The sequence below is a fragment of the Podarcis raffonei genome, chromosome 11, assembly GCF_027172205.1.
Source record: "Podarcis raffonei isolate rPodRaf1 chromosome 11, rPodRaf1.pri, whole genome shotgun sequence".
In the NCBI taxonomy this organism is placed as follows: domain Eukaryota; kingdom Metazoa; phylum Chordata; class Lepidosauria; order Squamata; family Lacertidae; genus Podarcis; species Podarcis raffonei.
Window position 1 is genome coordinate 25055116 of NC_070612.1, and position 144179 is coordinate 25199294.

The following is a 144179-nucleotide window of genomic DNA, read 5'->3' on the forward strand; positions in this document are numbered from 1 at the left end:
AACACTAAGTTGCGTATACACCCCAGCTGGTGGGAGCAGCTGAGGACTTCATAGCCACCATCTTGAGTACAACACCTGTGACAGAACATGCTCTTCACTGGGTATTAATGTATTTTTAATAATTTGTTGGAAGCTGCCCAGAGTGGATGGGGAAACCCAGCCAGATGGGTGGGGTATAAACAATTATTATTATTATTATTATTATTATTATTATTATTATTATTAAGCAGGGTGTCGTAGTCCTGTGCTGCCAACCATGGCAGAGCTCAGTGGAGAGAGAAGCCAGCCAACTAGCCTAGTATCAGGGGGATACTTGCCTGGAGGCAGAGTCCTTATACAAGGTTCAATCCAGTCCTAAAGGCCAGGAGTATCTCAGTTCATGTAGTCATACGATCCGGGGGGTCAAGAAAGCCGAGGGTCCAAGGTCACAAGAAGCAAAAAAGCAACAAGGTCTGGCCAGAAATGACAAATGTTGTTTCCAGCAACTGACTGAGGCTAGCAACCCTGCTTCAGAAAGCTGGAGCCATCTGGTTCTCATCAGGAGCAAGAAGGCTGATCAGCGGCAGGTGGAGTCACTTTGCCTTCTGCTCCTTCAGGCTGCTGCTCAGCAGGTGAAGCCGACTCCTGGCCCATGACACAGGGGTAGCTAACATGATACAATCTGCATGTTGTGGCTTACAATTCCCACCATTCCCGACCTTTGGCCATGCTGCCTGAGGCTCTGGGGAGTTGTAGTCCACAACATCTGAAAGAAAATTTGTTGCCTACCCTGCACATTAGGAAGAACTTTCTGATAGTGAGCACTCACACTTTACATTGTGGGTGCCCTTTGCGGGATCATGCGCGGTGCTACAGTTCCCAGGGAACTTACTGGCAAACAGGGACTGGCCTGCCTCTCAGTGTTAATTTTTGGAGGTTCACGCCCAACCTCAGTAATCAAGTTTCTTGCTGGGAGGTGGGGCCAGCCCCATTTATAAATAGGGGGTGGAGCCGACAATAGCCAGGCAGTCAGCTCTGGAGATTCACCCTCCCTACCCTCCCGTTGTTTAATGTTTCTTGTTTGCAGGTTAACTTTTTCTTCCTGTTTAGCGGGCGCTGCTACTGTCTATGACTGGTTGCTGTTGAAGGACCAGGAATTAATTTTTGTCTTCCCTGTAGCAATTTGTCACAACTTTTGGCCTTGGGTGGAATTCTTTCTTCCCTAGAATGGGGTGTGTGTGTGTGAAGTGGTGACTCACCCTCCTTCGGTGGCAATTCCAGGGTCCCCCTCTTTAAGGGGTTATATATATGGATATCACTGGCCATACACTGAAAGGTCGTCAGTGAACTACCCTGCATGCAGGGATATGGGCTGGGCTGCCTGCTACACTTACATCTCGCAGAGCACCCCCATATCCCATTTACCCTGATGAGCCCCAGTTCCCCCCGGCTGGGGGGCTGGGAGGGATGCACGCCAAGGTCTTCCTACATTTGGAAGTTTAATAAAGTTGTGGCCTAGTTTTAATTCCATATAACGTTGTCAGAGTCTTTATTCCTTCCTTATGATCCCTGGGGGCTGGGGCTGTCGCTGCCTGGTCACGCAATAAGAGCCATTTGAGAGTGGAACAGACTCCCTTGGAAGGTGGTGGAGGTTTTTAAGCAGAGGTTGGATTGCTATCGGTCAGGGATGCTTTAGTTGAGATTCCTGCATTGCAGGGGTTGGACTAGATGACCGTTGGGGTTCCCTTCCAACTCAACAATTCTGGAGTAGGAGCTTATTGGATCAGGCGGAAAAAGAGCATGCCTAATTTGTTGGTTTCTTAGGGTTTGCCAGGACTTTCTCTAGACCTTTTCAAGGGTTTCCCCCCTTGATTTGCATTGACATATGTAAATGATAGTAATTTTCTTCCTTGTTAAATAGTTTATACTTAGGGTGGGACGGAAAGGGAGATGTCAAGATGGTGGTGGTGGGGAACTGTTTGATGTTATAAATTGTTAAAACTCTATTAAAATTTAAATAATAAAACAGTGCTGTGCGTAATGTAGATGGAAGCTGTTGCCGATTTCCAGACGCAAAGATTTCTGCTTGATTTGTTGTAATTGCTTTATGAAATTTTTATTTTGTTATCCACCTTGAGCATACCAATACAAAGGTGGAATATAAATAATGGAAACAAATAAAAATTGCCTAAAGAATGCTATATAAAGGGCTGAGAAAAGAGAGAAAGGGAGAGAGGACTAGTCCGGACATCCACTTCCAATTAGGAATGGCTGTAGCCATGAAGGCTGTAAAATATCTCCACTGTCAGAAGGCTCTAAATACCAGCTTGGGGATCGGGGAATGCAAGCAGGACAATGCCATTTCACCTGTTTCATGCTTGTATGCTCCCCATGGTTAGCCACTGTGGGGAAAATGGACTGGACAGACCTTTGGTCTGATCTAGCAGGCCTCTTCTAAGGCGCAAGAGGGAGGTCTTAAACTGGGTCTCCCAGCAATCAAGTCCTGCATCATTTATTTCCACTGAAAGTCTGGTGACTGCTGCTGCTGCTCACTGCCAGGTAAGCCCTCCAAGGCTCACCCATATAGGAGGGAGCCTGCTGACATAGATGTGGGTCCTCACTGAAGGCATGTTGCAAAGAGCCCTCTCAAAGCTGGAGCTGACCCTAAGGAGAAGGCAGCTAGCCATGTCCTCACACTAGAGACACATTGCTCAGAGTGGGAAGCAAACTCTGAGGTCTGGCACCTGGTGGCCCTTTGGGTCAGCTGATTACACCTTGTTTATCTGATTACACCTCATTTAACTAGTCCTGCAGTACAGATGCTGCCTTTCTCCCGCATTCTTTGAGATGCACTGCTGCTCCTCTGCTGTAGCATGTGACTGCATCAGCCCTGCCAATTGGCTGGAGCAGGGCAGCAGCAAGAATGGGGAGTATTGGATTAGTGGAGAGCACACAGGGGTGGTGGCCCCAATGAGCTCTCTGAGCTGCTTTTGCCACCACAGCCCATAACCTAGGCCCTAAGAGGACAAATTATCCCATTTCTGCCCTACCATTCATGTTTGTCAAGTTTCTCCCAAATTCTTCCCACCACCTTCATTCAAATATCAGGATGGCCTTGCCTCACCTGATCTGTGTAACTTTTTCAAAAATGGCAGCTATAGGCCTTGAGCTTGTAGGATGGGGAAGATTGGACATTTAAATAACCCCCCTGTCCGCTCTCCTCTTTGCTACCTTGGCCTCCACTCTTAACTCAATCAACTTTAATTCACTTCCAGCTCTCTTACTGCCTTCAGCAACTTCACCTCTTCTCCCCTGGTGCCTTTTTATAATTGCAACTTTCTCCCAGAACACTTATGTTGTTTCACTTCCCTCTCATCTTTCCAATCGCTCTTTTTAAAAAAACACTTTGTCACAAAGCCTCTTCCTTCTCGCTCTTCTACTCTCCAATACTGCAATCTTGCTGCTGGATTTGTTCAGGATGTTTGTATTTTTAACCCTTGCACCGCCTTTCCTTTCTCCTGCTCCTTTGTCTAACGTTGGATGATAACCTCCGTTGAGACTTCTCTTTGCTGGACTGTGTACACAGAAGTGCATGTCTCAAGGGCTGCTGTAATTTTGGCTGTTGACATTGTTTTTACTCCGTTCTGAATTGCTTTGAGTGTTCACATATGGAAAATTGGGGCATACGTACTTGCAAAGAGAGAACATTATTCAGTGGGGGAAACATCTGCTTTGCATACAGAAGGTTCCTGGTTCAATCCTTGGGGTCTCCAGGTAGGGCTGCGAATGTCCCCTACCTGGAACCTTAGAGAGCCTCTGCAATTCTGTGTAGACAATATTGACAGACCCTCCAAGTGTCCCTATTTTCCAGGGACACCCCTGATTGAGAGCCAGTGTGGTGTAGTGGTTAAGAGCGGTAGTCTCGTAATCTGGGGAACCGGGTTCACGTCTCCGCTCCTCCACATGCAGCTGCTGGGTGACCTTGGGCCAGTCACACTTCTTTGAAGTCTCTCAGCCCCACTCACCTCACAGAGTGTTTGTTGTGGGGGAGGAAGGGAAAGGAGAATGTTAGCCACTTTGAGACTCCTTAAAGGGAGTGAAAGGCGGGATATCAAATCCAAACTACTACTACTACTACTACTACTACTACTCTTCTTCTTCTTCTTCTTCTTCTTCTTCTTCTTCTTCTTCTTCTTCTTCTTCTTTAGAGAAGCTGTCCCGGTTTCTGATTTGATCCTGGAATGTCCCACTTTTCCTTAGAATGTCCCTATTTTCATTGGGAAAATGTTGGAGGGTAGGGACTTGTCTGACCCCTGAGCCATCTGAGTCCTGTATAGGGAAGGTGTTTTTTTTAATGTTTAATGTTTTGTTATGTTTTTATATATGTTGGAAGCTGCCCAGAGTGGCTGGGGCAACACAGTCAGATGTGTGGGATATAAATGCTCAAATTATCATTATGGAATGGGACGTCCATAGAAAGTCTGCTCTCAGAGTTGGGAATTGGGCAGATGTGCCAAAGCCTTAACAAAACAGCAAACTTTATTCCAAGGGCAATGCAACCTAGACCATGGCAGACTAAGAACCAAACTGCATGTTGCCTTAAACACACACTTCCTATTTGCATCTTAAAAAAAAGGGGGTGTCACAGGTAGACAGGGTGGGGGCGGGGGGTGGAATCCTGCCACTTTGGAATGTTGGAACTTTTGTTGATGGTTTGTTTAATTTCTTTAAGGCATCATTGGTCAACTGAGTTGTGTACTTTTGCAGACTGAATGAACATACAGTCATTTAGGCCAGGGCAACATCATGAATCTCTTGAGGTTTTCTGTATTGAACTTCTGTCAAAATATTTCTTCCAAGATTTCAAAATGCCTGTCACTTCCATTGTGTTTCTGCAGAAAAGGCTCTTGGAAGGCATATATACATGTGCGCGCACACAGACATGCACATACTGCACCATCTTTTGTGGAAACTCCTTGGCAAAGCCTCAAGAAGCCATTTCCCTTTTTCTGTAGCATGAAAACACAGGAGAATTATAGCCTAAATAAGCACGTCCATCTTCCTTTTCCAGATGCCGCTGCCCAGAATCTGTCTTTTATTGCATGACTGTGCTGGTGGTTTATTGTGGGTCAGGGCCAATTTGAGGCATCTATTCAGCATCCTCCAACCTGCACTGTTTTCCTGGAGCGCATACTAGAATATGCAAAGGCAAAATGCAGCACACACCATGTGAGCCAAATGGTATCGGCTCCTGATGAGGTGAGGGCAATTGTATCTACTTTATCTTGTCAGTTTGGGCGCAAATCTCACAAGGTAGAGAATCCAGTTCATGGAAATGTGATTCCTTCTGCAAGCACGCAGATTTCTCTGAAGTATACTGAGGATACCTACAGGCAGTGCTATTTTTCTAGAAAAAGAGGTGCTGGAACTCACAATGAACACCTCCCTTGTTCTCTTATAATGGTAATGGGGCCCACTTGAGAGGTGCTAGAACTCAGTTCCAGTGAGTTCTGGCTGGGAAAAAAGCCCTGCCTACAGGAACCTGCCTTATATCAGGAGTGGTGCTGTGATCTAAACCACTGAGCCTCTTGGGCTTGCCAATCAGAAGGTCGGTGGTTCGAATCCACTTGACAGAGTGAGCTCCCATTGCTCTGTCCCAGCTCCTGCCAACCTAGCAGTTCGAAAGCATACCAGTGCCAGTAGATAAACAGGTGCCACTGCAGTGGGAAGGTAAATGGCATTTCCGTGTGCTCTGGTTTCCCTCACAGTGTTCTGTTGTGTCAGAAGTGGTTTAGTCAGGCTGGCCACATGACCCAGAAAGCTGTCTGTGGACAAACGCTGGCTCCCTCAGCCTGAAGTGAGATGAGTGCTGCAACCATTTGACCGGACTTAACTGTCCAGAGGTCCTTTACCTTTTACCTTACCATCTAGATTTGTCTGCTTTGTCTGATAGAAGCTTCTCAGGGTCTCAGACAGAGGTCTTTCATCTCTCCTGTTATGTGAGCCTTTTAAGTGGTGAGGCAGGGTGGAAAAACCAGGGACTGTCAACATGCAAAACATCTTCCACCACAGAGCTATGGTCCATCCCTAATTGCTAAGCATTGCCCCTTGCCCACTCTCTTCTGGCAAAACACTTCATAAGTGGAATTCCATCCCTCCTCTCTACCCCAGCACATTGTCCTGTTAGTGAACCTGCTTTGCTTCCCATATTCAGCCTGTCACCAAATCTGTATAAACCATACATTTGAAGCACATGGCCAACAAATCCTGGGAACTGTAGTTTACTCCTTATGATGACGCTACAGTACCCAGCACCTCACACTATATTTTTTAAAAAATAATATTTAAATTTAAAATAATGTTTATTGTTTATAGCCAATAATAATAATATATTACTTACACCCAGCCCACCTGGTCAGGCCTCCCCAACCACCCTGAGTGGCTTCCAGCATGATATTAAAACACAATAAAAGATCAAACCTTAAAAACTTCCCTAAACAGGGCTGCCTTCAGATGTCTTCTAAAAGTCAGATAGTTGTTTATTTCCTTGACATCTGATGGGAGGGTGTTCCACAGGGCGAGCGCCACTACCAAGAAGGCCCTCTGCCTGGTTCCCTGTAACTTGGCTTCTCGCAGCGAGGGAACCGCCAGAAGGCCCGGCCCTCAGGCACTGGACCTCAGTGTCCTGGCAGAACGATAGGGGTGGAGACGCTCCTTCAGGTATACTGGGCCGAGGTGTTTAGGGCTTTAAAGGCTTTGAATTGTGCTCGGAAACGTACTGGGAGCCAATGTAGGTCTTTCGGGACCAGTGTTATACAGCTACAAAACAAAAGACATTACATGCACTAGGCCAGGACAAATCTACAATGTCCCAATTTAGGAATTATAGTGCCCAAGGTTCTTTAGAGGGAGCTTTGTGCTTTAAATGTATGGCATGAGTGTGATCCTAGTCTGTCCTTTCTGTTTTGTTAACTACAACTCTGGCTCATGCCATGGTCATCTCCTGACTTGCTTACTTCTTCTCTTTGGGCATCTGTTCTCACACGTCAGGCGTCTGGGCTAGTGCTGAGTAGGGATGCCAGACAATTCTGAAGAAAACAGAAATGGAAGCAGAAATTGCTGGTGTCAGCTTATCTGTCCCATGTCCGGAACAGAAATCAAACCAGCAAATATGATTGGTATTCACTGTTGTTGTAGAGACATCACCTTGCCAAGAAAGGTCCATATAGTAAAACCTATGGTTTTTCCAGTAGTGATGTATGGAAGTGAGAGCTGGACCATAAAAAGGCTGATCGCCGAAGAATTGATGCTTTTGAATTATGGTGCTAGAGGAGACTCTTGAGAGTCCCATGGACTGCAAGAAGATCAAACCTATCCATTCTTAAGGAAATCAGCCCTGAGTGCTCACTGGAAGGACAGATCCTGAAGCTGAGACTCCAATACTTTGGCCACCTCATGAGAAGAGAAGACTCCCTGGAAAAGACCCTGATGTTGGGTAAGATGGAGGGCACAAGGAGAAGGGGACGACAGAGGAAAGCTACCAGCATGAGTTTGACCAAACTGCGGGAGGCAGTGGAAGACAGAAGTGCCTGATATGCTCTGGTCCATAGGGTCACGAAGAGTCGGACACGACTAAACAACTAAACAACAACAAATTCATTGTTGTTGCTTTCAGTCTGCAAATTATACCACTCCCCATTTGCATTGCATCTCCTTTCAGGGTAGAATAGCATAAATTGTGTAGTTTCACCACAGTGGACCAGTAACAAAGCTTTTGGCAGAAGAGGAACTGCAGGTGAATGGAAACACTGCTGCATGTGATGAATGAAGGGTGAAATGAAAAAACAAACAAACAAAACCCTTTCTTACATCCCAGGTGGTGTGAGCCAAAGGTGAGAAGCAAATAATAACCTCTCCTGAGAGTGGGTGATCACTCTCAACCCTGAAACTTCTTGTCCTGGAAGATGATGGAAGAAAAACAACATGACACTTTTCTAATACGTCTCCCCAAAAATACAGCATGAGGTGTTAACCGTAGACATGATTAGTGATGTTTCTTTGGAGTGAGATTGTATGTGAAAAGCGGGGTGTGGGAAGGAGTTTAGCAGTGTATGTTATTGATAAGGTTGAGGAAAAGGAATGCTCTCTGACATCTCCAAAGAAGTTCATGATTTATTGGAAGCACTGAGAGAAATATAAAGCCAAATAACAACATAATCCCCCAAGGAAGGTTTACTTTGCTCTCTCTGCAAACACTTGGACTTAGATAAAATACACACAGAGGCAAATGTTGAAGCTGGGGTTGTTGTTTTTTTGAAAAATGGCATTCTTTGTTGTTTGATGCCAAGAGACTACAGTCATGTTCAGTCCTCAAGTGCAGAAATACTGCCTCCAGTTTTAAATGATAAATGCCAAAGTTCACGGAAGCTTAAAAAACGGAGCCAAAGCGTTTGGCAGCAGGGATGATAATAAAGACCCTCCCCATTATGCTGACCTATGAGTCACATATATATTATTTTCCTATGCTATGCTATAGTCTAAAGGCAGCCACTGTATGAGATCTGCTATTTAATTATAATTTATCGTCATATTTGTGGTATTTTATAAGACCAGTTCCACTGAAAGCAATGTACATTACATTGCTGGAGTGTGGTATATCGTTTTAGCTTAATTTACTTTTTGGAAAGGCAGAAAATAAGACACAAGACTGATTCTCCTGTATTTTTTCAAAATATTTCAAGACTTTATTGTGAAGTTAAAATAGCAGTCCAATAGGAAACAAAAAATAAATAAAAACCCCAGTAATTCCCCACCCCCCAAACCAGGGTACACAGCCATTACCTCATAAAATAGAGTACAGTGGTACCTCTGGTTACGAACTTAATTTGTTCTAGAGGTCCATTCTTAACCTGAAACCATTCTTAACCTGAGGTACCACTTTAGCTAATGGGGGCCTTGTGCCACTGCTGCGCAATTTCTGTTCTCATCCTGAGGTAAAGTTCTTAATCCGAGGTACTACTTCTGGGTTAGCGGAGTCTGTAACCCGAGGTGTTTGTAACCCGAGGTACCACGGTACTGCTGTGAACTTGGGGGACTCCATTGCTGAAGTAGCCAGGCAAGGTCCATAATGGCCCCTAAGTATGGGTCATTAGTATAAGAAAGGAAGCTGCTCTGTGCCAGAGGGCAAGTCAGTGAGAAGAAGAATAGCCAGAGTTGTGTGAGAGTGGGCTACAAGCCAGAAGGAGGCAAAAGCACGAGAGTGAGAGCCATGCTTGATTTCTGCTAGAATCCAAGGCTGAGGCTACGGGAGAAACAAGACATTCTGGGCTGTTAATGCTATCATAGGCTCAGGTTGTATATATGTGCCAATAAGCCATATATCACAGGGGTCAGCAGACTTTTTCAGCAGGGGGCTGGTCCACTGTCTCTCAGACCTTGTGAGGGCACGGATTATATTTTTTTGGGGGGAAATGAACAAATTCCTATGCCCCACAAATAACCCAAAGATGCATTTTAAATAAAAGCACACATTCTACTCATGTAAAAACATGCTGATTCCCGGACCGTTCGCAAGACGGATTTAGAAGGCGATTTGGCCGGATCTGGCCCCCAGGCCTTAGTTTGCCTACCCATGATATATCATAAGGGACCTTATTCCAAGGAAACTGAACAATCCCTGGAGCCTCTCACTGCTCAGAGATTGTGGTGGCATGCAACAGTACGTTCTCAAGAGACTAAAACACACATGATGCAGAGAGAATACACAGCAAATGTTATGAATACCAAATAAAGCCATTTTTCGTTGGGATTGCCATGCCCCTCATTGGTACAGGATATATGTAACAAATGGGCACCACATTCATAGGGAAAAATTCATAGGTTAAGTGGCACTCTGAGTTCTCCTCAATTTATATCACTTCCTCAGAAATGAAAATAAGCATTCCTCAAAGAACCAAATATTTAAAGAAAAACCTGTGGACTCTTTGACCATGATATGGTCGAACAAGCAGCTGCTAATAGAAAAATGATGTGGTTTACATATTAAGTCCTTATTTGACTCATCAAAAATTGATAAAGACACGGTTTGGGGTTTAAAGGCACCAGTATACCTATTGTTTCAAATATTACCTTCATTACCTCTTCTCAAAATCCTCCTGTATTTTTTACTATTTGTTTTTATGATGCGTTTAATGATATATATATTTTTTGCCTTGCTCTTACATTATGTTTTCATTTATATGGCCTACAACTCATTTTTTTTAAAAGTTTAACAGTGTAGATATTTTCTAAATAAACAAAAATAAATAAATGCATGAATTTGCTTACCAAGAGTAGAATGTTACAAAGCTCCTCTTGCCTTTCAAACCCATTAAGCATCTGGAAGGATGAAAAACAAAATAAAACTGGGACATCATGCGTAGAAGGATTTACCGTATTTTTCGCTTTATAAGATGCACCAGACCACAAGACGCACCTAGTTTTTGTAGGAGGAAAACAAGAAAAAAAATATTCTGAATCTCAGAAGCCAGAACAGCAAGAGAGATCGCTGCGCAGTGAAAGCAGCAATCCCTCTTGCTGTTCTGGCTTCTGGGATAGCTGCGCAGCCTTCATTCGCTCCATAAGACGCACACACATTTCCCCTTACTTTTTAGGAGGAAAAAAGTGAGTCTTATAGAGCAAAAAATACGGTATGTTGTATATTGACTTGTACCAGTGGTGACTACATAAGACTACATATGTACATAGTTTATAAAAATTAATCATGTGAACTGTCCTTAAGAAAATGGCAAAGAGTTCTTTGCTGGCTAATATTTTAGCAACCTGCCTGGGAGTAAGCGCCTCTGAATGCAATAGGACTTACCTCTGAGTAGAAATTGAGACGTTTGCACTGTCAAACTTACTAACACGTGCAAAAGCTAGCTAATGGTAATGAGAGATTCATGCTGGTTCCCAGTCGCTACATACAGTTGGAAAAGCATTTCAACAACTTTTTTTTCTTGCTAGTGCTGCCATCTTCATTTTCTCCTTCGTAGCATTTTAGCAAAATGTTTGTCATGGATTCACAGATGAAGGACACTACAGGTTTCTTGTGGAAATCTGCTAGGAAACAAAGAGGATGCAGCCGCCGCTCTGAGATTTGAAACGGGCGAGAAGATTGCTATTCTGTCAGACCTTTTGGTTTACAAGAACAGCGGGGGGTGATTAGCTGACTGATTTGGGAGCCTGCTAAGTTATATTATTGTTGGGCTTGTATATATTACGCTTTCGGTTTTATGAATCTTTTCATTGGATTTTAATGATCAGATTTAATTGTCTTTATGTATATTGTTATTAGCTGCCTTAGGGGCTCCTAATGAGCCAAAAGGTAGGATAGAAATGTAGAAAATGGTTAAATAAATAAATAATAAATTCCTTAAGGAAAAGGTGGTAAGATGTGAATACCTTATTTTAATGGGTGGTAATCTTTGATATATCATCATCATCAATCAACATTTATATACCACCCTTCCTCCAAGGAGCTCAAAGTGGCATACACAATTTCCCTTCTTCTTCACCAGCGTGGTGTAGTGGTTAAGAGCGATAGACTCGTAATCTGGGGAACCGGGTTCGTGTTCGCGTCTCCGCTCCTCTACATGCAGCTGCTGGGTGACCTTGGGCCAGTCACACTTCTTTGAAGTCTCTCAGCCCCACTCACCTCACAGAGTGTTTGTTGTGGGGGAGGAAGGGAAAGGAGAATGTTAGCCGCTTTGAGACTCCTTAGGGTAGTGATAAAGTGGGATATCAAATCCAAACTCCTCCTCCTCCTTCTCCTCCCCCTCCCCCCCTCCTCCTCCTCCTCCTCTTCTTCTTCTTCTTCTTCTTCTTCTTCTTCTTCATTTAACCCCCACAACCCTGTGAGGTAGGTTAGGATGAGAATGAGAGCTACTGGCCCAAGGTGAGATTCATGGCTTAGTGGGGATTTGAACTCTGGCTCCCCGGGTCCAAGTCCAACAATCAAACCACTACAAACACTCCTCCTCCCATTATTATTATTAACAATAATTTTACCTGCTCATCACGCTAAGGTTTCAGAGCAGGTTACCACAATGTAAGATATAACATTAAAAACAGTTTAAAACAACTTTCAACAACAACAACAGGGTGGCTCTTAAAATATGCAGATGTGAAAGGCCAGGGTAAAGAGGGCCATGTTCAGCATTTGCCGAAAGCTGTAAAGTGAAGTTGCTAGATGCACCTCTGTGGGGAGTTCTGCAACTTAGGGGCTACCACAAAAAAAGCCCTCTCCCAGGCTATGCCCTCAGGTTTCTGAGAGCAATGGAACAACTGTGAGGACCCCTCATGCTGATAGGGAAGCAGGTGTTATTTCAGATACAGTCATACGTCAAGTTGAATGTGCTTCTGGTTGAGCGTGTTTGAGTTGTACTCCGTGGCAACCCGGAAGTACTTACTTCTGGGTTTCGCCACTTGCGCATGCACAAATGCTCAAAATGACGTCACGTGCATGCGTGGAAGCGGTGAAACGTGACCCGCTGACGCACAGACGCGCCGTCATGTCTTGCCACAGACGCGCCATCAAGAAACATTTTGACCTTAGTCACATGCCTACATTGAGCATGGGGTTTACTTCTATGTAAACATGCATAAGATTGCATTGCTTCTCTGTGGATGTGGCTAGACCTTTTTTTTAAAAAAACCCTAAGGTGGTGGTCATTGCACGGCAGAGGGACAGAAGGGGTTAACAATTCATACATTGTCACCTTCAAAACATTTCCTCTCATGTAGGCCCCTTATAGCAGAGTTTGCAATGTACGCTCTCTTTCAATTATCTGGATATAGTTGCTGCACTCTCTGAAACAGAACTGAATTAGAAATGTTCTCTATGCCCTGTGAAATAGGATATATACATGGTACTGTGAAACAACAACCGAAAAGCTTTCTCCTGATCCCATTGAAATAAACATTTACAGCATTTCTGACCTTTTCCCATGGATCATGTCTAGACCTTCATTAGGTTTGGTATGATTTGAAATTTCAAGCAACACTCCCTCTAGGCTGTTACATTTAAGTCCTGGATGGGAATGAACCTTCAAACTCAATTTGAAAATTTCCACCAACTTCCAAATTTATTACCTGCAGGCAGTCATGACAGGATTAGCTCTGCTATTTTTTCACTGTACTTTTTTTTGTACAAAATATGTCATTTTTCCATTGCAGCATTGGAAATGGATTGGCCACAATCCCAGAGAAAGTCAAATGTGCTAAAGCTCTGTCTTGTATACTGACCATCAGTTACCATCTCATTTTTTAAAAGGAAGACCAGTATTTAACATTTCTTAATTTCATCTCTGTTTATTTCTAATTTTACATTGCTGAATAGGTATACGGAGTCAGCATAGTATAATAGAATATCCAGCAAAGGCTGTGTACACACCATACATTTCATACTAATCCTGGGAACTGTAATTTAGCCTTCACAGAGCTGCAACTCCTAGATCCCTCAAAGAACTTCAGTTTCCAGGATTCTTTTAGACTGGGAAGAGACCTGGGTTCAAATGCCCATTCAGCTGTGAAGTGCACCAGATGACCTTGGACCACTCACAGACCAGGAGTATTTAGGGATTTTCCTGAATGCCTGTAGGTTCAGAGGATGGATAGGGCTGCACCCTTCTTTTCAAATTCCCTGGGAAGTTGATGACAGTGTGTGCTGTTTGTTAAGTTTCCTTTGATTCTATCAAAATGTAGATGGCCTGTAACTTGGATATATTCTTTATCACTGATTACCAACATGTGGAATTTCGTGGCTTGTGTATTTCCTCCTCTCCCAAATCATTCAGCAAAGCTTTCCAAATCTGTTTCAGGTCACTGTGTATCAATTCATTTTATTTTTATTACTTAATTAAATGTATTAATTAAATGATTCCTGCATTATTATATTAATTAAGTGATTCCTGCATTGTTCTATTAATTACCGTATTTTTCGCTCTATAGGATGCACCAGACCACAAAACGCACCTAGTTTTTGGAGGAGGAAAACAAGAAAAAAAATATTCTGAATCTCAGAAGCCAGAACAGCAAGAGGGATCGCTGCACAGTGAAAGCAGCAATCCCTCTTGCTGTTCTGGCTTCTGGGATAGCTGCGCAGCCTGCATTCGCTCCATAAGACACACACACATTTCCCCTTACTTTTTAGGAGGGAAAAAGTGAGTCTTATAGAGCAAAAAATACAGTGATTCCTGCATTGCGGGGGGTTGGACTAGATTACCCTTGGAGTCCCTTCCAACTCTACAATTCTATGATTCTACACCCTAAGCTTATTTCCAGGTTGAGATTTTGATGTTTTCCACCACCAAATTCTAAGATGATGTTATTTTATCCTATTAGGTGTTTCTGTGTTTTTCAATTCTGGTGGCTGCTGGTTCAGAACTGTCATCTCCCTGCTCCACCCCACAGCTGTTGCTTCTTCCATCTTGTTGGATTAGTCACATGGGTGATTCCACCCGGTTAATGATTACAAACGGAAAAGGATGACATCACAAAGCTATGTGATGCAATTTTATATCTGCAGGCAAGAAAAGGCAGTGTGGAGGAGTAAGTACAGTTTAATAAGGAATGCTGCTCTCCACTCCACCACCTCAAAGAAAGGGGGAAAGCATTCTCTTCTTTCAACCTTGTCAAAAATGTTCACAAAGAACTGAACCATTTTGACCAAGACTGTTCTTTTTTTTTTTTTTTTTACTGATAGCTGGATACCTGGAATCTGTGGGTGAAAGCAAACAGTAATGTAGAGAGAGAGAAAATGTAATCAACAAAGCAGGAAGAAAATGAAATGCAACCGCCCCTGCATTTTTCTGGTGCATTTGGAACAGTTTTCTTGTTTTAGAATTGTCATAATTTCATCTGTTTTTATAATAGTATATTATATTATTATAACCAATGCTGAGACGTCATAGAGGAGGGCAGATAAACCAACCAACCAACCAAACCTACCCAAAAACCTAGCCTATGACTGCAGCAGCGAACCATACCCAACATTTGCCCTCTGGCCACACCCCTAACCCTTGGCCAGAAATTTATTTGGGTAGCTGGAGGTCTCCTGCTTCCTCCTTATGCATTCACTGAGACATTTGTCATTTGCATGAAGAGGGCTTCTGTCATTACTGGATATTTGTTGTACCACAATCACCTGTGATAAACACCAAGACACTGCATAATAATCAGGAATATGATAGGGCCTGGTGCTTCTCCACTGAGATCTCACCTGCCATTGATGTTGGTTACTCATCTGTTAACAGATGATTTCTAAGTATGGAAATTTGTGCTTCAAAGGTCAGGCAGGTCTGGCCACTGATTTGATGAACAGAAAGTGATTCCAGATTGTCACTATCTCGGGGTAGGATCCACGACAAATTTAGGCTGCATCATTAAAGCTCATTTGGAGCTCTTGAGAAACAAGTCCGCTTCCCAAAAACGCCAGACTTCTTGCAGTAAGGAAAGTGACACGAAAATACATTGGGAAATGTGGGACAACACATGCGACACTGTCTAATCTCTCACATGCAAATCAGGATGAATGAATGTTAATTAAATAGCCAACATTGTCTAATCTCTCTGCAAATAAATCAGGCTGAGTTTGCACTAAACAGATAATCTGGAACAGGGCTGTTCTCTGTTTCTCATCTTTGTACATTGGCTTTTGCGCTATAAAATAATTATTTCTTTGGATTTATAGTCTCCAAGCCACCATCACCATTATTTCCATCCTTAACGTTGTTTAGTCGTGACCGACTCTTTGTGACCTCATGGACCAGAGCATGCCAGGCACTCCTGTCTTCCACTGCCTCCCGCAGTTTGGTCAAACTAATGTTAGCAGCTTCAAGAACACTGTCCAACCATTTCGTCCTCTGTCGTCCCCTTCTCCTTGTGCCCTCAATCCTTCCCAGCATCAGGGTCTTTTCTTCTCATGAGGTGGCCAAAGTATTGGAGCCTCAGCTTCAGGATCTGTCCTTCCAGTGAGCACTCAGGGCTGATTTCCTTAAGAATGGATAGGTTTGATCTTCTTGCAGTCCATGGGACTCTCAAGAGTCTCCTCCAGCACCATAATTCAAAAGCACCCATCCTCAACACATTCCCCTAAAAGCCAGCCATCTTCAGATTTTCTCAAGGCTCCTTTTTATTTTCCACAGTGAACCTTCCGACTCCCATTTTCATAAAAGATCTGTTGGTGTCTTGGCTCAGAAACATGCCAGGGTACAACATGTACTTGCAGTTACTGTTCGGATGTACACCAACAAGAGATGTGATACTGGTGCTTATTTCTTTTATAAACCATCTGTTATCAAACACTTTTCGCCTAATCACATTTTAAGAACATTTCTAGAAGTTCATACAGCTACATGGTGACCTTTTTAGAAAAGCAAAACAAGTTAAAGGAAGAAAAAAACAGGGCGAGCGAAGAAATTCTCTGCTACTATTTAACAAACAGTAGATAGTGATTCAGTGCCAAACTAGTCATTACATGGCAGATGCGTGCAATAGTCTCCCAGAGTATTTCCCCTCCTTTCCTAATTGAAAAGCCACTGTGTAAAGAAATTGTGCTTGTGTGTAGGAGAGAGAGGGAAGCTGCTTAGTTATTGTCCATCTGGCCATATCATTTCCCCTACAGGTAGAAAAACAGTTTGGGGAGAAGAGTAAAGCAGATCCCTATCCCCACCATTCCTCAAACTCTAAGCCACCCATCACTGCTTTTCAAAGAATCATAGAATCATAGAGTTGGAATGGACACGAAGCGTCATCTAGTCCAACCCCCTGTGATGCAGGTATCTCAACTAAAGCATCCAGGACAGTTGGCCATCCAATTTCTGCTTAAAAACCTCCAAGGAAGGAGAGTCCACAACCTCCCAAGGGAGACCGTTCCACTGTTGAACTGCGCTTACTGTGAGAAAGTTCTTCCTGATGTTTAGTTGGAATCTCCTTTCTTGGAACTTGAATCCATTGGTGCGAGTCCTACCCTCCAGAGCAGAAGAAAACAAGCTTGCTCCCTCTTCCATGTGATAGCCCTTAAGATATTTGAAGATGGCTATCATGTCTCCTCCTAGTATCCTCTTTTCCAGGCTAAACATACCCAGCTCCTTCTACCATTCCTAATAAGGCTTGGTTTCCAGACTCTTGATTAACTTGGTTGTCCTGCACTCATTACAGCTTGTCAATATCCTTCTCAAATTGTGGTGCCCAGAACTAGACACAGTATTCCAGGACTTTAAAACAATGCTGGGAGACTCTTTCTTGCTCTTGTGGGGCAATCTCTACTTCAATGTTTAGATCTAAAACTGGCCTTCAGCTTTGTGAGATGTAAAACCCAAACTGTACATTATTTTTGCAATGGGAAACACTCTCGCCTAATTTTGCAGAAAGCACCATGTCTTTCTTTTCCAGGCAAATATGTATTGTCTTTTCACACATACATTTCATTTCCTGTGACCAATGTTGGCAGGATTAGTTGTGGCAGTGGGATGAGAATGTGGAACAGGAGAAACTGGATTCAGAAGAGAGGCCCAGCATGTTGGGAAGTGCCAATCCAGAGCCAGAGGAAGGGCAGAGAAGACAATCAAGAGAGAAACCTGCCTCAGTGCCACATCACAGAAGACTAGCATGACTCGAGTGTTGCCTTCTGTCAGTGAAAAGCCTTCCTGAGAAGGTGCCTGGGGACAGGTCAGACAATAAGCCAACCCCATGGACCTTCATTACCAAAAAGATGGAGAAGAATACACCAGAACTGATAGGCTCAGCAAACCCAACCGACTTAGAGGAGGGTTTGCTTGCTTGCCCAGTCCCATGGCTTGGGACTCCAACCACATGCCTAGCCAAGTTATGGTGTTGGCATAACATGTTAGCATATGCCTAGCCATGTACTTCAGTGTCTGCAACACCTGTTAATTGGGATGCTTTGTAACCTGATCTATGTATTGTAATCAGGGTTAGCCCAAGACATTTTGGCATCTGACGTGAACCACAAAATGCTCCTTTCTAGGGAAGATGGGGTGAGTGAAGATCTACATCAGGAAGAAAGGGGTGAGCTGGCTGTCTCCATTTATACACATCATATTTTTATTGGATCAGATTGTTATTATTCATGTTTGACGTTTTATTATGTTTTTATGTGTTGGAAGTTGCCCAGATAGGTGGGGTATAAATAAAAAAAATAAATAACAACAATACAGTGGTACCCCTGATTGCGAACGGCATCCGTTCCAGAGGCCCCTTCGCAACATGAAAAGATTGCAACCTGCAGCGGCGTGTCTGCGCACACGCGGGTTGCGATTCGCCGCTTCTGCGCATGCGCGTGACGGCATTTTGTGCTTCTGTGCATGCGCAAGTGGCGAAACCCAGAAGTAACCCTTTCCGGTACTTCCGGGTCACCGCGGGACGTAACCTGAAAGACTGTAACATGAAGCAAACATAACATGAGGTATGACTGTAATAATTAATATATGTAAATAAATTTAAATATTAGAAAAGACAATAGTGTCTTTAGTGATTCCTCATTCCCAAAGAAACCAAATCTGGATAAGGGCTGCCTCAACTTTTCACCCCTCAGGCAGGGAAGCAGTGGTACCTCGGGTTACAAACACCTCGGGTTACAAACACTTCGGGTTACAAACTCCGCTAACCTGGAAGTAGTACCTCGGGTTACAAACTTTGCCCCAGGATGAGAACAGAAATCACGCACTGGTGGCGCGGCGGCAGTGGGAGGCCCCATTAGCTAAAGTGGTACCTCAGGTTAAGAACAGTTTCAGATTAAGAACGGACCTCCAGAACAAATTAAGTTTGTAATCTGAGGTACCACTGTATGTCTCTGAGACAGCTTCCAGGCTGTAGCTATTTTATGGATAGGATTCAGCAAATTTAGGTTGTGCACTTAAAGTGCACTTGGTTTTTCTTGCACAACAACCCCCCTTTGAGGGAGACATTGGACTTTTTGTGGTAAGGAAAGTGAGGGGGAAATACTGTGGAAAGCATGGGATTACAAACACTTGATGCGTGTCACATAACTGCTGCATTTACAAATCAGAATGCCCAAGGAACACCAGGCATTTAATAACCTCTGCAGAAACTTTGTGTAGCCAGATGAATGCCCAATAACCAGGTTGTCCAGAAGAAACATTTTGATCCTGAAAAAGTGCAAGTTTGCATCAAAAATGTGAGAAATGCTGCTTTAAACCACCTGACTTCTAGGATGTTTTTTCTTTTCCCAGTGTACTTTTGAGCAGAGAACTGCTTGTTCTAGAAAATCGTATGTAATTTAGCTCTTGCGACCTGATTGTGGCTAGACATTCTTTATTAGTAAAGGACTTACTTCCTGAGCATCTTGCTCAAAGCTATAAGGGACTCTAGCAAATCTGGCAAGGTGCTTTTAAAAAAGAATACATTAAAATTGCTGGCATCTTGTGAAAACAAGCTTTTTCTTTTCTTTTCTTTTTTTTAAAAAAGAGGAAATCAGCAAAGGCAAGGGTGCAGAGATTTCACTTTAAATCTGGTATTTTTCTGCTTGACTTTTCCAGGTTTTCTCCAGGGCTGATTACACAAGGTTTTGCTATGTAGGATCTGTGCATGCCACTGGCAAACACCTCAATGTCAAGGATGGGAAGTAGTTTTGCTTGGGGGGAAAGACAGCTAGATTTATCAGGGTCAAAGAAAGGGACTTGCAGCAAATATGTTTTTTCTTTTAGACGCAAGCACCACCACACATAGAACTTACACAACAAAGTGAGAGGCGATGCATTATGCAAATGCATAAAGGTATTTAAATGTAATGCAAATAGAAAACAATTAAATGTAAACAAATATTATAGAAGTAAATAAATTGTAAACCTGGCAAGAATCACCATCTTTAGCACAAAGGAGTCTTTGGCAGAAGCTCCAGCTTTTCCATTTTATTATATTCATATCCAGTGCTTTTTTTCTAGAAAAATAGGTGCTAGTGCTCACCATAAAATGAATTCCACACTTTTTAACAACAACAAAAAGAGGTGTCAGTACTGCGTACCCTTGAGTACCCCCTGAAAAAAACCCCCAACAACCACTGTTCATATCTCACATTCCTTCTGCCATGGAACCCGAGGGAATCAGCACAGACCCTACCCAGATCTGCTTCGCTTCAGCGAGATGGAAGCCTCACGTGGCTTCCAGCTATAGCCTAGGACCACATCTAGATGCTCCTTTGATCTTCTGCATAGCCACTGAATGCTGAGGGAGGGGAAATAGTCTAGACATTACATTTGCCACTGGGAACTGGCACCCCACTGGAAAGCTGTCTTGCCCTGGAGCGATGCTATGTCAGGCATATTGTGTGAAATGCAAAGTGGTGCTTTGTGGCTGCCTGCCACTGCCACCAAGGAAGCTCACTAGGTGGCCAAGGGCCCCTCAAAACTAGAACCGGTCCTGAAAACGTAAGAATCTGCCTTATACTGAGCCAGATCATTGTTCCATATACCGTATTTTTCGCTCTATAACACGCACCCGACCATAACACGCACGTAGTTTTTAGAGGAGGAAAATCTGTAGGCATGCCACCCGTAGGCATTCCCTCCATAACACGCACAGACATTTCCCCTTACTTTCTAGGAGGAAAAAAGTGAGTGTTATGGTGCAAAAAATACGGTAGCTCAGTATTGTCCACAGTAGAAAGTGGACAATCTGTAGGCCTCCAAATGATGTTGAGTTTTCCACCATGACTCCAAGATCCTTTCCTGTTCAGTCACTGCCAGCTCAGACCCTGTCAGCAATTATGCAAAATTACTCCCCATCCCACTCTCTTATATGCATCACCTGACAATAAATTATATGAATAAGCATTGGCTATTACTTCCCATTTTGGAGAGATCCTCTCTCATGGCTAAGATGGTCTGGTGCACTGGTCTTCACTTGACCCAGGACATTGACCGGAATATTCATTAAGTGTATAGCTGTGTTTGGACACGTACAGGCACTTCTCCTGTTCCCAGATTTCAACATCACTTGCAATGCTTAGGGTTTCTTGGGCCACCATGACAACTCCCGAGAGAAGGTCAGAAATGACAAGGCAAAGAAAAACTCCACACACCACCAAAAAACTGCTGCGGAGCAGTGTCACGATCAATGTGGGTTGACTAAGGAGCCACACTTGTGGTGAGGTCATCACACAACTCTTTCATCGAAATCTCCATGAATGGAGACATTTTGCCTCACTGTGTAATTTGGAAGGCATGGCCCAGCATGCTTTGCAACTTTGCAAGGGTTCTGCATGTGCACCTTTTGGATCATAACTAGCTTCACTGGTGCGCCAAAGGATATTGCCACTGCTAATGGCTTCTTCAGATGCTCATGCAGCTGGTCCAGTCCAGCAGGCATCCATTCAAGCCGGATTCTCAATGTGCCACAATCTAGTTTTGTGAATGGCCCCTGAGTGTGACAATATGACTCCCAAACAAAAAATGACCCCCTTCCTTTCAGCTTTCAGGATATGGCTTTCAAGTTCTAAGAGACTCATCCTTCCCCACTGTTCTCTGTTTAATCTGATTATCCTGCCTTTCTTCCCTAAACTTGTATAAAACTGGCTTAGGAGAAAGCAAGATGCTGAAGTGTTCTCAAGGTTAAGGTGCTAAAAGATGCAGTGTGTGTGTGTGTGTGTGTGTGTGTGTGTGTGTGTTGTGTTTCGCTCCCTGGAGGCCTGAGATCATTACTTCCCCGATGCTTCTAGTCTTAGCTAATTCTTGGAGCAAATAACCCAAGGTGGCTAATGGAAACCACATCTCCCTTTCAACAGCACATGGCGATAGGTTGTTAGGCTGAAGTTTGGTGCTTCACTCCCCAAGCTGTTTTAATTTCAGTGTGTATTGCTGTTCTCTTAGCCTCTCTGTGGCTGGAGCCTTCTCCAGCACAGATGGAAAATGGGCCCCTACACCAAGCAATCTTCAAACTCGAAACCTTGAGGGGGATGATCTTCTGAAACGTTAGTGTGCATCAGCTGCTGCACGTCACCAAATACGCAAAGTAATTGGAGAGTGTGCGGCACATCCTTCTCTCTTGCTCTACATGGATCCTAGTCAAGGACTTTCTTAAGGGATGTGAGACAAAATAGGAAATGGCATAAAACACAACAGGCTGTTTAGTCTGCGCTTTGGAACTCAGCTCCCCCTAGCGAGTACTGTAGCCTGCTAATTGCCTTGATGAGCTGTTGCGATCTTGGTGCGGGAGCCATTTTCAACAAAGCAAAGTAGGAGGGGAAATGCTGTCTACCAGGCATCCTGAGAGGGCAAGATGTGGCTGGAAGGGATTTCTAGAGCTGAAGGAAATGTGGCTTATATATTCCCTGAGTACTTCCCTTCTGGTTAAGTGAATCAGCCACAGCATTTATACAGCAGGAACAACAACTGTTTCTGCTTAGGCAGGGGCAGTGGGATTTCTTGTCTTCATTCTACAGATGGCAGCCCTGTCCTCACCTTGTCCTCCTTTTGTGGGGTGAGTGGGACTGTGAGGGCTGGTCCTGTTGGAGGGCAGCACTTGCAGGCACACCTTCCCCTCACTCCAAATGCCTGAAGAAGGCTGTTTTGAAAGGTTCTTCTACAATATATGGCAGCATTGTACTCTTTAACAATACTTCCACAATGGACATGGAATGTGCACACAAGAATACATGGCCTAAGGGAGTTCTACACTGTATATATCCAAGAGAAGATGCATAATGTTTTCAACAATGGCTCAGCATAGTTGAAAGGCTGCCCTTGGAAAAAATATCATTTGACCTTGGACATGTTAGTTCTGTACACATTTTTAAAATATTCCTATCATGATAAAGATCTGGACTATCATATAGTTATTACTTCATAGTGTCATTCCTGGTGTAGGTTAGGGTTACCAGACATCACAGTCCCCAGATTTGCAAATCTGTCCTCAGACAAATTCCGTCCCCGGAATGTCCCCAGATTTGCAAATTTGTCCCCAGGAAACGTGGCAGCGGCAGCGGCAGCCTCAGCAGCCTGGAGCCAGCCTGGTAGTGCAGTTGGCTCTGGCTGGCTTCAGGAGCTTCTCGCTGCCCGCTGCCGTGGCGCCCGCCATTTTTCCTCACCAGAAGTCCCCATATGATGTGTCTTGTGCGCAACACATCATATGGGGACTTCTGGCAAGGAAAAATGGAGGGCGCCACAGCCATGAGCAGCTCCTGAAGTCAGCCAGAGCCAACTGCGCTACCAGGCTGGCTCCGGGCTGCTGACTGCCGCCGCCGCCACCACTGCTGAAGGAGAACCGGGGACGTCCAGAGATACAGATCTCCTGCCCCCTGCTCCCTTTGTTTTGACTGATCGAGGGAGGCTCGGGAGTTGTGGGCGGGCGGCTGTTGCCCAGTTTTTTAAAAACTCTGCACATTTATGTTTCACAGGGTGTGAAAGAAGGGCTTTGCACCTTGCCTGCCAGAGAAACTGCGTACCTTGCAGCCCTCCTGGGCAACAGTCGCCTGCCCGCAACTCCCGAGCCTCTCCCTATCTGTCAAAACAAAGGGGGAAGGGGGCAGGAGATTGGGGAAGGCTTGGGAGTCACGGGCAGGTTGCCAGTTTTTAAAAAAACTCTGTTGCTACTCAGCTTCAAAAAAAAAAGGTGTCCCTGGATTCATTGAAAAAAATCTGGTGACCATAGTAGGTGAGCTGACCCTTGCTTTCTTTTGCACAGGAATGGCCTCCACCCTGCAGTCACAATAGCAAGAGATGAGCTAGCCAAGTGGTTGAGGACATGGTTAATGACATTCCCTCAGCAAGAGAACATTGCAGTACTGCTGGGGGATGCAGTACCCTGGTAACAGAAGTGCTATCTGCAGAAAACTGAATTCCCCATGATAAGTGAGTAGCAAATGCCAACTTATTATACTTTAAGTGGTAGTTTTGAAGGGCCCCTTATTGCTCTCCAGAGGCTAAAGGGTGAAGAACTTTCTTTCTGTGAAATTCCTTAGTTAATGTGGTCTTAGGATCCAGGCCAATCTCTGCGAGACAATTTGTTTAATTAATCCTTCATCGTTAATACCAGCAAAATACATGTGGTGTTCAGGGTTGTGGGAAGGCAAGCCATCAAAGCAAATAGGAAATACCCATGATTAAAACACAGCTCTAGTGCTATAGCAGAATTTCCAGATGGAAAAAAGGACAAAAGCAGAGGGCAGCATAGTGTCTGGCTTAAGGGCCAGTTGCATGAGCTGCTGCTAGGCTGGCCACATCTTCTTTGTGGCTTCTTAAGAGTATGCAGCTGCACACATCCAGCAGGATTAGGAGCAAACCTGAGACCTATTTCTGCATTTGTCCTCCATGCAGGAGGGCTGCATAAGGAGGAGCCTATGCAAACATAGTGGTCCTCTCTTTAGACCTTCACTGAATGTGTGGTGGTCAAAGGGGTGGAGCTGCACATAGGAGACATCTGGGTTGGGGGCCAGGAGGTACAGCCTTTCTCTCTTTTTTAACACGGTAGCTCTTTATGTATGAATAAGGTTTGAAAGGGCCAGCGGAACCTTGCTCTCCCATGTGCCCTTGTTCAGGTGGGCTTAAACCTGTATAAATGAAGCAGCTGGACTCATCCAAGAACTAGCCATCCAAAGAAAAATGCATCTCTTTTGACGGCAGGCTGGGTTTCCTTGTTCCTGAAGCCAAAGTCCAGCCTGTGCCTATGGTTTTTAAATTTTGCATTTATTATATTTGCATTTTATTTATTTTAATTTGTGAACCATTCAGAGGACATGATTAGTTGGGTGGTATATGAATGAAACGAACAGCAGCACAGTCTGAACAATATCTGTTCAGAAATAAATCCTGTTGAATTCAATGGAGCTGACCCTCAGGTAAGTGGGGTTAAAATGGCAGCCTAACAATTATTTGAATTGAGCTTCACAGGGAGCCATCGAGGGGTGCTACCTGCTTTGCCTGATCTTTGCTTTGCCAGCCTTACTAGGACTAGAACCTCGCCTTGTTGGACATTACCTTCCTAGAACCTCAATGTTTGCTTAGCACCCCCTGCTCAGATTGGAACACTGCATGGGACAGAACATGGGGGGGGGGGGAGCAGGATTGTGAAGAGAGGTAGCTGCATTATATTTATGCAGACTATTCATTCATCTATGGACGCGGGTGGCGCTGTGGGTTAAACCACAGAGCCTAGGGCTTGCTGATCAGAAGGTCGGTGGTTCGAACCCCCGCGACGGGGTGAGCTCCGGTTGCTCGGTCCCTGCTCCTGCCAACCTAGCAGTTCAAAAGCATGAAGTGCAAGTAGATAAATAGGTACCGCTCCGGCGGGAAGGTAAACGGCGTTTTCGTGCATTGCTCTGGTTCACCAGAAGTGGCTTAGTCATGCTGGCCACATGACCCGGAAGCTGTATGCCGGATCCCTCAGCCAGTAAAGCGAGATGAGCTCTGCAACCCCAGAGTCGGCCATGACTGTACCTAATGGTCAGGGGTCCCTTTACCTTTACCTTTACCTTTATTCATCCATCTAGACCCACTGATGACTACTGACAGCAGCCTGCCAGAGTCTCAGGAAGAATCACATCTTTCAGACGGAGTTGCCAGGGATTGAACTGGGCTATGATTCTTCCCAGAGAATGAACACAACAGAGATTAATAAAGCACTCTTCTACTTTAATGATAAATAATAACCAGAAGACATTGCGTCAGCAGTTTTCCTAGGTTTCATCTAAGGAAGACAGGAATATGTCCTTACCTATATTATTCCCAATATTCAATGCAAATAGGACATAAAACTTTCTAGCAGGAGCCACAGTGTGTGTCTGTGGGACAGCAAGATAGTATTTTGTGGTGATCAAGTAGTTTATTTTAAAGCTAACACAGAATAAGCATCTCTTGGCGTTTGTTGGGCAAGAAGGTAGGAGGGAAATTGATCTTAAAGATGTTGTCGATGGATTTACAGGTCTTATTGACTTGCATGCTGAGTTGCTGCTTCCAAAATAGCTTTGAAGTCCTGCCCTGTGCTGAAGACTTTCCATTTGTCAGTTTCCCATGTGGCGTTTGCTGTTTCTCAGCAGCTGCAAAATAATTTCCTTCCTTGCAAGTGTTGGCCTTGCAGATGGCTGTTTTGTTAGGTTTTCTTTTTTCTTGCAAGCTTTCTCTCTAGTACCGGACATCAGGGTGTGGGAAGGTGCAAACTGTTTTGCATGCCTTTTTGGTAACAGGACTAAAAACAGCAAAGGCTCGTGGTTTCCCTCAAGGCCTTTTCACACGAGAAGCTCAAAACATTTCTCACATCACAGGAAACTGGCTTATTATGATTTGGGCTATTGCTCCATCTAGCTCCTTAGTATCTACATTGGCTGGCAGGGGCTTCCCAGGGTTGTAGACAGGAAGCTGTCCCTGGAGATGCCAGGAATTAAAGCTGGGTGCCTTCTTCGGGCAGGGCATGAGCATCTGAGCAACTACCCTTTGCTACAGTTTCAGTTTGGTTGTTGTGCAAACGTAAAGCCTGAGAATGCTCATTCGTATCACCATTGCTTCAGTTTCACTTCCCCACTTCTGTATCCAAAATGCTGAGATGTCCATATGGGAGAAGAGTGGTTCAAAGGCATTTGAAAGCCTCTTGTATAAAAACATGCAAAGCAACTGGCTCAAAGAGTTGCAGCCAGTTTGTTGATTGTTGACCGGGGCAGGTTATAAGGAGCATACAAATGTCAGGGGCTGGTTGGACAATGAAGAGTGGTGGGCGACTCCATCCCTCTAGGAAAGCCTCAGAAGAGGAAGACTCAGAACCAGGGGAATGGTGGGGGGACACGGAAGACAGGTCAAAGGATGGAGTGGGAGGGATAGAATGGTTGGATGTTGAACAAGCAACAGGCTTGAGTGAGTGAGAGGAAGAAGAGGCAGAAAGCACCGCAGACGTAGGACAGATAGCTGAAGGGGAGGTGGGGGCTGAGGTTGCAACAGATTCACAGGAGTCTGCCAGTCCTGCTGTATTCAGCTCCCCTACCAGTCCTGCTGTATTCAGCTCCCCTCCCCACCTTGTCTCCAAGGACTCGAAGACTTTTGCATGCAGCAGAACAATGAGCCCAGAGGCCTTTCCTTTCTTCCAAACATATTTCATGAGAGAAATTTTAATTTTCACTTGTTTTGTCAGCCTGGAAGGCTCAGTTGGTTAGAGTGTGGTGCTGATAATGCCAAGGTTGCAAGTTTGATCCCCATATGGGATGGCTGCATATTCCTGCATTGCAGGGGGCTGGACTGGACGATACTCAGGGCCCTTCCAACTCTACCATTCTATGATTCTACGACCATTGTTCTTGTGAAACTCTAAAACATTGAGACCAGGAATAACTTTGAAAATATTAAAGATCCTTTTTGAGAAGGGTAATTATTCCTTACATAAGAACCAAGAGAAGAATGTGAGGTTTCTTTAACCTTGCTATACTATATATTCTTCATGTTTTGCTGTGAGATTGCTTATGGACTTTGATTACACTGGAAAAATATAAGTTCCCAGCTGTGATAATCACTGTCACTTTCATGGCACACATTAGGGAAGGGAACGGAATGCATATTAATATGCAGAAGGATGAAAAGCAAGCGGTGATGCAGGGAACGAAGTAATAGTACAAATCTAGATTGAAAATAAGTGTAAAATGCAATCAATGTCCAAGCTCACTGGCTGTTTTTGACTGCAGTTTCTTTCCTTCCTTATGAACAATGACATTTTAAATGCACTAGGGGTCAAGACTGGTAGACTTGTTACCACGAGGAACCTTAGTGGGTCTAGCATTGTCTCTTATGGTAGATAGAGCCAAAAGCATGCACATAAGGTACTACTATTACTATGACTATTAGCTTTCTACACAATCGTCTTCTGGTGATGCACAATAAAAACAGCAAACGACAACTAAACATAAAAATAGCAGATATTTTTTAAACCAACAGAAGCAATCCAATATTGTCACTTAGGCAGAGACTCATTCATTCAGCTGGGAAAGCTTGTTGGAACAAAAACATTTCCGGAAAGTGCAGGTAGCAGGCACCTTTTATCTCAAGAGGAATCTCATGCTACAGAAAGCTACCATAGGTATGTTGTGTTTTCTGAAATACTGAATTGCACCAGGAAATAACTGAGGCATAATCCTGACACTCTGGCAGACATTACCCTGAATGCATGTAGAGGGGCAGCCAAATTGTGCCTTCTGCACTCCCGCCCTACTTTTTGGAAAAGGATCCAAAATCCCTCTCCAGCTGCCTCTTCATCCCCTGTACATTTTTGCAAAGCAATTTCCCCTAATGGAATGCATTTCACTAATATATGCATTTCTAGTATAATGCATCTTTGTACATATTACTTGGCTGGAGAATGGCCTTGCAAAATCTGGAAGAATGTGAATTTTGAGGGATGGTTGTTTTTTTGGTTCATGTATTGTTTCACATCATGCAAATTACATAGGTCCACCTTTAAATGGGAACTGAATCAAATTTCTCACCCATCCTCAGTCTTTAGAATCATAGAGTCATAGAATTGTAGAGCTGTAAAGCAGAATCTCCAGGAGTCTCTATTTTCCAGGGACATCCTTGATTTAGAGAAGCCATCCCGGTTTCTGATTTGATCCTGGAATGTCCTGCTTTTCTTTAGGATGTCCCTATTTTCATTGGAGAAATGGTGGATGGTATGGAGTTATCTAATTTGAAGGCAATCCTGTACAGGTTAAGAACTTAATTTGTTCTGGAGGTTGGTTCTTAACCTGAAACTGTTCTTAACCTGAGGTACCACTTTAGCTAATGGGCCCTCCCACTGCCGCCGTGCTGCCACCAAGCGATTTCTGTTCTCATCCTGAAGTTCTTAACTCGAGGTACTATTTCTGGGTTAGAAGAGTTTGTGACCTGAAGTGTCTGTAACCTGAAGCGTCTGTAACCCAGGGTACCACTGTATAGGGAAGTTTTTAAAAAATGTTTAATGTTTTATTGTTTTTATATATGCTGGAAGCTGCCCAGAGTGCTGGGCAACCCAACAAGATGTGTGGGGTATATGTTAAGTTGTGGGTTGACATAGCAGATGACACAGCGATTTCTCCAAAGCAGCTCTTTATTTTGTAAGCTGGAACAGAACTAAGCTGAGGAGCTCAGTCAGCCTGCTTATATAGAGCTCTAGAACAATGTAACTGTTGCCATTTTCTAAAACTACCCAATCACTGAACGTCACTTTTTGATCCTTCATTTGCATAACTATATACAGTATCCCCCTGCTGGCCCAGGGTGAGAACTTCAGTACATAACAGTATAGATGGTAAAATTAGCATTATGGAATGGGATGTCGCTATTTTCATCAGAGCAATGTTGGACAGTATGCACAAGGAACATCCGGTCCGACCCCCTGCAATGCAGAAATCTTTTGCCCAAGGTGCGGCTTGAACCCACAACCCTGAAATTAAAAGTCTCATGCCCTGCTGACCAAGGCAGCCTGGGCTTTGGTTCTACGAACTGATTGTGATTATTTAAGGTCTCCTTGTTCCATTTTTGTGGATTAGGCTGTTAACATCCCCCTCATCATTTTCATTCTTATAGTTTTCATCTTGAAGTGATTTCACAATACAATAAAACAACTGTCTATTATACAAACAGTTAAAACTATTACATATATTAAAAACAATTTCAAGCCCAGTACATATACTGACAGGAATAAAAATAATCAGAAACATTAGCAACAAGAAATGAGAATCTCACTGAAGGATGGTTCCATTTAATTTTTCAGATTCAGCGGAAACAAATTATTTGTGAGGTAAACGAGCATAATATTTGTACAAACATTTTCTTCCTTGACATGATTGCCTCGTCAAGTTACAAAGGCTGCTAAATGCTGAAAGTAGCTTTATTTTTCGCACCTCAAGTTTTAAAACACAGAGTTACAAAAAACGAAAAAGGCCAAAGGAGAACATTTCTAGACAAATGACCTTAAAATGCCCACATTTTTGTGTCACTCACAGATTTTCTGGAGGGCCATGTCCCTGTTTAAGGACTAATGTGTTTGGAGAGCAATAAAAAGCTCCCCGTTATTAGGGAGAATCCCTTTTATATACAGGGAATTGGATCAATTTGACCCTGATTGTCTCTTTTCGCTTTATTGTCCGTCTACTTCAAACACCAAGCCCTTGGCATTATCTTAAGGAAGAGGCTGATTGAACCGTAGGCCTGACACTTGTCAGTTGTGGATAATGCTGGTTTCAGTCTGTCATGTTCACACATAAATGAGCAGTGACAGAGATAGACTGTTGAATAGAAAAAGCAGTTTTACTGTGGATAACCTTTCCTTGTATAAATGCAACAAATAATAAGGCCTGAAAATAGCCTGTGTTCCTTAGAAAGAACACTCTGAAGCATATAACAGGATGATGTATTATCTCTTTGGCGATCAGAAATTGCTCTGTTAAGAATGGGCAAAGGCAGAAACGGACCATCATTAGAAAAATATACCCCTGACCACACTTCCAGATATGCTTGTCTATATAATATTTAGCAACTAGCAAAATCCAATGCCAGTCTGCTACCTGAAAGGAAGGTGTTGCTATGTATAGGAATTATGACACATTATTACTTGAAAAATCTGTCCTTAAGAAAAGGGAAAAAAAGATGTCGATTCCACCTTAATTAAAAGAACAGGATGATCTAAATCCTTCTTCTTAATTTTTTTTTTTTTTGAAGTCCCATTAGATATCCCCCAAACACTCTGCTTGAATTAGCACAATTTAAAAGCACGATTTGTATCTGGAGATCTGGAAATGTGAATATGTATCAAAAAGTATTGTAACTTATACGTACCCATATGAGAGTGTGAAGCTCTTTCATATAGAACGAGAGAAATGTTTCTTTAAAAGCAAATTTAATTCTGCCACAGCTTCAGAGCAATTTGCATAAATGTCTATACTGTGATTTTTTTATTTATGGCCCCTAAATTTCTAATTAAATACTAATTAATACTATCACCAGAATTGTCTCCCATCCCCAGCTCTTCATAGCTTTGTCACTTTGATTAATGCATAGTCATTTATTAACTTATTTAACAAGCTGAGGTGCTTCATGACAAACCAGATTAAATTATCCTCATAACAGTCTCATTACTGTGAAAAAAAGAGAGGAATTTTAAACTTAATAAAAATTATCCTCAATAATGTTACAGCTTTTTCACAACATCCTTAAAAGATGGAAATCGGCTCCTTGTTTGATTTATAATGTATGGGGTTGTATAAAGCATCCATTAATAAAATTTATATGTTCATTTAAGCAGGAGCACTACAGTGGTTCTGTAGCCCTGAGTGCTTATTATTTAACTTTTGCTGTAGTTATGAAAATAATTAATGTCCTGACCAGACAGGGACTAAAATACCCACTAGAATGAGATAATTAGAGGCATAAATAATGCTTAGGTCTAGTGTGTTGGTTTCTAAAAATATTAATTGCTTTTGCTTTCCAGCTAAACTTTATCAAGGAGGAATAAGAGTTTACGTAGGCTGTTAACTTTAAGAGAAATAATGTAAGACTAATTTGGAGATGCAGGTTGTAGCAGTGTCAAATAATGGCCCACTGGTGAGCCTAATGAGGAGAGGAGTTTCTGGGGTAACTGTGGAATACCCACAGAGCAGCAGAAGAGGAGGTGCTTGGCTTTTCCTGGACCACCATTTTCTTGAGCAACCTGGATGATGGGGGTGTTGGAAATGCAGGGCAAGTGGGGGAAAGTATTTGGAGGGAGGAATTTCTAGGGTGGGAAGTTTCAGGTGGAAGAAGAATTGAAAAAACCCAAATCTTGTGTGTGCCTCTCCTGCAAATGCACAGAGTTGTTGTCTGGCACGTTTCATACCCAGTGAATTCCTAAATCTTCCATAGTAGGTTCATAAACTAGTTTTTGAGGAGTTGGGTTACAAGTGCGCATTTGCTCCTGCACATTTCACATGCACCAGCGTGCTCGTTCTTCTTCTGTTCCCGTACTTCTCTGTTGTTGTTGTTTAGTCGTTTAGTCATGTCCGACTCTTCGTGACCCCATGGACCAGAGCACGCCAGGCACTCCTGTCTTCCACTGCCTCCCGCAGTTTGGTCAAGCTCATGCTGGTAGCTTCGAGAACGTTGTCCAACCATCTCGTCCTCTGTCGTCCCCTTCTCCTTGTGCCCTCCATCTTTCCCAACATCAGGGTCTTTTCCAGGGAGTCTTCTCTTCTCATGAGGTGGCCAAAGTACTTCTCTACGAATGGCTAAAAGGTCATTGTCATTCCAACATTGGCTCCATTGCAGGAAACACATTTTCCTGTTGCGTCCCCAGGTCCACCCCAATAACTCACACATCACACAGAATTTTTGTTTAAGGTTTTTGGCATAATTTTGGCCACAACTTTATTAAAATACAAATTTGTGAGTGGTTGCTTAGGCATTGGTTGCGACTATCTGCCCCCACCATGGGGGACAGACTGACATTCCGCACGATGCGAAAGTCAGAATGGGGGAATACACTTGGGGGTTACGCGGAGCAGGGAACCTGCCCTCACCCCAAATGCAACCAGGAGCTCATTGCTATGGCCCGAGCCCCCTTGACAGAGTGGACAAGCAATAGTTAGCCCCCAATTCCTTTAACGGAATCCCTTGCAGCAGCAGCATTAGAGGGGCAGGCACAGCCAATCCATGCCCCTCAACCAACCAAACCATAAACCAATGCCTAACCGCCACCGAGCACTCAAGCTCGCCGCCAACCGCTCACAGCTGCAACCCCACCTTCAAACCCAACACAACAGAATTTAACCTTGTGTCATTTCCCAACGGGGAAAGATGCACACCATCGTCCCTGAAAAGGACGGCCTCCTTGAAGGTGATATTGGGGTGCGCAATCACGGAACCACCATGAGCAATGACTGTTTTCATTGCCACCTTATTAACGCACTTTCTGGCTCCTTCAGTGGCAGCTGGACAGCGACTGCCACGCCAAGTGCGCCTCCGCAGCAACTGGGACCAAAAAACTTTCACACCCAGTAAAAACTCTGCCAATTCAGCCAGGTCCTTATGAACTGTAAAATGTAAAGAACAACAGTTCGTGGCAGGCAGATCATTTCCCCCTAACTGCAGCACGATAGCTGTAGGGGGCCCCTCAAACCTTACATGCTTCCGAACAAGGGGAAGCAATTCGGCCCACAGCATTCCACGCCTGGACAGCCAAGACACTTGCGCGTGTTGAGGAAGGCCAAGACTGAGTCCAAGTCCAGACTCCCTTGCTCTGATACCGGCCCAGTAGACAATGCTGTGGCCCACAATGCGAACAGCAGCCACACCTAAGAGAAGACAAGCAAAATTAAGTATGGGTGATCAACGATGTCTATGCACATATCCACAAAATGCATTGGACTTCCAAAGGCCCATGTTCTTAATTCTTTCTACGGACAGTCCCCAATGAGCTGCTGTAGTGGCAGCACCATTGCCAGAGGAATCCTAAACCTTGAGAAAACCCTTCCCACAAGCAAAAAGTGGCAGCACAAGGCCCAAGCGGGGGCTGGGAGCTGGCAAGCAATAGCTCCTTATCTCTGGCCCATATGCCCATAAAATTATCTCCCTTGAAAGCCTGGCTAAAAGGTATCTAGAATCGTAGAGTTGGAAGGGACACCAACAATCTTCTAGTCCACTACCTAATAATAATAATAATAATAAATATACCCCGCCCATCTAGATGGGCTTCCCCTGGGTGGCTTCCAACAAAATATTAAAATACAGTAATGCATCAGACATTAAAAGTTTCCCTAAATAAGGCTGCCTTCCGATGTCTTCTAAATGTCTGGTAGTTGACATCTGGTGGGAGGGCTCTCCACAGGACAGGTGCCACCACCGAGAAGGCCCTCTGCCCGGCCCCCTGCAACCCGGCTTCTGTCCAGGTAGAACGATGGGGGAGCATGCAGCTGTCCCATACAGGGACCAATCCTGCAACCTAGGCATTACTGGCACCACGTGCTGACTCGCTGAGCTAACCAGGATGATCCTTAAAGACCTGGGACAGCCTCACCTTGACCCCATAGAGGTCCAAGGTGACGTCTTAATCGTCATCAGAGCCCAGGAATGAAGTACCTGTGAGAAAGTGTAAGCATCATCCCTGCTCCTTTTTGCCCTCCTCCTGGATTGCCGCCTCCAAAGAGCTTCCTTCTGGAAGAGGGCACCTGGGGCATCAGCAAGTCATCCTCTGCAGGAGAGACAAGCTCTGGAGGCATAGTCTGCAAAAAACTAAACAATGTGAGGAACCGGTGAAACCAATGCTTCGTGCACCACATGGGGACGCTATTCAGGCCGGAAATTGCTGCCAGAGGCTATCAAATTCTCGAGCAAAGCCCTAGGATCACCTGCTAGGCCAGATATAAATGTTTCCAATGAGATAACAGACTTGAGGCAGCCCACCACCTGTCCAGGTACCCCTGCTTGCCCTTTTAGAGGGAAGCACCCCCTCAAGAAACCCAAATATATATATTTTTTGGTTTGTTTTGTTATAACAATGGCTAAGTGAGGTATATGAACCCTGTCTCCCAGGACCCAGTCCTGTACTCTAGCCACTAAGCCACAATGGCTCGTCTCTAAAATATTTTCTTTACAATTAAATTACACAGGCTGCAATGTCAGCCTAAAATAATGCAATAAAAACAAGTGCTGCAGTACCCCAGAACGGCCACTAGAGGGCCTACGAGAGCAAACTAGGCCTCAAAAATGGCGCTCCCGCCAAAAAGAAGCAGGGAAGGTGGCGGTCACAATGGGGCCTGCTCCCAGTTCCCAATTAGGCCACGCCTGCCTCCCTGCAGCCCTGGCAGACACCGGGCCTCCCTCGCAGGGAAGGCCTGCCAGGCTAACAAGGCCAAAACCGGCCCTTTAAGGAATAGGGCGGGGGGAGCTCACAGCAAGGCCTCCTAAGGGCCTGGCAAGGCCAGAGGCACTAGGCGCCGCCGAAAAAGGCCTAAAAACGGCCGCCCAAGGCTTCAGCGTTAAGGTAAGCTGGGGGGGTAGGGGGGTAGGGGGGAATTAAAAGATCAAAGGGGAAAGCAGAGTAAAAGTAAAAGAAAATATTACACAGGAAAAAGAAAATTTAATAGGACTAAAATATCAATTAAATAGAAGCTAATGCAATTAAAGCAGGCCTAAGACAGAAGGTAATTTGTAGAAAAATACAACCGTCTCCCTTCGCTGTGATCAATCCGCTGCACGGGCGAAAAGAGGAAGTCCTAGCCTCGTGCAAGGAGTTTTAGCATTTCTGGCTGTCAATCAATAAATGGCAACATTAATTTCCTCCCAAGAACAAGGGAAGCCCCAATCGCATCAGTGGCCAACGATCAGTTAGCCCGCCCCCAACTTTGGAGTGTCCTGGCGGCCCCCACCGCAACACGTGCTCTCCATGAAGGAGAACACGCTTTGCCATTTGTTTGAGTTATTTTCTGTGGGAAACTTCAAGAAATGTCTATGAAGTGCTCTGCCAGGCTTTCATATACAGTGGTACCTCAGGTTAAGTACTTAATTCGTTCCAGAGGTCCGTACTTAACCTGAAACTGTTCTTAACCTGAAGCCCCACTTTAGCTAATGGGGCCTCCCGCTGCTGTCGCGCCGCCAGAGCATGATTTCTGTTCTTATCCTGAAGCAAAGTTCTTAACCCGAGGTACTATTTCTGGGTTAGCGGAGTCTGTAACCTGAAGTGTATGTAACCTGAAGCGTATGTAACCCAAGGTACCACTGTAGTGGCCTTCTCTCCTACCCCATTCACATTTTTCTACACAGGTTGCACTTAAATAATATTGATAAGTCAAAACAGGATCATTAGCAAAACGTGCAAGATAGAAAGTACTATGGAGGACCTTTATCCACAGATAAAGTGCTGCTGAGCCCGTGACTTTACAAGCGACAGCTTTATGAGGTTGCCCTCAGTTATTATTTATTAAATTTATATCCTGCTGCTCCTCAAAAGGGGAGCCCAGGGTGGCAAACAAGATAACCATGCAATTAAAAACATCTAAAAACAGCCACATATCCTCGCAGCTAACAATTTCAAGGTTGTCAGGAGCAGTATCTTCCAGCCATCAAATGCCTGGGTGAACAAGAATGTGTCTTAGATTCCTGCTGAATGTTAATAATGCGAGAGACAGGCACACCTCGCCAGGGAGGGCACTCAATAAACGGGGAACTTCTACCAAGAAAGCCCTGTCACGAGTTACAGCTAATTGAGTAGCACCCAGCAGTGACACCACAACGGGGCATCCCCTGTCAATCTGTTTACCCAGCCATAAACTGCAAGGCCTAGAGGATGCTGACCCAGCATTGGTCTGGCTGCTGAAAATATGCCACATCCACTTTGGCCTGGCTGGTTTGCTTGCTTGTTTTTTTTTTTTGCAGGGTGGTAGAAGGGACCCACATATTTGCTGAATTTATATTGTTCTGTTGGAATGGGTTTACCTGGGTTTATCTGTTTTTTAAATTGTATTGTTGTGAGCTGCCCTGAGGTAAAGGTGATGTGAGACTTCAGGGAATCCGATCCCTCCCATGGTAGCAGCCAAGAAGTACATAAAACAGTAAAAGTTCTTAACACGTAATTTATTAATATTCACAGAGAGAGACGAAGGAATGCAGTCTGCCCTAGATAACGGCGTTGCTCCAAGTAAAGTCCCACCCCCTCCATCTCTCCTATTCTACGTCACCCCTGCATTGGCTAATCTGAGCTTTCTGCCTCTGAGCTTTCTGTTCTACTACCCTCAATGCTCGACTTGACCTGGGAGAGTGGGGGTCAGGAATGCTTTCCAAAGACACTGAGTCTGTCATCTGTCTCTCCCCTTGTGCTGCTTCTTCCTGCTGTTCCTCTCCCAGTATTTCCCAGCTTTTCTCCTCTGCAGCCTCTGAACTATTACCTTCTGCAAACCACTATTCTAAATCTATACTGTCCTCCTGTTCTCGGGAAGGTTCAGGAGAAGGGGGAGGGCAGTCCCGACCATTCCTCCTCAGTCCAGCCCCTGACAGGTGAGTAAGAAATTATATAAATATGCACCCATTTGATCGCTTCGATATGCAGACCTGGTACTGTTGCAGGCAGCACAGAGTACTTATTCGACACTCATAAGAAATTGTTCTATTAATGTGACACACCTTGGATTCCACGGCTTTGTGACAACAGGCAGGCTCCTTCACTGTATTTTTTTGGCACCTGCTTAAACATTTCTTTTGTTTAGGTAAGACTCTCCAGACCCAAAGGTGTTGTCATGATTTAATTTCTTTTTAGTTTACTGCTGATTTTAATTGTTTTTTAAAATGTATTTAATTACTTGTTTTTAAGTGTTTTCATTGATACTTTTAATATTTTTTTTGTAAACTGCTTAGAGGTATTGTTGCAATCAAGTGGTATGCAGAATTTGTTAAAAGAAATAAAACAAAAATCCTGGGTGAGCAGTTTGCCCCTAGGAGTTCTCACCACAAAGAGAAGTGAAGTGAGCATAACAGGGTCATTATTTTGGTTTCTATAAGCTGCTACTGCCAGACCTGTTGAAAATAACAAACAAACATGCCTTTGAATAGCAGGTTAAACAATATTTTAATGTTTTAGCTGAAGGACCGGGATGAGAAGATGGCTTTGTTTTGTTTTTTATTCTGCATGATAAAGGTGATGTTCTCAAAACGTTGATGAGCTTTCATTAGAATATTGGTTGCCCCTTATACTCTATTGAAATTCAAAGTCTGAAATATGCTTGGAAATATGACCTTGAATTTTCATCACAATTGACAGGTGGCTGGAAGGAAGGTCATTAGGAAGAGAATTTCTCTTATTAAGATTGGTTGATGGGCAATTGCATATTTTAGATAAAGCCAATCCATTGCATTTGGTGGATGAATCTGTTTCCCTTGTCTCACTGCCATTCCTGTTTGATGAGGCTTTGCAAATTTTTGAAGCGCTACAAAAATATGTGAATGGAGATGATATTTTATTCTTGTCTTAATTTTGTTCTTTAACGTTGCACAGAAATTATTTTAATTGCTCCTGTATCCCCCCCTTTTAAAAAACCCTGTACATTTACTGAAACGTATATAAAAGCTTCTGGCATCTACCCAACAAAGTCTATCATACAGCTTTCCAAAACTGAGCCAAAGTGGTGTGGGTGATTATGTGCGTTTCACAAACATTTTCTCTTCCTGCAGAGTCTAATTTGCCTGCAAATAAAATATGCATAACGCCTCTTATCATACTTTCAGAAGACCTGTGCTTCCCTTGTACATGTTATGGGGGTGTGTCACGTTGTGAGCTTCTTCAGGGTCCCAATTTGCAGGAATATAGCCAATCAGGTGTGTACCTATGATGACATCACTGAAGACAAACAAAGCTAGTTGGGAGGAAAAGGCCTATTCAGGAAGCACTGCCCTCACTCTGAATTAGTTTTGTTTGTCCCCAGGGACATCATCACATCCAAACCTGACGGGTTGCATGATGGTGTCAATCTTACAAAGATGCGCTATGTTTGAAATGAGATATGGTACTTAAGCTACACCCAGTCACAGCTGAGAAGTGGCATGTAATGTAATAAGTAAGGTTTGGGGGATTTTTTGTGGGGGAAACTTCTCTCCTCTTCAGTCACTTTTCACTTTGAAAACAATTGCTAAAGAAAAGAAAATTTATTTTATCTCGGGGGGCTGGGATTTACCCTGTCATTTGTCTTCAGCCTTAGTAGGGAGTTGTGAAATACCCTGTAACATTTTTGAATCTTCATTCTTCATGGCTGCTTAAGAAAAGAATATTTTTCCAGAAGATGAATGAGTCGAAATACATATCTCATAACCTTTAACAGTGCTGCCTTTCTACTCAGACAGTAGCATGCAGGGTCCCTTTGAGATAAGGGAACTATGGTTACTCCTCACTCATTCAATGGATAAAATATAAAATTAAATTTCATGGTGGAAAAGCATGCAGGAGGTTTCCTGGTTTTCTTGAATGCATGAGATGTTTTTGATACCCCTTCATAGGACCTTTTTAAAAAATCCTTTTTTTGTATACCGCAGAGTTGATAAATGCATTAAGTGCATGTAATATTTATTGCTCCGGGAACAGCATGTATCATGAGAAGAAACGAAATCTTTCTGTACAATGCCTCAACATATGAAAATTGAAACTGTATCCTCTCCCTCAAGTCAGAAACATTATGCAAGTGACAGTTTTGCGGTTTTGAAGAAACTAGAGAACAAGGATGCTTGATTACGGGTTTGCAACAACAACAAAAATCACATTGCTTCTTTCTTTTTGTAACTAAGTCACTGTGCAAACCGAGGAAACAGCTGCTTTGCTAGTCACTATCTCTCTAGGATGTTCCAATTTAATGTCTGCCACCAGGTAAGATTTAACAAGATATGTCAATTTGACTACATGGAGGTAGATGACAAGAGAATCCCACATTAGGAGAGAGAGATGCTGTGTATGTGTTTGAGTGTGTATCCCTCATCTCCCCTTCCCATTGTACAGACTGTGCATTAAAACAATATTTAATCATGGAATGGAATGCCATTATTAGTGAAATGTTCTAAATAAGACCTAGACCTGGTGTGTGTGTGTGTGTGTGTGTGTGTGTGTGTGTGTGCGCGCACACACACACACACACACACACACACACCCTACCTCCCGATCAACCATAGATGGGTCTGCGGTAACAAAAGCAACATCCTAGAAGTTCTCCCCGTGCTTAAGAATTCTTCAGAGCTTGCTTCGGGAAACTCCTTCATGAGGCAGTAACAAAGCAAATAGAAAGTTGGACACAGATCTGAGTTCATGTCCTGCATCTGTCACTGACTCATTGCTTGCTGTCTTCAGCAAGTGCACCTGCCTGTGAGTTTTCTTGGACGCACCTGGGCCAGCCACTCATGGAAACAGAATTTTGGTCCCTTAGAAACACAGGAAGCTGAGACAGTCTGTTGGTCCATCAAGCTCAGTCTATACTGACCAGCAGTGGTTCTGCAGGGTTTAAAGCAGGAGTCTCCCACAGCAGGGCCAGATGAAGACCTTTAGAAGCATGCAGATAGATAGATAGATGATAGATAGATGATAGATAGATAGATAGATAGATAGATGATAGATGATAGATAGATAGATAGATAGATAGAAAGATAGAAAGATAGATAGAGATAGATGATATAGATATATTTTTCAAAACAAAATTTTCATATTTTCAAAACATAAACAGTAATAAATTGTAAAATACATTTTTTTGAAATGAAACAAAATCTACAGTAAGATGGAAAATAATGTTTGTTTTTGTATACCTCCACTTTATTTATATTTGAATTTTTCCCTCCTGCTTTTTCTAATTGCAAAGTCTTTGATCAGATCTTCGAAACTAATCTTAGACATCTACTGTACTTCTATACTTAGTAGAGATAAGGCCGCATCTAGAAAGCCACAGGTTCGCCATCCATGCCATATGACCAAAAATATATATTATTTGAGCATGAGAAATACATGCTTTTGCATTATATTAAGCAGAACAAACAAGGCAGATTACTCATATAATGTCAACTGCGTCTTGTAGCCCACAAGTCCCATCCTTCCTCCAAGAATTTTGGAAACATCAAAATCTTCACTTCCCTCCAGCGAGAAGACATAAATGATGATGCACTACTTTTGAAATCTCTATTTTTAGTATGCCATACAAATACAGCTCTTACATTTTCAGAATCTCAGCACTTGAGTACATCATGACAAAGTTCCCCTATCCAGGATCCAAGAAAGAAAGATGGCATGTTTACCTGTCAGGTAGTGACATGGCTTTTACCAGTGGAAAGGTAAAACAAGCACTGTACCTATTAAAGAGAGACAGGTGGATAACACGGTAAAATGTGCATTATTTAGGCTCCTCCACATTATGGAGGAGGAAAGAAGCAAAGAGAAATGGAGCAGATCTTTTGCATGCAAGTGGCAGTGCTTGCCCAGACTCCAGCCTGTTTCTCTGCCAATCTTTTCAATGAACATGAACATTGGTGGCGCTTTCCTGCATACTGAATGGTGCAACAGAGGAAGAAAGGGAAGAAACAGCCTGAAACTGAGCCAAAGGAACAGGGACGGAAGAATCCTCTTCGTGGCATATTCAAAGCAGGTTGGGGGAGAAAAGAAAGAAGGATTTCTTTTCTTTGTGAACAGTGAACACCAACCTGGATCCATTATAGTGAGAATTACAATTAAGGACATGCCATTAGCTCTGCTTGAAAGAGCATCTGCACCAGGTGTCTCCTGCCCCTGAACTGCTTCCATTGCCACGTGGCCATTACAAAAAAAACTGTTTAACATTAAGGATTGGTGCCTGCATTTGCTTCACCCCCTCTTCCCTCCCGGTCCATTTTTCCTTTCGTGCCTTGTCTTGTAGATTGTAAGTCTGTGGGCATGGATGGCCTCATTTTAATCCAGGAATGGGGAAACAGGATCTGGTCAGTGGGCCAGGTCCTTTTCTATCCCACTCCCCCACAAACCACACATAGGTCTTTGCAAGCCAAGACGTCATCATTCGGCACTGCCCAAAGGCCAGCAACTTTTGGCTCCTCTTCTCTTCAAATACTTTCTATTCCAGCTGGTCATTCATACAAACTTTATAACTAAGAACCAGTGGCTGGATTTACTTTATTCCCCCCTCCCTCCTAATCCCTTTCCTTTTGTTTTGGGTTGTAAGACTGAGGACAGGGACTATTTTATGGCTATTTGTGGACTGCTCTGAGAACTATTTTTACCCAGGACATATGGCAGGAAGAGGTGCAGTTGGGTTAGATACTACGTGTACGATAACATTTCCAGACACTGAGCCCAAGTAGGGTTGCCCGATGTTCTTCATTTGAAATTCCTTTTGACAGTCCAAGCAGGCGGCTGAAGCCATGTCCAGGCTAAACTCCATGCATGCTATTACACTTTAAACAGATGACATCCACATTTAGCTTCCGTCATACTCCATTAATTAGTTTTGCTCTGCTCAAGTGTCAGGCTTTCATAGTGTGGTGGCTAAGAGGAAGTCTCTGGTTCCGATTTCACCACAGACATGGGCTCACTGATTATATGTCTCTTTACACTGGTTAGCTTTAGGCAAGTCGCCATCTCTCAGCTTCAGCACACTTCCTGCAATACTGACCTACCTAACAGGGTTGGAGTAAGGGAGGGGTAGAAAACTTCTAGGCCAGAAATATATGAAAAACAATAATTCCCATCACCCCAACCATTGACCCTGCTGGCTGGGGCTGATGGGAGAGCATATGGAACAGGGTCACCATCCCTGTTGTAAGGATTACCAAGATAATGTCTGGGAAATAAGCTTGAAGACAGATATAATATCAAAGAGGCTCCTCATGGTATTATGAACATGCCTTTCAAAGCACTTGGGGCTGTCAAGCACTTGGCTGACGACTTGTGCTATGCCTAACATCAGGAAAGAGCAGAGTATCAGATCCACTGCCACATCCAAAGCCCTCATTCCACCTCAAGTCAGATGGGGTGGAAGGCGTTTTGGCTTTCCACCCCCTATTTTTGCTGAGGTTACGCCACACCAGGCTAGCTGAGGGGTCCAGTGACTGATCCCTTCAGTCATACAGCTTTCTATTTAGCAGATCCAAAACCACCAGCATCCTAGCCATGCCTCACTGCATTTCAGGGCTCTCCACCTATTACAACTGATGGGACAAGGACTGGCAGCAGCTTTTCATTTGCCCATGCCTCTGCCATGCTGGAGTTCCCCTTCGCCATATTGGTGGCACTTTGCTCTGCCAATGGAGCCTGGGAGAGAGACACCAATGTACCCCTTCAACTAGCGACAGTGTTGGGGAAAGGATCGCCCTCTGGCTTGAAGAACAGTATGAAAGATGGTCATAGAGCAAGTTCTTGTTTGTTCTCATGTGGCAATATAAATTATTGCCCCTTCTTCCAAAGTATTGCACTCACTATGGTCCTAAATAATCAATGCTCCATACTTCAAACCCTCTAGCTCTGGAATGCCCATTATTTTTTAAACATGTTGATCTGGCATCTGTTTTCTCAGCTGGAGAACTGCTGTCTTTCCTTTATTTACACAAAGCACCTGTCTAATCTGATCACTCTGGGGATCAAACTAAAGCACAGTCAAATTTGCCCTCTGGCTTCCTTTCTTCCTTTCTTTCCAGAGCCACTAACAGTTTCTTCAGCACTGCTTAGCCATTCTGAAATGGGCTGAGATCCCACTTGTTAATCCAACGTCAAATGTCAACTTGCTGGAGAATTTGACTCCTGAACTCCCTTAAGGTTGCAAGTCAGCCATTGTCTCGATTCGAATGGTGTGCAATGAGTGGCAGGATAGCTGGGGAAATTATCTCTTAATTGAGGGAGAAGTTTCTGTAGTTCTTTTGACTAGGCCTAATATATTGTGTCAATACCTTGGTGGTTGCATTGTTCAGTGTCCTTGATGTTTTATCTGAAGGGCAGCACCAGCAGACTCCTAATGACACCTATAAAGGAGATATATTTCATCAAGTCAGTTGCATTTTTCCGTAGATATTTTTTTCATGTGTGTGTTTTACTTGTCCAGTGAACAAATGTGTTGGTGTAAACCATTTCTAACTTCCATGCAGCAATATTTTTTGTGCTATTTTATATAACATGAAATGTTGGCTATAGAGCATCGTTAGCTGCTTTATAAACAAAGTGTTTTAGAAGGCAGTGGGCATGACTGCTGAAACAATATCTAGTCCCACTGGTCTTTAGTGTGAGAGATGTCTTTATTTTACAAGATTTCTTATGTGCCATACAATCCTATATATTGGGAAGGGGAAACTTGAATCCTCCATTTGTTGTTGGACTCCCAGTTCCATTTGCCTCAGCCACCATGGGACACCCACCCAGTCAGAAACCGCAGTCTATCAACATCTGCAGGGGCACAGCTTCCATGTCCCTATTTATACAGAAGCAAGTTGGACTGCATTCTTCTGCTGAATGTCTCCTGAACGTGCAAAAATCTCCATTCCACTCACATTAACCCCAACATAATTAACATCCAACTCACAACATTCCGTTACATTTCAGCATGACCAAGAAACACAGCTCAGCATATGGTTAGATACAGAAAAGGGAGTCTGGCTAATACAGTTGGGAGCCGATTTGATTCTCAAACGTGGGGCTGGTATGAAGCAGTGGGCAGGTTTAACCTTCCCCTCCCCAATAGCAGCCTTAAGTGCACCCTTTTAATTTGACTTCTGTAACAAATATTTGTTATTCATTTCTCTGTGGAGACGCTGCAGCAGTGAAGAGAAAACCTGCTATTCCTGACATTACTGAGAGATGAGAAGTTCCAAGGTTGCAGCCCTTGTCCTTTGGTTTCCTTTGGAATGAGGTCACTGGAGGCTTATCAGTGCTTTGTAATATTTGAGTTTATTTATAAATATATCAGTTGAACGTAAATGAAGGCACAGTTTAAATGAATGATTATCAAAGTTTGCTGCTTACACATGAAATCTCTAGGTAGACATCCTAAAAAGCTCAAAATCATCTCTCTCTCTTTATGTTTTGCAGAAACAAAGCAGCGTCTCCACCCCCATCATTCAGTGCCGAGGGCCTTCTGGCGGTTCCCTTACTAGAGCCGTAGCTCTAGTGACCCAGCGGTGAGAACTGGTTAGGCAGAGGGCCTTCTTGGTAGTGGTGCCTGCCCTGTGGAACACCCCACCACCAGATGTTAAGGAAATAAACAATTATCTGACTTTTAGAAGACACCTGAAGGCAGCCCTGTTTAGGGAAGTTTTTAATGTTTGATGTTTTGTTGTGTTTTTCATATTCTGTTGGGAGCCGTCCAGAGTGGCTGGGGAGGCCTGGCCAGATGGGCGGAGTATAAGTAATTATTATTATTATTATTATTATTATTATTATTATTATTACATACAAAATCTTCACACCTGGATGTTACCATCTTCAGCAAAGCATTTGTTTGTGTGCGGAAGAGGTACCCCCCACTTGACAGAGGTCAAATTGAAAGGGTTCACTTCATAAGACCAGCTTTTGAGAGCAATCAGCCAATCTCCCCAACAAAAGGAAAGTACATGGAAACTTTGCCAAGACTATTAAGGCAGAATCCAGAGGTACTCCTGGATGCATTAATCTGCCCCACCTCCCAACTGCAGCACGGTCTTTTGCTCTTTCATTCCTTCCTGCTTCTCACTTTTCTTGCCGTAGCTCTAGTGACCCAGCAGTGAGAACTTTCTGAATCCTGTCCCACAGGTTTGGGTGTTGTCTCTCCACATGTGCCAAGGAGCAGCCCCTGGAGCTTATTTCAATGGTGAGTAATGGTGGAGCAACAAGGGTTTTGTGGGGAGTTCTAAGAAAGGAGTGGACATCTTGGAATACAGCCATCTTTCTTAGAGCTGTCTCCGAATGCAGAGGAGGAGGAAAAGGTATGCAAATGACCTAACATCTGGAAACAAAACCCCAGCCATTGTGGGCTTGAACAGAATGAACCACTGATACTGAGAATGCTACTAAACCTTTCGTTCCTGTTTGCAAAATGTCCGGGATGGAGTCCTACAATCTTCTGCAATGTAATAGGCTTCCCTAATGGCTTCCCTGATGTTTCCTGTGACTTATCCACAGCCTTCAGCAGCAGCTAATTCACCTCTTATATTTCCAGGCTGGGGACCACTGTGGCTAAGAATTCCTAATCATTATTATTAAGACTAGCGATATACCCAAAAGAAAATCCTATCTCAAGAACCTGCTACGTTAAATAAATGTACAAGCAAGTTTGTACATAAGTGCTTATTGTTCATACTTCATTCTTTCTGTATAGCTATGGAGGTGTGTTGTATCCAGGCACAGTGAGTTCAGTGTGATCTGTCCCTTAAGTGCAGGCCAGGATCCCGAATCCTCCCTCCCTTCAGTGGGAAGCTTTAACCTTCTAGATGTTGCTGGACTACAGATCCCATCATCCCTGAACATATGTCGAGCTGGCTGGGGCTGATAGGAGTTGGCATCCAACAACATGAAAGGAACCACAGCTTTCCCATTTTTGGACTAGATGAAACCTTGCTGCAGGTCTATGATCTTCTGGGCTCAACCCATTTAATCTTGCTCAACCTACTTAGCTGCTTTCTCTGACTTGTGATTCAAAACTGCTTGTAAGAATGGTCTATTTCAGGTGTGGACAGACTTCAGGATTGTGGGCTCTGCTTTGTTTTCAACATATCACCAGGTGCAAATGTTGGTTCAGGAAGCAGAGCCAATTGCCTATGGCACATGATGAGCCTTACTCAAGGGCCTATTTACTTGGCAGCAGAGCTGGGGAACCTTTCAACTTCCAGAGGTTGTTGGACTCCAACTCCCGTTATCCTAGACTACTGGTCTTGCTGTCTTGAGCTGATGGAAGTTGGAGTCCAACAACATTCTGTCCCGGGCCCATTGTTAATCAACATTATATTATAATCAAGATTATATAAGGGGGAAATGCTTGTAGAAATATGTACAAAACTTCATATAAAACTGTGTTTATTGGGATAAATTCACATGAAAATGCTGACAAATTTCCATGAGAATTTTTTTTCTAAAGAAGCAAATTGCTGCAGAAATGAATTTAAGTTGGGAAAAATGAGAAAGCGAGCGAACCAAAATGGAGAGTTCCTCCCTTTCGGTAAAAAGCAAATCAGCTGATGCGTCCTGCTTAGTTCACTGTACACTATATGCACTGGTGACAAAACAGAAACCCCAGAAGGTCTATTCTAAAGTGCAAACCCATAAGCTAACATAGAGGTTGAAATAGTAATATTAATTATAATTAAAGAAGCTCTCAATAAAACCCATTGTGATTAACAGGTTCTTCAATCACAGGATGCATCAATCATCACTCCATTTATTCTGAAAGCATTTCCACAATTTTCTGTATAGCTAAAAGTGTCAAATCTAATATGTGGTAGCCCTGAACTGTAGGTAAATATTATTATTTTTAGTCAAGGGGGCTTTAGTAATATAATACACATTGGTCTAATTCTTAGAAACAGAAGATGATTATTGACTGAATGAGTCTCCACACTGGGGGTGGCGCAATCAGGATGATGTGCACTTCAGTGCTAGAGAAGAAGAATTAAAACTTGAAATTCATAAGGTTCACAAAATGGTTGGTCTACTCAGGGCCAGCTCAAGATAGTTTGCTGTCCAGGAATGTAAAGATGGTGCTCCTTCTCCATTCCATGTACAGAAGCCAACTGGATTGGCAGTTGAACTGTACACTAACCCTGGTGGTGAGACAGCATCTTCCGTTCCATCTGAAGCAACAACCCAGATTTGGGAAGCCAGGACAGGCCATTTTCCAACAGAAGTTAATGGCACGGGGGTTCAGGAGTAACAGTTGAGAAATGGTGCCCCATAGCAACTGTTGCCTGCAGAAGTGTCTACTCAGCCTCTGAGTAGGACTAGCCAAGGTCTACCAATGATTGGAAAAAGTTAGATCTTTTGTCTGTCCCCTTTTCCCTTTTTCAAAAGAGGGCTCCTTGAATGGTCCAGTGGGGAAACCCAGCCTAACCCAGCTGCCTCACCAAGTAAATTGCATTGTTTTATTGCACTGTCTGTGCTTTTGAAGCAAACCAAAATGCATGTCCGTTGGTAGCTGATGAAATTGAGAGGCATCCAGAAGGCTGGCAGACTAGTCACCATCTGGATAAAAGTTTTTGTGTGATGCAATTTTCTGTAAAACGATTATCTGTAAAATGATTTGAGTGAAGAAACTGCAATAGATTTTATTTTCCAATCTTAATATATATATTTGCTGGCATGAAAGCCATTCGTATATGTTGCCTACCCTCTGAGAAACACGGCAAAATGAACACTACTTTGTTGTCCATATATCCTTTAACTCGTTTTCTCCTTACATGCAAACCACGCATTCCACCCCGATTTTTTTTTAAAAAATTAAAGTTTATTTTATTACCCAAACCTTGACCTTATCTTAGAGAACTGCACCAATAAGTGGCCCTGTGTACAGCCATATATATGTGCTCCATATCTCTTATTTGCTGTCCAAAAAAACCTGCATTACAACTCATATGGTCATATTTTGCATCTTATATAAATATGAGAGGAATGCATTGGCTCTCTGTGTATACGCTGAACAGCAAGACAGATTGGGATGACTCTGTTGGGAAATAACTGGTAAATACAAATTAATCCGGAAGTCCCACATGTCTGCGGAACTACAAAGAAAAAAAATGGCTGCCTGCCTGAATTCAGAATTGTGTGCAGGGTTTGACTCACTTTTTAGCCAAAACAGCCGCCAGCTGTTATCCCCTGCCTCTACCCTTCTCAGAGTGAATAGACCACAACCTTGAGTAAGTTTAAGTGCTTTACTTACAGTAAGCACAGGTCTCATTTCTACATGGTTCAATGCTACAGCAAAAACAACACTGGTGAAAGCCTCTTCAGTACAAAATGCAAAAAGTATCTTCAGACATGGTGTCTGGGCTTGGTCAGTTAAGTGAGTCAAAGAAAGAGAAAGAGATGGGAAACCAGGAAGCAACCCTTACTTCCTTCTCCCTGAATGTGAGGGGTTGTGACCTAGCCAAGCCTTCTCTAGTAATTTTCAGCTCTGTGGCCTTTAACTCTTTACTTACTGGCAATTATGCACAGTTATGGTTGGCTGCATAAATCTCCCACAGACTCAGGAAACACTCTCATTCCTTTGCTGGATGGCACTGTTAGCAGTGCATGCCAATTTGTATTAAGGGTCCCCAGTCTTCCATTGTCTCTCATGCCTTGGTTTTCCCAACAAGTTTAAACGCACTATCTTCTCCCCCACCCTTTTAAAAATGTTAAGTTGTCCATGCTCAGAGTACTTTCTTTTTATCGTGGCTGCTCAAATGTTTCTATTCATGTTTTGCTGAGAGTTGTGAAACTGAACATGTTCGGAGTATTATTATTATTTTTGTTTGCAAAGGTTTGTGCCATAATACATGTGTACAACAAGACTTATTTTACAGAGCCTCATTTTGTGGGAGAAGGAGAGCTCTGTTTGGGGAACTGTGCCAGTGTCCCCAACCACCTTAATCCAGCCTTGAAAGTGAGCAAGGGCCGCCAGTCCTACTAGTTTGGGAGTGCATGTGAAGAGTGGGTAATGTATAAAATAAACTCATAATCATATTGCTTATTACTTGCCTTGGGCAGTCACCAACTTGTAGCCTCATCTACCCTGCATGGCTGTTGTAAAGATTACAGAAGGAGGTACACAATGGCTGCAAAAGGCAATTTAGTGCGTTGTAGCATAGGCATTAAATGTTGGTTCCTTCAAACTATGTGGTGCATCTTTGTCCTATAAAGGGAGATCAGCAAAAATAAATAAATTCTGTCCCGCCCCTGGACTCCAATGGGAGTTTCCATTGGTTCCCAGTTCCCTCTACAAATGGAAGGAGCCTCACAATTTGTTGAGGGCAAGGCAGGATTTAAGCCATTAATGTTCCCCTTGTTTCTGAGAGAGACGATTAGCATGCGATCTTCCCTGGTGGCCTGGGGAATCTCGTTTTTGCTTAAATGGGAAGGTGTTGCACACAGCTGTGGTTCCCAGACAGTGAATGCACATGAAAAAAAGGTACACTCAGTTTGCAAGCATGGACAGTGGGAGTAAAGGCAGGTGCAATGATTTTGAAAGGCACATTAACACAGGTAAAAAGAGCCAGAAAGGTGAAAGTCTTTCCCATATTAAAAGTACAGATTTCTCTTCCCAGCTCTCATGCTCCTGCTCTCCCTTTCTTGAAGCTGACATTTTCCCTATGGTTAAGGCGGAATTTACTACTTTAAAGAAACTGTGACTCACACAGGCCAGGTGACAGTTGCTCTTTTCAGTGTTTAGAACTATAATTCTTCTCAATTATCAAAGACATAAATTACTATTATTTCCTTACCCAGATCGAACATCTCCCTTAAACATGTGAAGGAAAAATTGCAGGTTGTCTAGTGAATTTTCCTCTTGGAAAAAACTGCTTATTCTTAATATATAAGTTCAATGAAAGTTCAAAAGTTTATCAGTGCAAAGCCTGCTTCCTATAATGTATCTGCTAGTGTCTCTATCTATTATTCTAATATTCTGAACCAAATAGGCTTTTTTGGGGGGGAGGGTGTGTGTGTGGATATTGTCTTCTTTAGAAAATTAATCACACAGCACATTTCTACTCCAGAGTGTGTTGCAATGCCTATTGATCATAATCAAACCACAGATGGTGTTAGCATAAGAGGAAGCTGGCTGTGGTACAGGATGTGTCAATCATGGGAACAAATTGATTTTGACTGTCGCAGGAAAATATTCTTTGAGACCAGCATAATTCCACAAGGTTCTGTTGCCTGAAGAATTTTGATAAGGCGGTATTTCTGGAAAAAATAAAGAGGAGAGGGAGAAGTGTCACTGCATCAAGTTACTGTGGAGTTTAACATGATTACTAAGGGGGAGGGAATGTTGACTTAATCTGATTTCCATGCATTCATACCTAGGGTTGTAGCCCTTGCTGTCTTACTCAGAGAAGACCCATTCAAGTTAATAATGTGACTAACATTAGAGTCAGTGGGGTGTAGTAGTTGAAGGGTTCAAACCCCACTTAGCCATGAATTATTATTATTTAGAAGACATCTGAAGGCAGCCCTGTTTAGGGAAGCTTTCAATGTTTAATAGGTTATTGTATTTTAGTGTTTTGTTGGAAGCCACCCAGAGTGGCTGGGGAAACCCAGCCAGATGGGTGGGGTATAAATAAATTATTATTATTATTATTATTATTATTATTATTATTATGAAATTCACGGAGTGACCTTGGGCCACTCATGGCCTCTCAGGCAGACCTACCTCACAGGGTTGTTGTGGGCAGTCAATGAGGTGTGGTAGAACTTTGTACACCACCTTGAGCTCCTGGGATATAAATGCAACAAATAAAAAAATAAATATAATAAATAACTTGGATTCCTCAACTTAGTTGATTACACCCCCGAATGCTTCTGTACTGCAGGAGTGGGGAACTTTTTTCAGCCAGTGTGTCACATTCCCTTCTTGGCAAGCCCCTTGGGCCATATGCGAGTGGTGGGTGGGACCAGAGGAAAAATGGGAGGAGCAATCAATGCAAATCTTTCCTTTGTGCAGTAGACTAGTTTCTACACGTACTCAAGGGCATATTCCAGCCAGGCAAAAACACCCATGATGTGAAACAGGAATGGTCAGCATTGTAGCCTGGGATGAGTACTAAGGGCCACATAGATAGGTCTTTGAACCCCAGGCCTGAGATTGCCGCCCGCCTTGCTGCATTGCAAGGAGGTAAATATTGTTGTATTGGAAAGCATTATACAGGTAAGGGTAAATGAAAATATGGGTTTACAGAGAAGCCTTTTGAAAGCTCATGGCTGCATGCAAATACTGTACTAACAGTCTGTTAATATTTTGCTCTGTTGCAGTAACTTATGCATGGGGACCTCCAAGCACTTTGCATGCATTAATGAAACAGACTCCATTGGGAGGCAAACGTTGTTATATGGATTTTGCAGGTGGATAAGTGCATGCGTTGAGAAGAGAAGCAACTGTAATGGGGGTTTTTTGGCCAAGAGGGAATGAATTTTCTTTGTGCCATTATTATTGGCAAGGCCAAAGCTTGGAGCAAACTTGATGTCTTCAATAAGACTTTACTCAGAAAAGCCTTTTACTGTTGTTATTTAAACAGAATAAAGATCTGATTGTTAACAAGATTTGAAACCGAAGACTTGTGCAGAGTTAATCCAATGTGCATGGAAGTCCAGCTGATATTGAATAAAACTGAGGCTGTGATCCTATACACACTTACCTGGAAGTAAATTGCACTGGGGCTTACTTCTGCGTAGACAGATATCTGAAATGCTCAGAAATCTCTTTGAATAGAAGGTCAATGTAAGTAAATAATAATAATAAACATGGGATTAACTCATCTCATCCAAAATGTGGTTTAAGTTGCATTGTAAGTGCCCTGTACCTACATTAATTCTCCATTGCCCATTTGACGTTCTCCTCCAAATCACTGCCTTCTCACCCTTACCCTTCCCTCAGTCCAGATTTTCTCATACCAAGGATATTCCAAAAAGGATAGGGTGTGAGAAAATCCGGACTGAGGGAGCAGAAAGTGTGAGAGACACACGAGCAGTGCTTATTCAGTGCTCCTGCTGGTATATTTGCACTGTGTCGGCCTCACTGCTGCCACTTCCCTCCTGCCAAGGCACAGCAATGCTGGTGTGGGGAGGTTGGATAAGTGTCACCATCCCACAATGCCAACCACTAATGAATTTGTCTGCTCTCCATTAAAGCCATCTATGTTGGTGCCCATCACCACCGCATCTTGTGGAAGTGAAATATGTATAGGACTGAATCTTCTTCTTTGGCGAACACTCGTAGCCGAGTGAGATTGTCTTCCATAAACACAGTTTTAACAGTGAGTCTGTAAGTGACTGTGGAGGCCAATTATGGATCCACACACCCTTCCACAGTGGGGACATAGGTTTCCAGGTGGTAGTTGATAATGGTGAGGGTTTGCCAAGCGTGCCTTCCTCTTAGCACATTTCTCCCTTTCTCCCTGGGTTTGGGTGTCTTCAGAGCCCACGACACCTTTGGTAGAGGTTGTTCTCCAATTGGAGCACTCACAGGCCAGTGTTTCCCAGCTGTTGGTGTTTATACTACATTTTTAAAGATTTGCCTTGAGAGAGTCTTTAAACCTCTTTTGTTGACCACCAGAATTACACTTTCCATTTTTAAGTTCTGAATAGTGTAGTTGCTTTGGAAGACGATAATCAGGCCACCGCACAACATGACCAGTCCAACGAAGTTGATGAATAGGTAAGAATCCATAAAGAATGATTGCCATGGCATTGAATATAACATATTTCTTTATAAACTGTTGTCTTAGAACTCAATGGGATTTACTTCTGAGCAGACGTGTATAAAATTGCACGTACGTAGTATGTAGCTTAGACACACTTCTATGACTTTATAAGGGAAGGGGTCATAGCTCAGTGGTGGTACACCTGTTTCCTTGGTAGCAGAACTGAGAAATGTTACAGTAGATGTCCAAAGCTTGTTGCATATTGCCATTCACACCATTGCAATTTAGGATGACATTCAACAAAATGTTACCCAAAATAGATGCACTGAAACTGCATGACTAAGATATGTCCATTAATTTTGATGGCTCTGTTCCGAACAAAACTTGCTTGAATACCACCTGAAGGTTTGTGAATGCCTCAAAAACTATTTTTCTGCTTTTCAGATATTTATCAGTTAATGGTGATTAGGACAGCCACTGGTTTGTCTCCTGATGTCCTGGACGTCTGTGATAGTCAACACTCACGCATACAACATTCCCAACTTTTTGGACATTTGCTGCAATATACACACTTTCAGACACAACTGACTCTTGGGCATGCATAATACAAGAAGAAACGTTGGATGTAAAGCAGCCATCAACTATTTAATGTGAAAGATCACATGCTGACTATCTGAAATTTTCAATATTCAATGGGTATCTCACTGCAGGCAGTGGAGATTGGGGTGGATTTATGGATGTGCATTCATTCTTCCTTACAGCAATATGTGCCAATAGTTCATATCCTCTTTGCTTGCTTGTCATCTCGTATTATCTGGATGGCATCAATAAATAATAAGCAGAGCCTGACACATTTTCTGGCATCTCAGATTACATGTGCCTTCCTAGAGTTTAGGGAATGCCTCACTAGGGGGAAGCATTTAGGCATGCCACATCTTTCTATGACGCCTTGGATCTTTCCCAGGCATTCTCGAGGGCTTTGCATGCATTTTTCCACGTAATGTTTATGACTCTATGTACATAGTTAATGTCAGCTTTGGCATTCGAAAGTAAATCTGTTTTATGCTGGCATCTCATGTGGTCATTAGAGGCATTTCTGTGTTCATGCATTTGCTTTTGAAGTAATCAAGGTGGTTTCTTTATATCGCTACAAGCCTTAAGTGAGTTGCAGTTGTTCAAATGCGCTACATTTGAAGTACCTGATGCTCGGGGGTCACATTTGGCCCTTGGCCTAACTTCACATGCCCCTCAGCATCAGAGCCACATTAGGAGCTTCCTTATATGAAGTCAGGTGGTTAGTCTGTCTGGCTTAGCACCATCAACATTGACCACCACCAGCAGCTCCCTGTGGTTTTGGACAGGGATTTTTCTCACCCTTACCAGGAGGAGCCATGGACTGAAACTGAGTCCTTTGGCATGCAAGACATGTGCTCTACTACGCAGCTACAGGCCTTCTCTGCCATCAAGCTCTCCAAATCTATCACTTGATTGCTGCTCTGGAAATTGAGACAGTATGGGGCAGCAGAGTGTGTGAGTGATGCAATGCTACAAGCCACACCCACTTTTGGCTATGCCCCACGCACTACCATTTCCCCTCTGTGTTAACAGCCCTCCATAGGAAAATGGGTTTCCCACCTCTGCGCTATATCCTTAGCTAGGGTTTCCTTCCCTCCCAGGCAAGTACAGGGGAATACTGCTTGCCAAATTAAAACTTCTAGATATCTCCATTGTTTTTCCTTGTCAGTATCAAAGACATAGACCCAATCCAAGAGGCACTAGTATTTGCTTCAATGCATGGGTGTAGACCTGTTGCACATTATGTCCCTCATATCTGCTCCACAGCTATTTGCATCTTCCTTGGGATCCTAGCACCCTATCCTATGTGCTGTTACTGCTCCACACTAAGGTGCAAGGCTTCTAAATCATAAAGGGATTAGGCGACATAGGGTGGGGATGAGGGGTGAGTGAAACATATCTGTTCTGAACTGAAAACAAAGGATATGATAAATATATATACACACACGACTTTTTATTTAGAGGGGGAAAATAACAATCCCAAATTCATTTGTTCTGGTAGAAAATGCATAGGCTTTCTTAACAAATTAAGTAGTTCATTTATTGCAGAATTTTATTATATGATTTGTTTGCAATTACATACTTGCATTTTATTAAATCAGAGGCTGCAACATTTAGGAATAAATCCCAATGAACTCAGGAGGGCTCACTTCCATGTAAATGTGCTCAGGACCATGCTGTCAATGTATTCATGTTGCATGTAGCTGTAATGGTCTCAAAACTGGAAGTTATTGTCAGTGACAAAAAAGGAATATATATGGAAAATGCATGTTAAATACATTTCTGTTTCCCTTTTGGAAGGCCCTTGTTTCATTTCTTGGAAGGCCCAACTGTCACAAACTGGCTTTAAGAGTTGCCCATGGCACACCCTGGCACTAGTGGCAATAGTGTAAAGTTCAGCATGGAAATGTATGTGCCTTCAGAAAGGCCTGCTTCAGAATTTGAAGACGGTGGTTCAGCCATGCCAACGGTGCCTGAAAATTTCACAACAGTTTTACTCTTCCAAATATTTTGTGCATTCTTTTCATCCAGTTGTGTGACTCAGATGAATAGAACTTGAAGTGGGCGTATGTGGGAGGCATTTTATATCACTCACTTGGGTTCAGGAGACAGAATTTTGCAGAGCAGCCAAAGATTATCACCAACTCTTTCCAAGGGAATATGGCAGAAGTTACAATAGATGTAATTGTTTTCAATGGTAGCATTAGGAATGTTCTTTTTCTAGAAAAAAACACACTCTTGGAAGGGATATTATGCTACAGATGCTGTACGGTGTAGAGGGGGGGGGACTTTTAGAAATGCAGACCCTCCAAATGTCCCTGTTTTCCAGGGACATCCCTGATTTAGAGAAGCCATCCTGTTTCTGATTCCATCCCAGAATGTCCTGCTTTTCCTTAAAGTAAAGGTAAAGGGACCCCTGACCATTAGATCCAGTCGTGACCGACTCTGGGGTTGCGGCGCTCATCTCGCTTTATTGGCCGAGGGAGCTGGCGTACAGCTTCCGGGTCATGTGGCCAGCATGACTAAGCCGCTTCTAGTGAACCAGAGCAGCGCATGGAAACGCCGTTTACCTTCCCGCTGGAGCGGTACCTATTTATCTACTTGCACTTTGACGTGCTTTCGAACTGCTAGGTTGGCAGGAGCAGGGACTGAGCAACAGGAGCTCACCCCGTCGCGGGGATTCCTTTTCTCACTTTTCCTTAGGAGGTCCCTATTTTCATTGAAGAAATGTTGGAGGGTATGGAGTTATCTAACCCCTGAGCTGTCCAAAGGCAATCCTGTATAGGGAAGGGTTTTTTATGTTTAGGGTTTTATTATGTTCTTATGTACGTTGGAAGCCATCCAGAGTGGCTAGGGCAACCCAGTAAGATGTGTGGGGTATAAATAGTAAAATTATCATTATGGAATAGGACGTCCCTATTTTTATCAGAGAAATGTTGGAGGATATGCAAATGGACCCCGCTTACTGCAGTAGGTTGAGGAAAAGAGCCCTTAAATATATAGACAAACATCCATTATTCAATTTTTCTTCTTTGTACGCTGCTCTTTGGTTTATAAACTGTGCAAATATACTTTTCACTTTCTAAAACATACTAAATCAGTGCAGAAATCAAAGGCCTGAAGAAGATGGGAGTTGAATGGAAAGAAACAGCAGGCTGGTTACTGTAAAATGCCTTCTTATTCTGTTTTGTGATATGTACACACACACACACACGCACGCACACACACACACACACACACACACACACACACTTCGTTCCCAAAGTTTTAAAGCCTTGTGTTTAGGCTTTCAATCACATATTCATTTCAGATGCAGGCGCAGTGTTTTGAAGGGCACTTTGTAATGGTTTTATCCAGATTCAGATTATTTGTAATCCAGAGGGAAAGCGCACATTCTCTGCAAGGCAAGGAGAAAACATATCTGAGCACAAATCAAAAGAATGATTACGGTATTCGCGCTCTGTACCCATTACTGAATCCCCAAGGCTCCCTCTGTTTGTTTAGGCACTTTTTCTTCTCCTGCCTCTGGTTGGACTGGGTGTAAACTCAGCAATGAATAAGAATGGTTAAAATGGAGAACATAAAAAGATGTGACATTCCTGAAGGATCCCATGTTTCAAACTTAGATTCAAGTGAAAGCTACTAAAGGAACACCTCCCAGTGGTCTCCAGTAGACTTTTCATCAGCACATCAGAGGTTTTTGTATCCCTCTCCTGTGGGATCCCTATCTGGCCTTATTTTAATGTTAGGTTGCCATTCTAGATGGCACTTGCCCAAAGTGTGTACATGCGTGTGTTTATATGTTTTTTGGCAGAGAGTGAAAGAGGATGCATGTTTGGCTCTGAACTGCTCATGAGTTTGGCTAGAGCAGATGGTAGTTTGGTGCTGTGTTTTTTTCTTTAAAAAGAATTGAAGTTTAAAAGGCTTTATGGTGCATATTTACTCACCCCATGCCCAACTCTGGGGAATCAGGTTCAGCAAGTTTGTTTGAGTTTTAAAAACCTGCAATACCTGTTTGAGCTGTAGTGCATGTAAAACATGTCAGTGCAAGTAGATAAATAGGTACCGCTGTGGCGGGGAAGGTAAACGACGTTTCCGTGCACTCTGGTTTCCTTCATGGTGTTCCATTGCGCCAGAAGCGGTTTAGTCATGCTGTCCACATGACCCGGAAAGCTGTCTGTGGACAAACACCGGCTCCCTCGGCCTGAAAACAAGATGAGCACCACAATCCCATAGTGACCTTTGACTGGACTTAACTGTCCAGGGGTCCCTTACCTTTAACTTTATGTTGCATGTGGATACCCACATACCATGGAAAATGAAACCTCTTGCAAACCATTTACCACTCTCTAACATAGAGGTAGACTGTGCATGCACCTGCACCCAAAAAGACCTTGTCTGGTGCCCACAAAATCCTCTTTCCAAATTCCTCCCCACACTGAAAGTAGGTTTGAAAGAAACACTCAGTTTTAGCCAAGAAAGAATACCATGTGGGGTGTGCTTGGTTGCAGGCACATTTGAGATTGAGATTTGGCACCCTGCTGTGTTCAGCTGTTTGTTTATCTCCCTTTGGGGGGGGGTAATATTTATTGCAGGTACTTTGGAAGAATTAAGAAATAGCACTTGTTTCCCGGTAACTATTTTCAGTGTTTGCCAACATAAACAAACCCTTTAAACACCACCTCCTTCTTTTTTTGTATTATTATAGCTACTGGCGGAATGGGAATTTGCAGAAACAGAAATATTGCGATTTTTAAATGGAAAGCATAACTTGTGAGTTTGGACCAGCATTTCTCAAACTTGGACTACAACTTCCATTATCCTTGACCGCTAGCCCTGGTGGCCAGGGATGATGGGAGTTGTAGTCCAACAACAGCTGGAGATCCACCATATTGATTCAAAAAGGCATCCCATGTCTAAAAGGTGCCAGAGTCCACTGCCCCCACTCTGGGAATTGTCTTCCTGAGTTTGGCTATAATATCTCCAGTGACAGCTGAACCTATGCAAAACAAATGGGCAAAGTCATGCAAAAGTGATATTTTAGTCTGCCATCTTGATTTAAAATGGTAGACGGCATCCAAATGTTGATGAAGATGACCACCCCTACCTTGGGAACCAAACTTATATAGAATGGGCAGATGGAGGTGGCCAAACTTATATAGAATGGGCAGATGGAGAGATGGACAGATAGACTTTCCAAAATATATAGATCATCATCATTTAAAATTAATAATAATAAAATTAATTAATTAATTAATTAATTAATTAATAATAATAATAAGCATTCACCTAATATAGCGAATGATGTGCTGATTTGTTAAAGGCAGCACCTGGTAGATATACCCTTGCCAACATATTTTTAAATAAGAGTTTGAAAGAGAGCTTTAGAATTTCAATTTCACTTTGCAAACTATCAATCTTCCCATGCTATGAATTGCAAAAATGGGAACGAACACTTCCATTTTTCCTAAAGCCAGGAAACTGCCTATTTCTCCCCCTTTCCCTCCAAGAAACCTACTGCTGTTATGTGCCATCCACAGGTTGAGGGTCTACTGAAGAAATAAATATCCCCTGGGAATCAGCAGCCAAAGCTTTTTACAGGCTGCTGGGACATGATCACCTGCTAATGTCTTTGTACCAAAGCTTCTGTTCAGAGCACAGCTCCAGTGGCCAGCTGAAAAATGGGCAACCATACCAATCATATGGTCAGCCCCTGGAAAGAGCATTTGAGAATTCCAAGTCAAAAGGGGCTGGTGTTGTTTTATCAGCCAACCCAGTCTGCCCCTTAATAATGGCCTAGTGTAAACATCTGACATCAGCTGCTTTCAAGCTCTCCTTTGTTTAGGCATGAATTGTTCATTTTTATGCCTTTTGTACACTGCCTGAAGGAAAGATAAATGATACAAGGGATGTTTTACATTATCAGTTGTGGCAGAGGTTACGCCAGTGTTTATCTGATCCGTTTCTATTGTATTATAAATGGTGAGATACTTTCTGTGTCATACAATAGCCATTAATTCTAGCACACATTTGCACTTAAGATTGGGTTGTTGTTGTTTTTAATTTAAAATTTATTAGATGCAAGATAACTCATTTTGTCTAAGGTTTCTTCAGATGCCAATTTTTTTTAATAAAAAAAAATACCACGGCAATCTCATTTAATAGAACGCTTCCCTCTCCCCCAACTAATTTAGAAATATGAGCTTCCTTTCTGTTTGCATTAGAAAAGCAACTCTTTCTATGGATCACATGCTATCCCATCCGGGAGTCGCTCGTCATCCAGATTAAGCCAAAAACCTTTCCCTGCCAACAGCTACTCACATAACCTGGGCTTAACAGCTGCTTCCCATATTTTATTTTAAACATACAAGATGACTCCCACGAGCGGCTCCTGTACCCAAAGAGATGTGCAAGTGTCATGTAGGAATTTAATTATTAATTTGGATAGATCACCTGCCCCATCCCAAAGGCTGGGCTGGGTATTGATATTGGAATGCAGTGCATAGATTAAAAAGCTACTCACGGTAGACCATAGGGATCATGGCAGTTATGTAGAGGAGAAGTCATTTTCCTAGGTATGTTGAATTCAAGTTGTATGACACCTGATGACCAAAACTTTGAACTGTAAGCTGCAAAACCATATAAAGCAAGGATGGGGAATCTATGGCCATCCAGGTGTAGTTGGATGCCAGCTCCCATCATCTCTGATAGCATGGCCAATGACCAGGGGTGATGGAAGTTGTAGTCCAACAAGTTATGGAGGACCAGAGGCTCCTGACTAGGGATGAAAGGAGCTGTCAATTTTGGTTGTCTCGTTTTCTCATTCTTCCAGTCTTAAATGTGGTTCTCCACATTTATACAGCAATTTGTGGATTTTCTTTTTTAAGATCCTCATGAAAATTCTCCCCAGCGTTTTAGTGCAAATTTCTCCCAACAAGCAGATTTTGGGGTATGTAGTTTTTACAAGAAATTTATCCCAGCAGAATGCATTTTGTGTATGTTTTTAAAAATTATATATTCATGTTTGCACACAGGTTTGCCTAATATATGCATTTTTGTAAGTACTGGTTGGTCGGAGAACTGTAGCGCAAAATTCAGGTGCGTGCGAATTTGTAAGGATAGCTGTGTTTCGGTTCTCATGTTGCTTCAGAAAGTGCAAATTTCATAAATTTGGATTTAAATGCAAACTGAACTGAATTTCCCCCATGCCTCTACTCTTGACCCCTCAAAATCACCAAGCCTGCAAGAAATCTAACCTGCCAAGCGGAAGCCTTCCTCTTCTTTTAGTCCCAGGCAAACACCAAACCCAGGAGATTTACTATACCCTTGATGGACGGCCATATAGGGTGGTGAGGTGTGTTTGGCTTGGCAGGGCATGAGCTTTGAATGCCTGCTATCAAGAATCAGCGCAGACACAGGATCACCTATCTGTCGTGCTGTCGAGGTTCCAGTCCTAATTGGAGTGGATGCTGGAGCCTTTTTTGCGTCACTAATGGTGCAAAATGGCTGCCTTGTTATGGAGGCTGGTTTCCGTGTAGTTCCTTCTTTTGACCAGACCTGGATGGTATTGCACAAGTAAAACCTATGTCTGACATTATGCATGTCACTAGCTCAAGACTGCACTCTCAAGTTTTGTTTCTTTATTTGGCTGTAAGTTGCTTTGGGTTGCCTTGGGCAAAATAAAGCAACTAACAAATGTTTAATAATAATAATAATAATAATAATAATAATGGGCTGGGCAGAACACTGCATATGAGCCATGACCTTTTAACTTCATTTCTTAGCAGCTGTACATAGAGTGCATTGCTTTCAAAGCAACGCAGTACCCAGAGAGCACCTGCTGGGCATTTCAATGCACATCCAGTTAGGTGCATGATGCCATAGCCCTGCGGTAATGAACAAGATTAAGCAGGTCTTTAAAAACAATGGGTACATTAAATTATTTTGCAACATTTTAAGTCTCATTGAGAGCAAGGCAAAGTTTGGTTGGCAACATTCCTCCCTGTTTCCTTTTTGACTCCCCTCCCCTTGAACTCTTCTCTCGTTCATTGATAGATATATAGATAGTTTCATTTCATTTCATTTTATAATGTAGGTTGAATTGTTGTTATCTGTGCGTCTGATGATGGGAAATACAGACATAGAACAGAAATTAAGGTGATGTCAAAACGTTGTGATCAAATCTTTTGAAAGGCAACATTTCCCCCTCCTGTGAACAGCTCTATGCAGCAAGTGAAATGGAGCATTGGGTGATGTTAAATGCATGTGAACGGGGAAAACAATGTACGTGATTGTGGGTGACTGATGAGTGAAGTCTGCAGGGATTGTTCATTGTTAGTGGAGCAAAAGCAAGACACTCCTCTAATAACATTCTGCATAAATGGAAAGATACATAATTTAGAGCAGTCCAGCACTCCGCTTAATATATTCAGCCTTTCCCCGTGATATATTATGTTTTATGAAAGGGAGAACAAACAGGCACATACTTCCCCCCCAGCTCTGTCATCTCCTAACCTTTTAGTGCAGGCAGCACTCAGATGACCCTAATGTGGGAAATCAAGTCCACTGATTCATTGCTTCCAGTCTCCACATGTGGGCTGCTTTAGGCCCAAACTTACAATGTAAATCACGGAGTTTTCTCTTGCGAACAAGGCGCAGAATCCAACATAGCACTAAGTGGAGTGTGTGCATGGAGAATGAGGTCTACTTGTGTGACAAAACCTTTTCACCCTCTCCTCTCCCATGCCTGCTCCAAACCTGTTCTGGCTTTCCCCTCCCAACCCCCCAGAACAGATTTAGCGGATTTAGGCCCACACAACTTAGTTGAATCCTGCTCAAGGCTTTTCTGCCATAAATTACCAGTGTGTTGCCTTTCAGCTAGGTCTACGATTTCTCTGCACATACATACGCAAATGATTTGGAGTGCTCTAATATCTTCTTTCAGAGCAACTTAAGTTGTGTTTTCCTTGAAATTCCATTGTATGTAACAGAATGTGCACCCCATTATCTTGAAGTGGAAGCACTTCGTATTTTCAGTTTATCTGGAACATTCTGAAAAACTACTGCTCAGTGTTCTTCCCACATGTCTTCTCCAGAGTGACCCTAGAAGCCAATCCTCAGTGGCTGCCTCACTCCTTTCTCTCTGTCTCCAATAATAATAATAATTTATTATTTATACCCTGCCCATCTGGCTGGGTTTCCCCTGGTAGTTGTTCTTCTCTTTGACATCTGGTGGGAGGGCGTTCCACAGGGCGGGTGCCACTACCAAGAAGGCCCTCTGCCTGGTTCCCTGTAACTTGGCTTCTCATAGTGAGGGAACCGCCAGAAGGCCCTCAACGCTGGACCTCAGTGTCCAGGCAGAACAATGGGGGTGGAGATGCTCCTTCAGAACAAAGGGTGAGAAAGCTTCTTAGTGGCTAAAAAGCTCCTCTTTGATGTTGATTGAACAGCACTGGATGCTGGCGACAGGGACCCTGCTGCATAAAGAGTAACAGGTTTCTGACCCTCTGTGACTTCAGACCACTATGCCTCTGATCATAGGTGCATTTAACCATGATCATTTGAACCATGATCAGTTCTAAACTTCTCTTACTGTGGATACTGCCCATGGAGCAGGAATGATAAACTCATATTGGAATCATCTGGGACAAAAATAAAAGAGAGGTAATCTTCTAGACATCCTCTCCAAAGTGTTTCCCCAATGTCCATTTTCAAGCACTGTGCAAATTCCCCCCTACAACCGATATGGCTAGCAACTTTTTCATCCCTGCCTGTCATGGCCGAGAGTTGTTAGGAAGCCCTTATTCCCCTCATAGAGCTACAACTCCCAGAGTTCTCTTTGAAGAGGGATTGATTGTTAAACCACTCTGAGAATTGTAGCTCTGTGAGGAGAAAGGAGTCTCCTATCCACTCTCAGCACTCTCAACTAAGTACAGTCCCCAAGATTATTTGGGGGAGGGAGCCATGACTGTTTTGAGTTGTACGATACTGCTTTAAATGTAAAGTGGAGATGGGACTTCTGCTTTTATAGGATTCTTCAACATACCTAGTTTCCTCTCAATTCCCTCAAAACCGCCCAACATGTGAGGGCAGAAATCAGCCCTACCCACACCAGGTCTAGTGATTGATCAGAGGCTGGTTCCTCAGCCTTGCTATGAATATTTTCACAGCTAAGATGTTGTACGCTTCACAAATATTACCTTCACAAATATGCTTGAAATGCAGAACAGTATATAAACAAATCACCAACCCAACTCGATTCTGCAGCATGACCTGTTCAGCTTTCCCCCACTCCCCTATAACTCTTCCAATGAGCATGATTCGCAGCCATTGCAATTCTCTATTAATTACGGTTCTTTGAAATAAAAGACAATCATGGAGAGTCGTGCATACTGTATTTATATTCATATAATGTTTCAGTTCGTGTTAAAAATAGAAAGCGTTGTTTAAATCACCGAGGGAGTGTACTGTATGCTCAAAAAGGAAAAAGGAATAAGGGGGGGGGAGAGAATCTCCTAATGCAGCAGTGCAGAAGGAAATTATGTAATTCTTTTATGCATAGCGGCAAGGCTGTGGAGTTTATTTCTAATTCATAATAAAAAATTGAAATTGGTGAGCAGTGGTTTGGGACGTCAGTAAGCCTCAGAGCAGTAACTAGATTTACACACAAGACATAGATGGTCATTTGCAGACTGCCTCATTTTACTTAAACAAACGCATAAACAGCTACAGCTACCTAAAGAGAAGATTTTGAGGTATAAGAATACGCCAGAGTGCGGGGTGGGCAGTTTCAGAGGGGTTTTTTTTTTTGGTGTGGGGAACAGATAGAATTTCAGAGACTCCAAGAGATCAAAGGTGAGTCAAAACATAATATCACCAAGCAAAGCAAGGAAACTCCCTTGTGCCCATAGGTAATATTTTGCCAACAACAACCTTTCCAGCCAGAGTTTGGAAGTGTGGTGTTGGCTAGGGAGCGGGGAGCAATTTCTTGTTTCAAACAATTTTTGTGCTTCTAAGGAAAGAGCTGTAACCTTAAACGCGAAACTATTGTGAGCTCCCTTTTGTTCCAGTTGGTGCAGGGCTTGATGGTTTGCTCTGCCAGTGAATTAAAAGCCAAAACAAAGCAACTGGTTCAGCATGCTGGTTAGCAGTGCAATCCTATTTATGTCGTGTTTTCAGGCTTCCCAACCACAAGTGAGCACAGGATGCTTGACTAGAGGGGGTGTTTGTCTGGATCCAGTGGGGATGTTCTTGTGTCTCCTCAGAAAGAAGTCCCATTGAGTTCAGTGATGCTGAATCCTAGGTAAGTGAGTCTAGGATTGCAGCCTTACAGGCCAATCCTGGTGGGGTAGGAGAGGGAGAATCTGTCATGGAGGTCCTGCAAGTTGCTCTTCTTTTCCATTTCCCCTCCCATTGGTTCCAAAATAGACATGCTCGCTCTGTGCCCTGTTTCATGGGTGTGTTCAGGAAAGGAGGTGCCTTGCATCCAGCTTCCCTGATCTCTCTCTGACGTGTCCCCAGACTGCCTCCTTTGGGCTCTTAACCACAGCAGTGGAGCATGGTGGGTGAGCACCAAGGAGGCGTCTGGGGGATGGATTTCGCTTTGCACCTGCACAGAAGGAAGTCCACTATATCCTGTGGGACTTCTAAGGCCCTGTAGCTGCAATCCTATGCACTCTTACCTGTGCATAGAAGGGAACTTCCAGGTAAGCATGCATAGCATTGCACTGCAGAAAAAGGTTTGACACAGCATTGAGTGATGCGTTTCCCCCAATGGTAAGGAATCTTACAATGAAGTGTGGGAATAACCAAAATGCCTAGAGATTCTTTGTTGGGGGTTAAAATCATATAATTATGATCCAGCCTTTAGTGCGGTGGCAGCTATCCTTTTGAACTCCCACTTGTTACTCATCAGATGGGCAGCATCAACGTTGCATTTTTCAACAAGTCTTTCAAGTGGAAATCTTTATCCCAGTGTGCATCTATATATTGGATTTGAAATTGTCTTTGTCTCATAGTCTCCCCCACCCTGAGCTACTATTCCCAGAGTTCCCTGGGAAGAGGGATTGACTGTGAAGCCCCTCTGGGAACTGTAGCTCTGTGAAGGGGAATAGGGATATCCTAAGAGCTCTCAGCATCCTTCACCAAGTGCAGTTCCCAGGATTCTCTGGAGGAAGCCATGACTGATGAAAGTAGCACGATGCTGCTTTTAGGGGTCTCCTTATGGCTGGGCTGACTGGGACTGATGGAAGTTGTGGCCCAGCAAAAGCTGGCAGGCACTAGGTCAACCAAGACTGCACTAGCATACACAAATTGCATGCAAATCTGTGTTCTTTCGGTCCCTTTTTCCCCAGTGATATGTGTGTGGCCACCCTGTTTCCAAGACAAAACGGAGAAAACTGTAAGTTTACTAAGAAACTTCCCAAACCCCAAGTCAAACTAGTTTCTCCCCTCACCATGGATGTCACTAAAGCCCAAACCCTCCAAGCGTCCCTATTTTTCAGAGACAGTCCTGGATTTACAGAAACTGTCCCAGTTTCTGATTTGATCCCAGAATGTCCTGCTTTTCCTTAGGACATCCCTATTTTCATTGGAGAAACGTTGGAGAGTATGGAGTTATGCAACCCCCTGAGCAAAGGAGATAAGTAACTATACTACCTTTGGACGACATCTGAAGGCAACCCTGTATTGGGAAGTTTTTTTTTAATTTTTTTTTAATGTTTTCATATATGTTGGAAGCCACCCAGAGTGGCTGGGGCAACCCAATCAGATGAGCGGGGTAATAATAGTAATAAATAATAATAATAATAATGGAATGGGACATCCCTATTTTCATTTGAGAAATGTTGGAGAGTATGCAAAGCCCCTCTTCGCCTACAAAGGTCCACCAAGCTGGTGGTTGTGGTTACCTTTGAACAGCGCTAGGCATCATTTTATTGAAAGGCAGCATGATCACTTATTTGCTGCACTGGATGGAAAGCCACATGTAGGAAAGGAAATGGGTCCAATGCAAATCGGCTTCTAGCCACTGATAGGGCCAGTATGCCTCTGAATGCCAGTTGCTGGGAATTGCCAGTGGTGATACGGCTGTTGCGCTCATGCCCAGCTTGCAGACTTTGCATAGGAATCGGACTGGCCACTGTGAGGACGAGATGCTGGACTCAATGGGCCACTGGCCTGCTCCAGCAGACTCTCATGTTCCTGCGAGGTGGCTCATTGAGAAGACTGTTCAAAAAATTATTTTTATTTTATCTATTAGATTTATATATCGCTCTTCATCATAAAATCTCAGGGCGGTTCACAGAATAAAATACGGGATAAAAACAGGTAAATAAGTAAAATGAAACAGTAAAACGACCCCCCCTTCCCACACACATTAAAAAAGCTGTAGAATATTAATCAGCCCAAGGCCTAGTTGAAGAGGAACGTTTTCACCTGGGGCATAAAAATATACAGTGGTACCTCTGGTTGCGAACGGAATCTGTTCTGGAGGCCCGTTCACAACCTGAACAGAACACAACCTGCGTCTGCGTGTGGGCAGGTCGGGATTCGGGATTCGCCACTTCTGCGCATGCGTGTGATGTCATTTTGCACATCTGCGCATGCGCGAGTGGCAAAACCCAGAAATAACCCATTCCATTACTTCCAGGTCACCATGGGACGCAACCTGAAAATGCTCAACCTGAAGCAAACGTAACATGAGGTATGACTGTATAATGAAGGCGCCAGGCAAACTTCCCTGGGGAGAGCGTTCCACAAATGGGGAACCACTGCAGAAAAGGCTCAGTGTGGTGTAGTGGTTCAGAGCGGTGGAATCGTAATCTGGTGAACAGGGTTTGATTCCCCGCTCCTCCACATGCAGCTGCTGGGTGACCTTGGGCTAGTCACACTTCTCTGAAGTCTTTCAGCCTCACTCACCTCACAGAGTGTTTATTGTGGAGGAGGAAGGGAAAGGAGATTGTTAGTCGCTTTGAGACTCCTTAGGGTAGTGATAGAGCGTGATATCAAATCCAAACTACTACTACTACTACTACTACTACTACTACTACTACTACTCTTCTTCTTCTTCTTCTTCTTCTTCTTCTTCTTCTTCTTCTTCTTCTTCTTCTTCTTCTTCTTCTTCTTCTCATTCTCGTGCTGCCACCCTCCAGACGTCTTGTGGTGGAGATCCATGAAGAAAAGCCTCAAGAGGATGATCTCAGGCTCTGGGTTGGTTTATAATGGAGAAGCAGTCCTTGAGGTATTGCAATTTTGAGTCATTTAAGGATTTATAGGTCAAAAACAGCCTGGAAACTAATAGGCATCCAGTGCAGTCAGTCCAGGATCAGGGTAATATGCTCAAAATATATATGTTTTCCTCTTTGTTTGTTGTATGCTTTGTGTGGCACGTGACTATTTCTCCTATGCAAGCCAGCAGGGCCAAAACATTTGACCAACATTTGGGCCCCTTCTTTAATGCCGCTGCCACCCCTGAAATCAATTTTCTTTATTCTTAACCTTGCCTTGGCTGGTTCCCGTTTCCCTCCTTTTTTAAGAGGAGCTGCAGCCTTGAACTTATTTAGACCTTTGCCCGTTCTCTTTAGGTAGATGGATACCCACTGCGGGAGACATTTGTATAAGGAAATGAAAGCCAGAAAGGGCTCTCCCGGCAAAGCAAAGAAAACACACACACACACATACACACACAACCTGAGGCAAGATAAGCAACCTGGAAATACTCAAGCTTACATTCAGTTCATTCACAGAAAACCTCTCCCCCCCCCCCGCAACACTATTAGCCTGATCCTATTTAGTCACAGTGCTGCAAAGGCAGCCTACCTTGCATGTCTGAATAAGGTGCTTTAGATAATGCCATTTATCCTCAGACATGGAAGGAGTATTTTCACAAGGCAAAAAAGGGACGATCCTATTAAATGCCTAGTTCAATAAGCACAGCCACAGAAAAGGAGAGAGAGAATCGTTTACAGTCCCATACTGCTGCTTAAATTTGTACTTTTAGTAATAGTCTAAGAAAAATTGTAAAATTTACAATTACATTTGGGTAATTTAGCACTTAAAGTTTTAATATCCTACTGCAATGTGCTCCTCAATTAATTGGTAGGGATGTTGGCAAGCAAACACTTTGGGGTGTGGGGTTCCAGGAGGGCCTGCCATGGGGTAGACCACCCAGATAAATGTATAGGCTTCCTTCATGAATCAACTTTAATGAAGAAGAAAGTTAAAGATGGTCTTTCCTACTCACAATAGACCAGTTCTGATGTAAAACTAAATTGTGAATGCATCAACCTCCCATGCCCTGCTCTACTCTTCAGTTGAGGAGGAGATTTGAAACATCTGCTTGCCTGTTAATACTAAACTGAATTCTCCATTACATGCAAACTCTGGGTTAGTTTAAACTGGTTAGTGAACAAGTCAGGATGGTAAGCCATGGTTTGATACTGACTTGTTTGAACTAAGCATAGTTTTAACTAGACATCTTTTCAGTGCTTGAGTTTGGATGTAATGGACAAGCCGTATTGGTTTAAAGATGGAATCAATCCTTGCGGCCTTGCCAAAGAAGGAGAGAGAAAAGGAAGCTCATGAATTCAAGGTTCATGCAGGCTCATTCACATAATGCTAAACAACAGTAAGTTTTATGTCCAAAAAGCTGAATGGTCTGGTTCACATGTTATGCTAAACTATGGTTTATGCTTATTGTTAGGTACATGAATCTCAGGGATGCCACATTCCCTCCCCTGTGTTTCTGGCACAACCATGAGGAGGAGTTTGGAAGCCTTTGCTTCAATTTACAGCTAACAACGGTTACTCGCTATGTCCACACCCAGATAAACTGTGATTAAAGTTAACCATGGTTTAGGAAAACAAAAAAACATTTTAATGATCCTGACTTATTTTCCTAAACCATATGTAGCACAAAACAACACATTTCAGTTTGTATGAAATGAATAATTGTTGCTTTCCATCTCCTACACACACACACACACACACACACACACACACACACGTCTCCTCTTTTGGCTGAGAAAGCTGCCAGCTATTCAAAGTACAAATGCTGACTCCCAAAGCTGAAGTGTTTACCAGTTCTCTCCTTGTCAATTGTTAAAAGCATCTCATCCAGGCTAAGATGTTCTGAGGCAGGGATGGGGAACCTGTGGCCCTTCAATTACTGTAGGATTACAAGTCCCATCAGCCCCAGCCAACATGGAAAATGGTCAGGCATGAATGCCATTGTCATCCAACAATGACCGCTCCCGACATCAACTGGGGGGTGCCTTTTGCGTGGTCGCGCGCAGCCCCCCGGATCCCAGTGTGACTCCTGGAAGTTCGGGCTGGATTCATCCTCCCCAGGCTGGATACCTGGAGGCCTCCGCCTACCTCAGCCAATCGCCCAATCCCGCCTGGGGAGGCGTTCTCAGGGGATCGGCCAGGTAAGGGGAGGGACCGCCCTGCCCACACAACAGAAGGTGACTCTTACCTGTGAAGCGTCAGTTGGCTTCAGAGCTTCTCCCACCCTGCCCTCCCTCAGTTAAGTCTTCTTTTGCAGGTTAACCTCTTCTCCACAGGTACACAGGTGCTGCTACGTCAGGGTCGCTGTTGAAGGGCCAGAAAGGAATTTTCCTGCATTGGCAGGTTTTGCCTTTCCCGTAGCAAAACGTCACAACTTTGGCAGTTTCAGGCCTTGGGCGGAATCCTTTAGTCTATCTTCCTAAATTGGGGGGGGGCTGAAGCGGTGACCCCCCCTTGCGGCGGTGATCCCAGGGTCTCCCTGGGGAGGCACTGGCCATACGCCCAGAGGTTGTCATTGCTCTCCCCTCCAACGGCGGCAAAACGGGTGGTGGGCTCTCTGCTTGAACGTATGTTCTCCAGAGCCAGCCCAATCCCCACACATTCTGGATAACCCTGATGTCTCCCAGATGCCCAGCTGGGGTCTGGGAAGGATAAATACCCAATGCCTGAGCCAAAGTCTCCCTACACCTGAAATTTAATAAAGTTGTGGCCAATTGTAATTCCATAGCACGTTGTCTTGAGTCATTATTCCGCTGGAGGGTCACCTAGGGTTGGGGGGACTCGGCCTGTCCATGCAACAACTGGATTGCTACATATTCTTTTCACTAATGTATGCATTTCTATGCACATTTTGTCCTATATGCATCTTGTACACTGGCTGAAGAATTGACATTGCAAAATTCAGAGAAGTGCAGATTTTGAAGGCTGGATGTGTTTCAGTTCATGTACTGTTTCAGAAAATGCAAATCATTTAGATTTGCCTTTAAGTTCAAACGGAACCAAATTTGTCCCTTAATCCTAATAGCGGTTCTTCGGTTATGCTTAGAATTGGTAGGCTAGGTTAGTGTAGTCGGTGAGTAGTAAATGTAATTTATTATGACGAATTGTTTCCCCGCAAGACTATTGTGATGTTTTAAAGACAATGCAATGCATAAAAACAGTTTAGAAATATAGAGCATTTGGGCACTATACTAGGTGATGTGTGGGTTAGACTACCCAATGGCTTTGGCCCTTATATTAAACTCTCTCTCCTTTCCTCTCCCCTTTCCTTTCCTTTCCTTTCCTTTCCTTTCCTTTCTTCTTTGCTCTCTTTTTGTCTAAACTCTGCTATCTGCTCAAATGGCATTTATTTTAAAAGCATTAAGCATGCATTAATTTGGAATGACATTATTTTCAATGGCATGGTACATTTCATATGGTTAAAAAAGGTCTATTTTAAAACCTGATCAAGGGACATTCTTTATGCATGTGTTTGGATCTCAGAGATAACTGCAATGATTCATATTAATGCTGTCCTGTCATCTGGCACCTGCTTCCAATCTATAACTTACACATAGCATTATTTAACTTTTATGAAGACTGGCTGCATGTTGATTGGTGAGAAAGAAAGGGGGAGGGAAGAGAGAGAATGCAATTTATACAACAATTACCCACTACAGTGGTACCTCTGGTTACAAACCTAATTCGTTCCGGAGGTCCATTCTTAACTTGAAACCGTTCTTAACCTGAGGTACCACTTTAGCTAATGGGGCCTCCCGCTGCCACCACGCCGCCGTCATGCGATTTCTGTTCTCATCCTGAAGTAAAGTTCTTAACCCGAGGTACTACTTCTGGGTGAGCGGAGTCTGTAACCCGAAGTGTTTGTAACCTGAGGTGTTTGCAACCCGAGGTACCACTGTACTGTTAAAATTAATGTAAACTATATATGGATTCAAAAACATTTTGGCTAAATCCAAAGGGCTGTGTGTAATCTTTACTTGGGGGCTGCTTAGCTCCCTTCTCCAAGCAGCAGCCCCCCCCCCAATTTACCCTAATGATCAGGAGGAACCTCCTCCCCACAAAAGAACTGTATTCTGTTAGATAGCGGCTGGCCTGCTGCCCAGCAGGGGGAAATCAGCAAACACATCTCATATGTAGAACCATAGAACCATAGAATTGTGGCATTGGAAGGGAGCATGAGGGTCATCCAGTCCAACTGCCTGCAATGCAGAAATATTTTGCCTAATGTGGGGCTTGAAGCCACATCCCTGAGATTAAGAGTCTCATGCTCTACCAACTACTAAGCTATCCTCCCAGGATGTAGAAGTGTTTTGCGCAAGTACATGCACCTCCTTGACTCAAGCCCTTGGTATAACTAGGCTATATGTAACAATATGGTTAATTACACATAACAATGCATGAAACAGGTCTGGGCAGCCTAAGCCCTTCAAGCCAGGTGCGGCACTCCCTTTGACAGTTTGCCACCCTCTGGGGGGATTCAAAATGGCAGGTCATATATTTATTACTTAACTGTACATCTTTCTTTCTGAAGGCACCCAGGGCCCTTAACAACATGAAACCAGATAAAACACTAGCCAGTGCACAATAATTAAAATGACAGTCATTAAACCCCAGCACCTAACAATACCTATTCCTTTCCAAAGGCCTGAGCAAATAAAAAAACCCAACCCTCTCCAAAATCCTCCTGATCAAGTTTGTATGTGTGTGTGTTTATATATTAGTAAAAACTCACAAAAATTTACTGTTGTAAGTCACTATTGTTATAAGTCTCTTTGAGTTACCTTTGTAAAAAAAGTGGTTTATAAGTTTAATTAATAATAATTTGTCAGCATTTCAGCCTGTGTTTCTCTTAAATATGTACATTTTTAAATTCAATTTTGCTTAATTTTTGCAAGCAATTTCTCCTAATGTAATGCATTGGTATACATACCCCATTTACATGTGCTCTATTTGAGCTCAACTTCACACACACAGAGAGAGAGAGATAGAGAGAGAGAGTGTCAGGATCCCAGATCCTCCTGGCTCATGAGGAGACCCTTCCCAGAGCCCAAAGAGGACACTCTCTTCAGGGTCTGGGGGAAGGTCTCCTCACACGCAGGAGGCCTCCCCACCTAGTAGCTGAAATATGGGGTAGCGCAGCAGCAGCAGCTTCATTGACCGTCAACTGTGTGAGAGCTGCTCTGTCCCTCGGCTCACACACATGAGCTGGAGGGACAGTGTGGCTCCATGGACTGGCACAGCTGATGGGCAGGGAAGAACATTCCACACCTACCAGTTGTGTGAGAGCCGTGCTGTCCTCCTGGCTCGGGCATGAGAGCCGAGAAATAGAGTGGCTCTCACATAGCTGACGGGTGGGGAAGGTTCTCCCCCATGTGTCAGCTAAGCTGATATAGGTTACTCCCTAATTTACACAATTTCATGAATGTGTGCGGGTGTTTGGAACACTGGTATGTTATTTTCACTGATATATGGGTTTTTATACATCCTTTACTATATGCTTATTTAGCTACATAACCGCACCACAAAATTAAGAGAAGTATACAGTGGTACCTCGGATTAAGTACTTAATTCGTTCTGGAGGTCCATTCTTAACCTGAAACTGTTCTTAACCTGAAGCACCACTTTAGCTAATGAGGCCTCCTGCTGCTGCTGCGTCACCATGATTTCTGTTCTCATCCTGAAGCAAAGTTCTTAACCCGAGGTACTATTTCTGGGTTAGCAGAGTCTGTAACCTGAAGCATATGTAACCTGAAGCATATGTAACCCGAGGTACCGCTGTAGTAGGAAGTCAAGAGATAAAAGGAACAACAGGCAAGTTTGGCCTTGGAGTTCAAAATGAAGGAGGGCAAAGGCTAATAGAGTTCAACAAGCTGGTCATCATAAACACTCTTTTCCAACAACACAAGAGACGACTCTACACATGGACATCACTAGATGGACAGCATCGAAATCAGATTGATTATATTCTCTACAGCCAAAGATGGAGAAGCTCTATACAGTCAGCAAAAACAAGACCTGGAGCTGACTGTGGCTCAGATCATCAGCTTATTGTAGCAAAATTCAAGCTTAAACTGAAGAAAGTAGGAAAAACCACTGGGCCAGTAAGATACAATCTAAATCAAATCCCTTATGAATACACAGTGGAAGTGAGGAACAGGTTTAAGGATTTAGATTTGGTGGACAGAGTGCCTGAAGAACTATGGATGGAGGCTTGTAAGGAGGCAGCAACGAAAACCATCCCAATGTAAAGGAAATGCAAGAAAGCAAAGTGGCTGTCCAACGAGGCCTTACAAATAGCGGGGGAGAGAAGGCAAGCAAAATGCGAGGGAGATAGTGAAAGATACAGGAAATTGAATGCAGAATTCCAAAAAATAGCAAGAAGAGACAAGAAGGCCTTCTTAAACGAGCAATGCAAAGAAATAGAGGAAAACAATAGAATGGGAAAAACCAGAGATCTGTTCAAGAAAATTGGAGATATGAAAGGAACATTTCGTACAAAGATTACCATAATAAAAGACAAAAGTGGAAAGGACCTAACAGAAGCAGAAGACATCAAGAAGAGGTGGCAAGAATACACAGAGGAATTATATCAGAAAGATATGGATGTCTCGTACACCCCAGGTAGTGTGGTTGCTGACCTTGAGCCAGACATCCTGGAGAGTGAAGTCAAATGGGCCTTAGAAAGCACTGCTAATAACAAGGCCAGTGGAAGTCATGATATTCCAGCTGAACTATTTAAAATTTTAAAAGATGATGCTGTTAAGGTGCTACACTCAATATGCCAGCAAGTTTGGAAAACTCAGCAGTGGCCAGAGGATTGGAGAAGATCAGTCTACATCCCAATCCCAAAGAAGGGCAGTGCCAAAGAATGCTCCAACTACCGCACAATTGCACTCATTTCACACGCTAGCAAGGTTATGCTTAAAATTCCGCAAGGAAGGCTCAAGCAGTATGTGGACCGAGAACTCCCAAAAGTACAAGCTGGATTTAGAAGAGGCAGAGGAACCAGAGACCAAATTGCGAACATGCGCTGGATTATGGAGAAAGCTAGAGAGTTCCAGAAAGACATCTACTTCTGCTTCATTGACTATGCAAAAGCCTTTGACTGTGTCGACCATAGCAAACTATGGCAAGTTCTTAAAGAAATGGGAGTGCCTGATCACCTCATCTGTCTCCTGAGAAATCTCTATGTGGGACAAGAAGCTACAGTTAGAACTGGATATGGAACAACTGATTGGTTCAAAATTGGGAAAGGAGTACGATAAAGCTGTATTTTGTCTCCCTGCTTATTTAATTTATATGCAGAATACATCATGCGAAAGACTGGGCTGGATGAATCCCAAGCTGGAATTAAGATTGCCGGAAGAAATATCAACAACCTCAGATATGCAGATGACACAACCTTGATGGCAGAAAGTGAGGAGGAATTAAAGAACCTTTTAATGAAGGTGAAAGAGGAGAGCGCAAAATATGGTCTGAAGCTCAACATCAAAAAAACGAAGATCATGGCCACTGGTCCCATCACCTCCTGGCAAATAGAAGGGGAAGAAATGGAGGCAGTGAGAGATTTTACTTTCTTGGGCTCCATGATCACTGCAGATGGTGACAGCAGCCACGAAATTAAAAGATGCCTGCTTCTTGGGAGAAGGGCAATGACAGGCCTAGACAGCATCTTGAGAAGTAGAGACGTCACCTTGCCAACAAAGGTCCGTATAGTTAAAGCCATGGTTTTCCCAGTAGTGATGTATGGAAGTGAGAGCTGGACCATAAAGAAGGCTGATCGCCGAAGAATTGATGCTTTTGAATTATGGTGCTGGAGAAGACTCTTGAGAGTCCCATGGACTGCAAGAAGATCAAACGCATCCATTCTTAAGGAAATCAGCCCCGAGTGCTCACTGGAAGGACAGATCGCGATACCAGGGTTCCCCGTTAAAGGGGTTTTCTGAAGGGAGGCTTTGACCGTACGCCGAAAGGTCGTCATTGCTCTCCCCTGCGGCGGCGGCATTACAGGGGCGGCTATCTCTGCTTGAACATATGTTCTCCAGAGCCGGCCCATCCCCCCCCCACACTGGATAACCCTGATGCTCCCTAGGTCCCCGGCTGGGGACTGGGGAGGGAGAACGCCCAATGCCTGAGCCAAGGTCTACCCACATTTGAAATTTAATTAAGTTGTGGCCAATTTAATCCCATAGCACATTGTCTTGAGTCGTTATTCCACATGACGGGGGGACCACGCGGGATCTGGGGACTCCGCCTGTCCACGCAAATCTCTATGTGGGTCAAGAAGCTACAGTTAGAACTGGATTTGGAACAACTGATTGGTTCAAAATTGGGAAAGGAGTATGACAAGGATGTATATTGTCTCCCTATTTATTTAACTTATATGCAGAATACATCATGCGAAAGACTGGGCTGGATGAATCCCAAGCCGGAATTAAGATTGCCAGAAGAAATATCAACAACCTCAGATATGCAGATGACACAACCTTGATGGCAGAAAGTGAGGAGGAATTAAAGAACCTCTTAATGAGGTTGAAAGAGGAGAGCGCAAAATATGGTCTGAAGCTCAACATCAAAAAAACGAAGATTACGGCCACTGGTCCCATCACCTCCTGGCAAATAGAAGGGGAAGAAATGGAGGCAGTGAGAGATTTTACTTTCTTGGGCTCCATGATCACTGCAGATGGTGACAGCAGCCACGAAATTAAAATACGCCTGCTTCTTGGGAGAAAAGCAATGACAAACCTAGACAGCATCTTAAAAACTAACCCTCTTCAGTTTGTTGGTACAAAAAAGGGTAAAAGGGTTCTTGGAGTAATTTGAGTTGTGCGCCATGGATTTTGAGCATGCCAGTTTGGAAAATAAGTGGAGAAAATCAACTAACCAAGTGCACAGTCATTTCATCATCCTCCAGCTATGATTAAAGCAAAACTCTAAAGATGTTATCATTTAACCTGTTAGGCTTGTGTCTGTTTCCAGGCTTATTCTGAAAAAACACAGTGGATGAGGTTTAGTCTCCATCCCTCGTGGTCTTCTGCACGAAGGCCATTTACATGGTCCATTTTTCATGGGATGTGTGTGTGTGTGTGTGCGCGCACACACACACACACACAATGTATATTCTTCCTGTGCCACCAAAAAACAGACCAGGAGAATGTGCATATTTTTTTATACACTTTTAGTTGCTGACCGTCTTTTCTTTGTGTGTTTTGCTATTGTTGTTCGTTGTTGCAGGAATTCCAGAGCACTGCCTGCTTCCTAGCAAGCATTGGGATATATAGTTTGCTATGGTGGATCTCAGCCATTTTGAATTCAATAACCTTGGAAGTCTAAGAAAATGCACACTCTTCTCTTCCATACAGCTTGCTTTGCACTTTCTGTGGCAGTTTATTTTTGCAAATCCTGGCATTTCCTCCACCCCCCACCTCCCCTTACCCAAAGAAGTGAATTAATAACTAGAAAACGAGACAAAAATGAGATCTAGAAGGGGGCCTCAGTTTTTGAATGTCACTGTAAGCAAACAGCACTGGAGAGTAAAGGTTCCTTTCCATCTTTATGTTTACTGCTGTCTGTGCATTGACTTGTTTCCTGACACATGAGCCATGACTTGAAAGGAATTCAGGCTCCAGCAAATTTTGCATTGCGCTTCAATGTGGCCTCTGGGATTGAATAAGGGCAAATCTATTATACTGTTGCCATGGAGACCCTGGCACAACTGCTGATAAAGACTGTCTGATGTTTGGTAGGCCCCTGTAGCATGGTACATACCATTTAAAGGTGGGGGTGGAGATAGGTGGAGGGGGGGAGGAAGGAGAGGGATTCACACAGACTATGTGGGCATGTGATTGGGAGGCAGGGGGCTTGATTTGGAATACGATGAAGGAATGTGAAACCTCCTTGCTGCAAATTGTAAAGAACTTCCTGCCTCCTCAAAGGGGGGGGGGGAGGGACCAAGCAAAAAACCAACCCAAAACAAAACGGTAGTCAAAAAATGTTCACAGTCAAGACAGGTGGGGGCAGCAGAAAAGACAAGGTCTTCCTTCAGAGTCCAAGAAAATTAGCTTTTAAGATATTTGGGGCAGAATTGAGCTAATATGCTAAAAGTGCAAATGCTCCTCTTTGCTTCGTTTGATAAGAGCTGCCTGCATCCCATCCTTTAGCTGTTTAGAGATCAATAGTAAACCTATAAGGATGGCCTGCTTTTTACTAAGGAGAGCTCTCACACAGATGAATTTTAATCAGTAAAATGATTTTATAACAAAGAAACAAAGGACGCTCGTCTTTCTTCTCTCCTCCCCCTCCAATTCTCATGAATAATCCTCTTTAAAACGATATTGATTTTACCCACTCTGACAGTTTATTTCCCCTTGTGAATTTTAATATTTAATTTTTTGAATTATTTTTTTTCTTGAGACTGCCCCTGTGTAAGTTATCCCTCTAGAAACTTTGCATTTTTGCCACAACTGTGACCCACTCAGCTTCACCATGCAGTAACTATTCTTAAGTTATATGGGAGTCTGGGAAAGGTATCTCTGCCAGCTGATAATATTAAAACTATTAGTATTATTTATTATCATGGTTATTATTACTAGGATTGTTTCAGAACGCACAAATAATTTGTTTCCTTCCTTCCTTCCCTCCCCACCCCATTTTATTTTATTTTTTTGCTGCTGCTTTTGGCAGACCTCTGAAGGCCTTGTACTCTGAGATTTCTGCATAGTTAATTTGTCAGTTTATAAATTACCACATTATGTTAACGCCGAATGCTTCAAAACACAAATATATGCACAGAGGGCTTGAATATTTGAAGTGTTTTAGTACTATAGGGAAGTAATTTTGTTGTCAAGCTGTGGCAGATATAGAAGTGCTAAGGGATACATGACCATTTCATCAGCACTGTGTCGATGATGGCCTATGAACATCCAAGGGGGGAAATCATCTTTTATCACTATTGTGTACTGTGCAGGTCCAGATGGAGGATAAAACATGCATGAGTTGCCCGCAGCTCTGAAAATAATTATACTCATTTGCCAGAAATGTAGAAAGTGCACCCAACCAAGTTACCACCCATCATACTGACACTCGGTTTGCATACTGATGAAGCTTAAAGCCTGAGACAATGGTTTGGATATCAGTAGCAAAGGGGGGCTGGGTATCTCACCAGTGCTATAGGATTAATAGTACCATCATTTTATATTATGCAGCAACTCACTTCTGCTGCATATCAAAAGGTTTTCGCCTCCTCCAGTGCTCACCTAGCTGCTTATAAGACTAGAGCTTGCTTGGCTCAAGGCGCTAAATGCAAGGAGAGGATGTTTCTTTTTAAGAACATGCATGGAGGTGGTTAGACCCCACCGTTATGTGGAAAACGCTCCCTGCACTGCTGTGAGCAGTGAAGTCTCTGCACATACAATCAGATTGGAATGTGTGCATCAGCACACAAAAACCCACATTTGCATCCTGCCTCATCTTCCCTCCCCCGCCCCACCCGACCACCCGCCTTTCCATCTCTCTTCAGAAGGCTGCATTGGAATATGAGGGAAGATAATATGTGCATGCTAAGCTCCGGTGCCACTGCAGAGTAATTGATGAATGGGTTTTTAAAGTGTAGAATGAGAATGAATACAAGTAGGGCCCAAGAGAATAATTCTTTATATTGCAATCAGCACTGCTTATGTGTCACCAGTTTAATATTAGAAATCAGCAATAAAGAATTTAGGCTTGGATATTTAATCCTTACAAACTGCAGAGAGAAAGCAATCTTTAGAGTGGTGCCTCTCTAATTAGATATATTGTTTTAAACAGCCTCTTATTTAAAGCCATTGCTCAGTTTTAAAGGGCCATAATTTAAAATAAACAATCAATAGGGTTGTAAACGTTAAGACCCAATAGGTCCTTTTAAATATTTAATACTGGTTGTGTGTGTGTTCAAGCGCACACCATACATTATATGATAAATACCCACATATTTAACGGTGAATGTATAATTCTAGAGTCACACAATGGCTGGAGTCCATTGGCATAACTGTTCCATGCCATCCTATTGGTTTGTGACCAATTGTGGGTTCTTTCTTTCTCTGTCTTTGAATTTGTTCTAGTTATTCATTGAGAAGTGCCTATATTGGTGATCTAAAGCTCATCTCCGATTGTGCTATTGCATCTGTGCTTGTTATTCCCTTCTTAATTAAAGAATGTATTCAGAAATCTTAGCAAAATAAAAAAACCGGGCATAATTATTTTATTTATTGACTTCTGCAATGTCTGTTGCAAGGGCTAAGCACTTATTGTAATATCATTTGCTGTAAAATAATCACAGGCTAATGCATCATCACATAGGTAGTAGAATAAATTAGATGTATGTTATGGAGATTCATATTTCAGGGCTTCTTGTTTTCCGTTTTTTTATTGCACAGAACTGTGAATTGTATCCCAAAGCACTTATATTAAAAGGAGGCAGGTGTTTGTACACATTCAGTATGAGATTGTGGTTGCACTTTCAGGATAATATGATTTAGCTAGAGCTAAATACATGTTAAGTTCAGATGCAGCTAAGATTTAAAAAGACGATTTTGTAGTGTTTGACTGGCCTTATGATAACATTTGATAAGATCCCAGCTTTCTAACTCTTGTTGCCTCCCTCCCTCCTTTTTGCCATATCACTTGAGAAGTAATGGATAGGTTAGGGTGAGGAAAGCTTGATCGCAGAGTACCATAGGTGATAAATAGTCCTGCAGGTGCACAGACTTGGAAACCAAATGGTTAAGGGTTAGAAGTACCTCCCCTGTGAGGAAATGCTGAAGAGTTTGCTGGTGGTGATGGGAGTTGTAGTCTAAAACATCTGGAGATTAGCAGGTTGGTGTAGGCTGTGCTTAGGGATGGAGGAGAAATTTGATTCTGTTTGCATTTAAAGGTGAACCAACCAAATTCACATTTTCCCAAAACAGTGCACATTCTGAAACATAGCCCACCTTCAAAATGTTCAGTTCTGAACTTCACAATCCAGTTCTCCAGCTGAGTAATGTGGACAACAATCCATATACTAGTGTAAAGTGTGGATAAACACGAATATATTAGGGGTTCCAAGTATAGCTTTGGTGGCAGCGACCCAGCAGTGCTTTATTCGCTAAGCAGAATAAAAAAAATCCATGTATTAGTGAAAATAACATGCAAAAATGGAATATATTTCTAGAGGGGGGACATGTCAGACAAAATTGCATATAAAAGTGTGTATATTAGGAGAAATTCACACTAAAATGCTGATGACTTTTCATTCAGACTTGAATGCTAATTGCAGATAGTTGTAGAAATGTGTGCCCCACTTGTAGACATCTTGTTGACCACTGTGTGAAATATGTTATTCACATCTAAAACTTTGATCAATTCAGGATGTATTTCTGGTGATTGCCCCTACCTCCCAAAGGTTCTTCTGCATGGAAGTTAAATTGTACCCTACTTTGAGTTTATGTGCTTATTGTGCATCTGCATGATCTGCTCTCCTCAGAGTAGGAGCTGCAAAAGGCTGGTACAAGCTTGGCAGATGATTTGCACGTGTTTGTTCATGGCTGGAATTGACTTGAACTTTTAAAAGTGGTTTATGTAATGTATAGAACAATAACATCGCTCCTCACATATGCCCCAAGGACTGGGCATGCATCATTCAAATGTGACCTTTGCAAAAGTAAGTCTGGCAGCTGAGAAAACAAAAAAACAACATTTGGCCATTTGGGGAAAACAAACCAACCCTTGCTTCGTGAACTACAGAACAATCAACCAATGGGGAAAAAATATTACTAAACAAATCCATCACTTTTAAAAATGGCATCGCAACCAATGCAACAACGAAGCCCAAGTGAGGAATGATCTGGCTGCACTGTTTCCAGTGCCCCTCCCAGTGTTCCTGCCGTGACCAATACTGCTGCTGCTGGCACTTCCTGTTCCACAAGGGGCTTCCTGGGTGTCAGTATGGAGCATGGGCCAACAGCCAATCCTATGGCAGAGCAGGAGGAAGTGTCATATAGTCACTTACCCAATGTGTGGCCTTCTATGCTTAGCTCCTGCGCTACAGTTCCCAAGTGGTAGAGTGCCAAATAGTAAAGAAGGTGAGCCATTTTAAAGCACTTGGCAAGCTTGTTTTCTGCTGCTTGGGGGTGGGGGTAGGACCCAAACTAACAGATTCAAATGACAAGAAAGGAGATTCTGACTAAATGTTAGGAATAACTTTCTGGCAGTAAGAGCTGTTTGATATGGAATGCACCGCCTCAGGAGGTTGGGTGGCCATCTGCCACGAACTTCAGTTGAGATCCCTTCCAACTCTACAATTCTATGATTCTGTGAAAAGCAATTTTCCCTGGCTTTCTATAGAAGATTACTGTTACAGTCGCTGACCCAATTGTGGGTTATATCCAGTGGTGTATCGGGAGGGGCACAGGGACGGTTGCTCCAAGCGCAAATTTGTTAGGGGCACAAAATTTCGCCACCTGGTGCTGCCTCAATACATTGCTGGGCTCCATTGAAAATGGTTTCTCTATGCAATCCAGGAAGTGACCTCTCCAGACAATGGAACAACTCTTCTTTTCTTATCTCTGCAGCTACAATCTCCTGGGTGACATGGGCGCTGTTAGACAGTTGAATGTGTGTGTGTACTCTGTACATTTCCCTGACTCCAACTCCTCCCCTTCTGTGTAGGCCCAGGTAATGGCAACCCACACTACGCCACGGGTTATATCCCTCATCGGGTTTGACCATCTCTTAGTGAAAACTTACTACGGTTTTAATCAGTGCTGAGTGAATAGGAAGGTGCTCCATATCCACTCAGATCTTAATTAATGGATGAACGTTCCAATGACAGACAATTTTTGGTCTCATACTGAAATTTGCACCAAGGGCATAGCAGAAGTGTTGTGACATGGGACTTCTTATTCTCCGAGTTCATGCAGATTTCATGCAAATTATGTCAATTGTATACAAATAAAACAGAATGAGCTGCTGCTGCAGAGCCCCTGAGCCCTAGCCCCCAAGCAACATGCATATGTGACATATAAACGTGCATTTTCTTATATTCATTTAGAAGGGTGTCTTTGAAATGTGACTAATTGCATAGGTCCAGTACTTTTCTTCCTTTTAAAGTGATAAAATTAATGGGCCTTCATTTTACACCCCCTTGCAGATGATCACCAGGCCATATAACCACAGCACGCAGCTTTTCACAATGCTGAATGTGCATCTAAGCTTCTGGTGAAAGGCATAAGCTGTGGTCCCATTTCTAAGGTTTCAGTGCACTAACACATTTCCAGGAAGGCAAACGATGAAAATTTACTCTGAAAATCTGTTAGAAAACTGAGAGCCAAGGTTCGCAGGGCACTAAGCGGAGATGAAAAACCTCAGTGGCAGCCCACTGTAAAATGTTTTTGCGTGAAATTTGCCAGGCATTACAATAAACACTTGCAAGAGGAGAGAGAAAAAGAGATGGTTCCTGAAATTTTGAGGAAACTCTCAGGTTGTTCTCTCCAGCACCTACTATCAAAATTTCTCCTGTCTTCAATGAAAAGGAGGTTAAAGCTCATTTTGTTTTTTTCTTGAGTAGCAGTTTCCACAAAACAAGTTCACACTGCTACCAGATTGACCAGTTCTCTTAAAAGGAACACATTACATTAAGAGGATTGTGGTGATAACAACAACATATTTATATGCCACCCATCTGACTGGGTTGCCACAGCTACTCTGGGCAGCTCCCAACAACAAAAAATAGTAAAAACACAATACAACATCACACACGAAGAATTTTCCTGAACAGGGCTGCCTTCTGATGTCTTTTAAAAATCACATTGCCGTTTATCTGCTTGACATATGCTAGGAGGGTGTTCCACAGGGTGGGTACAACTACCGAAAAGGCTCTCTGCCTGGTTTCCTGTAACCTCACCTCTTGCAATGAGGGAACCACCAGAAGGCCCTCGGATTGCACAGAAATAACTAGTGGTGTACTTGCAGCCAAAGACTAATGGAATGCATCAAATGTAGCCCACATGGATTTAACTGAGCACCACCGAGGATGATCTTATCCCGCCAAATAACCCCAGTGTTGCTAACTTAGTGGATGTAATTCACGGGCAAAAGAATAATGACTCTTTTACACAGAACTTGTAGCAACCATGAGTCAAACCTGATTGACCAAATCAGCTCCAACTTGAGCAGCTGGCACTTCAAGAATAGGAATGGGAGGAAATTTGATTCAGTTCACATTTAGAGGCAAACCTACCTAATTCATATTTTCTGAAACAATGTGTAAACTGAAACACAGCCGTCCTTGGAGATTCATACATCTCTGAATTTTGCAGTGTGGTTTCTCCAGCCAAGAAATGTGTACAAAAATGCATTTACTATGGTAAAGTCTGGATAGAAATGAACATATTAGTGTTATGGGAAACTGCTTTGCAAAAATGTGTTTATCAGACAAGATAGCATACAAAAATATGTATCTTAGGAAAGATTAATAGATTTTACACAAACCAACAAACAAATAGCAAGCTGAGGTGGAAATGTGAAAGGAAACAAAACTGACAGATCCACTTACCCCTACTCAAAAAGAGAGTAGGAAAGGCCAGCTCAAGCATATATCTTAAACTGTGGTACCCATTTTGCAGGCAAAGTCCACAATTTGTAGACAGAGGCAACCAGGAAGATATAGCAACAGAGATTTGCTGTGGTCTAAACCACAGAGCCTAGGGCTTGCCAATCGGAAGGTCGGCAGTTCGAATCCCCGCGATGGGGTGAGTGCCCATTGTTCAGTCCCAGCTCCTGCCCACCTAGCAGTTCGAAAGCACATCAAAGTGCAAGTAGATAAATACCGTATTTTTCGCTCTATAGGACGCACTTTTTCCCCTTCAAAAATGAAGGGGAAATGTGTGTGCGTCCTATGGAGCGAAGACGCCATAGCCCTGCGACCCTCTCCCGGCTGGAGAGGTAAAGCGGGGCTATGGCAGGAGCCTCCATAGGCGCGGGTCACCTCTCCAGCCGGGAGAGCGCGCGCGGGGCTAAAGCAGCCCCCCGCGACCCTCTCCCAGGTGACGCGCGCCTATGGCAGGAGCCTCCATCGGCGCGCGTCACCTCTCCAGCCGGGAGAGCGTGCGCGGGGCTAAAGAAGCCATAGCCCCGGGACCCTCTCCCAGCTGGAGAAGTGACGCGTGACTATGGCAGCAGCCTCTCTGCTGCGCCTTTCCGCTGCTCCCTGACCTGCTCTTTGGGGCTGGTGGTGGGCTTCCCCCCGCCAGCCCCAAAGAGCAGGTCGAAAGGAACCTGAAGCCTGGAGAGCGAAAGGGGTCGGTGCGCACTGACCCCTCTCGCTCTCCAGGCTTCCAAGGTAGCCGCCTGAACGCACCTTAAACGCACCTTGTTTTAGAGCGGGAAAACAAGAGGGGGGAAATTCTCCCACTCTCTGCGCAGCGCCTCCTGCCGCTTCACTGAAGGGGCGCTGGGCAGAGAGCGGAAGAATTTTTTCCCCTTGTTCTCCCCCCTCTAAAACAAGGTGCGTCCTATTGTCCGGTGCGTCCTATGGTGCGAAAAATACGGTAGGTACTGCTCTGGTGGGAAGGTAAATGGCGTTTCTGTGCTCTGCTCTGGTTCACCAGAAGCGGCTTAGTCATGCTGGCCACATGACCCGGAAGTTGTCTACGGACAAACGCCAGCTCCCTTGGTCTATAGAGAGAGATGAGCGCGCAACCCCAGAGTCATCCACGCTGGGACTGGACCTAACGGTCAGGGGTACCTTTACCTTTAAATGTTTCATAGAGTCTCGTAAGATTGTGTCTTGGCAGGTGCATAGACAGTTTCATGACTGGCTTGGTCAAGGGGAAGGTGCTAGGCAGGACCAGGAAAAGGCACAGAGGATGAGCACACAGGTAAAACAGGGAAAGGAAAGTATGACCAGATCATAGGGACACAACCTTGGTTACAGACTCCCCAACAGATGCTTAAAAATGGCACAGACAGTCATTGGCGTTTGGGGCAAGGGAAAGAAAACATTGTGGGTGGTATTCAACATGACTCCTACTCAGAGTAGACCTATTTCTGTCAACAGACATGACTATCTTAGGTTCATTAATTCCAGTGAGTCTAATCTGTGTAGGATTAGTTAAATACTACCCTTTGTTCTGGTCACTGTCCCAGGCAATGATATTGTCAGTCACATTTTCCTGTAAATTCAGCAAACTTCACAGCTCATTTGCAAGTTATGATGCAATAAATATGAACTTTTCTAAATTTAAGTGGCTAGATAGCAAATCCTAAGATCTTTCAAGCAGCACTTGTAAGTCTATAGATTGGAGCAAATTAGCCTCGGGTTTTGCTAAGTATCTTCAATAATTCCTCAGCCAAATTATGCAGACAATAACTAGGGCAAGAAAAGAAGAATACCTAGATGAGAATAATGTTTTAACCTCTCAGAAAGGCAATATGAGGTGCCTTCAATTTTATTTATTTATTTTGCATTCAGGATTTTAAGGAGTACAATTATGGATACAAAAGTTAGAGTATCTACCTTGAGTTCTTTTTTAAAAAAATCTTCACTTTAATTAGGAGTGAAGCTGAGGGAGCCACATGCTGATGAGTGGAAAATCAAGTGTGTAAGGCGTGTGTTCCATGAAGGAACTAATATCTAAGATGCTGTTATCTTAATACTTTTTGCAGGTTCTGCTGGGATGCTAGACAGAGGGAACAACTTTGCAGCCACAGTTCTTTCCAGGGCAATATGGCAATGCTGAGGAATGGCAGGCAAGGCAGGAGAGGGAGTGAAGCACAAGACCTCAGAGCTGGTATCTATCAGGAAGGGATTGCTGGATTAGTTTCCTTGTGGTCGGTGTGTGTCGATTTCACATACAGTGATTCCTAAGTCTATCCCATTTCCACATCAATCTCTTACTTTTTGTTTGGGGGAAATGTATGAAAGTTTTCATTATTAGTGAACACATTTTCATTTAAAAATGTGCATTTTACCCTAAAATACATATTTGCATGCATTTCAATCTAAAACACACATTTTAATATGCATTTTGGTACTTTTTAAAGCAAAAGAATGATATCACAAAATTCAGAGAAGTGCAAAAACCAAATGATAATTGCATTCAGATCAACATAATAGTCAAGGGATTGTGAATTAGATTGGTACACCTAAAAATGTGGAGTGAACAAAATCTTCAGGCAACCCTACTACCAGAGGGATAAAGAGGGGAAATGATAATTTCATGGCCATATGCAAAAAGCAGTGGTAGGAACCTTTCTGATGAAGTCCTGCTTGCCCAATTCCTTAAAAAAAAAAAATCACTATCCTTACTAGTATGACTTTGGCAATCATTCACCTCAGACAAATGCTATGGTTTGAAAGATCACATGCATGAAGAAGTCTCTTTAAATGAACTTAGTATAATTGGACAATGGCTAGATTTCCAAGGGGAATTATACTCATTTTGAGGCATTTAAATTAAAAAGTCATGTGATCTGCCTGCCATTATATGTAATGATGCATTAGGGTTCTCTCACCTTAGGGATTACTATCATACATAGCTATGATATATGCTGGGACATTTATACCACGGTGAAGAGACCTGCTTAAAAGAGATCAGTCCAATACTTTAGTCTCCTTCCTTACATGTTTAGCTGAAAGATATCAGGTACTTGCTGCTTCTTTTAAGATATATTTTAAAAGCTGTTATCTGTAGACATCAGAGAGGAAGCATAAACTCTCATGTGCCACTCGCACCTATGAATATTTACTCAGAAGTAAATCCGATTGAATTCAAGTACATATGCAGATGATTAGACCCTTAGAAGATGGGGAGGACAGTTATCTGTGGGGTTGGAGGGAGCAACATGGCAGATTAACCGCCACAGCCAAAGCCCAGAATGCTCACAATAGCCAGGGCAGCAGTTGGTGGTGACTTTATTTTAAGTTTGTCTTTGTTCCAAAGCAGGGATGGTACTTCAGTCTCAAAATATTAAACCATAATAAAATGGATTTCCAATCAACCTTACGACTAATAACTAGATAGTGAGACTAAAGTTCTTCCAGCAAAACACTGAGAGCGATCAATTTACTTGTATGGAAGCCTTCTATACATAATGCTTTGGGTACCCCGAGTAAATCAATTACCTGAGTGGTAGGAAGTTTCCTAGCACTAACTCTGTACTTACAAAGATGAATTACCCTTGTAAAGAGAGATCACTGCAGATTCCTTTTGTAACATTTTATTTCTAAATATACATACAGTCGTACCTTGGTTCTCGAACGGAATCCGTTCTGGAAGTCCGTTCGACTTCCAAAAACATTTGAAAACCAAGGTGGGGCTTCCGATTGGCTGCAGGAGCTTCCTGCACTCAGATAGAAGCCGCAGAAGCAGCGTTGGATGCTTGGCTTCCAAAAAACGTTTGTAAACCGGAACACAGTGTTCGGGAGCCAAAACGGATGAGTTCCAAGGCGTTTGACAACCAAGGTACGACTGTACTCTGAGCATGAAAAAAGCAGGCAGGTATTCTTCAAGATGGTGGTAGTCTTTAAAGCACTTTCAGTCGTCGTCCCCTCCCCGAAGAAAGCAAAGTGCATGTTTGCGTAGCCTCACCCAGGTTCCTTCTTGAAAGGTAATGGCAAGAATTCAGTCTTCTGCCGCTTCTGTCGTCCAAGGAGCAAACCCTTTCAGCTGCCATTCAAGCAGGTAGAAAGGGATTCAGCATTTATTGTATCTGACTCTTTGTTTTAAAACATAAAGTTTTAAACTGCTATGGGAAGAGGTTTTTTTAAAAAAATAATAATTATTTGTCTAAATTTATTGAATAGCTCTTGTGGTGCAACTTCCTTTTACTACGGATGCCCCTCTCCCAGTTTACATTTCAATGCTTTGATGACTTTGTTCAATTCCTATCTCCTTGCGAAATGAGAAATTTCCCTGGGTTGCTGGCAAATGTCTATGATTTTATTCCCCAATGATCTTGTTCTAATTTCCACCTGTAATTTGGCTCTGTTCTGCTCTCAGGTTCCGAGATGGTTTGCTTCTTCTTCTTTTTTCTTACTCTTTTTTTACACACGCTTGTATACACATGAAACAGAGAAATGTTGAATCCTCTGTGACTCTTTCAGCTTTCTTACTGTCTTCTTGTCTGATCACTGCTACATTTTCCAGTAGATACAAACAAAGAATTCCCACGGGGTTAAAAAATGTTCCAGCAATAACTACAGGAAGGTGACATGGAAGGTAAATTGCCATTCTGTGTTCAGTTCTTACACATTTCATACTTTTCAAGTAACGAGAGCTTGAATTAACATTGATGTTTTATGATTCCTGCTGCTTTCAATTATGTATATTGAAACTAAAACCTGACTCATCAGCAGGCATCATTATTATTGACACATTCATTAGAAAGAAGAGGGGGTTGGACTCGATAGCCCTTGTGGTCTCTTCCAACTCTATGATTCTATGATTCTAAGAGCTCTCTGCATTTCCCTTTCAGAGCACAAATGCTTTTGCTCACATACAGTTTCTTCATAATTTCAGAGAAGGTAACTATGATGAAGAAGAGAATTCTATTTTAAGGCCTTTGCACACATCTAGCAGAATAGGATCCTAGAGATATAGCAAAAACTGTGCAAGAGATGTCTTGCTAAACCACAAGGGCAATTCCAAGACCTGCAGGTCAACTTTCAACTTTGGGAGGGGGCAACCACCAGCTACCTCCTCAGTCACCACTAAGTAGAAATAGGTGAGGGATTCGGTTCAGTTTGCATTTAAAGGCAAACCTGCCAGATTCACACTTGATTTTCTCCAAATTTCACAATGCAGTTTTCCAACCAGTTTTATCCTTGCAGCAACCCTATGAGCAGAGCTTTTTTACCTGGAACTCACCAGAACTTTATTCCGGCACCTCTCATGTGGGCACCATTGCCATTCTAAAAGAACAAGGGAGGCGTTCTTGGTGAGTTCTGGCACCTCTTTTTCTAGAAAAATAACATTGCCTGTGAGGTAGGCTAGGCTGAGAGATGGTGACTGGTCTAAGGTCATTCCAGCGAGCTTCAAGGCTAAGTGGGGATTGGAGTCTAGGTTTCCCTGGTCCTAGCCTAGCACTCTGACCAGCAGACCACAGTACACACTATTGCCTGGCTTGACCAGAATTTAGCTGGCATAGAAGCCTCAAACTGAGGAGGGTGGGATGCTGGGAAGACTGCTGGTTCACTGGCGACAATTTATCACTAGCATCTTCTAAAATCATTTTCATTGATTAACAGTATAAACTTATTTGCACAATAAAAGTGTGTTTATGTTTTCGAAATGTTAATCTGTTGCAAGTCTGATGACTCAGAGCAGGGAACATTGTGTAAAAAGGCATAAAAGCATTCAAAGTGTTAAGACCTGCCATTCAAATAAGTATTAAAGTCACCCGCATATAACCGATGACTGCAAAACAGTTGCCTTTATTGCAATGACGTGCATAGTTTCTGGAAATTATCCTGGCTCAGGCTTTGCTGGACATCTGGCTTTGCAAGCAAATGTTGGGGAAATGTTGAGACCCCACAACCTACAGCTTTGTCACATTTCCAAAATCGGCAAACTTCAGTGCTACAGCCTGTGACAGGAATCAGCGGCACTGCACCCACCCACCCAATTGTAAAATTTTAGTTTTACAAGTCAAACGATGTTTGTAGATTGGCCTGATTTCCCATTGCAAAGAATTTGGCTTGATCCCTGGCTGTTTCTGCACAGACTCCTGCACTTGCTCACAGAGCTCCTAACCTCTTTCCCCTCAAACTATGAAGCATCAGAGGGAGTGTTAGGAAAGTGAATAGCTATAGCTGCAGCATGGAAGCCAAGTGAGCTGAGTGTGTGTGTCTCTGTGTGAAAATGTGGGTGTGTGGGGGATGTTTGGCCCCACTGGTTGCACCCCCCAAACACTTTCCCCTGAAAAAAATGCAGGCCTTGGGGGAGAAAAGATTCCCCACCCCTGTGAAACAGAGACAGCTGAAAGCCACCCCCACCTCTGACTTGATGCTCCATCCCTGCCTAGCTACCATTTGGGAAGAATTCCTCTGTTGAATCTTCTTCCTTCATGTTTATCAACAACAACAGGCTTTTGCTGGCACTGTCTGTCTTGAGAACAAAGGCATGCAGAATGTTGTTTCTGGACTGGAATTTTGTACTCCTTGCTGTTACCCAAAACAATGGGTCCCTGCCAGCCTCTCTAGGCTCTTCCCAGGGATTATGTAACAGGGCTTGAGTGATTTTTCAAGGCCTAACCTCATCCATTTTATAACCCACAGATTAAAACATCAACTAGGCCAATGTATCAAATGACTCTCGTGCCTCTTGCCACTAAATAGGGTTGCTGTCTACCTTTTCCTTACACCGCCCGAAATATTTTTAAAAATTCTCGTTAACTTTATACACCATAAGCGGCTTAGCAGATCAGCTGATAAGCGCCTTAGCGGCTTAGCGGATCAACTGTTAAGCGGCTTAGCGGATCAGCTGATAAGCGGCTTAGCGATCAGCTGTTAAGCGGCTTAGCGGATCAGCTGATAAGCGGCTTAGCGGCTTGGGAAAAAGGGGGGGGGAAGGAAAAAAAAACCCCGCAGGAACTCGCAAGACATTTTCGTCTTGCGAAGCAAGCCCATAGGAAATTCGTTTTGCGAAGCACCTCCAAAACGGAAAACCCTTTCGTCTAGCGGGTTTTCCGTCTTGCGAGGCATTCGTCTTGCGGGGCACCACTGTACTTCAGATGCTAAAAATATCTTGAGCTGGCTCTGGAGACCATCTTCTGAAGTACCCTGAAGTTTTAGATACTAACCTTTAGCCAGATATCCATCTGTGTTGAACAATACAGGGCTTTACATCCTTTTGATACATACTTTCCCTTCTTACATTTCTTCGCACTGTTCACAGATGATGTTCTTGGCAGATTAACGGAAGGCCTTTGAGACTCCTTCTCATCCACTTGTATGAAATATAATGACTATTTACTCTGTTCTTTACTTCTGTTACTCTTCAAGGACCTTCCATTGGCTATAATCAATGTTCTTATTAAACCTTTGTCCTTGTTACAGTCACTTAACCACAATAATTATCTCATTCTTTGCTAAGCAAAAATGCAACTCAAGCATTTAACGAGGTCTTAGCCCTCCAGCAGATCTTCTCAAAGCCAGCCAGCCAGCTCAGGGTCAAAGACATAAAGCTAGTTTGTTAAATATTGCATTTGGGTACTGATCAAGTCTCGGTTTGCTTTATAAATTAGTGTTTGACCCAGTGGTGGGATCCAAAAGACTTCCGTATGTGTGGCCTAGGACTTCTCAGGCTCTCCTCTTGCCTTGCTTACTCCAACTATGTGCTCTGGCATTTTGCCTCTGTCCTATCTCTGCTTCCCAGCAAATACACATCTGGTCATGTAATGCTGTCTGCAGGTCTTGCACCTGAGATGAATCCATCTAGAAGCTCTCTTTTGCTACTTGGTAGGACAGGGATCCACGGAACTGTTCTCTGCCAGCCTTCAAGGCCAATTTTCTAATTCTTTGTTTCTACCGAAAGAGGAGCCACAACTCAGTGGCAGAGCATGTTCCTTGCCTGCAGAAGGTCTCAGGCTCAACCCCTAGCACCTCCAGTTACAAGAAGGGTCAGGTAGGAAGTGATGAGAAATATGTCTTCGAGAGACCCTGGAGAGCTGCTGCCAGTAATTAGATAACACTAGATGGGTCTCAGTTGTCCTGCTTAGGAAGCCTTCAGAACACACCTTTCCCCATGGACCCGTGGCTTAGCATTTTAGTGATCAAATTGGGATATGAGGGTTCAGGTGGAACCTAAGGTACCCTAGACCTAAGTTGTTTGGGGCTTTATAATTTAATACAAGCACCTAGAACCTAGCTCAGTACCAGATAGAAATGGTGGTGCCCCATCTTGTCCATCCATCGCAGCAAAATGTTTAGGTGTGTCCTTGCCCCTTCATCCCTTGTTTCCCTTCTGTTTCCCAACCATTTCACCTTCTGTTGCTTCCCCCATCTCCTGTCACTCAAAATTTTGAGTGCAAGCTCCTCTGGGCAGAGGTCTGCCTGCTTTGCTTACACCAGGGGTGGGGAACCTGTGACCCGCCAGATACTTGCTGGACTACAACTTCTGTGATTATGTTGGCTGGGGCTGATGGGAGCTGGAGTACAGGAATGTCTAGAGAGCCACATGTAAAGGGGAATGTACAGTGAGGGCACTGTATAAATATAGAAGTATTAATAGGGTGGGGAATCATCATAGTTCAAAATAGCACTGTGTCGCTTTCCATTGAGAAATTGTGCAGTGGGGAGAAGTTTGGGGTTTAATGAGGGTCCCCCCTCCCCACTTCTTCTTTCCTGCTTCTAATGCTATGACTGTACCAATTGTGAGTGATTTACAGTGGTAAAGATCTCTCCAAATGCTAATGCCCAGAAGAATCAGTCTATAAAACAGTCAATAGAAAACCATTTAAAGTGTGTGGGGGGGGGCTGGATGAATTGCATGCTATCTTTTATCTAGGAAAAATAACCAACGGAAAGTATTGACTCACCTTGCAGACATTTTCTTACGTTATGGAGAAATAATACTATGTGGCATGCGATGCCAGTCTAGGTCTCTTCTCAGATATACATGAGACACATTCAATGATTTCTTTCTTTCTTTAAGCTCCCACCCCCACCCAGCGTTTCTGCCTACACACCTTATCTATACAATCATCACATCTTATACGTGAAAATACAATCAAATCCTCATGAAAAATACAAACCAATAAAATGTCACAAGTGAACTAGGCACACAGACAAGGTGATTAAGAGGCAGCAGATTGATAGAGAGCATTTGGAAAGGCTGGCAGGCATGGGAAGGCTTTACAAATCTTTTTGAAAAATGGTGGGAGTAGTCATCGGCAGCTGTGACTGTGGAGTCTGCTCCATGTTACTGGGGAGGGCATGGCCCCAAAGGCCTTGGGTGGTTCCTGATCGCGACCTTTCTAGCACATGTGGATAACGGAGTGTGTGGGTCAGTGTGCATGCATTGTCGTTTCTGTGTGATCATTTCCAACTGTGAAAATGTTTATGATTGTCCAAATGGGAGAGGGCAGAACTTGGCCAGAGGTGGGGAATCTCCGGCCAATGAAGCCTCTCTGCCTGGCCCTTGAAACATTCTCCGGGCCACACTCTTCAATGGCCTTGCTCCTAACCCTCTTCAGATGATTTTGCCTTGATGGAATGTGTTCTTAGATTGAGATAATGCCTTTTGATTGGTTAGATGCAGATGTGTTTGCATGCAAAAACCTCTGGGGGTTTTTATTTCCTCAAAATAGCTGAGTTTAATTTAATTGTTAGATTACTTACAAATAGAGTCAGAGTTTTAGGGTATGAGTACCCTGGTCATAATCAAATGAGTCTTACGAAGAGTGAAAACTTGTATTATGAACCCATTATTTGTTAACTTATCAACATTACTAGTAGTAGTCTTATATTTTCAAGTAAAAATTATATTAAGTACCCCAGAGACCTTTGATCTTTTTTATTAACTTGGCTGATGTTTATAGTTGGTGCAATATCAGAGTAGGCTTCTGATGTTAGGCTAGAGCAGGCATGGCCAAACGTGAGCTTCCAGATGTTTCGGGGCTACAATTCCCATCATCCCTGACCACTGGTTCTGTTAGCTAGGGATGATGGGAGTTGTAGTCCCAAAACATCTGGAGGGCCAAGTTTGGCCATGCCTGGGCTAGAGGGACAGAGCTGGTGTCAAGTGAGAGACCATTTGCTAGTATTCTGGGAAACAAGGCAATAATGATGAATGTATGGATCATAGCCACCTGGAGAGTTAAGACCTGTGGGAGAAAGACGTGGGAAGGACAGGTGAGTCTGTAGGTGTCAGGAATCCAGGGCCAGGAAACCAATGAAACAACACAGTAGAGGCAAACCAGGTGCAGGAGGCTAGAGATGTAGTCACAAGATCCTTATGGGCTCACCTTGGGAAGCTTTCAGGGTTGATTGTGGAGCTACAAGACATTCCCATGAGCTCATTGTTGGACAGCTCTGCCACCAAATAGGACAAGGTCAATGTAGTGGAAGACTACATTTATCTCTTAGGAAGCTACCTTATACCAGTCAGATTAGTTGTTCAACTAGCCAAGTATCATCTACTCTTATTGTCAGATGTTCTCTAGGATCTCAATATGTGCTCTACCGATAAGGTATGTTGATATAAATGACCACTGTCTTGTCCTTATACTTGGTCATACCTTTGATCCATCTCATCCTGTCTATATGAACTGGCAGCAGCTGCCTTTATCCTGCTATGCAATATCCCTTTAACTGGAGATATCAGGGTATGACCATTGCATATTCTATATGCAAGGCATATGCTGAACTATGCAGCCCATTGTAGCAGAATACTCTGCTTGCACCAGAGCACCAAAACCAAAGAGAAGGTCTCAATTCTCCAATGGGACTAACTAAAGGTCAGCTTCCTTTTCAACAGAGATTAGCTGAATTGGTGTCACGAATCTGATGCAAGACGGCAGCTTCATATTTTTATTTTTAAACCATTTCAGCTCCCTGTAACTCTGGAGCAAATGGTTTGAGGATCACAGAGCTAGTTTGGCAAGCCAGCTGGCCGGCACTAAAGAAGTTAACATATTGAAATGGGGCAGAATTATATATATATATTGTTTTCTATGGTAGGGTGAACTCCTGGCTTTGAGCCCTGTGCTGGCCATTTCTATCCACAAATCCATGAGTTTTCATGCCAGTTCTTGCATATAAGTCCCACTTAGTTTAATGAGTTGTAAAGGGAGCACAGGGCAAGGTTAGTAAGATGCCCCCTGCTCAATAAATAAAATAATAATAATAAAATCCACACTTTTTAAAAAAAATTCTTCTTGCAGTTCCCACTTAATCAACAGAATGAATATAGTGACTACCTCAGGAATGGCACCCAAGTCCATTAATTTTAATGCTTGTCAGCTAAGGCTGAAACAATGCCATCAAGTATTTGGTGCTACACCAGCCAAAGGTTTGGATGCAAGCATAACTGGCAGGCCAGATGAAATGACTCAATCTCATAAAGTGATCAACAGTGCCCTCAATCTTTTCTGCTGTCTACCGCTGATTTCCAGGATTGCATTATCCCTTTATATACCAGTTCGAAACATCCCAGCCTATTCTTGATATTCCGTTGCGGCTCCTCTTCCTGTGTTTCTCCCATATGAGGGGCACCCTGGGCCACTTGGCTTCTCCCAGCTTCCCTCCTGTGGTGAGGGATATGTTCTGAAGCAGGAAGCATTTTCTACCATGGTTGCAGATGAAATGCATAGAGAATGCTGTGTAAAAGGGTACAATAATATCCATTGTAGCATACTGTGCATGCAAAAATGTGCATTTTAGGCTGAAATGCATTAAAAATATAGGCAATTTTCAGGCTTCAAAAAATGAAACACAACACATATTGACATGGAAACAGGATTTGATGGACTTATGAATAAACACCTGTGAAACTGACACAATCTAGAAATAGACCATCGCTAGACCTGACAGTGGTGGAAAGCCCTATCCATTATCCCTTGTGACCTCAGCAGAGGCAGTTTTTATCACTCCCAACTTGTTTGGACCATTTACTTTGGACCATACAAGTCAATAGCTCCAAATGAGAAAGGGAGCAGCCTGCTCTTGGGGAACCCAGTAAGTGGGTAGAGGACATGGAAGACATGGGACAAACCCCCCAAAGACCATTGCTCCTTTTGGCTATCGTTTCCAATCAGGCAGAAGGAAGTCTCATCCTTTCATTGAATTAGATGAGTCCCTTAGTTCCAATATTATTAATTACACAAGTTACTGTATGCCATTTAGAGCAGCAGACTATTCTTCGTTTCCTTTGAATTAACTCTTTCACTTGCTGTTGGTTAGGTTAATGGAATTGCCCTCAACTGGCAACTTCATTAATTCAAAAGAAAAGGGGGGAAATTATTATACAATAGCAGTGGCTTTGTTTTGGGAAGATAAATGCATGCCATATCTCCTAGAAGAAAAATCGCGGCAACAGCCTGTATAATTCACAAGTGCTCGGTTTCATGTGAGGGGAAGAAAGCAAAGGGGTTAATTTTGTCCTCTAATCTATTGTTATAAGCCTAATTATTTTGCATGTCTTCATTTCATTAATGAATTGCTGCATTTTGCCTCCATCTCCTTCCCCATTGCTTTCGCTGAAACCTCCTGGTGGGAAGGGACAGATTAATTTTGTTGTGCCTTAATGAAACTGTATGCTACATTAGATTTAACCATTTGGTATGTGCTGCCAATATCACTATTACGTGGAATGAATTATTTTTTTTGTCGCAACTCCCAAACTCACGCAGACTTTCAATGTTCCTCTCTAGATGTTACGATGAGACAGCTGGCAGGCCAGCCAAGTTCAGTGACCATCTTGAACTTCTACATTGCTCAATAGCTTCAGGACATTGTCACCTGAGCTGAGTCTCAGAAGCAACTTTTGACCAACACAGAGATCACAGGGATATTTAAATAGAAGAAAGAAAAGGAATACTTGTATTGTTGGCTGCCACAGCAGCAACACATAATACTTGCATGTACAACTCATATGCATTTGCCACCAAAAAGCCTAGCAAGTCATGGAAATGCACCAGTTCTCAAGCTCCCCCCCCCCCCCCAGATTTACTAAGCATGTCAGTATCTGACCCTCTTCTAGCATGAAATGTGTTGGTTGCTAGACATACAAATGGCCTGAGCTGAGAGTCAGTATTGGAGGGATGGTCAATGGGTGGAAATTAACTATGCCAGCTCCATTGCCGGTGCACCTGAAGGCTCCTCTTGAGGGGTGGTGTTGATGGCTAGAGGGCTGAGGACCATAACCCTTCTCCAATATGCTCCTGCAATGCTCCATTTCAGCAGAAACCTGCCAGTGGGACATCTATCTTCAGAGATACATGGGCATGCCAAAGAGCCTCTGGTGGTGTGGGTGCCATCCCAGCAATTTGCCTCCCTGTCCACTAGTGGAGTTGCACCTATACCCCTTCTTAAGGCCCTCCAGCCTGCCAAGTATGAGATGCAGGATTGTACCCTTAATTTATTAGTATTTTGTTTTCCAGTCCATATCATTGCAGATGGTATTTTGCACATTTCACCCTTAAAACACATGATCTAGCAATAGCTCGGGTTGACTGTAGCAGAACAGATTCACAGATAAATTGCTCTTTCCATGAACGGAATGTATCCAACACACATTTAAAGAACACGTGTAAATCGGCGGTTGCCTTTCAATTTGGGATGCACTCATTTTATGATGAGCTAACCTTGATCTAAACCACGTTGGTTGAACCAGATCCTGGAATGGCCTCATTCATTTCGAACAACATCAGAACTTTGCAGGTAAAGCTTGCTTTGAGTATAGTACGTGTAGCAAAAACACAAAGCCCACCATGAGAGATTATACTTTTAAAAATGATAATTTGGGAGACAATTGCAACACATGGCCTAATTGGGGATATATATATTTCCTCCTTTCTAGGTAGATGTGGTAGAGCCTTGCAGATGTCATCCATCACCTCTGAACATGTGTGTGAGAGACAGCCTTTTTAATCTCTTCCTGTAATCAGCTCCCAAGAGCCCAGGCCTTGAGATCTGTATAAGGGACCAATATTATTCTCACTGAAGTAATGCAGCGGCACAGGATGTTGCCAGTCCCCAAACCCGTCTGCAGTTGGAGCTTCAGCTACAGGCACCGGTGTGTTTAATAAGCTGAGCGAGATTCTCCATCAGAACTTGACACGATGGCAAAATAAAGCTTAGTGCAAGCTGATTCTCTGATCCCATTATTGATAAGCGCTTAAAGCTTGTCAATGAAAATTAGGACTGGCTAATCCCGAACATTTTTCACTGGCAATTTTTAATTACAGAGAGCAGAAAGCAAAGGATATGTTTGTGTGGCTGCGGTGGGGGTGGGGCGGAGGGGGGCAAGCGGTGGTGCTGCATATTAAACTAAATTTGCAGCGATATAGTTTTGTTTTCTCAAGTGTCCTTGGAAAATGCAAACGAGACATCCAGGCAACGCCACAGCAGTTCAAACATTTTCCTTCGCTGGCGAGACTTCCCGCAAAGAAATCTTTCTTTGTTTGCCAGCAGACAATATTAATGACAATGACTGGACCTGAAAGGAATTAGCACACAAGAACTGCATTATAGGAACATTAAGGGGTGCATTTGCTTGGTCTGATTTATTTCAAAACCACAAGCGCGAGGAAATGCAGTGTCCCAGATGAAATTCTGGGCCAGCACTCTCCATTTTGCATGCTTAGGGACTGTGCGCTTAGCATATATATGATATATTGTCAAATTGCACCATCTTTCCTAGCGGTGCCTTAACACTATGCAGAAGGCAAGCGGCAAAGCTTCGTAGCAATGTTCCTGATGCAACAGAGATGCAAAATCTTGTTCGTTCTCAGGTTTGACCTTTGACAAGGATAATCAGTTTTTAAAACAGGTATGTGAGCTTCCATATAGGAGACATTCTAGGACACCCCCCCCCAATTAAAATCATCTGCTTTATAGCTAGAATAGTGCACCCCCAGTACGTGGCTTGAATTTCTTTGACAGATTTCGGACCTTACTTGCAATGGCAAAAATATATATCAGTCATGCATTACAGAAGGGGTTCTCTTTGAACAGCATGGCAAATCCAGCTGCATTTTCTCTTAGGATGTGTCCTTCCTCTCTATGCCTTCTGCTAATACCCTTGTCCACGATCCACTTGCGCCTATAATCTGCTCTTTGCTGCTCTTCCTTTCTACTTCATTGCTCCACTCCTGTCAATTTAGAAAGCCTCAGCTAAACTCAGCTGTCACTCCTGACACCATGACCATGTCACTCCTCTCTTTACAAGCTTACAGTGGCATATTAATGCCAAAATTTACATTTACCTGAAAACTTCGGAAGCATCTTTCCACAGTTAGATACACACACACACACACTGTGCGATGTTTCTGCAACTGCATCTCATTCCCAGTATATTAAGGGCTGGCTCATACAACTGACAGGCCTCCCCACTACAGTAATTGCCTCCAGATGTCTGGTGTGTGTGTGTGTGTGTGTGTGTGTGTGTGTGTGTGTTGCTCTGTGGCTTGCAATCTGGGCAAAATTGCATGGAGTTTCAGATTGTAGGAACCAGAGCTCCTCTCTCTGTGTGTGTATAATGTCCAAATATTCCCCCTATACACATATATGGAAATGCAGCTTGAAACAGGAGCATAAAACTGGAGGGGGAGGTTAATCAGTTGTCAGGATTGTGTTAACTAAATAGATACCCCTGGCCAAAGAACTCTAGCATTAGATGCTGATTAGGTATGTAACCCGCAGTCACCTACAGATATGCAAATTAAATAAATCCTGAGCCTGTGCAATAGGTACCATTTAAAGGAATGCTGATGTAATGCACACCTGATGACCTCCTGTTGGGAAGCTTTTAAAGAGACCACAAGCACCCTGAGAGTGCTTTGGTGTGTCCTTTCATCTGTCTGTTTGTTTGAATATTTTAAATGACGGACTGCCTTGACTGTGTTGGCAGAAAGGCAGTAAATAAATGTTTCCTCCCATTGCTAAAATGTTGAGGGAGGCTTTGAAACCTTACATCTGGTAGGGCAACAGAGTGACGTGCCCTTGGGAGACTCGGGTTCAAATCCCAGCTCAGCCATGAAGCTCACCAGGGTGACATTGGGCCAATCACCATGTCTCAGCCTCCCTCACAGGGTTCATGTGGGTTTTTTATTCATATGAATCCTAGTCCCTCTGTCTACAACATGCAGCAGTCCCAGACCAGATAAAAAGCCACCATTCCTATAGGAGTTCTAGTATTTACGCAGCTGAACTGATGTTGTATTTACATGTGTCTCTGTATTTATTTTGATGCCACTTAGTGTCAAGATAGGCTTCTAAGCGGTTTGCAAAATATAAAAAACAGTTACAAAAATATCAACATCCATAATTAAAATACATGGCAAAACAGTACCGTTCAATCATTAAAACAGAAAATTCATAATTAAGATGCACAATAAAACAACCCCATTAAAAAAGCCCAACAATTTAAACGCTGTTCCACTGTCATACAGCTCTTACCATCAGAGAGTTCTTCCTGATGTTTAGCTGAAATCACATTTCTTGTAATTTGAAGCCATTAGTTCAGATCCTACCTCAAGAGCAGGAGAAACGTTGTTCCGTCTTCCATGTGACAGCCCTTGAGATATTTTAGGATGTCTATCATATCTCCTCTCAGTCTCCTCTTATCCAGGCTAAACATTCACAACTCCCTGGTAAGGCTTGGTTTCCAGACCCTTGATCATCTTGGTCACTCTCCTCTGCACATGTTCCAGCTTGTCAATATCCTTCTTAAATTGTGATGCCCAGAACTGGACAACAGTATTCCAGTGGGGTCTGACCAAGACAGAATAGAGTGGTATTATGGCTTCCCATGATCAGGACCTTATACTTCTGTTGATGCAGCCTAGACAGCATTTCCATTTTTTGTTTTGCTGCTGCATCACACTGTTGCCTCATGTTAAGCTTGTGGTCTACTAAGACTCTTAGATCCTTTTGACATGTACTATTGGCAAGCCAGGTGTCCCTCATCTTATAGTTGTGCAGCTGGTTATTCCTTCCTGATTGTAGAACCTTACATATTGTCCTGGGATGGGGAAGCAAAACATAGTTTGAAGACAAAATATGAGGACTTTACTAGGCCTGGCTAAGCCTGGCTGTGAAAGCCTCTAAGCAATGAGTTGAACCTCTCTGTTCTGTTCTGTATTTTGTTTTTGTGTTCATTTTTATGCAATGTTCATTACTTAATAATAAAAATGATTTTTTTAAAAGCAACAACCACCAGGTAAGACTACATACAGGGTGGTTGTTGTGGCACCCTAGAACCCAGCTAAAAACAGGGAAGCACCAATAGCAGGCAAATGGCAGATTGGCTTGGGTTCCTAGTTTATGTCCACATCTGTTGCTCCACCCAGTCCTGGCTTTGCCCCACCCAGTTTTTGCACCTGGTCCCTCCCATCCTGGCATGAGGCTCTGAGAAAGTTGAGTTGTAAAGGAGCTGGTTTCTTGAGCTGGAAGAATATTTCTTTGATCATGTCCTGTGGATGCTGTTTGATCAACAGGTACAAAATTAATACATACAGCCTTCGGTGATTTTAGCACCTCCCATCAGACTCTCACCAGCCGGGACGGCCACAAATCCCTCAAAGACATATTCTGGTCTATAATAGCCAGTGTTTATGGAAACTATCAAATATCATGATTGGCAGCAAATAACCACACACACACACTGGTTTTGATGGTTTATTGGCAAACAATGTATGAATTAATGATGCAGCTCCATCTAAGGCAGAAAAACTTGAGCAAATCTACTGAAGCTCTCTGTATCTCTGAGGGATGAATCTGACTTCCTCCATTTCCTCCTCCTGTCTATTGGGAATTCATTAGTGTGGCCAGAAGAATCCAGTGATTTCACCAATTATTTTGTTTTACCAAGCTGCAGCTCGGTGACTTTTAAATACACACACACACACCCCAATTCATATGTGGTAATGACCAACTCAGGTGGCAAGCTTGCATTTAAAGAAATATATTTATCACAAGATAAGGGAATTCATCACTTTACAATTGATGTGCTTCCTCACAGGGCAATAAATTTCTACCTGCCCCCAATCAAGGGCTTCCTGCCACGCTGCGCAGAGCAAAAAGACACATATCTGCATTTGCCCTTGTAACAGACCAAAGCCCTCTGCCTCCTTCCCTCCAGAATCCCCCATTTCTGTACAAAGATTCTTTTCATCCACGATCCTCACAGCAAGCCAACATGCGGGCAGTGAGTTGAGTTGTTTTTAAACCGAATGCACAAAGGTATGCTTCCTCCTGTCTGGCAAGGAGGGAAGGAGACATTCCTGCAAATACACCTTTTAAGGTTATTTCCATGACCTCGACACTAAGTATCACCATCCATGAGTACATCCTAAACCTCAGAAAGGCAGACACCTTTCTGATGGGATGTCAACTTTTCCCGTATGCCAGCTCCCCTCAGGCAAAACAGCAAAAAGGCTAGTTTTTGAACACGCTTTTGCCTTCACCTTTTGTTCACCTGGGAGATCTTTGCCACTTTATAGGGATAAAGCAGGTCTGGTGCTGAGGGCACATCATCTTCTGCTTGAAAGTTACTCAGTCTTCTTTAAGATGCTACGCTAATCTAAGATTAGCCAGAAACTAAAATCGGCTTTTTTCTCTGTTCACTTGTCTGAAGCCTTAATAATAAAATACTTTAAATCAGAAGCCTGAAGTTAACTGTGGGATTCATTCAAGCACATACTGGGAAATTTAAGTTTGCACAATTTGCACAATTAAAGTGTTCCGTCACCCAGGGCAACAGATCCAATTTAAAAATGAAGCAGACTTTTTGCTGTTAGGAAAGTGATGGGGGAAGGCATTGGAAAGTGTGAAATGAATGAATAACAGGAAGGTATGTAAATACCCTGCCAATGAATCAGGATGAATGTTCATTAGCATACAGCATAAGTGGTCGGAAAAGTGGAGGAAGGAGACCCTGTCAGTACCAGGGAAGGCCTATGTGGACACACATGTGCTCATCAAGGTGCAACATTGGCAATCCCTGATCTAATGAATGCTAAGGGGATTTCCTCATTTCGTTACAGTACTAATTTTTGTTCTTAAAATAATTAATAGTTCATTAAAAATCGCATGTATTTTCACTATTCACTTTTATTTGTTCTCTTACTCCCCTCAACTCTCTGTATCAGTGGCATCAGTGGGAGACAGGGATATAAGAAGGCAACGATTTCTGTTCCAACCCATGTTCATCGCATGCAGCACCGTTTGCATTCAGCTGCAGTTCGGCTTCTGGCAAAATCTATTCTGTTCGTTTTGCTGTCCTCTGTGGCAGAATTTTTACAAGATTAATCACATGATTAATTAATTTATTACTGTGTTAACACACACCATTCATTTCAGTGCAAAGGAAGCAATACAAATGGTGTGGGAAGCAATCAATTAAGTATCGTTCATAGACTGAAAACAACAGGCTTGATTTCCATTGTGGACATGAGATGCATAAGCGGACATCGTTAGTTTCTCTGGCATCTGTAGTAGCTGAAGAGCTGGTTTCAGCTGCTGCTTCTAGGCAGCCACAATTTTATTTTCCCAGAATCCCCCTGATGAGGTGGACTGAGGCAGCTACCTCAGATGGTAGAATCTCCCAACCTGCCCCTGCCAAAGAAGAAAAGAGAAGCAAGAGCAGCTTCTGGCAAGATCTTGCAGAGGGGATGGCAGTAGTAGGGGAGACACCTTCAGGCTTCACTTCAGACGGCAAAATGGGACAAGCCACCCCTGCTAAACACATGTAGGCTGGGACTGCCACCCTATGCAAAGGTTCGTTCTATGTATTTGGGTTGCCTGAAGAGCCAAGTGACTTAAAACCTTCACACATGCCACAACATCACAAAAGTGAAATGTGGCTTCACTACATAGCCAGTGGTGTTGTGATTTGGGCATGGTGCTTTCACGCTCACAGGTCTTTGAATATAATGGACATGTTGACTCCCATTACAAATAATAACACAACCAACTCCACATATTGGCTGGCTATGAATAATTATGAAGCAAGCTGATTTCTGTATAAAAAGTGTTTTATGTTTTACAGGCTGTAATGCGAAGCAGCTGCATAGTCAATTAAATAGTATTCACTGAAGTCAGCAATTAAAGAATATGCATGAGAATTGGGTTGAAAATGCACATCAGGCAAAACACTTGAGGTGGAGGGGAAGGAAAGCATTGATTTAGCAAGGGCTCCTGTCAGATGAATTGTATTAGGACCAGTTTAGCCTTCACCTGTCATTGACCCAGCACTCTTAAAATATACATTCGCCGCTATCAAAGATTCCACAATAAAACAGGATTCTGCAGTAATTCCAGGGAAAGAAGCCTTGTCAAGAAAATCCAGCAACCCTCTCAGTTAGCAATGCTGCAATTTCACTGAATCAAACCTCATTCTATGCTCAGGAGATGAGCCGTTGAATTAAATAATTTTCACAAAATTAATTTCTAGAAATAGAAAAGACAGAACTGAAGCAGGGAGGGATTGATTTTTCTCCCAGTTTGATTTTGGGGCCAAAACTAGTGCTTTTGGAGAGACAAAATGTTTCTGGAAAAGCTCTTCTATTGTGAGACTATTCAGTTTTTTAAAATCCTGCTTGCTGCCATTGCTTCCTGCTTTCATACCATTTCTTGCTGGTGACTACTTTGTTCTTCCCAGATTTGTCAGGAATCACATAATGGATGGAATGCAGTACTGTGATTCTATATAGCCACACTTGGCTATGTGCTTTATTTCAGTGCAATTGCAGACACGGGCAATGCTTCCAGGATTAGTCTTCCAGGATCAGTCACATGGGTAATCCTAGCATATCAGGAATTACACAATGAATGGGATGGTCTTACAACACAATGCAACCAATATATTGCAATGATAAGGCAAGAAGTGGACATTCATTTGAATGAATGAGTGAATTTGTTGTAGTTTTCAGAAAATAAAAAAGGGAGACTGGTCAGATGAAGAATGGAGGAAGAGAAAGACAATCACTGAATCAGTGTTTGATTCACTGAGTAGGACGTCTGGCCGTGAAATTCCAGAAGAGAGAGGAAACTATTGTCATCCCGCCATGAAAAGGGGCCCACAACTACTAGCTTTTGCTCCATTTTGTACAAACTTCAAGACTATCACGTCTTTGAGACAATTCATTATCCACAGTGGAACATCTGGCTGAGGTTTGTTTCCAGCGTGGTGTAGTGGTTAAGAGCGGTGGACTTGTAATCTGGTGTACTGGGTTCGCGTCTGGTGACCTTGGGCTAGTCACACTTCTCTGAAGTCTCTCAGCCTCACTCACCTCACAGAGTGTTTGTTGTGGGGGAGGAGGGGAAAGGAGATTATTAGCCGCTTTGAGACTCCTTCGGGTAGTGATAAAGCAGGATATCAAATCCAAACTCCTCCTCCTCCTCCTCTTCTTTGCTGCTCTGTGTGAGGCAAGCACACCCTTGCTTCGCAGATAATCCTGTCATTGCTTAGGAGAACATTCTGCTTTGAATAATGATTGGTCCGATGCATGCACTTCTATAATCTCTTGCTGAAGGTAAATTGGATTGAAGCAGATGCGACAATGCCATAGAACAGTGGCAAAACGTTTAGACTGCCATCTATGGGCTTCATTGATGTAGCAATTGAACAAAGGCTTTGCAATTTAAGCACAGCATGGTTAGGCTCCTCTAGGTGGTCTGTAGGGATGGCTGGGGCGGTAGGTTTTAGCATTCAATTTGCATTTAAAGGTGGGTTTACCTAATTTGCACTTTTCAAAACAATGGGGGGACTGAAACATAGCCGCCCTTTGGAATTCGCACTTCTATGAATATTGCAATGCAGTTCTCCAGACAAGTAATCTGTACCCCCAAAAATCCATATACAAGCATAAAGTATCCATAAAAATGTATGTATTGGTGCAAACAGCATACAAAAAATGCTTTATTTGCAAAGAATGTATATACAGTGGTACCTCTGGTTACATACACTTTAGTTTATATACGCTTCAGGTTAGAGATTCCGCTAACCCAGAAATAGTGCTTCAGGTTAAGAACTTTGCTTCAGGATGAGAACAGAAATCATGCTGTGGCAGCACGGCGGCAGCAGGAGGCCCCCATTAGCTAAAGTGGTGCTTCAGGTTAAGAACAGTTTCAGGTTAAGAACGGACCTCTGGAATGAATTAAGTACTTAACCTGAGGTACCACTGTACTGGGTAAAATTGCATGCAAACCTATTTCTTTCTCCCACCCCCTTTTTTCCCCCTTCTTAAGAGAAGTTCATACTAAGAAACTGATACATTTTCTTGGAGGTTTTTTTTAGACAAAAACACTCCCACAAACTGATGTGGAAATGTGGCTTGGAAAATGAGAAACTGAAATCGACAGATTCACGCAGTCAGGTGGTCAGTGAATGTGTGCCTCAGGGAAATGGGTATATAATAGTGAATGAGTTTAATAAATAGAACAAGATAATAAAGGCGAAATGTTTGTAAATTGATGGAACCTTGCTGTGGCTGGAGGGAGTAGTTTTTTCTACAAAACTTGGGTACTCTGTATCTTTCTCAAATCTGCAGCGAGTGTGGCGGGCAGGGGAAAGGTGGCAGCCAAAAATTCTATTGGTCCACAGACAGATCTCTGCTAACCAAAGGTCTGGTGCTTTGCCGACCTTCTCCAATTCATGCTTGCAAGGCTCAGGGAATCCTATGCAGCTACTCATTTCAACTTAGGCAGCTCCTACATGAAGGATGGGACACGGGTGGCGCTGTGAGTTAAACCACAGAGCCTAGGGCTTGCTGATCAGAAAGTCAGCGGTTCAAATCCCTGCGATGGGGTGGGCTCCCGTTGCTCGGTCCCTGCTCCTGCCAACCTAGCAGTTTGAAAGCATGAAGTGCAAGTAGATAAATAGGTACCGCTCAGGCGGGAAGGTAAACGGCGTTTCTGTGCGCTGCTCTGGTTCGCCAGAAGCGGCTTAGTCATGCTGGCCACATGACCCGGAAGCTGTACGCCGGCTCCCTCAGCCAATAAAGCGAGATGAGCGCCACAACCCCAGAGTCGGTCACGACTGGACCTAATGGTCAGGGGTCCCTTTACCTTTACCTTTACATGAAGGATGCTATTTCTTCCGCAAAGGTGTTTCTGCTTTAGGCAGGGGTCTGCTCTTGAGCACCCAACAAATTTTACCAGAACCAACCATTCTGACTTCCTACATGAACCAGATGAAAATCGGCTTCAAGAATGAGGTTTAAATTGACTTTGCTCTAAATTGACTCATGGGGTGAACATAGGGTCTGTGTTGGCCGGACTGCAGATTTGATTTCTCTTTGAAAATAACAGCATTTGTTTGTGATGGAAATGGGTTGGCATGTAAACAAAAGCAGACTTTATTCAGCAGCCAGGGCTCACCTGTGTTGTCAATGGTAACAAACACATAAATTGTGAAGGTGAGAATACTCCCTGGTACATGCCCACTGTACCATAGTATCACAAAGGAATAACATTAATTACGATAAAATACACAACAGAGCCCTAGGCACTCATTCTAATATTTATAATATAATAGTAACAGAAGGATATTGTTGAGCTATCCCTCCACTGTATGAGAAGAGGAAAAACACATTTCCAAATTTCACTAATATTTGTCATAATAACTCCAACATATCTCAATCAATTTTTCATAATTCAGCTTCTCAAAATATTAATATGACATTAACCCATATATCTAACTTGGTCCTAAGCAATATCACTTAGTGTGATGAATAAATTTCTGTACCATCTTGCTTAAAGTTTTCTTGCATTTGTTTTCATTCTCAATATCTTTTTTTTAAAAAAAAGATTCAATTTAGCCATAACTGTGAAATCCCGAACCTTTTCAACTCAAAGAATGAGTAAGCCCCTTCATAATGAATGTGGGTTACTTGTGAGTAAACCCATATAATATCAAGCTGTTAGTTACCTTTTCTGCAACTTTCCCCCAGTCAAGCCACTCCCAATCCAGTTCTGCAAAAGCAACCTAATCAGTGATTATTAAGCATTGAAACAATATTTGCATTCATTAAAAGATAAATGCAACATTAAAAGTATTGTTTAGTGGAGGGGCAGATTAAAGGGAAATAAACATTCTTTTCTAACTTCTCTTTTCATAAATATGTATTCACTGCTTCTTTGTAAGTGGCTAATCATTATCAAGAGTAGGAATTGGAAAATACCCCCTTTTAAAAGGAAGTAATTCAAAAGGATAGGAAATCCCATTTAGCTGTCTCCATATGCATGTATGGGGGAAGCAATATTTCTTTATTCTTTTTGAAATAGTTTTGTCAGTATATCTACCTAAAATTAGGCTTTGAAGAATGGAGACAAATTGAAAAATATTATACATCAGTTCTGAACGTTTGTTCATACAACAGCAGAGGTAGCCAATGTGGCACCATCATTTAGTGTCCCATCCTGTAGTCCAGGCATGGCCAAACTTGGCCCTCCAGCTGTTTTGGAACTACAGTTCCCATCATCCCTGACCACTGGTCCTGTTAGCTAGGGATGATGGGAGTTGTAGTCCCAAAACAGCTGGAGGGCCAAATTTGCCATGCTTGCTAGTCCTCTCACACAGTGCTGTTTCCTTTTCTGCTGCAGTTTGTCTTCTACCGAAGCTACATTATTTGTCTTGCTGTCCAACAATGGCAAAATTTCGTGATTTAAGTAATTTACTTAATTAATTGTGTAAATTACATTGTCATTATGTTATAGTCCACCCAATTCATTTCAGGGCAGCACAATTCAACTGGAGGAATTGGAATCATTTATGTATTATTTGCAGACTGAATATGGATTGTATTCGCTGGAATGATTTCCATTCTGGCCATGGGGCCAATAAGCAAACATTGGCAATTTCCACTCCTGTTTCCATCAGAATTCTCCAACATTCCTGGGCAGGAGGTGTGTGGGAGTGCAGGAGAAGAACCCATTGAACGGTGCTGAGGAAAGGATTTGAATTATCTCCAGTCTATCAAATGTAGTGGACAATATAAGAAAATGCAGTAAGATATAGATAGCATTGTGGTAGGTGCGATTTCATTTAGGTTGAATTGTAGAAACCCAATGGATTTAAGCATAACTAACTCTGTGCTGGATTTAGGTAATCACTTCCAGAAATCATTTTAATGAATTTAACTATCAATGCAATGGAGCCAATAAAAAACAAGACTCGTTATTCGCTTATAGTGGAATCCTAAGCACACTTACTAGGGGAGTAAGTTTCCATTTGGCACAATCGGGCTTACTTCTGAGTTAACTTGCTTAGGATTGTGCTGCAAATCTCTCACTGTCAAGGGGGAAGAAGTGTTTCACAAAGTTTTATTTTTTTGCAATACAATCATGAAACCACTTTAATTAAAAATGGCTTTTAGCAGCACCTCGTTAATTTGTTGACATTTCACCTTTTACAGTTATAACTTCCCATGCTTGGTTTCCACCCACAAAAGATCTTGTTTACAAAAATGTGTGTATGGTACAAAAATCTCTTTTCTTCCCCTTGGTTTTAAATGTAGCTTTCTCCTTCGCTGAGAATCTCTCCAGGTATTATTTATTGTACTGAAAGAAAGAAAATGAAGGTGAATACATATAAAAAAATGGAAATTCACCATATGGCCTGTCTTCAGTGTGGAAGTTAGGCACAGAGAAAACCCTGAATAATTTGTCGTCGTTTACTCAAAAGAATCAACATTGTAAAGCTGGACTGATAAACAGCATTTGCAGTGGTGATCAACTGCTAGGTGGAGGGAGAAAGGATAAGAAGCATTCCCCTTCAGCCATTCCAGAAAATCACTCACCTGTCAGGAATTAAAGCACCATTGGACTCAATTCACATATAGTCTAATCCATGGGTAGGCAAACTAAGGCCCAGGGGCCAGATCCGGCCCAATTGCCTTCTCAATCCAGCCCGTGGATGGTCTGGGAATAAGCATGTTTTTACATGAGTAGAATGTGTCCTTTTATTTAAAATGCATATCTGGGTAATTTGTGGGCCATAGGAATTCGTTCATATTTTTTTACCCAAAATATAGTCTGCCCCCCCACAAGGTCTGAGGGACAATGGACTGGCCCCGTCCTGACAAAGTTTGCTGACCCCTGGTCTAATCCCAATAGCATTGTGATAGATCCTCTCCTTGCCCCTTTCTGACAACAGTCCGTAGTGGATCCCACACTGCATGGGACCAGCTTCTCCGGCTATCATGTGGGCAGGGCCACCAGTCACATGGCTTTTCTCACCTGGTCCAAACTTTCCTGATGATTACCTTCACCCACATGCTTCCAGTGTTCTCATACACCCCACTGCCACATAAGATTGAAACTACAAAATGGCTTCTTGCATGCACAAGTTTTACAGCAGAAAACAATCAGGGGAGGAACACACTAAGAAGAATCTATATGGATACAGCCTAAGAATCTTCCAGATCCACAGGAAACTGCCTTATTGATCCATCTACAGTAGCTCCACATTATCTAGACTTAGCATTTTCTGTACTGATTGGAAGTGGCTCTCCAGAGGTCTCTCTCAGCCCTACCTAGAGATACCAGGGGACTGAACCTTCTGCATGTAGATGTTCTGCCACCAAGCTAGAGCCCTTCCCCTTAAAGGGTCTTTCAAGTTGCCTCCCTTGTTGCTGGGATGCTGGAAAGTTATTCAGAGGTGGAATGTAGAATCATTTTGGTTGCAGAAAGTAAAGAAATAATTTTCACAGAACTCATAAATGTTCCATGTATATCTGAAGAGTGATCATCTTCACCTAGGTATTGTCACATCGGCAAAATCAGAACCGATTAAACCATGCTTGCTTTATCATCATTGTCTCAGAATTTCACAGATTAAAGTGGAAACTAGTCTAATAGCACACATGAGCAAATGGATAAAAATTGATGTGCCTAATTGTTTTTGATGAACTGGGCCTGACAGTGGCCTGATAAACATGATGGTATTTTATGATTTTTAATCAGGTACTTAGCAAGTTCATTCCAGTTGTTTTTTAAAAGAAATGTTCTGACATTTAATCTATATGTTTCAGAAAGTTGTAGGCTCAGCCTTCCAGAGAAGGAAAATATACCACAGAAATTGCAGACAGAGAGCTGGGTGTCTTTTCAGAAGAGATCTCTGAAATCAGAAGGTCCATGGTTTTCAGGCCTGTTTTGGTAACATTTTTAGAGTAGGGGTATGTCATTATGAAGTATTAGCACCACATCCAGTACTTACTTCTTTATTACAATTATACTGTGACTTTCAGACTGGCAGACCCCCCCAAGAGAGACAAAACACATAAATAATGTGAAATCATTTATTTAAATTTCATTTATAAAAAAAATTGTAGACCTCTTACTCATATAAAACATCAAGAATATGCAGGTGCAATAACACATAGAAATACAGAAGAACCATAAGGAAGACTGGAGCATCTGTGGTATCAAAAGGTGCTGAGAGATTGAATAAGAGTAACAGGGTTGTGCTCCCCCTGCCCCTTTCTCGATAAAGCTCTTCCATCAGCGTGATCAAGGCTCATTTAATCCTGAACCCAGTTTCACATGGATCCACATAATCAGTGTCACCCAGGAATACTTACATCGTTCATCGCAAATTCATTGCAGTAGTTAAAACCTTAATTCTCCAAATGTCTCACCAAGATGCAAGTTTTGTCTAGCAGAGGAGCATTGTAGGACTTTTCTAGCGAATCCCAAAGGGCAGGGACCACTACTGAGAAAGCCCTGTTCCTCATGACTATAATCCATGCTAGGTTCAAATGGCCATAGAACAAAGAACAGAGACTTATGTATTATCCAAGAGGTGCAGGTGTGGGGTGGATACAAACATATTTTTCCTCCTAGGATAAACTGGAGGGGGTGGGGGGCAGGAACAATTCTTTATGTTTTCAATTTGAAAATTGAGAAAAGTTGGCTCTGGATATCACCTACTGGCCAATGCCCATAGCATCATACAGACGCCATCCTTGCCTTCAATCCATGGAGCAGTTTTCCACTTTGGAGGAAATGGTTTCATGGGGTGTTTTTGATAAAGAGTGGACATATGATTGACGCAAAGCACAAGTGTTGCTTTTTCGAAAGGCAAACATTCTATTATATCTGCATGGGCAAGAGAAAGGCAGAAAGCTAATCCAGCATTCAATTTGCTGGAATTAAGATCCATAATGTAAGCTCAGGCGAACAGTGTGAGTGAAGTAGTTGCTATGATTTGCTCTGAAAACCTGCAGCTGCACAAATGTTCATTTACAAGCCCTACAGTTTGCAGCGAAATGGATGGCATAATACAAGTCATCAAGAAACACATTCAGGGGAGCACGCGGGGGAAAAATGTGGCTGTGTCTCCACTTAATAAAAGTTAACTATTCCCTATATCTTAAGGCTACTTTTTTACCTTCCAGTTTCTTTCTAATTTGTCTGCAAACTTTGTAGTGAATGGTTACATTCTGCCTTGTCCCCAGATGAGGTCTCAAGAGGCATAAATACCAGCAAAATTGAACACTCTTCCTGAGGCTCAGTCGCGTAATAAGTGAAAGGTTTCCAAAATAAATCTGAGACGATGGTTGCCAAAAATGAAAATAATATTTTTGCTGAAAGTGGCACATTCCGGTATTTCAATCAAGTCAATCATACTTAAACAGAAATCCAGATAGGCAAAACTTCAGCAGCCTGGATACCAGATGTGATGGATGGTTTCATCAGGGCAAACCAGAGACTGATTAAAAGCTCTGCTTTTATTTTTAAAACTAGGCTTCTGGAGTTAGTAATCCCGGTTATGTAACTCTGTTCTTGGCACACACTAGGGCAGGTATCCTGGGCCCAGATGCTCATCAGCTTTTTGAATTGGTGCCCACCAACTCCTTCAATAATGTATTCTCTTTTGCTAACTCCATCTAACAATCTGGGCTTGTGTACATATAATGATAAAGGCTTGCTGTTGAAAAGCTTTTTGTGATCTTCTTGAAAAGCAATTGAAACATGCATGGCATCATTAGGCAGCATTCTTGGGCAGCTGTTAATCAGGGCTGGCCCATCCATGAAGCAAGGTTAAGCCAATGCCAGCCCTGCCAGGGCTTTGCCTGCAACACCACCACAATGCTGTTGCTGGCACCACTGTGCCTGCCACACCATTGCCATGGTACCCACTGTGCCCTCCCTGTTGCTGCTGCTGCATTGTGGTAGCAGCATGGATGCAGGCAAGGGTGTAGTTGTGGTGGTGAGGCTGGAGGCAGCATGGACATCACAGCGGGTGAAGGGAGGCACCCTTGGTCTGCAGGGGGTGGCATTGTAGGGCAGTGATAGAATCAGGGCATTTGTCTGCAGCAGCAAAATGACTCTGGCTGGTCCGGCTGCCAGTGCCCCAGGGCCCAATTGTCCCTCTGCAGATGTCTGCCATGAAGTCACTTAAAACAAAGAAACAAACCTCCTTCTAGCTACACCAGAGTTGACATACATCTGGAATTTCCCAGACATAGCTGGGATTTGGCCATTGGAAACATGGCAACCCATGCCAGAAGTGTAGATTTTGGATTTCACTTTTTGAAATATGGCAACCCTAAGCTACACACAGTGGCCTTTTTCTCATTGGACTTGATCTGGATTAAAGTTCTCAGTCGCTGCTCCTTTAAAATGTTATCAAATTTGACCCATGATCTTAAATGGATTCATAGCCATTGTCAGTGAGATTGTCCTGATTTGAATTGTACCCAACTGCTGTATTCATGTGTTTGTGTATTTCCAAAACATCCAAAGCACCATTCATCCAAATGGATCTCAGGGTGGTGTAAGACAACAAAATACAATGAAAGCAGAGCACAATCCATTGTAATTAGAAGCCAAAGCAACAGCGAAAACCTAAAAGCAAACCACAGGAAAATGTAACCCCTGGAAAATGCCATCAGCAAACAAGGAAGGCTTACATCTGGCACCGAAATGATTGAAATGTCAGCATCAGTCAAACCTCCACGGATGATGTTCCACAATTGGGGTGGCACAACAGAACTGAAAAATTAAAGATATGGAAATGCAAGCGTATTGTCTAGGTTGGTTCTGAACTAGTATTGCCACCGCATTTAGTGGAAGTGGATTCTGTTAGCTAATTATGTATTGTTCTTTTACTTGGCTTTTTCCAAACAGCATGTGTAAATTATGTCTACCTTTTGTCTGTCCTAAACCTACAATCAAGTTCACTGGTTGATCTGTACTGCAAAGATCTAGATGCCGGTTGTTCCAGGAGAGTAGTGTTGGAGAGGAGGAGGCTGAGGATATTTACTTCCAGAAGAGAATAAAATCTAAGGTTAAGTGTGGGAAGCCGTTATATGAAGGAGGACATGTGTGATGGGTCCTTGGGCCTTTTTATGGAGAAGTGGTTACATAAGTCAAAATATAAGCATTTCAGGAGACAGCATATGATGGAACTTTAGAAGCCCCAAAATGAATACTATGTGAATAATAGATCTAATCCCATCACTAATAACAACCCAGTGGATGGCAGATTTGACTGAATAGAGATATAGGGAGACAGTTCTCATGGAAACCAGGTGAACGACTTGCTAAGGAAATAGCTGAGGGGGACATTGGAGGAAATTGACTAGTAGTGACAGGTAGATGCTAATTAACAATCAAAACATAATTGAGATAAACAGCTGTTTTTTCATCACATGACTGCCACCAAGACAGGAGAAGTATGAAGATCAACCAGGATATGCAATCATTTCTTTGATGCTGGATTTTTTTTTAAAAAAATAAAAAACTCACAATAATATATTAATATAGCAAGCTCTGGCAAACATAAAAGGGATGAAGAACTGCACTGGAAGAGATGAGAGAGAGAGTCAAGTTGACAGGCTAGAGAAGCCTGGATGCAGAGAGAACCAATTACACTGAACATTGAGGGAGGGACAAAAATATGGAAGTGAAAGGGAATGTGATTTTTTATTTATTTAAAAAATGCAATTGAGCCCGGGCAAATTAATTAGGTCCCTTCATGAGCCCCAGCCCAAACTGAAACATGTCTAAGCAACATTGAGTGCTGAGATCTAGACAGCTCAAACTCAACAATTTCATCATAAATTTAACTCGGCAGAATGTATGTTAAAGAAAACCCCTATAGGGAGCAGAGAGACAATATGCAAAATAGAAGTACAGATAAGGTCTAGCTTCAGACATCTGAGGACCAGCCATAGTTAGGGTTTCTACCTGTTTGTTTTCTGGCTCTGCTCCTCTGCAATTGACAGCAGATGTTAAGCCACTGAAGACATCATGTTAGTGCTCTTCATAATGTTAGTCCTCCTCATCCAATTCATGCTATTCAAACCAAGTTCAAGCCATGGCTGCAAAGAAAGAATCAGACCGATGGTCTGACTCGGAACAAGGCAGTTTCCTTTGTTCCTAAGAGGAATAACTTTTTAACCAGAGTTGTGATGTCCGAAGATGCTTCCATCTTAATAAAGATTACTTTACTGGAATGGGGTGTTTACTTTCAAATGTTTCTTACAGGTGTGATGAAATATGTCCAGAGCAACTCTATAATTAATCAAGGTTTTGGCCTCTGTGATTAATGACGGTTTGGGGCCTATGATTAATGAAGATTTTGGATATGGGTCTGACAGTAGTCAAGAAGAATCAACCTATGTGGAATACTTGACCAATAGAGAAATTTAACTAGGGAAAGAGGTTTTGGGGAAATGCAGTTGGACAAGTAGAACAATCTGGTTGAATTGTTAGGAGGGAAGGAGGGACAGTCAAACTTCAAAGGGATGAATGCCAGATAAGATTATCCAGACAGACTTCAAGACTCATCCAAACTTCTGAACGTCAGGCATCCCTATCTTCAGATTGAATAGGCAGCTTGACAGCAGAGTGACCTTAATAGGATCAGAGAATAGGCTACTGAGTGAGGTCAGCAGAGATGATCCAAGTTAAAATAGGATCTCAAAACTGTGGAGCAGAAAGGGAAGGACAGACGTTTGAGAGGGAAGACGGATCAGATAGTCAAGGTTTTGACATGGAATGAAAGGGAAGTGAATTCATTTTCAGGGTCTTCAAATGCTTTCTCCCTTTCACTCTGGAAAATAAGGCACTCCCAGGTCTTTATTTGTGAAACAATAATGCGACCCTAGAAAGCTGCCTTGTGATGAGCCATGCCGTTAATTCCTGAAGTATCACAAGGATGCTATTTGTTCTATTTTCATCCGACCTTTCCTTCAAAAAGCTCTGTGTGGCACACAAAGTTTCCCCCTCTGTTTTTATCCACACAGCGGATAAAAATGTGGTAGTTTAAGCTTAGAGATGGTGACTAACCCAAGGTCCCACACAGAGTTTATGGCTGGGTGGGGATTTGAACTCAGGTCTCTTTCTGATGCTAATCACTATTCAATGCTGGATATCATTGTTCTAACAGATATAGTATATGTTTTGATGCAAAAGTCAATGGAAAGCCATATGAACATATCACCGGAGACTTCAAAAGATCCATCCTACTTGCACTGTAACCTGGTTGATTTCTGGTAACCCTCTTTCCAAATCATTTTACGAATGTATAGTTTTTTCTCCACCCCACCATTTAAGACTGCGACCAAATTCATTCTTATTTGGGACTCAATAGAAGGGTGCCAGGGCATATTTAAACCTGTTTTGATCCACAGCTGACCCTTCAACAGAAGAGTGATATCTAAAAAGTATATGCAGCATTTAAGCCCTGGAGGATCACACTTATTCAGAAATAAGATCTATTGAATTCACTGTAATTTTCTTCTGAGTAAGCATGCATGGAATTTGGTTGTATGTAGACTTACTTTGGGCATGCCAGACTATACCTTTGTTGAGATTTATTATTTTCTAAAATCCCTGCAAACAAACTTATCAGCAGATATGTTCTCAGAAACAGTAAGTTATAATTCAGCAGGCATGTTCTGTTTAAGCTTTTAAACGCCTACTGGAAATTTCTCTATTTTGTCAGGCTTATGCAAGCACTTAAGAAACATCTTTCCGCAACTGTTAGCCAAATGTATGGTTTTGCGTACAGTTGTTGTGAACTGCTGACATCTCTGCATTGACTCATGTGTCTGTGGTGTGCATTCATGTGTACAACCCTATGTGCAGTGGCAGGACTACACACAATCAGGACCTCTGAAAAAATCAGGGGTCTCAGTCATATGGACCCTACCTGCTCACAAAGGATTGTATGTGTGAGCACACATCTCAGATGAGCATTGCAACAGATTGATGGGGCTGTCTGCACATTCACTGTGTTTGTGGAGAAAGAACTGAATATGCAATAAGGTCCATCATCACCTTATTGTAATGTGGGTCTTCTGAAGTTGTGATGTGAACAATAACCTGATAGCTATCTCCAGAAATACACCCCTCCCCTTTCTCTTTCTCTCTGTTATTTTGAATACCATAACTGTTAAAATTTGCAAACATCCTAATGCACAGAGGATGTCAGAAATTGGAAAAAGGGGGAGGAAAACAATTAGCAATTAATTATGTAACGTTTTGGTTCACAGGCAAAAACAAGAAAACTAACCTGAGATTGGAAATGTGCAACAAAGGGTTTGATATAAGAAATGAAGCCAAAAGTAACATAGTGTGGGAATTGCCTTTACCTTGCCTGAATCGCTGAGTGATGATTAGCAGACAAATGAAGGACATCAGCCTCCAGGTGCAACCTTGCTACATATCAAGATCTCACCTAGATTACTAATTAGAGGCCAAACCTCTGTGTGCAAGCCAACTCCTATGCAAGCCCAAGATGTGATCTGGAGCAATTCCTGACAAATTGCACATATAGCACGATGTGTTACGAAGGAAATTGTGCATGCTGGCTACCTGCTGCATAGTGCAGGTGTAAGTGATGTGCATATGGGCATCAAAATTTTGCATAGTTGCATCTTTATACTAAGAGATTCCTCACATGTGGGATATTAATCAAAACACCTCTTGTCTCTCCCCCTCCCACAAAAATCCTGCACAGGCTAGAGAGATATGGACACACATTTCAGATGTAAGCACAACCTCTCAGACTTTCACACTGGTTCTGTTAATGCCTACAAACCGAACTTCTGTGAGGAGGGAGATCCTAAGACAAGGATGGGGAACCTCTAGCCACCCAGATATTTGTTGGACTCCCTCTCCCATCAGCCTCAGCCAACATGGACCAGCCTTCATGGCTCAGATCACCCTGCAAATAGAGGGCTCCCTCAGCATTGTATATTTTATCATTATATTTTGAGGTGCCTTGGTTCAGTTCTGACAGAGGTTAGACGTTAAAAATAAGTTAATAACTCAGCTTCTCTCTGCAACAAAGACCGGCACAGTAGAAGGTGCAAAAATAATTTGAAGAGTTATAGAAATAGAAGATTGCATACATTCTGCCCCATGTTTGTCTGGCCATAATGCAATTCTCTGCTTATGATTGAGTGGCATTTAAATACAGTTATAATTTCCCATTAGCAGTTTCAGTCCATAGATCTGCCATGGCTCCACAGTAGAATGCCAAGTTTCCATAACTGAACTTGACAGCAAAGCAGGCCATCTTGCAATTTATGAATGCTGAAATGGTGAAATCTTTTGTCAGGCAATGACTTGGTAATGACCCAGAATGCCCCTTCATGGTCAACGGCAAAGCTTTTCCAGCCATGCCTTTGTTAGGAAAGTTACGGGGAAACGGCCCAGAATGGAAGCAGAAATAAGCTAGATAAACCCAGCTACACAACTAGCCTGGATGGAACCGGCCTAGAGATGGGGATTAAAACCATCTTTCTTCCATGGCATCTGAGGGTGTGCAGGTCTCGCCCTGCAGGGTAGGTACCATGCATGCGTGGTGCAGCGGGGGCAAGCGTCCACTCAAACAAGGAGCTCACCTCCCCACTTGCCCCCCCAATAGCTGGACAGGTGGGATATAACTCACCTACCTAGAAATATACTGCATTTCTTCTGTGCCTCCCCCCATTTTTTTCTGGTGTCATGAAAAGGCAGCAAGTTCTTATTTATTTTGTTTATTACTATTGCATTTATGCTGTCAAGGCATGGGAGAGGAGCTTGCAGGAGGGAGACTTGACTGGTATTCAATACTCCATATATGAAACTTGAAGAGGGAGTTCCATTTGCTCCTCTGCCTCAGGGAACAAATTGCCATGGGCCGGCCCTGAGAGGGGTGGGTGTTCACAAGGAAAAACGACACAAGACCAATGTGGCTCTGTCAAAGCCACCTCTCTGCCATTCATATTTGTAAATATGTGTGTGTGTGTGTGTGTGTGTGTGTTTGTGAAGCCATCTTCTTAAACTGCTTCACAAGCAGTCTAGTTGTAGCTGTAATTTTCCAGGCCCCCGCCAAAAAAATCAAAATCAAAAGAGTGCTGATTTCAAGTTTATTCTTCCTACCAAAGGTCAGTTTATCAGGCAGTGTGTGCTTTAAAACAAACAGAAAATGCTGAGTTAGAGACTGTGGCTTTGTTGTTCTCCAACAACGGAAATAAAATAAAGCCACAGGGGCAGGCAACAACACATTTCAGAAAAGAAGAATATTGTCTTGAGTGGTTTAGCGTTGCAGAAATATTTCATACTCCAGCTACATGTTGGCTGTGTTCCCAGACCTGCTACCTGTGGAAGATGGTAGTGCCAACACTTACATCTTGGATGGCATTTTCATCTCAAAGCCCTTTATAAACACTGATTAATTCACAGTACAACCTTTCGGAGGCAGGCTAACTATGATCATATCCAGTCCATGGGTGAGAAGAGAGGCTTACAGCTCAACCCTATACATTTCTACGCAGATGTAAGCCCCAGAATTGCCGTCACAAGCTCTGTAAGGCTAAACTTGTAGATGATGAGCACCTTTCATATGTTATTGCTAAAGCACAGCAACCATCCCAATGGTACATGGCAAGCTGCCTTCCACCGACTCCATCTACCTCAGAATTGTCCTCGCTAATTTCACACAAGCTTCTCTCCCAGTCCTGCTTGGAAATGCCAGAGACTGAATCTGAGACCATGCAAAATCTAGAAATGGGAAAATCCAGCAGTGTTGGTTTCTGTCCATTTCTCATTCTTCTCATCTTAAATTCCATTCTCCACATTTCCACATTGACTTGTGGTTTTTAATAGTCCTCATGAAAGTTTATTAGCTAAGTCTGCCTAATATACACATGCCCCCGTCTCCAAGCGTCAAGAGAACCCAGTGTTTCCAGAGCTTAGCCAGAGTTCAGTTTCCATGGAATGATGGTAAACAGACACTGTGGTGTCTTTAGGATATATGGCTTTATTTATACATATATACTGTCAGGGACCGTGCTGAGGAGGGCTGCACTGAGGAGGAATAGTGGGAGCCTCAACCTCCCCGTGTTCCTGATCAGGATCCTGAATATTCCCAGGAGCAGGAAGACAGTATAGATTTGGAACAGTGGTTTGCAGAGGGACATAGTTCAGAAAGCAGAAACTGGGAAGTACTGGATGGGGAACAGCTAGGAGGAGAAGCACTGGGAGAAAGAGAGTTAACAGACTCACTTTCTCTGGAAAGCATTCATCTGCTCAGCCCAAGGTCAAGAAGAGCAGATAAGGAGACAACACAGAAAGCACAGTTGTTACGAGATCAGGTTACAAGACGTGGGTGACTAGGGAGGAAGTGGGTGGAACCCTTAATTGGGAGCACCTTCATTCCTAGGAAATGGATTCTTTGTTCTCTCACTGTGATCATTAAAGTTTCTAACGGGTAAGGAAGACTCCTTTCCCTTTGTTCTGCTTGTTGTTGTTTAGTCGTTTAGTCGTGTCCGACTCTTCTTGACCCCATGGACCAGAACATGCGAGGCACCCCTGTCCTCCACCGCCTCCCGCAGTTTGGTCAAACTCATGCTGGTAGCCTTGAGAACACCGTCCAACCATCTCATCCTCTGTCGTCCCCTTCTCCTTGTGCCCTCCATCTTTCCCAACATCAGGGTCTTTTCTAGGGAGTCTTCTCTTCTCATGAGGTGGCCAAAGTATTGGAGCCTCAGCTTCACGATCTGTCCTTCCAGTGAGCACTCAGGGCTGATTTCCTTCAGAATGGAGAGGTTTGATCTTCTTGCAGTCCATGGGACTCTCAAGAGTCTGCTTATCTACTGCCAAAGGGGGGAGGAAGCCTATTCCCTGAAGCCTGACATATACACACATATAGGTTCAGGTGGGGGTAAGGCTCACAGCATTAACTCTGTCTACAAACCACCCCTTTGGGTTCAGCACAGATCAAGATATGCCTCTGTGTCTCCAGCTTTCAGCACCAGCCAAAACTCTCACACACAATTCTTCCAAACATGGTTCCCTGTGGCCTCTTGTTCTCTTGTGGCCATCCATAGTTCCCTGTGAAGAGGGATTGGTTGTTAAACCACTCTGAGATCTAGAGCTCAGTGAAGAGAGTAGGGTCTTCCAACAACTCTCAGCACCCTTTAGAAGCTACAGCTCCCATAATTCTTGGGGGGGGGGGGCTATGATGCCGTGACTGTTTAAAGTGGTATCATAGTGCTTTGAATGTATGGTGCAAAAGTGGCTTTAGTCAAACTACTAACACTTCACATGGGTACATGGGTACGGGAATCACAGTGTGCTGCAGGTAGAACGTCAACCACAAAGCCACAGAGAGGATAAACAGCTTAGACATGGAATGCCATGCATCAGAATGTACAAGAGAGAAAATGGGGGCTGGTGCATGGGAGTGCGTGTGAAAGAGAAGAGGAGAGAGATGAAAGAACAAGATTAGGACCTTGGTCGTGCTCTAATAATGGGAAAATACAGCTGCTCTCCCCACTGCAAAATCTGAAGGCAGTTGTTACAGCTTACTATTTTGTCTAGCCCTGATAGATCAGATACATCAGACCAAGGAGAAAGCCACAAGGGCTCCATTCACATTTCTGAGTGTTTGATTCTCCACACTTCTAGAGACTTCAGTTCACCGTGAGAGTTTGTTTTGAGGAGGGTGGGGTGTGTGGAGAAACCCCTTGCCCCTCCCGAAATTGACTTCTTCAAAGCAGACGGCCAAATAAATCATTTCCTTACAACTGCTGCATGCGTAAGTCAAGCAAGAGAGTGAAAGCAAAGCAATCAGTGACGCTATTCACAGAAGCCTGGGTAAAATAATGATAATAATTGTTAAAGAATTGCTGAGTAAAATCAGGGCTATCACTCGGGTGGCCACTTAGGCATCGTGAAGAAAACAGAGAGGGCGCGATGTGTATAGTTGAAATTTGAGAAATAGCCTCATTTCAACAGAAGTGCAATGTGTCCAGGTGATCTGGGTGCCTTCTCAGCCTGTTGTCCAGGTGCAAATTGTTAACGGGCAGCTTCTGGGCCCTTCCTGCTCTCCCTTCTTGTGGTTCCTTATCTTTAAATTGGTCTTTCACCAGACAGTCCTTGAGACAGAGGACTCCATTGAGCAGAGGACAGTCCTTTATAAAGAAGAATGTGTGGCCTCCCTAATTATCACATCATTTAACGCTTTACTCAAGAAACATAATGGATATTTTAAAAAAACTAAACAAAACATGCAACCACCAAAAGACTGGAAGTTGTATCCTGCTTGTGAACACCAGCACAGAAATGGAGAAAAGCACACCTCAAAGGTGCACTAGGTGCACAAATTTGTAAAGGGCCAAAGCTTTTCGTATGATGCTACTGAGTCTGTCTCATCAGAAGACAATCAAACAAGGCTGGCTTGGCCAATCTGTCTCAGAATATGCCAGGAAGGAGGAGTGCATCCCCCACACCACCCTGTTCACCCAATGTACCTGCCCTGCTTCCAGTGTCTCCAGATGTCTGTACAAGGGTGTAACATTCAAATATGCAGGAGCAGCCAATCAGGCTCTTGGATGAAGTGAATCAGCAACCTGATTGGCCTGCAGGAGCAGCCTGGAATTAGCCAATCACGCGGGGCCTAAATAATGTATATATAGCTAGACGTTTTGGGGAAAGTTTCATTCATTGCCACTATGAGCTGAATAAAGAGCATGAAATTCACACTCGACTGAGTATATTTCATCTGTGTAAGTGAGTACGTGTGTATGTGTGTGTGTAGACTGGGAGAGGTTATTGGAAAGGATGTCTAGGTAGCTGCTGTTACATTTATATCCCATCTTTCCTCCAAGGAATTCAAGGTGGTGTACGCGATTCTCCTCCTCCTCATTTTATCCTCACAGCAACCCTGTGAGGTAGGTTAGAATGAGAAATGGTGTCTGGCCCAAGGTGAGTTTCATGGCACGAGTGGTGATTTGAACTTGGTTCTCCCAAGTCCAAGTCCAGAGCTCTAACCATTATACCACACTGGTTCTCTCCGTTCGTTCTTTTACTGGCTCACTTTTAATCGATGAATAACTATCCTATTTCATTTTAATCTCCTTTCTGCAGCAAATGTTCTGCAGTGGGCAGGCTGGGGAGGGAGGAAGCTTCAGTGCATTGTCATTGCCTTGCAGTTTTGTTCCCTTCTGTTAATTTTCAAATAGGTCCTACAGTGTTGCAATATTGCTAACTGTGGTTTTGCTTATGTCTCTCGTTTCTGCAGATTCTCTCATTACCATGTGGCAGGGCACCCCATAGGCCTGATAAATAAATAATACAACACCGAGAGCAGGAACACAACTCACAAAAACACATTATTAAAAAAAATAAAATTAAGAAATATCTCTCCCCCCCCTTACCTAAATAGAGATTGATTTTATAATTTGAAATGCTGAGGAGTACTTCGTGGCGATATATTGGGGCTTTGGGACAAGGAGAATACAAAGTAATGGACATTTTTTGCTCTTGAGACTGGCAGCGGGGAGGGGTATCTCTCAGTGAATAGATGGCGTTTCCCAAACAGAAGTGAGAACCTGTCAGTTCACTGGCCAGGTATAATGCACTCCTTGCTTTGTCATGTTGCTTTCCAGGTGGGTGGGAATTTTGAAGGTTACCCCTGTATTCCCTTAGCATACACTGTTTTCCATTTCAAGTGGGAGTCATAGTTCAATGGCAGAGCATGTGCTTTGCATGCAGAAGGTCTCATGTCCTGGCATCGCCAGGTAGGAACTTTTCCCTTCCTCCCACGCAACCCCCAAATCTCTTCTGGGGGCTCCCCCAACCCTCTAGAGCAGCTGTGGGGGTGGTGCAGGGTGAGGAGAAGGGGAAGTTCCACGGGGCAAGTGCAAATCCTTGCGCTGGTGGAACAAGTTTGTTGGATACCACCTACAGAATTGAGGGTGGTGGTCCAATGCCAAGATGAAGGTCTACCAGGCTCATTTGATGAGCACGCTGCTCTATGGAAGAGAGTCATAAGCAACTTACAGCCACCTGCAGAGATGCCTTTATGCCTTCTACATGCACTGCATCAGGAAGCTTTGGGGCATCGCATGGCAGGACAGAGTCTCAAATGAAGATGTGCTCTTTCAAGCCCATGTTCTCAATCCCTAAGCAATTCATTAATCAATTGAAAGGCATAGAATCATAGAATCATAGAGTTGGAAGAGACCACAAGGGCCATCGAGTCCAACCCCCTGCCAAGCAGGAAACACCATCAGAGCACTCCTGACATATGGTTGTCAAGCCTCTGCTTAAAGACCTCCAAAGAAGGAGACTCCACCACACTCCTTGGCAGCAAATTCCACTGTCGAACAGCTCTTACTGTCAGGAAGTTCTTCCTAATGTTTAGGTGGAATCTTCTTTCCTGCAGTTTGGATCCATTGCTCCGTGTCCGCTTCTCTGGAGCAGCAGAAAACAACCTTTCTCCCTCCTCTATGTGACATCCTTTTATATATATATATATATATATAGGCAGATGATGATCCTACTAAAGATCTTGAACTGATTGATGACCCTAACACACATACACATTTTGAAAACGAGTCTCATGTAAATCACATTGCGTGGCCAGGCGGAGACCCCAGGCAACCCCCGGGAGGAATGATGACTCATGACAACGTGTTATGGGATTAAAATTGGCCACAACTTTATTAAACTTTCAGTTGTAGGGAGACCTTGGCTTAGGCATTGGGCGTTTATCCCTCCCAGTCCCCAGCTGGGGATCTGGGAAACCTCAGGGTTATCCAAACTGTGTGGGGATTAGGCTGGCTCTGGAAAATGTATGTTTAAGCAGAGAGCCCGCCCGCCATTTTTCCACAACGCAGGGAAGAGCACTGACAACCTAACGGCGTATGGACAGTGACTCCCCTCAAAACAACCCCTTTAACAGGGAACCCTGGGATCGCCGCTGCAGGGGGGCGTGGGTCACTGCTTCACCCCCCCCTCCCATTTAGGGAAGATAGACTAAAGGATTCCGCCCAAGGCCAGTGAAACCGCCAAAGTTGTGATGTTTTGCTACGGGGAAGGCAAAACCTGCCAATGCAGGGGAATTCCTTCCCGGTCCTTCAACAGTAACCATCAATGACCGTAGCAGTGCCCGCATACCTGTAAGGAAGAGGTTAACCTGCAAAGGTAAAGGTAAAGGGACCCCTCACCATTAGGTCCAGTTGTGGCCGACTCTGGGGTTGCGGCGCTCATCTCGCTTTATTGGCTGAGGGAGCCGGCATACAGCTTCCGGGTCATGTGGCCAGCATGACTAAACTGCTTCTGGCGAACCAGAGCAGCGCATGGAAATGCCGTTTACCTTCCTGCTGGAGTGGTACCTATTTGTCTACTTGCACTTTGATGTGCTTTCGAACTGCTGGGTTGGCAGGAGCAGGGACCGAGCAACGGGAGCTCACCCCGTCACAGGGATTCGAACCGCTGACCTTCTGATCGGCAAGCCCTAGGCTCTGCGGTTTAACCCACAGCGCCACCCGCATCCCTTAACCTGCAAAAGGAAGGCATAAATTGAGGGAGGGCAGGGTGGGAGAAGCTCTGGAGCCAACTGAGGACTCTCAGGTAAATTCCACCCTCTATTGTGTGTGCAGGGCGGTCCTAACCCTACCTGGTCATCTCCCCTGGCAACACCTCCCCAGCTGGGATTGGTTAACTGTCTGAGGGTAGGTGGGAACCTCCAGGTATCCAGCTTGGGGAGGCGAAGCCAGCTTGACTAGCCGGGGATCGTGTAGGGTCAGGGGGCTGCGCACAACCACGCAAAAAGCGCCCCCATTTGAAGTGGGGAGTGGTCATTCTAGAATTCTTCAGCAATGTGTTTTTTGAAAATCCTAAAATCACACCATTCACCTTCTTAATCCTCCGATCCTAAACATTGTTTCCTCAGGATTAGTCCTGTTTTGTCTAAAGCTGTAGCTGCATGCACATTTACTTGGAACCTGCAGCACAATCCTTTAAATGCCTTTTCAGAAGTAAGCCCCATGGACTTCATCACGACTTTCTGCCAGATAAGTGGGTATAGCTAAGCAGTAAGCATCATGAGCCTTACTTCTGAAATCCAGACTGGAAATAAATATTTTTTGCATTCAGGTATAAAGAAGAGTAGGCTAATAATAATGCTACTGGGATGATTGTTGCCGAACAGGTTAAGTCGATGTTTACTATCATTTTCCAGTGAATTAAAAACTGCCTTTTGGTTTCTGCCTTGTCTTACAGGGATGTCTAGGGCTTAATTTAGGTCAGATGTCAAAATCAGGATATTCCATAGTCTGTCAGTATGATTTTGCATTATTCAGCATGTTACAGAAATGTATTGAGCAGGTTGTTGGCATTTTCGGGAATAAGAGCAGTGCTTTTGTTCCATCCTCATAAATAGAAACCCACAGGGGAAGTCCTAGCTACCCTCAGTTAAATGTATCTAATGTCTGTTGCTCATTCTCTGCCCATATCCAGACTCATTGTATTCTGACCCAGTGGAGGTCATGCAAGAAACATGCAGCTAATATCTGTTCCTCTCAGAGGACTAAATTACCAAGGTCATATAAGCCATGAAAACCTCTCTGTGTGCTTAAGTCCTATTCCCTGCCCCCCACAGAATGTGGGCCACTGAAGGAAGCCAGTTCTTGATGGAAAGAAGACATATACAGCTTAAAACAGGGGTGGGGCTCACGAGTCAAATGTTTCTCTGCTGGCTCCTGGGACTCACCCCAGGCCATGCCCCCTTCCCAGGCCACACCCCTTACTGACCCTGTTTCACAACCTCCTTGAATGTTTCTACCTGACTGGAAAGTGTCCTGGAATTCCGATAGTGCCTCTTGCTTCCCTGGAAAGAGGATAGAGAGAGGTCTGTGAGCATGTGTAGAAACCTACGAGGAAACATTTGGGGTTTTTAAATTTAGAGACAAGGCAAGAGACAACATGATAGAAGTGTATACAGTGGTTCCTCGGGTTAAGTACTTAATTTGTTCCGGAGGTCCGTTCTTAACCTGAAACTGTTCTTAACCTGAAGCACTACTTTAGCTAATGGGGCCTCCTGCTGCCGCCGCGCCACCGGAGCACGATTTCTGTTCTCATCCTGAAGCAAAGTTCTTAACCTGAGGTACTATTTCTGGGTTAGCGGAGTCTGTAACCTGAAGTGTATGTAACCTAAAGCGTGTGTAACCCGAGGTACCCCTGTACAGTAATGTATGGTATGGACACAGTCGTTAGAGAAAAGTTTTTCTCCCTCTCTCATGACACACTAGGACACGGGTGGCGCTGTGGGTTAAAGCCTCAGCGCCTAGGACTTGCCGATCGAAAGGTCGGCGGTTCGAATCCCCGCGGCGGGGTGCGCTCCCGTCGTTCGGTCCCAGCGCCTGCCAACCTAGCAGTTCGAAAGCACCCTCGGGTGCGAGTAGATAAATAGGGACCGCTTACTAGCGGGAAGGTAAACGGCGTTCCGTGTGCGGCTCTGGCTCGCCAGATGCAGCTTTGTCACGCTGGCCACGTGACCCGGAAGTGTCTGCGGACAGCGCTGGCTCCCGGCCTCTAGAGTGAGATGAGCGCACAACCCTAGAGTCTGGCAAGACTGGCCCGTACGGGCAGGGGTACCTTTACCTTTACATGACACACTAGGACTCATGGGGATCCAATGCAACTGAATGCTGGAAGATTCGTAGAACAATGGAATTGTAGAGTTGGAAGGGACCCCAAGGGTCATCTATTCCAACCTCCTGCAATGCAGGAATCTCATAAAGCATCCATGACAGATGGCCACCCAACCTCTGCTTAAAAACCTGCAAGGAAGCAGAGTCCACAACCTTCCAAGGGAGACTGTCCCACTGTTGAACAGCTTTTACCATCAGAAAGTTACAGATAGGTAGCCGTGTTGGTCTGCCATAGTCAAAACAAAAAATTTTTTTCCTTCCAGTAGCACCTTAAAGACCAACTAAGTTAGTTCTTGGTAAACATCAGAAAGTTATTCCTGATGTTTAGTCAGAATCTCCTTTCTTGTCATTTGAAGCCAGGATTGATTCAGGATAGTCAAACTGTGGGAGGCACTGGCCAGCAACTTGAGTGGCCCCATCATTCTGTCCGGACACTGAGGTCCAGCGCCGAGGGCCTTCTGGCAGTTCCCTCACTGTGAGAAGCCAAGTTACAGGGAACCAGGCAGAGGGCCTTCTCGGTAGTGGCACCCGCCCTGTGGAACGCCCTCCCACCAGATGTCAAAGAGAAGAACAACTACCAGACTTTTAGAAGACATCTGAAGGTAGCCCTGTTTAGGGAAGCTTTTAATGTTTAACAGACCACTGTATTTTAATACTTTGTTGGAAGCCTCCCAGAGTCGCTGGGGAGACCCAGCCAGATGGAACAGGTATAAATTATTATTATTATTATTATTATTATTATTATTATTATTATTATTATTGAGGATTAGGCAAATTCACAGAGTATCAAGTTATCAATGGCTACTGATCCTAATGGCTGTTTCCTACATCCATTGTCAGAGGAGGTGATGCTTCTGATAGCCGTGGCTGGAAACTGCCGGAGGGGAGAGTAATGTTGCCCTCAGGTCCTGCTTGTGGGCTTCCCATAGGCAGTGGCGTCACAAGGGGGTGGGGGCAGTGCACCCCGGAGTCCCATGTCTGGGGGTGGGTAACAAGAAGGCACCCTATGGGGTGCTTGCCCCGACACCCCTGGGTGCAGTGACGCGAGCAGCCATCGCGCTGCCGCAACTGCATGTGGAGGATCCTCCGTTTGTGGCTGCAGCCGTGAGCAGAGGATCCCGCCACTGTCTGTACAGTGTTTGAGCAGCGCTGGTGGCAAACTGCTACGTACAATGCATGAGCTGTACGTAGTGACACCACACTTGTGCTGTACATAGCGCTTTGCCACTGGCACTGCTTGAACACTGTATGGATGGCAGTGGGATCCCTCCATCGCCACTACAGCCGCAAGTGAAGGATCCCTCTGCCGCTGCCGTGAGCAGAGGATCCCGCCACCGTCCGTATAGCACTCGGGCAGCGCTGGCGACAAACCACTATGTACAATGCATGTGCGGTGTCGCACGCAAGCGCTGTACGCAGCGACGCTGCACATGCACCCTATGTAGCAACACCATGTATGTGTTATACGTAGTGGTGCAATGCATGCACAGCCGGTGGTTTGCCCCACCCCAGGTGTTGATTAGCCTTTGTTTGCCCCTGCCCATAGGTGCCTGGCTGGCCACCGTGAGAAGATGATGCTGACTAGAAGGGCCACTGGTCTGAGGCAGCAGGCTCTTCTTCTTTAAAGAGGAAACTGTCCTCTGACAGCCTTTCAAATAGAGGACACATGTCCACCCAAGTCCCACTCTTCAGAATTACTTTGGGTCTTTAGCTTAGCCTATGACAATACTGAAGCGGATAGCAAAGCGTAACACCTTACAGTCACTCTAACATGATGTGAACTTGTCTCACTGGGTCTTCATCCTCTTGTCATCCCACAAAGAAATCTTAAGCCATCAGAATGTGAAAGAATGGCCACTAGTTATGTTTCTGATGCTGCAGAAAAGAACAGAGGGAAATGGATTGCTCTCTGACGTGAATATCAACTAGATAAAATATCCGAAGGGTATTTATTCAGCAGATGAATTAAATTTTGAGGCTTCAGAAATAAACATCAGTGGAAGTTTTATACACACACACAAATCCTCGGGTGTGTTTTCTTTTACCAGATTGTTATTTACTGACTTGCTCTTCCCTCCAAAAAGTAGAGATGCCATTTGGCATGTTGATGGGGACACATGAGGTTATGCTTAATGCACTGCTTTGAATGAAAATAACTTGTTGTGTGTTATAAAATGCTCAATTAGGAAAATAATGCTGTAAATCTTCCAGAGCAGCAAGGGCATTTTGCGTCTCTCGCCCAACCCACTATTTATCTCCAACTTTAAAGTTATCTTGGAAGTCCCACCCAAAATTGCAAGAGCAATTTTGGTGCAGAGCTAGAACAACTGAGCTCAGAAACAATTATATTTCCAAGCAGACAGTGATATAATTATGATAAATATGATGTCTCCTGTACTAACCTGCCCATTCCCATCCAGTAGAGGATAGCATGCTGGGGCACAGCTGCTTACCTGACCTCCCAGCAGGTGATTTGTTGCTGCTTACTGAGAGGGAAAGGGGTGAGGCAACAGTAAGGTGAGCATGGTGCAAACAACACTGGCAAGAGCAGTGAATTAGCTCTGCTAATGTGTTTGTACCACACTGAACTCATTGACACCTCTACCTGCAGCTGCAACTCACCTGCCAGGATGTCAGATGAGTGCCTCTGCCCCATCACACTGTTTGCATCATCATCCAAGGCCCTGTCTAGATGTCTCAGCTTTCATAGGCCAGGAAGGCGGCAACCAAGGGCAGAGCCTCTTCTGTGATAGCATCACATATTTGGGACACCCTCCCTCCCCACTAGGGTGGACAGATGAAATAAAGGACAGGACTTATGCACCTTTAGTAATTGTATAGAAGAAGGAGTTCAGTGACACCTGTTGGCATCCCATCTTCTGTGCAACTATTCGAGCTGCAAAACCCCTGTTCCTCCCCCCTCCCCCGGCCATCCTGCTCCTCACAAATGTCTGCTTGGCACCTACATGTTCATCATTTAGGCTCAAATGGAAGGTCAAATTATTTTTCTGGGCTTGTGCTGGAATTGAAGTGTGACTTTTTGCTAATTCTGCTACTGCAGCATTTTTAAAATGCCATTTCTGGCGTTGTTCTGCTTTGTAAGTAGCTTCTTTTTATTACGGTTTTATCATGATTTGCTTTGAACTCCTATATTGTAGTTGACTACGCATGATGGAAAAGTGGGATAAAGTGTTCAGTAGAAAGAGATTAATAAATATTGTCTGCCCAAGGTTGTGTGCTCCACTACCCTGCCTGAGCTGCAGCAAGAAACTAGTTGAAAGGTGCTGAAATGCTTACCTCCTAGTATACTTTTAACTCTCTCTTTCTGTAGACCCTGAATGCTTCCATGTATGAAGTGTTGGGAAGTCGCAGTTACATTGCTTAACCCCAGATGATGTCACAAACACTGTCCAATACGACCAAAGCGCATTTGTTGCATGGGAAAAGCAGTTGCCTAGAAATATCTTTCCCACACAGTGCAGCAGTCACATTTCAAAGGATGAGGTTAAGGTCTGTTTTCGAGGGTGGAATCCTGGGGAGTAATTCCTTTTGGCCTCAGTGGGATTCTGAGGAAGCATGCCCACAACTGGGCTGTGTGATAAGCATCACAATATTTGTAGGCGGGAGATGTCAGGGAACAAATCTGGGAAATGCACAAGAGATCGAGAAGATAATGCTCAGAAGAATGTAAGGAAAGCAATTAAAAGAATTCTGGAGGTTGTTTTCTGGTAACTGCTTAAATGCCAAAGGTTTAATTAAGCACTTGCATTTTTTTCTTTTAATTTTAATGACTTAATTAATTTGTATAAAGTCAGCACTGTTGGACCTGAAGCTGGGGATGCCATTTATTATTTACCCTATTCAGTAGGGACTCCACCAGATTGTGGTGAACAGGCTTACAATTATATCAGCGTAAATTGATATCAATCTGTTTGTACAAAAGGCCAAATAGGGATGTAATGTCAGATGGTTTGACTCTCTTAAACTTGATGGAGTTACACTTGCTCATGTCACCCCTTGCATCTGTCCCTCAAGCCTTACCTTCGAAGGGTGCATCACAATCTATTTAGTTAATCAGGTTAACCTTTTATCTGGACACACGGCCATGTGCGTATGTGTTTGTGCATAGGGAGAATCTACAAATTACTCTAGGCAAGGTACATTCTTTGGATTTCTCTTGGGATGTGACATGAAATATTCCACAAAGCAGTTTGATGCAGCAATTAAAAACAAGGGAATGAATTACACTAACAACTGTCAAGGAGGGAAAATTAATTCCCTCCTAACTATGCTGCCACTGTACTTAGAGTACCCTGGTTGATTACAAGCTGATTGCAACTGGAGTATTGCCAAACAAGCACAGGCAGAAGCAGGTAAAGCCAAACAATGCCATGATCAGAGAGACAAGAGAGAGAGAGAGATCTGATTCTGCCATCTGTGACATGTTTCAGAGAATTTAATGGAGTTCAGCACCTCTTTCGCTCTCTCATGTCCTGGCTACTTCTCATGGTCAGTGTGCTATCTTCATCTTCCTGCACCTACCCAGAAATACTACAAAAAGAAGAAGATGGAGACATGCGTTCAGTCTGAAACAAATTTAAAATGGAACAGAACAGAGCCAGTTTTTTTTATTTTTCATTAGTTCATTCATTCTGAAATGAATGCAGAGCTGATGAATGGGTACAAACATTTGCCGTGCTTCTCATTTCACAGTGGGGAACCTGTGGCCCTTCAAATGGTGTTGGACTCCTCTTGCTCCTAGCCAACATGTCCAGTGGTCAGGGGTGATGGTTTTTGAAGCCCAACACAGAATCCCCATCTTTGCTATTCAATCAGGAGCAGGGAGCCATTTCAGCCTGAGGGCAGCATTCAAGTCTAAGCAATCTTCTGGGGGCACATGCCAGTGGCAGGTGGGGACTGAGGCAAACGTGGGCAGAGCAACAAACCTTTGTCCCGTAGGCTAATTTCTACGCACACTCTCACACAACCTTCTCTGTCCTCCATCCAGGCAAGCAAAAGGCATGGCCAGAGTTCAACACCTCCCAGTCAGGCAAAAACGCTTGAGGAAGATGCAAGGCAGGCCAATAAGGGGCATGGCATGAGAAGATGGGGCTTGGCTGGCAAGGGTTGGTGGTGTGGGGAGAGTCCCAAGGACCAGGTGGAGAGGCCTCCATTTCCCCAGACACAGCCTTAAGTGGTGTGAATTCTGGACAACTGTGAGGTACCTCTGACCCTCCAGATGTTGCTGAACGACAACTCCCATCAGCTCCAGAAACAAGACCAATGGCCAGAGATGATGAGAGTTGCAGTTCAGCAACATCTGGAGAACCATATTCCCGAATTCTGCTTTTTGGTCTTACTCCAACAATGGCAGTGCTGAATTTGGCAGGAGCCAAATTCTGTCAGTTGTCATTCTTTGTGGCGACCACCACTGCCCTCCCAATGGCCAAATACGCCCCAGAAAGATGCAACTTCTCTTGTGGAAATGGGGTGGGGGAATGGCAACAGCCTGCCACCAAATTCAGTTCTGCTGCCACTGCCAAAGCCACAAAAAGAGAGAAGAGAGTCGTGTCCACTGTAGAGAAAACAGCATATGCTTGACAGTTTATTTCTGTTCGTGGACACAATCCATCGAAACATTCCGATGAGAATGGACAGATCCTATTGCTTCCAAAGGTGCTGTATTTGCATTTGCCCCTCCTCCCAGTGAACTACCGGTATCTAATCCTGAATCTGCTTTGGCATCAGTTGCATTTCCCATTGGAAACACACCTGGGGGGCACATGCAGCCCCCAGAATGAGACAAACCTCTCCGGGCATCTTCCTTATGAAGCGCAGCTCAGGACATCCATAAATCTTCGTTCCCAGCACGCATCCAGCGACACATATCAGAAGACTATGTGCACACTCACTCAGCAGAGTTTATCAGAAATGAAGGGGAGCATTGGTGTGTGCATTTTAAGTATTTCTTAAGCAATATATACAGCACAAAGCAATCATGGCGTCTCTCGTCTTTCTTCTCCAAGAGAGAAAGTACAACAGTACAATAGAGCGGAAGAGAGAAGACTATATTCCGTTCTCACACTTTCTAAGCCTAGAAAACCAGTGTGGTGTAGTGGTTCAGAGCGGTAGTCTCGTAATCTGGGGAACCGGGTTCACGTCTCCGCTCCTCCACATGCAGCTGCTGGGTGACCTTGGGCCAGTCACACTTCTCTGAAGTCTCTCAGCCCCACTCACCTCACAGAGTGTTTGTTGTGGGGGAGGAAGGGAAAGGAGAATGTTAGCCGCTTTGAGACTCCTTCGGGTAGTGATACAGTGGGATATCAAATCCAAACTCTTCTTCTCTTCTAGAAAGTAAACACAGACATGTGATGTAACAATCACACATCCAGCAACGGAGGAATGAAATGCTAACAAAGACGTGTCCATGGAACAACTCAGGTGGATTGTGTCCACTGTCTCCATAACCTGGCACTGTTCCACTTTGGAACCAAGCTGCCTAGTGGCTCATTCATGTCAGCACCTCTGGAAGACTAAAAAGGAAGTCTGGGCTGCCTCCATTTGTTCTCACTAACCGCCTGAAAGTTCACAGGGTAAGAAGCTCTTGTCACCACGAATGAGCTATAAAATGTATTTCAATATGTGAGTAATTACAATTGGCATTTCTGAGGCACATAACGCCCCCCCCCCCGGTGGATGTGGTAATCATAGTGAAAAGCGCTAAAGTGACATTAGCGGAGTGAGAACTGTAAAGAGAGGTTGGAAACCTGGGTTGTCATTTTGAGAAATCTGACTGCCAAAGGATGTTGGCCCCTTTTTAATTGCCAAGTATAAAAAGATGGTGTTTGGTTTATCCCCAAATTCACCCACAAAACTGGCTTTCAAGCAACGCCTCTCCCCTCTTCCAGCCTTCCACCAACTTAATGTCACAAGTCAAATAGCTTTTCTGCGAAATCTACACCTTCATCACTGAGCTCTGAAATGTCAGCTATAATTATAACTTCCTTTAAAAAACAACAACAAGCAAACACAAATTGCATTGTTTATTTAAAAGGACAAGCATTTCTTATCTTCTGGACATCAAAAATTAGCAAAATGAAGTTTCCCACTCCCCTTTAGATATTAAATGCGAGCATGGCCACATTTAAAAGAAAACAGAATATGTTTTGCTAATTCTAAAGGTTCAGGAGGTAAAAAGTGTACCCCTCAACTGTCCTGATTTGAGCGGAACGTCTTGGGAGCCATCCTGACTTCTGACTGGATCCCAGAATGTCCTGGTTATTTATGTCTGGCTCCCTTGTGTGAATCTGCTGGCTCACGCCAAAGTGCCGAAACAAAAGACGTTCCTTTTTTGGTCTTGCTGGCTCTCACGCGAATCAGCTGGCTCACGCTCAAAAGGCGAGCCTTCTCTGTGGTGGCGCCTAAGCTGTGGAACTCTATCTCTGCAGAGGTGCATCCAGCACCTTCATTATAGAGCTTCTGGTGTAATGCTGAATGCATACCTCTTTGCCTTGGCTTTTGACATGAGGTGTGTGTGTGTGTGTGTGTGTGTGTGTGTGTGTGTGTGTGTATACACCCACCCACTCCCATTTTTTGTGATTGCAAGCTGTTTTAAACTGCTTCTAATATTGTGCTTTAATGCTGTAACCTGCTCTGGAACCTTAGAAGGGAAATACCACAAAGTGATTCATTAAAAGAATAATACAACAAAGTGATCTGGAAAAATACAGTATTTTTTGCTCTATAAGACTCACTTTTTCCCTCCTAAAAATTAAGGGGAAATGTGTGTGCATCTTATGGAGCGAATGCAGGCTGCACAGCTATCCCAGAAGCCAGAACAGCAAGAGGGATTGCTGCTTTCACTGCGAAGTGATCACTCTTGCTGTTCTGGCTTCTGAGATTCAGAATATTTTTTTTCTTGTTTTCCTCCTCCAAAAACTAGGTGCGTCTTGTGGTCTGGTGCGTCTTATAGAGCGAAAAATACATAGCTTTTTAAAAATTGATGAAAATCAATGATGAAAAACTGATTAAAACATATGCCAACATCCTGTATTCTTAGGTAGGCTTGGGGGGTTTTTTTGACAAAATGGTTTTAGCAGGCGCCAAAAAGAGTAGAGTGAAGGCTCCTGCCTGATGTCAATAGACAGGGAGTTCCAAAGTCTGTGTGCTGCCTCAGTATAAGACTGATTTCTTACAAATGTGGAACAAGTGTATTGTGGCATTTGTAGCTGTGCCACAAAGGTGATCTCTGAAGTAAACTGGTCCCTGGCATGCAAACGCCAATACTGTATCCCATTTAGGACGACATGGCGCCCATTGGCCTTCCAGGAATTATACTGGGGCCCGTGTGCAATGAGTGGAAAAATTCCACATTCATTTGCTGAGTCTGCCGCTACAATTAATTCATTTTGCACCATCTCCTGTCCTCATTACATTTTTATTATAAGAATTAATATATTTTGCCATTTGCTATTCTGGTGAAATCAGGAGAGGAGCCGTGAGAATGAATACATTTTGTTCCACTTTGTCCTCATTATAATTTTAAGGTGTTCTCGAGAATGGATTAATTTGACGCCACTTCTCACTCTTTATCATAAGAATGAAAGCTAAAATAGTTATGAAACTCTGACAGCCTTTTGTCTGGAACTATTCTGTGCTCGAGATTTTTTTTTTTTAAAAAAACTGCATTGAGAAGAGGAGGGGAAGGTTATAAATGTTCTGTGAGGGTTTATAAATGTATAGAAAATGATTGGATGCCTCTGAGGGAAAGCCGAAGGAATAAACAAATGAAACAGATGACCACATGTTTGTGACTGTCTCAAGATCATAATCTGCCATTCAGGCTGGGTACTCTAATCACACAGATATGATTTTCATTAAATTATTCCTTCCCCAACAGACAATAAACAACTACTTACTGATAGATGGCTGGATACTGGGCCATTAATATAAAATGCCAGCTTCCCGCTTTACCAGAAACACTCAGAATCTCAGTCACTGGATACATTTGCAGTAGAAATGTGGTTCCTCTATGTTACTGTTTAAATACAATAAAACAACAGAGAGAGAGAGAAACAATTGCAGTGGCAATTAGGTTTCATCCTAAAGATAGAAACAAAAGGGAAGTTCCATAAAGGGGTTTGGGGGAATTTATATATTTTACACACACACACACACACACACACACACACACACACACACTGCATACAGTCCAAAGTAGACAACCCAAAGTCCAGAAGGATTAGCAAATGTGAAATGCAAATGTATTTCCCCTACAAAAGTTCAAACACTGGAATTGTTCCCAAGAAGGTATTACTCGGTGATATCCAGCTAAGGCTGGAAACTTAGCCACACTTCCCTAGGAGTAAACCCCTCTGAATTCAATAATCCTTACGTCTTAGTAGACATATGTTTGTTTGTTCATTTTCATTTATTTATTTATTAAATTTCTATACCACTCTTCATTCATGGATCGTGGAGTGGTTTACAATATTTTGTGGTTTCTGCACACACAAAAAGCCATAGTAACAAACATGGAATGTATTCAACTATGCTCTCCTCAGAGTAGAGACACTGAAATGAATGAGCCTATTAGTCATGACCATTAACCTGAATGGGTCTACTCTATGTAGGACTAGGATGGAATGCCACCCATTATTAGGACTGTGCTGTAAGTCATACTGAGAACAGACCTATGGAAATTGAGGACTTAAGTCTATTTATTTATACTCTGAGTGTGGTGCTGTGGGTTAAACCACAGGGCCTAGGGCTTGCTGATCAGAAGGTCGGCAGTTTCGAATCCCTGTGACAGGGTGAGCTTCCATTGCTCAGTCCTTGCTCCTGCCTACCTAGCAGTTCAAAAGCACAAAGTGCAAGTAGATAAATAGGCACCGCTCTAGCAGGAAGGTAAACGGTGTTTCCGTGCGCTGCTCTGGTTTGCCAGAAGCGGCTTAGTCATGCTGGCCATATGACCCAGAAGCTGTACATCGGTTCCCTCGGCCAATAAAGCGAGATGAGTGTCACAACCCCAGAGTCGGCCACGACTGGACCTAACAGTCAGGGGTCCCTTTACCTTTATGACAACAGAGATCACCTACAGTTATTACTATTATATATTCAATTTACCTGTATATATCTACTCATCAATGAGTGTTTCCTTGGAGGCTTACAATAAATGTTAAAAAACACAATATATACCCATGATTAAAGAGCAACAACAATAAACAAGTAAAAGCAGCAAAAAGCAAAAAGGAAACATCTCCATTGAAGCCACACCTCTGAGGAGTTGGCCTCCTGGATCATAGCTGTTTCTCTTAAAAGAGTCATACACCAGGTATTTAGTTGATAGTGAGGACTGCTGCCTTAATTTTACCATCACCCAATGATCATTTTTGGTATATTTGATGAAGCCACCTCCTTCATTCTGATCCATCCTAAGCACAAGAGACAGGCATTCCCTCACCGTGTTACTTAGACATAAACACAAAATAATATATCGCTGTTCCTTTCCTTAATATTTCAAGAAATGTCTGTGACTTGCAGGGGGCAGCAAAAAGGTATAGAGCATGTCACTGCACATCCATGTCATATGCAGAAAGCAATCATTTAGTTGTTATTTATTATGAGAATGAATTATTGGAAAATGCACTTTGCAGCTCCCTTTGGTCTTCTCGAAATGACAGCTCGCTGTGATAATGCTGGTGGCAGATTGTTGACCTATAATATTCAGCATTTAATAGTGTTTCCTACTCACCACTTCCCTGGGCAGCAGAACTTTCCAGAGGCAAGATTGTGTGAGGCCTGTTTCATTGCGAGGAGTGTGTCTTATTGGAACCGGAAGATGCATTGTATAATTTCATGTAGGCATTTGCAAATATACAGACTGAGCATATGGGAAGCAAGTACGCAGGCAGACTGTACTCACGCTCAAGCTGTATGAATTCATCCCTCCAAGATGCAAAATCCTGGCAAGCTGCTTCGGCGTCCTTCAACACTCTTAAGGGACATTTCCAAACACAGGACTGTGTTTTTTTTCTCTCTTCCCCACGCACATTAAAGTTGCAAGCATAAATAAATAAATAACAAGTTGTGTCCAGACTCAGGTAGTTGAACTTAGGTCCCACTGAAATCAATGGGACAAATTATTAATGACTTAACTTAAGCCCTATTGATTTCTACTGGAACTAAGTTCAATTAACAGGCTGGATCCAGCCCAATGTTTCTTTCAACACCCCCCCCCGCCCCCGAAGAGGCTGTACAAATTTCAGCAGCTTGCTACAGTCCCTGACCACCGAAAGCCACTTCATGACTTTATCCACAATCAAGTGTGAGCTGTACAAAAGCTGAAGATATGGAGCCATTTTGCATAACCCAAAAGCATCCTAGACCAGCCCTGTCTATAGGAATAGCAGCAGTATCTTTAGAGAAGCACCCATTGAGCTCAATGGCTGAAGCCATGGAGGGTAGGCTGAATGGGGCACTGCCCAACCCCATCGGTCTGCCCTCAGTGAGCCCCTGGCCTCTTACTTGCAACCAGCCAGGGGTGGTGGTGGTTCTGCCTATCAGCTTCTTCCTTGATGCTGTCCTTGCAGAACTCAGCAGGAAGGAGGATTCGGACAAAATTTGAATTAGTTGGCTGCATTTGTCATTACCATTGGTTTCCTTGTCTTCTGCCCAACCATTCCCAATGGACATAAGCCACCATATGGGCTGAACATATGCTTTGTATGCAGAAGGTTTTAAGTCCACCCCTTCCCAAATGTCTCAAGTTAAAATAATTTTGGGGTCCTGCTTGGGACACCTTCGCCAGCCACTTCTGGCCTCAATGGACCATATTGGGCTGGATGGGATGAATGGCCTGGCATTGTATAAGGCAGCTTCTTACATTCTCAGGAAAATTTATGAAAACCTGCCAAGGTGTTTACACTCCAGTCCAGAATACATCCCCTTATACTATACAGCTCAGGACCAGGTTACTTCAGAGACTGACTTATGCCTTAGACGCTGCGGTCTGTGGGAGAGAACATGGTGCTGATAACTCCAAGGTGCAGGTTCGATCACCATATGGGACAACTGCATATTCCTACATTGTAGGGAGTTGAACCACAGTGACCCCCGGGGTCCCTTCCAGTTACATGGTTCTAGAATTCTTGTGTGAGCTCCAAAGATCTCAGAAGCAGGGCTGCCTCTCCTCTGTGGAATATCATTCCTGTTGAGACACAACAGGCACCCACTATTTGCACTTTCCAGAAACAGTTGAAAACATTTTTGTTCTGAAAAGCTTTCCCAGCTGAATAAACAAAGCTTTTCTATGGGTGTTCACATGTTAAGAGTTTTAGCCTTACTTCAAATGTATTGGTCATGTTTGTGCCTTTAACTGCCTTTAATTATCTTCAGTGTAAATTGCGTTGAGACAGTGGTTTAGGTGGTGATGAATTAATTGTAATGAGACCTTTGTTGTTGCCCAAAGCTGGTTGCCGTTCTAGCAGACATGTGATGTGCAAGAACCAAGGCTTTGAAACTGAAACGTGTTGCCCTGGGTCTGCAACATGCTGGTCTCTGCCATCAGCCAAGGTGCTAAGGGCCACTGTGAGGCTGCCTTTGTCTCCCAGGGAGATGATTTAATTTAATATACAGTGGTAACTCGGGTTAATAACTTAATTCATTCTGGAGGTCTGTTCTTAACCTGAAACTGTTCTTACCTGAGATACCACTTTAGCTAATGGGGCCTCCCGCTGCTGCCACACGATTTCTGTTCTCATCCTGAAGCAAAGTTCTTAACCCGAGGTACTATTTCTGGGTTAGTGGAGTCTGTAACCTGAAGCGTCTCTAACATGAAGCATCTGTAATCCGAGGTACCACAGTATACCCACACTGATAGCCCACCCTGAGACTATCACTGAATGGCCAGCTTATAAATTCAGTCAGTCAAAGGAGAGGCCAACCTGGCTTCATCCATCAGTCAGAGAAGGAGCAGCTGCAAGGAGTTTGCTTCTGTCCCTCCCTGCCAGAAAGGACACCTGGCTCCACCTGCCAGTTGCCATGAGACTACAGAAGCAAGCAAGGGCTGTGGGGAGAGACGCTCCGGACTCCATCCACTGGACAAAGGAACAAGAGCCATGAACTGCTATTCAAGCAAGAACACCAGCATGGGAGCAGAAGAACATCGGAGGGATCACACCAATGGTCCATCTCACCCAGCATCCTGTTTGCTTAGTGACCAACCTATAGGAAGCCTGCAAGGAGAATAACAGCAATCTCCACACTCGTTATTCCCAGCAACTGGCATTCAGAGGCATACTGTTTTCAACAGTGTAGGGAGAACACAGCCATGAAGGGTAGCAGCCATTGACTTCCTTTTAACAACAACAATTTTAATATTTGTACCCCACCCATCTGACTGGGTTTCCCCAGCCACCCTGGGTGACTTCCAACAGATATAAGAACACAATAAAACATTGAGCATTAAAACTCTCCCTATACAGGGCTGCCTTCAGATGTATTCTAAAAGTTGTGTAGTTCTTTATCTCCTTGACATCTGATGGGAGGGCGTTCCACTGGGCGGGCACCACCACCGAGAAGCCCCTCTGCCTGGTTCCCTGTAACCTCACTTCTCGCAGGGAGGGAACTGCCAGAAGGCCCTCAGAGCTGGACCTCAGTGTCCGGGCTGAATGATGGGGATGGAGATGCTCCTTCAGGTATACAGGGCCGAGGCTGTTTAGGGGTTTAAAGGTCAATACCAAGGGTTTGAATTGTGCCCAGAAACGTACTGGGACCCAGTGTAGATCCTTTAGGACAGGAATTATATCTTGTGTGCGGCCACACCCGGTCACCGTCCAGCTGCCGCATTCTGGATTAGTTGTCATTTCTGAGTCACCTTCAAAGGTTGTTATCCTCTAATAACTTTTCTAACCCCCCCCTTAAAAGTCACCCAGGTTGGTGGCTATCATCTTGTTGGGGCAATTTCCATTGTTTGTGCTCTGTGAAGAAGCATGTCCTTTGTCTCTGCTGAATCTGCCGACATGCAGCTTCACCGAATAGCCTCTGAGTTCCAGCATTATGTGTGAGAGAGGAGATTGCCTTGACTCAAACTGCTGATTGCCCTCCCCTTCCTTCTTTGAACTGTGGACTATAAATATAGTCAACCAACAAACTGTGGGAATGGATAGCTCAGGCACCTCCTCCTTGTATCTTGGATGCTTTACATCTCGCTGTCAGCCCTGCTGCATTCAATCACACAGACAGGGCCACGTGACGGCGCTTGCCACAACTGGATCAACAAAGTCCTGTTTTCCTTCAAAGGCGTGTATTGCCCTGAGAAGTTAGCAAACTGGCACATCCCTGGGAGCAGCTGAGTTAGAGCGGCGCCTGCATATTTCATTCCTCTTAAAAGACTCCACTGCCCTCAAAGAATGGCTGGCTGATGTCTCCTCCACTTGAATTTCGTTACAGGATCTGTAATTAGCAACTAATAGAATCCCTCCCTCCTCCCTGTAGGCCAGCAGCAGGTGCTCCTATTTTCAGATGTATATGAAATATCTGCCAAATCATTTGGCAGATTTCAGGGAGAAATGTGCCAAATTACCTGTCACAGCAAAACTGCCTTTTTAAAGGAGAGATAAATGTTCCCGGAGCTCTAGTTCTACTGAACAACAGTGCCCCCAAGTGGCTGCTTGCACCGGCCACAGGTCTCGGGATGCTCCAGATTTCCTTTGGGATCCAGCTCACGAAAAACCTAACACATTATTCTGAAGCTAGGTCTGCATGCTCATACTACATTGGGCAGAAGAAACCTTATGCCATAGAAGAGCATTCCCTGTTAAGACGTTGAAGGTAGGAAATGCTAATGTTTCATCATTTTGGAAGATGAGAAAAGTCAATTCAGCACATTCATACAAGCCTTACCAAGTTATTAGGTTTTCTTCTCCGGGCTTTGCAAACTGGGTTTGGAAGAGTCAGTCCCTGATTTATGTTCTTGGCATGCCACAACTTTGAACATGTTGAGTAAAGACATAGACCAATTTCCAACAGTGCACAAATTGGTGCTTTCAAGCGGAATGAAAGTTCAAGGTGCCCAAAGTTTAGATTTGGATTTGGTCAAATACCCAAGAGAAAACACAGCCATTCCGTCAGGCTTCAGCAGGAGAGAAGGGAAGCAAGGCAACCTCATTGGCTCTGCTGAGAGATCAGGTGCTCTGCCTTCCCCCTCCCCAACTGTTTCCATTCCATTCCATTCTGTTAGAAGAATCTGTTGCCTTAAAACTGATACCTGAATTTGCTTTCTGCCCTCCTCACTCCTTTTTCCTTTTGTGCCATGTCTTCTAAACCGCAAGCTGGACTGCAGGGTCTGTCCTTACCTGGTAAGACTTACAGAGTCTATGTATAAGCCATTCTTGGGCCTGATACATTCAACATGGTAACAGCATGGATATCTGATGGCAGGATCAACACTGTAGGAAGCAGGAGGGTCAAGGTCCTCCAGGAACCAGGTGACAGTAAGGAAAAATATCAAAACAAGTGAACTCAGAGACCTCAACTGACCCAGTCTGATGCTCCAGTCCACTGCCTCAGAGGCAAAACTAACCTTTATTTAACCCAGTTTGGCACACACATTTGTGCTCACAGGCTGGGAGGTTCAGACACCCTCTCCCACATGTGTTGAAAGTCTGGGTGGGAAGGGTTGCAAGCCTGCATGCAGCAGTCACATTCGCCGCCACTGGCGCAAGAGCCACATGTCCAGCTATCTGTGCATTCTGTGGGCATGTGCAGAGGCCCTGTGCACATACCGATGAACATCTGTAGAGATCTTCCACATAAAAAAGGACCCTGATTGGACAAGGGTCTCTCCCTCACATGCAGGAGCTCTGTGCGCATGCATTGGTATACATGGAGAGTCCCTTCACATGGCTGCAAAATGTGAACAGAGGA